At 47.0% G+C, this 118,615-nt stretch overlaps 1 protein-coding gene across 2 annotated transcripts; it reads right to left on the reverse strand.

Annotated features, from left to right (window-relative positions):
• Positions 1-29,274: 29,274 nt before the first annotated feature.
• On the reverse strand, positions 29,275-118,342 carry FBLN5 (fibulin 5). Of its 2 annotated transcripts, none has more exons than XM_047795325.1 (11): positions 117,815-118,342; positions 112,309-112,363; positions 110,304-110,355; positions 98,507-98,761; positions 56,544-56,666; positions 53,058-53,174; positions 48,208-48,327; positions 44,208-44,330; positions 43,046-43,172; positions 38,928-39,123; positions 29,275-30,224 (listed from the first exon to the last, which is right to left on the reverse strand). In XM_047795325.1, exons 1-11 carry the CDS (start codon positions 117,829-117,831, stop codon positions 30,063-30,065), a joined length of 1,347 nt encoding a protein of 448 aa, XP_047651281.1. In that variant the 5' UTR covers positions 117,832-118,342; the 3' UTR covers positions 29,275-30,062. The 2 variants fall into 2 exon arrangements, with proteins under 2 accessions (XP_047651281.1, XP_047651280.1); XM_047795324.1 differs by lacking the exon at positions 117,815-118,342 and adding an exon at positions 117,287-117,624.
• Positions 118,343-118,615: the final 273 nt, after the last annotated feature.

The following is a 118,615-nucleotide window of genomic DNA, read 5'->3' on the forward strand; positions in this document are numbered from 1 at the left end:
GGGGAAACAAGGAGACTTTTCTATCAACCACAAAATCAACTCACCCAGGCTGGGAAGCTGGTCCAAAGAAGATGAGAGACACTTGGAGTGTGAAATTGCCCTAGGATTCCAGAACAAGGGCCCCCAGATTCATTTAATAAAGCAAGGAAACATCTAATTCCCTACTTTCTGTGAATTCTGTATGGACTTGAAGAAATGGTTCAAACCTGAAGTAAATGACCCTACATTCTTTCACAGTCTGTGTGCAATGGTTTAGACTGTATCCGTTTGCTTAAGCCAAAACTGCATTTCCTGAAATCTCTTTCCCTCTATAGTTCTATGGTAGATTGACCAAAAGATGGAATTGGGGCAAAATTTGGAAGGTAAAAACAAAACAGCTACTACTCTCTGAAAATCCTTGTGATTACATACAGTGGCAGACAGACACAGAGATGCTGGCAGGTTCTAGCTTGTCCTTGCTCCCTGGGTCTAGATCCTCTTCCTAACCACTGGCCCTGACCACCTGAGTCCCAGGCCCTTCTCCAGAGTGTGGCTGAAGACCTACAGAAGTAATAGCCATCCACGAATTTTCCCACAGCTGCCCTTCTGGGTACCATTCTAGCAGCTAGATGTGCCTGCTTTTTAGATTCATTGCAAGTTCTTACCCTACAGGCCACCTGCAGCAGAGCTTCATGAAGGCTGATTTGTGACATTTCACTGATCCTTCAGTCCCACTTATAGACCTTGAATCCCCCAGTTTCTCCCATAATTCCATGAGATCTTAATTTTAATCAGTAATACTCTAGTGGTTTGGCTTCCTTGATTGAAGCCCTCTTTATGTTCACCATGCATGTGCTTGACTGCCCAACATAAAGATTATGTGGATTGAACCTCTCTTCCCTTCCATTATTTTTTAAATTTTTTAATTTAAAAAAATTTGTTTATTATAGTTGATTTACAGTGTTGCCAATTTCTGCTATACAGCACAATGACCCAGCCATATATCTGTACACAATTTCTTTCTCATGTTATCTTTCATCATGTTCCATCACAAGTGATTAGACATAGTTCCCTGTGCTATATAGCAGGACTTCATTATCTATCCATTCTAAATGTAACAGTTTGCATCTATTAGCCCAATCCATCCCACTCCCTCCCCCTTCCCTTCCCCCTTGGCAACCACAAGTCTGCTCTCCATGTCTATGAGTCCGTTTCCATTCAGTAGATAGGGTCATCTGTGCCATATTTTAGATTCCACATATAAGTGATATCACGTGGTATCTGTCTTTCTCTTTCTGACTTCACTTAGTGTGAGAATCTCTAGTTCCATCCATGTTGCTACAAATGTCATTATCTTGTTCTTTTTTATGGCTGAGTAGTATTCCATTGTGTATATGTATCACATCCTAATCCATCTGTTAATGGACATTTAGGTGCTGGGGTTATATATAAGAACTGCAGAAATCTGGGTTTAAAATTATACCATGGTAGGGAGTTACCACTTTGGCTCAGTGGGTTAAGAACCTGACATAATTTCCATGAGGATTCAGGTTCAATCCCTGGCTTCACTCAGTGGGTTAAGGATCTGGGGGACGAGGAATATGGAGCAGAGTCATCCCAGATAAACCCAGACTAAATGAGCTAATCCCTGGCTGACCAGCAGACAGGTGAGAAATAATAGCAATGCCATTTTATGTCAAGGCATAAGGGGACTGTTTGTTACACAGCAATAATGTCTGACATAGCTGCCAACAATGATTCTGTGGGAGTGGGTGGAGGAAGTGCTCTTACCACATCATGCCCCAGAGTTCCAGACCAGCATGCCTAGGACTCCCCTCCTAAGTTACTAAGGATCACCAGTGGAGCCAATGGTATGTTAGAGAAATCAGTTTCCTACCCTCAGTAAAACCCTGCTTGACTTTTTCTGTTCTGGTGGTTAGATATAAAATCTAAATATTTGTCACAGATGAGGAGAGAAAGATTTTTAAACTCTTCCAAAAGTTCCCTCTGAACTTTATTTGTCTGAACTGTATTTGTCGTTTACAAATACAACTGGGGGTTCCCATCGTGGCTCAGTGGTTAACGAATCCAACTAGGAACCATGAGGTTGCAGGTTTGATCCCTGGCCTCGCTCAGTGGATTCAGGGTCCAGCATTGCTGTGAGCTGTGGTATAGGCTGCAGAACACGGCTCGGATCCCGCCTCGCTGTGGCTGTGGTATAGGCTGGCGGCTACTGCTCCAATTAGACCCCTAGCCTGGGAAACTCCATATGCCGTGGGTGTGGCCCTAGAAAATACAGAAAGACACACACACACACACACACACACACACACACACACACACACGAAAAAAAAAAAAAGAAATCACTGTCTGAAATAAAACTGCAAGCCTATCATTTGTGATTTTTGCTTTCATCCGAGTTTGAGGAAAATTCATCCGCCCAGCAAAATCCCCAGGCAGCTTAGGATGCCAAGACTTTCTTCCCCTCTCTTTAAATCTGCTCCAAGTCCATAAGGACTTGATGAATAAATGTGGTTGGTGAGGAACCAAAAAAGCAGACATATTTTTATGACAAGTGTCTCTTCATTTGTTAGTCTGAAGTATGCATTGGTCTTTATATTAATTAGAAGCCTGGGAGGGGATAGTCAAAACACTTTACAATCCCATTTTTTTCAGACATTCCTGCTTTTCCCCACCACTCCCTGCCTTTTGCTGGCTTCCCCCACCCTGCTAGTTTATGAGGGGACTGACGATGCTGGGCTATTTTTTGAGGAACTGTGGGAGGTCTGCAATCTATTTCCTACTTGATGTGGGTTTCATTTACCAGAAGGAAAAACAACAACAATAGTGCAAACACATTTCCAGCACAGCTGGACAGCAGCTCCATGCACTGGCTTTTAAAGAGCTGTTCTTTCACCTCTCGAGGTGACAGCACTCAGAGGATAGGACAGGGTCTGTGAAGGCCCGTGAAGCATACCCGTCCATTCCTGAAAAACATCCCCGCGGGAAACAATTTGGCGTTTCCTGCAAAACATGAACTTGCTCGGCAGTCTGACTAACTCATCACCCCTGTTCATCTCAACTGCATGTCTGATTAATAAAGACAACTAGTCCAAGAACAGAGTAAGTACAGCTTCAATAAGAAAGAGGGCAAGGAGAGATAAACAATGCTGTCGCCAAACACATGTGCACACACACCCGCACCCCCCAAACCTAGGAAGTCACTTCAGAAATGTTGAGCAATACAAAACGCTGCAACCAAAACCACTTTATGTTACTGGGAACAGGGCTGAAAATTACTTCCCTTCTCCCATCCAAATGGAATGGTAATAGCTGCCATTCTTCACTGACCTATCCAGTGCCAACCACTGTGTTAATGCTTCATATAATACACTTAACTTTAATTCTTGCAAAACCCCTGCAGAGATGATATCTCTTTGTAGATAAGTAACTTTCCCAAGATCACAAGGAACTGATTAAGAAGCTAGGACTTGTACCCAAGGTTGTGCGTGACGCTGAAGGTCAAGCTTATTTTATGAAATCACAGGCTGGGTTGGTAAACAAAAGCCCAGATGTAGGAGTTGTTTTTACATAAACCCAAGTCACTCCTCAGGGCCCATGGAAATGACCAACTCATCTATAAATTCTTGACTTGTTCTACACAAGGCTCTGACGGTTACAAATATGTTTCTTGTGGGTTTCTGTGAAACTCACTCAAATTGGCTCAAGGGAAAGACAGAGGATGGGATTCGAGTGTCAGCCCTGTCCTGAGTGAGGGAACAATGGGAACATAGAGGAATTCAGGATCTGAACAAATGGGCCTCAGAAAGGACAGGACCTGGGGCAGCCCAGACACCCCTCAGCCTCTCCCCTGAAGGAGATGTCTTCTCTCTCACACCTGCACATCCCACCCAGCTTCTCTGAGTCTCCAGTTCCCAAAGCTGGTCCGCACACATTTCCGCAATGACTTCCTCGATGGCAAATCTACGAGGTCTTTGAGCTCAGGGCCTGCCAGCTAAGGCAAGTAACTGCTTCTCCCTTGCCAGGTTCCTGGGAGAGGAACCTGATGGGCTCAACGCATATTTTCCAGCCAGTCTACGCACAGGACACAGATTGTTGGCTGGCCAATGGATGGGCACCATGGGACAAATGTTCGTCCTGGTCCAGACAACGGTGGCTGGGGAAGGGAGCACTGAGTGATCTGGGGCTGCACCTTCTGGGTCAGGGAGCCCCCTGAAATCCAGTAAACGCTCAGTTCTTCTTCACTCCCTTTTTCTTTAGAAGGTTGGTTTACGCACCTGGTTTAATGCTTAATTCTAGGTAGCCTCCTGCAGCTCTCCAATCACCTTCTATTGCCTTCTATTTATTTTCTAGGCTTTTAAGAACCATATCTTTTTTTTTTTTTCATCTTTTTGCCATTTCTTGAGCTGCTCCCACGGCATATGGAGGTTCCCAGGCTAGGGGTCTAATCAGAGCTATAGCCGCTGGCCTATGCCAGAGCCACAGCAACACGGGATCCGAGCCGTGTCTGTGATCTACACCACAGCTCACAGCAATGCCGGATCCTTAACCCACAGAGCAAGGCCAAGGATCGAACCCGCAACCTCATGGTTCCTAGTCAGATTCGTTAACTACTGTGCCACAACGGGACCTCCAAGAACCATATCTTATCATCATTATTATCTGCAATGAAGAGTGCTAAGAACACAGTGGACAATTAAAAATGTGTTTGATTAGAGTTTATCGTGGGACAGAACAATGCAGATCATCAGGAAGAATTTCTTTATCCTTTCCCTGGCCCACAAAAAAAACCATCAAAACTAGAAAGAGAATTTCAGATGTGATCCCAGGTCATTGCCCTCACTAGCTTAGCTGTAGCGTATGCAGAGAAGGAAAAGAATTTGACCCTTTTAGTACACAGATTCCAAAGTGCCTCCCAAATCTTAATAAAAGAGGCATCCAGGCCAATAGCTCTCAACTTGGAGTAATGCTCTCACAAGCCATATCCTTGCTGTGATTCCATCCTTTTAACAGCCATTTGGAGAAGTCTACTAGAATTTTTAAAAATGACTCAGGCTATTATAGTGATAAGCTTGACTCTGCTCTGATTTGCAAGAGAAAAAAAAATCATTTCAAAACCAAGGTATTACTTTACTAGTAACTAATTCTTAGTAAACATATTACAATTGGTATTGTGATATAAGACATTCTGCTGCCCACAGCTGAGATGATACTAACTGTAACAATAAGGCCATTATAACAGAAAACCCAACTCAAATGGGTCTCTAACATAAAGAAATGTACCATCCGGTGTGGTAGCGTAAATCACACTTGTAATTCTTTGAAGTTCCTCTCAAGATTAGACCCGTGGTTGCCAAGGGGGAGGGGGAGGGAATGGGGTGAATTGGGAGCTTGGGGTTAATGGATGCAAACTCTTGCCTTTGGAATGCATTAGCAATGAGATCCTGCTGTGTAGCCCTGGGAACTATGTCTAGTCACTTATGATGGAGCATGATACTGCGAGAAAATAGAATGTGTACATGTATGTGTAACTGGGTCTCCATGCTGTACAGTAGAAAAAAAAATTACATCAGGGAAATGACAATTCAAAAAAAAAAAAAGAAAAAGGTTGGAATCTGTCTCCTTTTCTATATCTAGGGTAACCATGGTGATTGGCTGACGGAGCAAGTACAGTGGAAATAATGGAATATGACATTCAAGGCTAGGTCAGAAAAAGCAATACAGTTTCTGCTTGGGTCTCTCTGGTTGCTGACTCTTGGAATCCAACCACCATGCTCTGAGGAAGCCCAAGCAGTTTGTGGAAAGACCCACAGGGAGAGGCCCACGTGACAAGGGCCATGACTCTCAGGTCTGAATGAGCCAGCACTAACTGTCCAGCCTTGTGGCTGAGCCATCCTAGAAGTGGACCCTGCAGCCTCCGCTGAGCTGCCCCAGCTGATGATACCTCATGGGGCAGAGACAAGCCTTGCTCACTGAACCAGCTCACATTGCAAATTCATGAACTAAATAATGACAACATGTTGTTTAAGTCCCTAAGTTTTGGGAAGGTTTGCTACACAAAAATAGAGAATTTACGTACCTAGCCTAAATGGAAATCAAATGGTAGATCAGATCACAGAGTCATTAATTCAGCAGTTCAACCCTTTATCATTAGATGTTTTTCTCACCACCCCCCCCTTTTTTTTTTTTTTTGGTGTTTTTGCCTTTTCTAGGGCCGCTCCAATGGCATATGGAGGTTCCCAGGCTAGGGGTCTAATCGGAGCTATAGCCACCAGCCTACACCACAGCTCACAGCAATGCCAGATCCTTAACCCACTGAGCAGGGCCAGGGATTTGAACCCACAACCTCATGGTTCCTAGTCGGATTCACTAACCACTGAGCCACGACAGGAATTCCCAGGCCTCCCTCTTTTAATTCAAATGAGAGAGATACAGTGAATTCCTCTGGTCTATTCTTCTTCTTCTTTTTTTTTTAGGGCTGCAGTTGCAGCGTATGGAAGTTCCCAAGCCAGGGGCTGAATCAGAGCCACAGTTACCAGCCTACACCACAGCCACAGCAATGCCAGATGTGAGCCACATCTGTGACTCACACCACAGTCCACAGCAACACCGGATCCTTAACCCACTGAGCAGGGCCACGGATCGAACCTGAATCCCCATGGATACTACTCAGATTCATTGACACTAAACCTCAACTGGAACTCCTTCCCTGGACTCCTCTTGAAAGAAAAACTTTTCCAGAAGGTGGCAAACCTATTCTCATATTTCTTTGGTCAGAATTGAGTCACGTGAACCAATAACTGGCAAAGAGGATGAGATCATTTTGATAATCAAGGCTGCCCCTTAAGTTGAGTTGAATTTCCTGACCATATTGCTGCTACTTATGGGATAGAATGGATGTTGGGAAAGCCACTTCATTCATCTAAGACATTTGAAAAGAGGGTCAGGAAAATGAACCTCAGGTTGTGAGCAGCCCCAGCATATAACTAGAAGAGTCAGAGAATCGGGAGTGTCCTAAATAAGCTATATAGGATCTAGCTTTGCATAGATTATGAACATAATATCTATTTTCAAAACCCATCACTCTGGACCTTTCTCTTATTCCTATCTCTGGAATCTCCCATTTTTAGCATCTGTCTCATCTTCATCAGTCATCTACGTATTATATCTGCTCTCTGGCAAAAGTGAGCTGGGTGGGGGAAAATGTTTTATTGAATTTCTGGTATCAATATTCTAATTTTTCTCTGAAGAATTACCCTCTGACATAGGCAAGAGCTAGTGTCATTGTTTCCCACTTTGGCTGATAAAATAATTAAGGCTTTATGGTTTGGGCAAATGACTTCTCCCTGGATCTATCCACTCGTATGAAAGATGAACAGAATAGACTAGAAGATTAATAACTTTGCCAACTCCAGAGTTCCTGCATTCTGCCTCCTATCTCCCCAGTAGGACTATAGCCACTTCTGAAAATCAGTGCCATTTTCACTGTCATGCTATATGCTTAGTCCTTCTTCGTCACCACCTCTCTGTCCTTCACTAGTTTGCTTTCACTGCTCTGGACCATCTCCACATTCTGCCTTCCTTCTTCACTACCTGTACTGGCTAAAAGTAATAGGGACTCCCTAAGCTTTCTTTTCTTTCTTTATTTTTTGGTTGCACCCTCAGCATGGGGAAGTTCCTAGGCCAGAAAACGAGCCCACACCATAGCAGTGACCAGAGCCATAGCAGTGACAATGCCAGACACTTAACCCACTCTACCTCCTTATCCTTTTCTACATGGACTTTTTCCTGTTTGTACTTTTGACATGGTGCTGACTCCTTTAAACAGCTTTGTGTGGAAAACAGTATGGAGGTTCCTCAGTAAACTAAATACAGAACTACCATACGATCCAGCAATTCCACTCCTGGGCATGTAGCTGGACAAAACTGTAATTCAAAAAGATACATATACCCCCATGTTCATTGCAGCACTATCCACAATAGCCAAGACATGGAAACAACCTATGTGGCCATCTACAGATAAATGGATTAAGAAGATGTGGTACATATATGCAATGGAATACTACTCAGCCATAAAAAAGAATGAAATAATACCATTTGCAGCAACATGAATGCAAACTAGAGACTATCATACTAAGTGAAGTAAGTCAGAACGAGAAAGACAATATACCATATGACATCACTTATATGTGAAATCTAAAATATGGCACAAAAGAACCAACTACAAAACAGCAATAGACACAGACATTTTACCTATTACGATTATATTTAGAACAGATTAGCAAAGAGATCCTACTGTATAGCACAGGGAACTATATCCAATAGTTTGCATCTACTAACCCCAAACTCCCAGTCCATCCCACTCCCTCCCCTTCCCCTTTGGCAGGTCTGTTCTCTATGTCTGTGCATCTATTTCTGTTTTGTAGGTCAGCTTATATATATTACATATATGTGTATATATATATATGTAGGTATATGTATGTACATATATGTACATGTGTGTGTACATATATGTGTGTGTATCCTTACCAGAAAAAAAGCATTGTGATGGAATTCAACAAATTATTTATTCCTAAAATTGGATAGTTCTGAAAAAAAATAATTTTGTGGATTAATTTAGGATGCCCAGAGAAGACATCTATTCATAGTCTGATCATGAGAACCACACATGCTTCCACTCCAAATTTGTACTCCTGGGAATGGCTGCTATATCTTCCCATGGTTTCACTCCCCTGATCAGAGTGAGTGAGAGGGTAAGTGTCAATCAGAATCTTTCTCTACAACCCTTTTTCAAACTCTAGCTAGGAGGAAACAGTCTTCTTTTTAGGAATAGAAGATGTTTCTGTGGCCATGTGTCCTTGGATGATGTCAGTACATAAGAAAGACAAATGAAGTCGATGCGCCGAGAGAAGAAAAGATAAGAGATGGTGTAAGAGATTCCAAAGGCATTAGATTTCTCGGTTCCATTTGGTCCTGAAGAAAGAGGCACCCTGTTCTTCCTTTGTACAAGGACATATAAACCACACCAGTTATAAACTCATAAATTGCATCCTTTTTGTACGTTATTACATTTTTAGTTTCTGTCACTTCAACACAAGAGAATTGATGTGAGTTCTCAAAAAATTAGGTCCCTACAAGATTCTTTGGAACTGAGTCTTTGACATTTTCATTCCATTGTGATTTGCATAATTTTTTTCATTTGCTTCAAGTGTTTGCCCCTTAGTATTTGCTTATGGCATGGAATAGTGGTGGGGCGGCGGGGGGTGGGGGGAATGGTGTTTAGCGACAGAAGAATCTGAGTTTAAATTCTTGTTTGAATACTTTTTTGTGACAGTGCAAGGGCCTCCCTGAGCCACAGCCTCTTTTCTATAAAGTTGGGATAAGAGTCATCTTAGCCCTAGCCACCTCTTGGGGCTCATCTCTGCACCCCTAATATCTACCATAAGGCATGGAATAGTGGTATAGATACTAAAAAAATATTTAATGAACGAAAGAGAAAAAGTGAAAGTATTTTTGTACATGTTAAAGCACTATTTAGGAGTTTCCTGGCAGCCTAGCAGATTAAGGATCCTGCATTGTCACTGCGGTGGTGCTGGTTCGATCCCCAGCCTGGGAACTTCCACATGCTGCAGGTGTGGCCAAAAACAAATAAAGTAAAACACTACTTAAATGTGAATTAATATGACTTAGACTACATCACTTAGTATTTTCATTGGCAGGTTGAGTTGATCTTGGGCTGAATGACAATTTCAGTGTCATGAACAAAACTTCCAATAATTGAGCTGTGAAGTGAATGGAACTTTTGTTCACCACGCCCTCCATCCTCTCCTTGGTTTGGTCCAGACAATGTGTCAGAATGTCTCCAGTCCCAAGTTCTGAAAGCAGCCAATGCTCTGCAGCTGCTGGATACTGTAGCAGAAGAATCAAGATGGAAATGATGGTGAAGAAAGAGGTTATTAAAATGATCTAAGGCCCTTTCACCTATAATTAACACATAAACTTACTTCTCCTTTTAAAGCATCAACACTGCTAAGGCTCCCACAAAACACTCAGGATGCAAATTGCCCATTTGTGACTCCTTTTTCCCTTCCAAAATAGCCATGTAAATCTATACAAAGAAAACAAAAACTCAAGATGCAAGTGGCTTGGGGCCACTCATTGGAGGGGTGAAAAGATCCACACACTGTATTACAATACAGCAAGTGTAGTCACCAGTGTGTATAATGATAATTCTGAATGGTCATCAAGTAAAATTTTACACATGGCAGAGTCTGGCTGCCAAGACAATAAAGCAGTCAATACTTCATTTTAAATCACAGTTTCAGTTTCAGTACTTGTGATTGGTCCATTTGTCTTTTCTATTTTGGAAGATTGTACTTTTCTAAGAATTTGTCCATTTCTTCTAAGTTGTCTGTCTTATTGGCATAGTTGCATGTAATAGTCTCTTATGAGCTTTTGTATTTCTGTGATGTCCGGTGTAATGTCTCCTTTTTCATTTCTTTTTTTTTTTTTTTGTCTTTTTGTTGTTGTTGCTATTTCTTGGGCTGCTCCCGCGGCATATGGAGGTTCCCAGGCTAGGGGTTGAATCAGAGCTGTAGCCACCGGCCACAGAGCCACAGCAACGCGGGATCCGAGCCGCGTCTGCAACCTACACCACAGCTCACGGCAACGCCGGATCGTTAACCCACTGAGCAAGGGCAGGGACTGAACCCGCAACCTCATGGTTCCTAGTCGGATTCGTTAACCGCTGCGCCATGACAGGAACTCCTCCTTTTTCATTTCTAATTTTATTGATTTGAGTCCTCTTTTTTCTTGATAAGTGTGGCTAAGGGTTTATCAATGTTATTGATCTTTTCAAAGAACTAGCTTTTCATTTCATTGATCCTTTCTATGGGTTTCTTTGTTTCTATTTCATTTATTTCTGCTCTGATCTTTATGATTTCTTTCCTTCTGCTAACTTTAAGTCTTGTCTGTTCTTCTCTCTCTAGATGCTTTAGAGGTAAAGTTAGGTTGCTTATTTGAGCTTTTTCTTGTTTCCTGAAGTAGGCTTGTATTGCTATAAACTTTCCTCTTAGAACTGCTTTTACTGCATCCCATAGGTTTTGGAGTGTTGTGTCTTTGTTGTCAATACTTCATTTTTAAAAATCCATCAAAATGACTAAAATTATTTTAAAGGTTTAGTGCCTCACGGAACTATATCCAATCTCTTAGGATAGACTATGATGAAAAATAATATAAAAAAGAAAGTATATATTTGTGTATATATGTATCTATCTCTCTATACATACATACACACACGTATATACATTCATATACATATGTGTGTGTGTGTATATATATATATATATATCTGGGTCACTATGCTGTGCAGCAGAAATTGGCACATTGTTAATCAACTATATTTTTTAAAAATAAAATAAAGTAAAAAACAAAGGTTTAGTGCTTCAAAAATTGTGTTCTGGAAGTTCCCATTGTAGTTCAGCCAAAACGAACACAACTAGTATCCATGAAGATGTGAGTTCGATCCCTGGTCTCACTCAGTGGGTTAAAGGAGCTGGCATTTCTGTGAGCAGTTGTGTAGGTCACAGATACAGCTGGGATCTGGCATGGCTGTGGCTGTGGCCAGCAGCTCTAACTCCAATTCGACCCCTAGCCTGGGAACTTCCATATGCCACACCTGTGGCCCCCAAACACCACCCCCCCCAATTGTGTTCTGAATTATCTGAGACACATTTCCCAATATGATTCATTTTCCAACTATTCAAGAGAGCCTTAGTTTTTGGGTACCATCACTCATTCAATGGTTCAATAAGTTAATTGCAGGCATTAGATGCCCAGAACATAAAGATCCCACCCCTTAACATGGTACAGTATGTGAAAATAAACACTATCCCAACAATAACAAGTACATTCAATTGGGATAAAATGCTTTGCCTCACTAACCATGACTTTTTTCATTTGTAAGGGAAATTGGTCTTTGGCCAAATTTCCTACGGCACAAATGATTATTGAAAAAATCAACTATTGTGGGCCTTGGGTTTTTCTTCTTTCTCTACCAACAGATCACTAACTTGCTAATTGTTTGAAACAAGTCATGTCCCACTTTCCTACCTTAATAGATAGAACATGCAAGCCATGCAGAAGAAATGCACGTTTGTGGAACAGTGAGAGGACCAGAGGAACTCGGTGGGATAAAAGAGGATGAGGGTAAAAACTGAGGACAGAGGAATATGGAGCGGGGTTCGGGGTAAAGGAGAGAGCATGGCCACTTGTAAAGATGCTTGTTTTCAATCTTTTTTTTTTTTTTTTTTTTGCCACACACATGGCATACAGAAGTTCCCAGGCCAGGGACTGAACCCTTGCCACAGCAGTGACAAGAAAAGATTCTTAACCCACTAGGCCACCATGGAACACTTATTTGCTTTTACTCTGAATAGACTGAGAAGCTGCTGGAAGATTTGGAGTAGAGGAATGATAGGAACCGATTTAACATTCACATAGCTCACATGGGCTGTTGGGTTGAGGATAGTCTGCGGGGAGCAGGAGGAAATGTGAAAGCAGAAACGCTGCAAGCTGACAGCCTAGACTGGAGGTAAAGAAGGAGGGTAGCTGGGACTGGGGTGGAACTCTGTATGGTAGTCTTGAAGGTGTAAGGATTAACAGATACAATACATGCACAGAAAACAGCATGGAGATAGGCACCATCAGAGCCCAGCAGATGCTGGCTATGATATTCTGAACACTAAAACTCATCAGTAAATGGCTGGTTGATTGCATGGGAGAGCCGGGTGAGAGGTTAAAAATTAGAGAGTCAGGAGTTCCCCTCATGGCTCAGCCATTTGCAAACCCAACTAGCATCCATGAGGACATGGGTTCAATCCCTGGCTTCATTCAGTGGGTTAAGGATCTGGTGTTGCCATGAGTTGTGGTGTAGGTCACAGATGTGGCTCAGAGTCCACATTGCTATGGCTGTGGCACAGACCAGAGGCTACAGTTCCGATTGGACTTCTAGTCCAGGAACCTCCATATGCCTCAGGTGCGACCCTAAGAAGACAAAAAGGCAAAAAAAAAAAATTAAAGAGTTAATGTCAGATTGGAAACGGAACTTTTTAAACATATCTGCATAGATCAACTAAAATGAACTGGAATTGAATCCCAAAAATACAAAAGAGTTCATGCTCCCCCTCATTGAACTGTCTGCTTGAATTGTTTTTAAAAGTTACATACACACACACACATATGAAAAATATGTGGTCAAAAAAAGTGTGTTGAATTTCTGCAATTGCCCAGAATCCAGCCTGACCTTGCAGCACTCCTAGATATTAAAAATCCTTTCCATGGTCTTACATTTTTCAGTTTAACAAGCACAAGGGGCCATGAACTCCAATATCTGAAACAAACGTGTTAAACATCTGCGATCTGGCTCAAGTTTCTCCTGTGGGATGCATTGTTTGTGCAAACGTTTATTGAATTACAAAAAAAGAGTAAGGACTGAGTTTCAAAATATTCGTGTAACCTAGTAAGACTATTTCTGAAGCATGAGTCAAAATACAGAGTTCTTCAAACCGATTAATAAATTTAATTTAAAATCAGGCTAAAAATCAGTTTTTAAAACACAGAGCGGGGTCTAAAGGGAATCAGGCTGACGTATCGAGAGCTCTTGTTCCAGCAAGAAGATGGCTAGTCTAAATGAAGTGGATTGTTTCAGGCTGAAGGCTGCTGCTCACGACCATCAGAGAAAGGCCATGGCATTTGCAGGAAGGGCACTGGTTGGGGCAAACTCTGCCACTTCAACACAGATGATCTCAGGCAATATACTTTAGCTCTAGGCTTGATTTTCCTTACATCCTATGAAATGTGGAAAGAACAATTGCCCCACGGGTCTTACAAATTTATAAGCACAAAAAAATGAATAAGGGTGACAATATTTAAAAGTTCTATACATATAGACACATAGGAGAAAAGGAAATACAAAGAAGGAAGAGGAAAAAACAATACAAGAGATTATTATGAGAAAATGGGAGAGGAGTTCTCTTGTGACTCAGTGGGTTAAGGATCCGGCATTGTCACTGCCGTGACTCTGGTTACTGATGTGGTGCAGGTTAGATCCCTGGCCTGGGAACTTCCGCATGCCACAGGTTCTGCCAAAAAAAAAAAAAAAATGGTGGGAGAGATCAAACCAGCTGCTGAGCAAAGCTTTTAAAGAAGAAAAGCCAAGGCTGGTCTTCCAGAGTGTTCTTCGGGGCAGGCTTATACTCTTTTAGTATCTCCCCGAAGTGCCCAGGGAAGCGTCCAGTGACTGACAAGCAAACACATCCCTCTCAAATTCCACCATCTATGCCCTGAGAATTCTAAGGGATAAGATGAGGGTTCAGGTCAATAGTCTACCCCATGGTGTCTGACAGGCGGAAAGACAGGAAGTAGAGATGAAACATGTCTTCTCAAAGGGGACAGGAATCATTTTGAAAATCCTCCTCTCCCTTCTCAGAGGGGTTGCCAGTCCCTGCGAAGTATTTTTGTGCAGCTGAGCAGCTGGAGGGCTTTAGGCCTGAGTGGTGGGCTGGCAGCAGAATTTGAGAGTAGGAGCAAGGTGAATGGGAGTTGGTAGATTTTATAGGAAGGGGGCACAGGAGGCAAGTTGAGCCCAGAATAAGAAGGATTGAGGGGGTGGGTAGCAGAAGGAACTGGTGAAGCAGCAGGAGTGGAGAGCTGGAATGTAAATTATTCTCTGGCCCACCATCCACTCTCAAATCATCAGTAAATTTGACTACACATCCAATGAAAACTGTGTTTGTGTTTTCACAAGTTGGATGACCTAAAACTACAGAAATTTATTCTCTCCCAAGTACCGGAGGCTAGAATTCCCAAATCAAAGTGTCAGCAGGATCGTGCTCCCCCAAAGGCTCTAGGGAAGAATCCTTCATTGCCTCTCTCCTAGCTTCTGGTGGCTCCTGGAAATCCTTGGCATTCCCTGGATTTACCTCGCTCCAACTCTGCCTCCCTATTTACATGATCTTTGTCTCTCTGTGTATCTTTAATATGCCCTCTCCTCTTCTTATAAGGACATTAGTCACTGGATTTGGGTCTCACCCTACTCCAGTGCAACCTCATCTTAATTTGACTGATTATATGGGCAAAGACCCCATTTCCAAACATGGTCAACTCTGAGGTCCTGGGCAGACATGAATTTGGGGGGTGGGGAGACACTATCCATCTACTACAATGTTGTTTCACCTTGTTTTTTATGAAAATCAAGTGCAAGGCAGATATCATGTCAGAATCAACTGGCAAGGGACTGGGGCTGGCGGGACCATGTTGGTGATGAAATGGCCTATGAACCAAGTGAAAAGAAGAGAAGTTCAGTTTGGAGTCAGAGGCGATCACCTCTCCTGGGAATGTTCAGAAAACTGGAAAGCCTTTGGAATGCCACAGGGCATAGAACAAGGAGCCCAGCCAATATTATCTAGACCTGATGGACCAGGAGATCACAGCTGACTTCTCGGTTACCAATAAAAGAAAGACATCTGGGAGAGGGAAAAACAGTGAGATGGAAGAGAAGTAAGAACAAAAGGAAAAAAAGTGGGGAGATGGGAGTTCCCGTCGTGGCTCAGTGGTTAACGAATCCAACTAGGAACCATGAGGTTGCAGGTTCAATCCCTGGCCTTGCTCAGTGGGTTAATGATCTGCTGTTGCCATGAGCTGCGGTGTTGGTTGCAGACATGGCTCGGATCCTGCGTTGCTGTGGCTGTGGTGTAGGCCGGTGGCTACAGCTCCAATTAGACCCCTAGCCTGCAACCTCCATATGCTGTGGCAGCAGCCCAAGAAATGGCAAAAAAAAAAAAAAAAAAAAGACCAAAAAAAAAAAGTGGGGGAGATGAATAAGAAAGACAGATGAGTTTTAAAGGGAGACCATGGAAAAAGAAAGTGGGATTAACCCTATTCTACAGCACAAGGAACTATATTCAATGTCTTGGAATAGAACATGATGGAAGATAATATGGGAAAAAGTATGTATATAAACGTATGACTAGGTCACTTGGCTGTGCAGCAGAAATTGGTATAGCATTGTAAATCAACTACGCTTTAATTTTTTTAAATGCGATAATGAAAGAAAAAAAAGAAAGTGGGATTAAGGATTGAATAAGACCTGGTCTATTAAAAGTGCTTAAGATAAGTTTGTTGAAAAAAGAATAGAGAGGAGGAGGGAGAGGGGTGCAAGGTAGGCCTCATGTACTATCACCAAAAAATTGTCTCCACTGTCATCCAGAGCTGCCCGTGCTGTGGCTGCCTGCTCATGACCCTGGTCCATTTCAAAGACCAGTGCGCCATGCTGGAATCCTCATCGCTTCTCTCTCTGCATCACATGCTGTAGACTGAAGAGGCCGCAGCTCATTTTCTACCCAAGGCTCCTGAAGTCTTTCCTTTTCCAATGATGCACATTCTATCTCAACACTCATTTGAATTGCCACATGCCTCTGGCCTCTTTGTGGTTTTTGCTGCCTCTTATTGCGCCGGAGGTTAGCTTACCGAATTCCCACGAAAGGACGTGAAAGTGGCCTGAATTACTGAATGTCCTTCAATACAGATGGGCAGGGAGAACCCTTCAAAGAGCTTTCAGGTCACTTGAGATACAAACAGTTTAAGTGGTTTAGGAGTGGAAAGATTCTGTAGTTTGGGGGAAAGAACTTCTAGACCAGGAATCAGGAGACCAAGAGCAAGTCAATCCCTTGTTCTCAGCCTCAGATGCTTCATTGTGAGCAAAGTAATTGGACCTCATGACATGATTTCTAGATCATTTCAGCTTTCATGGTCTAATAGGGAGGCATTGTTAATAAAATGCAATTAAAACTTCCTGGGAGTTCTGGTTGTGGCTCAGTGGGTTAAGAACCCAACAGTGTCCATGAGCATGTGGGTGTGATCCTTGGCCTCCTTCAGTGGGTTAAGGATCCAGCATTGCCATAAGCTGTGGTATAGGTTGCAGATATGGCTCGGATCTGGAGTTGCTATGGCTGTGGCGTAGGCCAGCAGCTGCAGCTCCAATTTGACCACTAGCATGGGAATTTCCATATGCTGTGGTTACAGCCCAAAAAAAAGAGAAAAAAAAAAAACTTCCCTAGGCCATCTACAGTGTATTAGAAGAGTGGACATGTTGCTAGAAACAACTCTCCCAGTTTGTAGAAAGTGGAGAGGAAATGGACCCAATTTCAAGCTGTGAAATGAAATGGGAAGGAGACTGCTGAGCATATGCTGTGGAAAGTGGGGTCACTCTGGTCCCCGCAGTTCCAGGAACTGTTTATAAACTGCATCGTCACTCGGGTGAATGGCTTGGCTATTTGAAATATTTGAGGTGAAGAAAGATGTGGGATAATTGCTGCCAGCTAGATAACAAAGAACATCACCGGGCATTTCCATACACATCATCTTGTTTCTCAAAACAACAAGGAGGCGAGTGTCATTAACCGCATTTCACAGTTGAGGAAAGTAAGGCTCAGAGAACCCAGACAACTTATTCCAGCTCACAAAGTAGTCAGGGGCCAGATTGGGACCCAAATCCAGGTCTAACAATTCCCATCCCTCTGCCTCACTGGATGGGTGCTATTATACCCAGCTGGCTAAGCCAGAACAAAATTCCTGTGAAGAATTTGAGTGAAGTACACCTTGCTTTCCTGTCCTCCAGCATATAAAACACAATTGAGAGTGATGGCTCTCTGGCCAGATGTCAGGGTGAAAAGTTGCTAGAGCAGGGATTCTTAAGCCGGTCAGAGCCAAGAACATAGGAGAGAAACTTGGAAAAATATTTGTTGAGGAGTTAAGTGAAGGCTGGGATCGGGGTTCACATTTTCTGCAGGTTGCAAGCAACAGGTGAGGCTCAAAGAGGTCAAGTTTCTTGTCCCAGGTCAAGAGAAACCTAGAAAACGTCTTCATTTTTCCAGAGAGAGCTGGAAAAAGAACCAAAGATGTCTAGACTTGCAGATTTTCTCACCACTCTGTAACTCCTAAGGCCAATAATATTTTCCTGTACATCCAATTCAATGCAGTATACTTTAGGGAGTAAATGAGTGCTAACTTCCTACCAAGAACATTTATTTGCCTAATGGGTTAGTAAGAAAATGATTCTGCTATTTCAGGAAGCTAATAAATCACATGGTTAATGTAGTTTTCAGTTTCGATGTTAGGCTATGAGTCATTTTTGCTTATCTTCACATTCTTTCCTCATGTGTAGTGTGACCATGATTACCAGGGATAAGAGCCCTGTCACTCACTCAGGAAGCCACTGACAGACTCGCAGTGAGCAGATGATGGCTTTCATGGGTGTATTGGTCATTTAGATAAAAAAAAAATGGGTCCCCGGGGTTCTCATCCCCAAGGAGCCACCTCATCTGCCTCTGCAGGACCAATTCTCAAAGGACTCCCCAGAGATCCCTCTCTAGCATCAGACTCTCTCCTCCAACACAAACTTCTGACCTTCAGAAGAGCCCTGATGTGTCATAATCTCCTCAAATTCAGCAGATTCTATCTGCCCAACAGTATCCAACTGCGGAATTAAGATCAGTGCGGCTCACTGTATGCAAATTACACACCTCACACAAAAAGACAAAGAAGAGAGTTTAAAATGGAATTCCTCTTCCCCCACTTCCCAAACTCCTCCTCCTGAGGTTTTCTTTAGCTTGCTTCTGGGTGTGCCTTAGCTCCCTAAGCCTCCACACCCAATAAATCACCAAGACCTATTGATTCCATCTACCACCATTCTCTCCAATCTTTGCCCTTCTCTCCATTTTCTCATCATATTTGCTTGAATGACCATGACCCCTTACTTTGTACCAGGCACCCTCAAGTCTATGGTGATGAGCAACATATAAAGGGTGTCTCGAAGGAGCTTGCATTTTAAAACTCCCTGTGGGAATCACAATGAAAGAAACAAGGTGACACGGAAGGAGTGTTTTGCCCTACCCAGGAGGAGGGGTCAGGGTGGGTGGTGCAGTTGTAGAGTTTCAGGGGTGGGTGGTCGGGAAAGCTCAGAGAGGAGCTGACCTCAGAGGGGACTAACTGACAGGTGAAGAGGCTTCTGGCAAGTGGACAAAGAGAAGCACTGCCTGGAAGAGCTCTAGCAAGAACAGCTGGAGGGAATATAAAGCCTTTCCGGTTTGAGGGGGAGGGGGAAGGGTGGTGTTTGCTTGTTTGAGAACTTGTTATAAAGAAGGGAAATTGGTGGAAGCTGGAGCTGGGGAAGTAGGCCGGAGACAGATCACAGATGGTTTAATGCATCAGGTTCAGGAGTTTGAACTTCATCCCACGGGCAGAGGGGATGTCAATAAAGCCTTTTTTTTCTGGAAGTTCCTAGGCCCATGGTCAAACCAGAGACGCAGTCATAACAATGCCGGAAGCTTAATCCTCTGTACCACAAGGGACCTCCTAGTAAAGACTTTTAAGCAAGGAACTAGTCAACCCTACTCTTTAGAAAGATCAATTTAGAGATAATGATCTCCCAGGTGAACAGCTGCAGTATTTTTCTTGACTCTCATTTCTCCCCTTTCCATACACCACTTCCAAAATAATCTTCCTAAAAATAAGACCATGGCCCTTCCCTAATTAAAAAGCAAAACAAAATAAAATTAAAACCATGCCATAGCTCCCCATAGCAGACAGCACAATTCCCAAACTCTAAGGAAAATTATTTCTGGAGATGTTGATAGCTGTTCTATCAGGAAAAAAAGGAAAAAAAAGAAAACATTTCCCTTGCAAATAAGTTTGACTACCTTTATGCAAAATTAAACAGGTTTCTTCTTCATTGTAGGACTTCTCAGAGGCTTTAATTTTCTAAGATCAATTGTTAATCTTTCAAAAAGGGTTTCAGCGTTCAAATTCTCCAATCTATTAAACAAGTGAACATTTCCATCCTCAAACATCGGCGAGCATCTCCACAGACTAGTGTTCTGTGAAGTGTTGGCTTCTATAATAAAGTCCAAACTCAATTAGATGAACAGCACCACAAATAATGGGGAAAATTCCATCGCTCCCTGCTATATACATACCCCTAAATCCTTCACTCCAACCACACTGGTTTTCCCAGTGTCCTTCTCTTTCTGTGCCTGAGGATTTCTTGGTCATCTTTTAAGTCACAGCTAAATCTTAACTCCACTGTGAAAAAGGGGTATATGGGTGAAGGTTGCAAATGTGTAAGTTGATCTGAGTAAAGGCTACACTCCATAAAACCACAGCATGTTCTAACTGGGGATCGTTTGGATGAAGAGTTCTATAATCTGTGAACTTATGAAAAGTGCTAGACTACACTTTACAAAGAAAGCTAAGGGTTATTTGTATTGGTAAAGAGACCCTGGCCTTTAGAGTTTGCACGGTCCTGTGTTTCAAGGGACCCCAGTTTTTCCCACCCTCTCCTCCAGATTACATGAAGAGTACAGGCACCATGTCAAGCCACTAGATGCCACGATGGGCTAGGGACAAAGAGAGTGCTGGAGAGATTTTAAAAGCTCGTTTCTCACTATGGTGGATTGTATGGCGGTTTCTTAAAATACTAAATATATAACTACATTATGATTCATTAATCCCTCTCCTGGGCATATATCTGGAGAAAACCATAATTCAAAAAGACACATGCACACTAATGTTCACTGCAGCACTATTTACAACAGCCAAGACACAGAAGCAACCTAAATGTCCATCAACAGAAGAATGGATAAAGAAATGTGGGTACATATATACAATGGAATATTATTCAGCCATTAAAAAGCATGAAATAATGCCATTTGTGGCAACATGGATGGAGCTGGAGAATATCAAATTGAGTGAAGTCAGAGAAAGATGTCATATGATATCACTTATATGTGGAATCTAATAAAAATGATACAAAAGAACTTATAAAACAGAAACTCACAGATTTCTAAACGAATCTTATGGACACCATAGGTGAGACCATTGGGGCGAGGGAAGAATTGAGAGGGTGGGAATACCATACACTCATTACTGTATAAAATAGACGATTAATGAGACCCTGCTAGATAGCACAGGAAAATCTACTCAATAGTGTGTAATAACCTATATGGGAAAAAAGAATGGATATATACATATGTATGACTGATTAATTTGTTGTATACCTGAAACTAATACAACCTCGTAAGTCAACTATACGCCAATAAAATTAATTTTTAAAAAAAAAAATGTGCATTTCTGGGAATGAGTGGGAGTAGCCTGGCTCCCGGACAAAGCGGTGTTGGAATGAAGGAAGTGGAGCCTCAAATGGAGACAATGGAAGGGATAAAGGACCCTGAGCGCAAATCCCCACCACCCTTGCCCCTCACCCCCCAGAAACAGCCACAGAGAAGACCCAGGGTCAGATCACTGGACAAAGATCCTTTCTTTTCTGAGCAGGGATGACAGGAGGAAAGTGAGACGAGGGAAGCCGTGGCTTTGCTCAGGAAGGGCTCTTCTGGAGACTGGGGAGAGGTTCCGTGTGCTTGGAAGAGAAGAGAAGAGAGGAGGTGGGGGGATGGGGAAGAAGTCAAACTACACCCACTGCTTTGTACTCTGCCCCTTGGAGCAGCACTTTTACTGGGCAGGACCCACCCGCCAATTTCTAACCCTGGGATGGAGACACGGGGGTGGCGGTGAGGAGACAGTCCAGACAAGGCAAGAAGGAAGAGAAGAGATAAAAGCATTGAAATGAGAGGAGGACGAGGAGGGGATGAAAGGTTCACCCAACCCCAAGCCCACCACCTTACTCAGCCGGGAGCTTCAAACTCGAGAGGCCGAACAAAAGGAGTTCCATCTCCGCCCTCATCCTCTTCCTCCCCACCTCAGCCTGCAGCAGCTTGTTGAAGGGTCGACAGAGGACGTGGGGCCTGAGCAAAACCTGGTGAAAATGAGGAACCAGAGCAGCCCTGAGGTTGTGTCTCAAGATGGAAGCTTACAGCTGGAGGGGGTGAGGGTGATGAGCTGGATGTTTATTGGCTGAGCATTAGCAGAGTATTGGCTCAGTATCAGCTGGAAGAGTCAACTTCTGTGCCTTCCGGAGCCTGCCCCATCCCTACAGGAGCTCGAATAGGCAACCTACTCCTTTGCCACGTGCTTTAGTGCCGTACAATTCTTAGGGAACAGCAGGGAGCTCTTCATCACTTACTGGAGAAAAATTCTGGGTTTTATGGTGGAAAATAATGCCCTGAGTCTTTCAAAAGGGCTACTTTGGGTTCTAAGGAGATAATGCATTCCAAAATTCCAACAGGAAGAAAAGCGGGAAGCAAGAGAGGCTGGCTGTCCTTCCATATTCTTGGATTTTAAGCTGAAGGATGCTCTCGACTAAGTATGGTTTGACCGAGAAAAGGGTAGATGATGATTCTAATAGTGACTTTGCACAAAAAATTCTTCCTTTGGAGTTCCCATTGTAGCTCAGTGGTTAACAAACCTGACTGGCATCCATAAGGATGTAGGTTCGATCCCTGGCCTCACTCAGTGGGTTAAGGACCTGGCGTTGCTGTGAGCTGTGGTGTAGGTCGCAGACACGGCTCAGATCTGGCGTTGCTGTGGCTGTGGTGTAGGCCGGAGGCAACAGCTCTGATTCGACTCCTAGCCTGGGAACCTCCATATGCCATGGGTGAGGCCCTAAAAAGGCAAAAGACAAAAAAAAAAAAAAAATTCTCCCTTTGCAGCTGTGTTACTGAAACTATGCACAAGCCCCTGTGTCCTTGAGTTGGAAGTAAAAGGCTTTTCCTTCAGCCTCCCAGGCCTCCCTTCAGTCCCAAAAGGCTGACTCAAGAGTTAATGATTAGGAAACATTGTTACAGCTAAAAATTAGTTAAAACAGTCTCCCTTATGTGATGCCCTGCCTGGGCCCGGGAACTTATTCTGACTGGCTTTTCACAACTAATTTCTTCTTTACCGAACTGCTTTCTTTCACTAATGATTACCTTTTTGGATCATTTATAATGATTTTTCTTTTTTCCATTATAGCTGGCTGACAGTGTTCTGTCAATTTTCTACTGTACAGCAAGGTGACCCAGTTACACACACACACGTATACATGCTTTTACTCACTCATGATTACTTCCTCGTTAGAGATATAGTGAGTGCCTAGTGTTTTCCTTCCTTTGAAACCCTCCCTCACACCCCCTTCCTTTTCTGAGCAACCTTCACTGCAGAGAGAAGGGCAAGATGTGAGAACCCCAAAGACACCAGAAACCATGACTGGACCACCTGCCTTGATGACTTTGAAATGACCTAGGGAGGGAGAAGAATGCAGGCACCTAAGCCTTAGCAACAGCCCTGTTTTTTTCCAAGCTAAACCTATAAAACCCCTTGCTATCCCCTCTTAAGGGGGACACGGTTTTGAGGGCGTTAGCCTGCTGTGGGCTCCTTTGCCTGGAAAAGCAATAAAGCTGTTCCTTCTGCTTCACCCAAAACTCTGTCTCTGAGACTTAATCAGTGCTGGTGTACAGAGGCTGGGTTTTGCCTATATCATTGGCCCACAGACTGCTCTTCAAAAAGACTGGGAAGATGGAGTTCCCATCGTGGCTCAATGGTTAACCAACCCACCTAGTATCCATGAGGACGCAGGTTCGATCCCTGGCCTTGCTCAGTGGGTTAAGGATCTGGCATTGCCGTGAGCTGTGGTGTAGGTCACAGATGCGGCTCGGATCCCGCATTGCTATGGCAGCTACAGCTCTAATTCGACTGCTAGCCTGGGAACCCCCATATGCCATGGGTGTGGCCCTAAGAAGAAAAATAAAAATAAAAATAAAAATAAACAGTGGGAAGATGCTGAGTGGAAATGCCAAGCTTGGGGTGGACACCTCTATGGGGTCTTTTACAATGTGGAACTAGAAGAAAATGAAACAAAATAAAACAACATAAAAATGTAAGACTACAGGATGACTATAAGGAGCTAAGTATTTTGCAAGTACCATAGCTTGGGTTCAATAATAGCTTTTTTGGTAAAATGTTTAAGAGCAGAGGACGGAGAACGTTCATAAATATAGAAGCAATCATGCTTCTCCTTAAGGATGAATTCTAAGAGGTTTATACCTTAACGCTCAGAAGAACACAAGGCATGTGTTTTGAAGTAGAAGCTATTTTGTGAGAGAAGCTAGCTTTGCAACATCAGATGCATTCTCAGTAGAACGTTGGATAGCAAGAATCAGAAAGAAGGGAAAAAAAAAAAAAAAAAGCTAGGATTGAAAGCCAAACAATCCTCCCCAAAGACTCCCTTTATATGGCATCAAGTGACTCTCTAGCAGCCCTAAATCAGCATTAATAAATTAATGATTTATCGACTCTTGATACATAGGTGTGGGCAGGACCTTGGTGTTTGCATCTATGCACCACTTACCCCTATTTCAGCTTACATTCTTGCTCAAGACTATTTCAAATTCCGGAAAAAAAAATGCTGTTAGTCACTGCCTGGCAACATGTCATTCCCTCTATGAAAGGAATCAGCTACAGCAAGTTCATAGATCATTCTCGCATTGACCCCTATTTTCTCACGTTAATGGTCTGCGGCACTAATGGGTCCTGGGAAGCCTAAGATTAGTCATTAGGGAATGTTGGCAAGACTCTTAACTGGACACTGGCATCTCCCCTCCCTCCTCCGCCCCCTGAAAAAGCTACCAAAATGATCAATCTTGCTTCAAATCACTCCCTTTTGTCCTGAAACTTCTTGGTTATTTAAAACAAAAACAAAAACATCCTTTAGTTACTAATGTCAGGGAGTCTAAGGAAGCTGTCAGCCAGCTGCTAAGTAAAGGCACTAAGACCTCTGCGAACAAAACATCAACAAGAAGGAAGAATCTGTTATCAGGGTGTAGTTGATGAGCACTGGCCAATTCCCAAAGAGAAGAGCTTTACTGAAAGCTGGCTTTTCTTCCCCCTAGAAACAAAAATGCTGCGTTTCACAGTACATACAGCCAGTATCCAGAAGAAAGACAAGTTTGAGCTAACCTTGATTTCGTATCTCCTTTCAATGGATTTGGCAATTCTAAGCTGAGGCATTTCTTATTTTAAATTTCGCACACGTATCGATGGATGTTCGTAAGAATTTGTGTTGTCTGAAATTGATATGTCACAATCATTATGAAAATCCGACCAAAATCATTTTGTTCCCACTGCTCAAATGCACCCTGCGTGTTGTATAGCAGTTTTGTCTCATCAGCTGCATAAACCCTTAGACAAATATCTTGTCAAGGACTGTATCTATCTTTTCATCTCTCTGAATCCAGAAACTCGCTCCACCAAAGTTGGGTGGGTGGGTGCTCAACCAAAGTGTGTTCTCCTACAATAAAACCTTTTATGGAGTTCCCGTCTTCGCGTAGCAGAAACAAATCTGATCAGAAACCATGAGGTTGCAGGTTCAATCCCTGGCTTCGCTCAGTTGTTTAAGGATGTCGTGAGCTGTGGTGTAGGTCACAGACGTGGCTCGAATCCTGCATTGGTGTGGCTGTGGTGTAGGCCAGCAGCCATAGCTCCGATTAGACCCCTAGCCTGGGAACCTCCATATGCCATGGGTGTGGCCCTGAAAAGACAAAAGACAAAAATAATAAAATAAAATCTTTTACAAACAGAATTTCATGTGTGCAGAAAGAAGGAAAGAATAGTCGCTCCTGGAGTTCCCACTGTGGTACAGTGGGCTTATAGTCTAACTGCAGGAGTTCCCTCTGTTGTTCAGTGGTAACAAACCCAACTAGTAACCATGAGGATGCAGATTCAATCCCTGGCCTCACTCAGTGGGCTAAAGGATCCAGCATTGCTATGGGCTCTGGTGTAGGTTGCAGACATGGCTCAGATCCCATGTTGCTGTGGCTGTGGCTGGTAGCTGAAGCTCCAGTTCCACCCCTAGCCTGGGAACTTCTATCAAGTACGGCCCTAAAAAGCAAAAAAAAAAAAAAATCCAACTGCAGCAGCTCAAGCTCAGGTTCAATTCCATCCCAGGAACTCCATACGCCATGGGTACAGCCAGTTAAAAAAAAAAAAAGAATAGTTGCTCCTTTGTCATGTCATCTCTTTCTGGGGGACTCTAGTGGCTCACCCAGATAAAGAATTTGTGCAATCACACTAAGCACTCAGGCCACGGAAATACATTGAAACCACCAAAAATGAAGTAATCAGACCCACTGAAATACTTTCACCATCTGGGAAAATAACACCCCAAGGGCCAAGACAGTTACCTAAGAAAATTTCTAAGTACATTACTCAGGCCTGAGAAGCAACAGGTAGGTGGATCCTGTGCCAATTAGAAAGTGTTATGATTGGCAAACCACTGTGAAACTCTAAAATTGCAGTTTAATGGAAATGCTGGCTGTCATCCCCAAAGTACATTTCAAGGAATCACAAAACTTTAGAATTAAAGGCAGCTGAATGGAAGTTTTCATCCCTATTGAGTCCAGAAGATTAGGTGGTAACACAAGAACTATTGCAGGTGTTCCAGCTCTTAATCTGGCGCCCATCCACCCCAGAACCCTTCATTCTTCGGGCCTCGCTGGAGCAGGACAGAGCACGGTTCCTGGCACAAGCTGTCGGCCCAGCTCAGAGATGGGGCAAAGCTGACAAAGGACAGGTGTAGAGTAGCCAGATACCTCAGGCTGCAAGGGAACAGCCAGCCCCAGCAGACTCCCAGGGAGGGGGCTCGATGCTGAGATTCAAAGAGGATGCTTAGCCTGGTCCTGTGAAAATAAGAGCACCTGACTATTCCCAAGGGATGGCTGAAGCCAACAGCTTAGCTTTCTGGGTTCTGGGAGCCCCTGTAATGGTTTCCCAACTGTCTGGGGCTTGGCCTTACAGTACGTAGATGCTTTGCCCCAGGGCATTTTTCTCTTGATTTTTAGGCCCTAGTGTATTTTAGGGTAAATTGATCCCACATGCTTCTGATTCATTTACCCTGAACTCATCAGACTGTGTTTGGAAAGAGCAACCTGAAGTCCAAGAAGCCCTTTGAGGCTGCTTTTATGAGTCTCCCTGCGCCTTTTTTCTTAGAAGCAGGAAGCCACGTCTTGACATGGACAAATAAAATGCAAGCCCAGAGACTCGGGGCTGGTTCCAAATGCGGCACCTGATACCCACGGGTCCTCAAATCATCAAGGCAAGGCTGCCCCTCCTTTTTCAGAAGTGAAAGGAGACCTTACCCTTGGGCTGTGTTGAGCCTGAGTCAGTCACTCAGAGCTACTCGGAGCAGAGCTCGCATGAGCCCTCTGCATTCCCAGCTCCACACCCAGTCCTGACACCCAAGCCTCCCCATGCAGGGGCAGCCCCACGCCCAGGGTCACCTCTGCTCTTTGCTCTGTGGAGCTGGGCCCGCATGCTGGCAGGTCTGTAGGAAACTGTCCTTTCTCTTCTGAGCTCTGACACTGGGGCGTCTGTTCTGTTGTTGATTTGTTGCTGACATTACCGTTAACATCCTTGAGCCAGATGGGAAGGGCACAGTGGGAAGTGGTTGGGAAATGCATCATTTTGGAGGTAAATGTAACCACGGCCAACCGCAAAGCTAGGTGCGAACTGTGGGTGTGACAAATGCTTTTCCAGGTGAGGGAATTGAACACGCTATTCCTCCACTACAGACCCAGCTATTAACCTTAAGAATCCAGGGCACAGTTCCTGGCATAGAGCGGGTCTTTAATAAATATATCCCCGCAGATGGAATGGGAGAACCCGCAGCTCTAGCCTCTAGATTCAACTTCAGCATCAGCAGGTGCACCCTCTGAAGCCTCAAGTCGACTCCTAGGACGGGACTCAAAGGCAGCGCTCCCCACCCGTTCTCTCCCCGCCCCATGTGTGACTCTCTTTACCCCAAGACAGAAGGGAATCCAGGTTCCTAATCAGGAAAAGAACAATGAATCCTACAAGTAACTGAAAAGATGTGGAGGAGAAGGTGGCCAGGGCTTGGGTCATATTTGCCTCCCTCTCCTTACACAGTGTGCTCTTGATACCCAGCTATTTATTAGAGTCTGTAAAATTCCCCATGCCTGGCCCTATCTAAGACCAACTAAATCAGAATCTCTGGGGGTGAGGCCCAGGGAATCAGATTTTTTTTCTTGAAAGCACCACTGGTTATCCTACTATGTAGTCAGGGTGAAGGGCCACAGGTTTAAAGTAACTTGATTATAAAACAAAAACAAATATTAAAACCAATCTTATGGTTACCATAGGGGACATTGTTGGGGGACGGAAGACGCAGGAGGGTGGGAATAACCTAAACACACCACTGTATAAAACTGATGATTAACAAGAACCCGCTGTATAGCCCAGGACAATCTACTCAACAGTGTGTAATAACCCACGAGGGGGAAAAAAAAGAATAGCTATATGTATAACTGATTCACTTTGCTGTACAGCTGAAACTAATACAACATCATAAGTCAACTAAACTCCAATAAATTTTTTTAAAAAATAAAGTAACCTCGGGAGTTTCCGTTGTGGCTCAGCGGAAATGAATCCAACTAGCATCCATAAGGATGCAGGTTGGAGCCCTGGCCTCGCTGAATGGGTTAAGGGATCCAGCGTTGCCGTGAGCTGTGGTGTGGGTCGCATACGAGGCTCAGATCCTTCGTTGCTGTGGCTGTGGTGTAGGCTGGCAGCTATAGCTCCGATTTGATCCCTAGCCTAGAAACTTCCATATGCTGTGGGCATGTCCCTAAAAAGCAGAAAAAAAAAAAGAAAGAAAGAAAGAAAGAAAGAAAGAAAGAAAGAAAGAAAGAAAGAAAGAAAGAAAGAAAAAGTAATAAAGTAACCTAAATACATTCCTATTCTGAAAAGTATCTGGAAATAACCCACATCACAGAGAGATTGTTTGATATCTTCCACTCAAATGGAATAGGATTCAGCGTTGATGCTCCCCCCCAACTCCCTCTCCACCACCATTCCTCTCCCCATCATGTGCCTGAGATTTCAACAATGACCACATTCTCTGGAGAGCTTTTCAAGCCAGTATACAATAAACTAAAGAAAACTTAGAAGCGGAGTTCCTGTTGTGGCGCAGTGGTTAATGAATCTGATTAGGAACCATGAGGTTGTGGGTTCGATCCCTGGCCTTGCTCAGTGGGTTAAGGACCCTGCATTGCCATGAGCTGTTGCAGACGCGGCTCGGATCCTGCGTTGCGGTGGCTCTGGCATAGGCCGGTGGCTATGGCTCCAATTAGACCCCTAGCCTGGGAATCTCCATATGCCGCGGAAGCGGCCCTAGAAAAGGCAAAAAGACAAAAAGAAAAAAAAAGAAAAAGAAAACTAGAAGCAACCCCAAATGCCGAATCATCTACAATTCAAAATAAACCAAACACAACATCTCTTCAAATATTTAATCAGTTTGGAGACCTCTGCCTTCCAACCCAGTTGGGCAAAAATTCTAAAGAAAGCGTGATGAAGGGTTCGCACAGAAAATGTTGAGCTAAAATGGAGAGGAGACTGGGCTTGGGAAGACAGAATATAACATGTGCCTTAAGGCCTTTTGAAGGAATTCTACCACTGATTAAAACAAAATACTCAAAATGAGCAAGAAAGGATTAAACAGGTATACAACTTTAAGGACAACTACAACTTCTCTTACGGCTGAAAATAACCAGACATGGCTTCGAAATAGACTCTTTACAAACCCTTAGATCCTGCTGTGCTTTCTTTCCACCGCCTTCTCTGTACATGCAAGAAGCAGAACTAGCTAAGCCAGCGAGCCCGTGAGCTCTCTGGGCCTTGGCGAAGAAGCAATCAGTGAGAGACAGAAGGAAGGCAGGAGGAGGTGAGCGGAAGCGGTTCACAGTCTTTGAACGTGGACTCAGACCCCAGCAAACCTAACCTATTTTCTTTGAGAAATATGGAAATAAACGGAAGGCCTTGCAAAATCACCGTCGATCTCAGGTCGGGGGCCGATGAGAATGCTTGTCATCACTGCATCATAGGAACCAGGGAAGCGCGACCTTCGGAGCGACGGGTCAACAGGAACACAGGCGCGGCCGGACTCGGGGCTGACTCCTCGGGCGGCAGGCAAGGCGCCGCGTCCGTCGCGCTCTCGTTCTCTGTCTGGGTTCTCCCGTCCCTGGTGCTGCTGAGAGGCAGTGTGGGCAGCGCCAGCCCGGGGCTCAGAACGGGTACTGAGACACGTATATCCGCAGTCGGATCACGGAGCTGCCTCTGAAGTTGATGACGGTGTTGACCGTGATCATTTCCAAGTCCAGCTGGATGTCCCTCGGCCCTTTGATGGGACGTGTCATCACCAGGGTGGCACTGATGGGGCCCGTTTGCTGCGGACGGAACCGGGGAGACGAGTTAGAGAAGGTCGGACGGCCGAAGGGGGCGGGGTGAACTGGACCCCAGAAGCTGCTGAACAACAGCAGAGAAGGTGCGGGAAGCTGACGGCGAGGGCGTGGCCTCTTGGACAGTCACCAAAGCAGAAGGCCAGGGGATCTGGCAGCGGCCAGCCTCTGGAGCTTCTGTCGGGGTGCTCCCCCTTGCCCACTGCCAGCAAACTGTCAACCCTTGCTACCATGCTCCGTTCCCGACGTGGCTCACGCTCCACCTGGCTTTTTCCTGCTGCTCCTTCAGGTCTCACCTGAAATACCACCTCCTCAGGGGAGATTCCTACTTTCCCCAATCTGATGTGGTCCCTGTGACCCTCTGCCAGGGCATCCTCTACACTGACTCTGCCCAGGAAGGAAAGTATTCATTACCGCGTGTCATTATCTCTTTACTGGGTCCACATCTGATGTCTAGGTCCCAACTAGACTATGAACTTTACTAGAGCAAGGGCTGGGGGTCATGTTTTTCACCATTGAACCACCCAGGACGCAGCACGGTGCCTGGCACGCAGTGAATGTTCAGTGTCTATGTGTCAAATAAAAGAACAAATAATTGCCTGAATTAACTAGGTGACTGGGGACTGTCACTTCCCTTCTCGGGGTTTCCTCCCTAAAACGAGGGTTTGTGGAGTGCCCTGGTGGCCTAGCCATTAAGGACTCAGCATGGTCACTACTTTGGCTCAGGTTCCTGCTGTAGCTTGGGTTCGAACCCTGGCCGGGGAACATCTGCATGCCACAGGAGTGGCCAAAAAAAATAAGTGATGAATTAATTAAAATGAGGGTTTGTACCAGATCAGTAGTTCCCAATAAACAACTCCAAAGCACCTAGGACACTTTCTTATTTTTATTTATTTGCTGCTTTTTAGGGCCGTAGGTACAGCATATGGAAGTTCCCAGGCCAGGGTCGAATCAGAGCTGCAGCCGCCAGCTTACATCACAGCCACAGCAACGCCAGATCGGAGCCACATCTGCGACTCACACCACAGCCCACGGCAATGCCGGATTATGAACCCACTGAGCTATGCCAGGGATTGAACCTGCATCCTCATGGGTACTAGTAGGGTTCATTTCCACTGTGCCGCAATGGGAACTCCCTAGGATGCTTTTTTAAACTAACAATTCCAAGATGTTCTGCTCCAGCAGCTCTTTCGTGGTGTCTGGGGAGTGTGACTTGCTTCCTAGCCTCCGGGTGGTTCTGAGTGCAGCCCCTGCTGGAGCTCCTGCTGCTGCACATTCTGGACTCACCTCCTGCTCCCCACCCTGTGACTCTGTCGCTGTGCTCCTAATAACTTCATGTGAGCTTTTTTTCCTCCACTGGATCTGCTTTCTAAAACTTTCAAGGAAGTAAAGGGAGAGGACTGACCACAACTGAGCTTCCGCCACGCGTGAGGAGCTCTTCCGGCCACTTTGCTGTACAGGCACTTATTTAATCCCCATTAAAGCTCTGAAAGGCCTGGCTGCTCACAGGGTGGTCCCAGGACCAGCAGCATTGGCATCACCAGGGAGCTTGTGAAAAATGCAGGATCTCAGGCGCATCCCCCCCTCCCCGGTCCTGCCTGACCCCACCACCCACCCCAGGACCTACTGAGCCAGGATCTGTGGCTGAACACAAGCCTCAGCTGACTCAGGGGCACAGTAACAGCGGAGAAGTGTTCATCTGAAAGCACAAGACCCGGAGTTCCCGTCATGGCTCAGTGGTTAATGAATCTGGCTAGGAACCATGAGTTTGCGGGTTCGATCCCTAGCCTCGCTCAGCAGATTAAGGATCCGGCATTGCCGTGAGCTGTGGTGTAGGTCGCAGAGGCAGCTCGGATCTGGCGTGGCTGTGGCCGTGGTATAGGCTGGCTGCTACAGCTCCGATTAGACCCCTAGTCTGGGAAAAAGGCAAAGAAAGAAAGAAAAACTTTTTTAAAAAATAAAAAAATAAAAGTCCAAGACCCGTGTAGCTGGCCAATCAGCTCAGCTGGCTACAGCATGGTGCTAATAAAAGCACAAGACCCAGTCTGGCCCCGTTATGTCCCTGTTTTACAAATAAGGGAACTGAGGCTCAGTGAGGTTAGGTCACTGTCTGGGTCACTAGACCAGTCAGGGGCAGAGACAAGGGATTCCATGCCAGTGCTTCTCTCTGACCTCAAACCCCAGACCTTTTCAAGGCACAATTACCAGAAACGACTAATAAGTGTTTTACTTCTTCCTAACACTGCCTTGAAGAAGAGATGCTCAGAGGTCAGTGCAATGGGGGGGACAGGGGGCCCCCAGAAAGGAACGAGCATAAGGGAATAGGACATGCGGACAATGACCTCCTACAAAAACCCAGCACTGTGCCCAGAAACTGAAAGCAACGAGCGCTACAACATCAAGAAACTTGGCTTGTTTAAAGCCACACCAGGCATTTTATCTGTCTCCGTGAAGGGAGGGCTCCCCATAAAGTCTTGGACATCCCTAAGAGGTGCCACAGGTATGACAAGGGCAGAGCAGGCAGACAGGTGCCAGCCAGGTACGGCGCCCCCCCCCCCCGTCCTTTGGGCTATCAGCAGCCTGACAGATATGCCATTTCCTCTTGGCATCGGCTCCCTCTGTTCCCGTCAGCACCAGCACAACTGGCCCCTCTCACACGGAGGAGGGCTCTGACTTCCTCCTTGTCAACTCTTGCAAAACCTTGGAGCCCTGGGCCAGGACTTCAAGAGGGTACAGCCACACAGGGAAGTGCCCAGGGCATTTACATATATAAATATCTCACCAACTTCCGCTGTTTGCATGAACCAAGGCCAAGGGTTGAGGACCCTGGGCTGTGGGCAGGCCTCTGGAGGAGGAGCTTCCAAGCCTGGGGCTAGAAATGGAACAGCAGGAAACTTCCCAGTTGTTCCTTGGGGACCGCCCTTGAATAAGGCTCCAGCGTGGGAAGGCACCATCTTTTCTCCTACTGGAACCGAATCTCCGAAGGCAGCTGGTCTGATCACCCCCAGGCTCAGATCTGCAGCAGCCCGAGCACGCCGTGCCCTCGAGCCTGTGGGGGACTCGGGTGTCTGAAGGAGACCTGAGAACAGATAACTCTACTCCTCACTGGGCTTTTAGGGCAGAGCCAGGGTGTTAAGGAAATAGGCCCCCCGAGGCCCGGTCCCTGGGGGACTGGGTGGTCACCGGTGCGAAATGATGAGAAGGATGGTGGCGGCACGTGGCTACAACTTTACATACATCCTTATGTAATCCCCGTAGCCCTACGAAGCAAGTCGGTTAAGTACACGCCATTAGGTCACAAAACTAGCCCATGGACCTAGAGTGACTGACTCCAGAAATCAAGCTTCTAGCCACTAAGCTCTGCAGTAAGGTCGCGGGATCTCTCAAGTTCTTGCCCTCCGTGGCACACACTTAGAAGCACTCCTTTGCATGGTAAACATTTACCTGGCTGTTTTCCCCTCCCCACTGTGGTGTGGGTTCTTCTGGGGCAGAGGCCACATCCTGTTTGTTCCTACGCTCTCAATGCCTGACTCAGAGGTGCCTGGGTAGCAATGCCGAGTTCACATCAGTGACAGAAGGATCCAGGCCCTGAAAGCTGGCGAAGCGTTCCACGTGGGTGTAGGTTGCAAACAGCTCACCCAACGTATCTACGTCTTCTTGGCCCTGCTCCCACACGTGCACGGGTTTCCTTTGCGGGACAGCGTTGGGTGACACGGGGCAAGCAGCCAGGCCACAGCAAGTCAGCGTCCCTCGGCTCTGCCACCTGATTCCTGTGCGCCATGAAGTCAACACGCTTTGGCCCAGTCTGAACCGCATTCCTTCTTCTGGCCCTAACTGTGTCCCTGACCCACCTGGCCAAAGCCAATCACCAGTCCTGTGTCCAGGGCTCAGCACGAGACAGACGGCCAATGGGGCTTGTGAAAGGGGCATGCGTATGTGTAGGTACATGTGTGCACATGTGCATGGACCTATGCCTCTGCACACGTGCGCATGTGTGCACATGAGAGTTAACCTACTTGCTTTGTAGGGTTGTGGGAATTAAATAGGGGATGCACGCCGAGGTGCACCTATGCACCTAGTATCAACCGCCACCGCCATCCTTGTCATCATCCGTTTGCACCAGTGACCACCGAGTCCCCTCGTGACTGGGTCTCCGAAGGCCTATTTCCTTAATACCCTGGCTCTGCCCTAAAAGCCCAGTGAGGAGTAGAGTTTCTGTCCTCAGCTCTCCTGCAGGCACCTGAGTCTCCCACATGCTTGAGGGCAGGCGTGCTCAGGATGCTGCAGATTATGGAGTTTTCCATAATGGAAAGTTCTCAGTTCTCAGTCCTTCACTCACCCCCTGAGCCTGGGGGTGATCAGATGCGCTGACCTCTGAGATTACGTCCAAACAGGAGTATGTGTGCATGGCTGTGCACTTGGTGGATGTGTGTACATGTATGGGGGGTATATATGTGCATGGCTTGTGAAATGAAGCTCTTCCACGTGCTTGTGATACAGGCAGCGACTCTCAGGGTAGGGGAGCCAGAAGGGCCATCAGGCCCCACCCCTGCATGTCCCTTGGCACCTCTCACCTCTCCAGGGCCCAGCAGCTTGCCACCTCCTGACAACAGTAGCAACAGCAGCAGCAGAAACAATACTATTAACACACGCATAGCTAATGCTTAACAACTATAATTGAAAAAATAAAAATCATTATAAAAAAAGAAATTAAAAAAACCCTAATGCTTATTGAATGCTTTCTATTGTGACAAGATGTTAAAGTAGATTTTTCTTGTTATCTCAATTTCTGCTGAGACCCCGAAGCTAGAAGAGTAGGTGAAAATACCACGCATCCTAAAGAGACATTCAAGAATAAATACACATCTTGGTGCAGACTACCTGGGTTCAAATCCTGCTCTGGGGCTTCCTAGCAGTGAGATTGCAGGCAAGTCACTTAGGCTCTCTGTGCCTCGTGCTCTCATCTGGGAGCCCTAGGGCATAGGAGTGTTGTGAAGATGAAAGGGGTGATGGATGGCAAGTCCTTTGCACACGTGCAGCACAGTGTAGGATTTGCTGCTGATACCGTTTGTGTAGTTTCTGTAGCTGTTACACAAGGGACTGGCACAGCCATGCGCGGCTCGAAGCCGGATCTGTTTCTCTCACTCCGGCACCACCTCCAGCCTTTATAAATGTCTTAAACACACTTACCAGCCTCCAAATCAAATAAGAGGAGCGTGCCATGTGGGTGCCCTGACAGTTAAGGGTGCAGACAGCAGCACCAGACTCTCTCCCGAAGAAGTCTAGAGACGAGAGCCCCATAGATGCCTTGCACCATGGGGACAACGGGGGCTGCTGGGCAGTGGGCTGTGAAGGCCCAGGATAAGGGCTGCCCCCGGGTGGGGGGGGCAACACCCCCCCACACCAGGGAATGCGCAGTGCCAACTGAGTTTTGGGAATCCTCCAAGGACCCTGCAAAGCATCCCATGAGAGAAAGATCACTTGGCTCTCTGCCCCAGAGAGAGAACCAAGGCCTGCCTACAATGGACCCTATAACCTCTCCCCATCCACCATCTGCACCCCCAAAACCCTGGAGCAGGGGTCCAGAGAGCACTATCAGTGTCGGGGGGAGGTGTGGGAAGGCAGTACAGGGGCCAAGTACCACTCCACCCCTGATCCCATCTCCGAGCTGGGGGAGGGAGAGAAACTTTACACTGCAAGAGAGATGAGAGACGGGGCAGTTGAAGTTTTTATGTCAAGCAGCTGGGACTTCGATGCGGGAGAAAGAGGCAATTCAATAGTCAGTGAAAGTGCCTGTGAATCCGATGGGATCCACCTGGTGACTGAGAGGTCACCCAGGCATGTGCAGGGTGTGTGCAGAGACAGCAGCAAGAGAAAAAGAAAGTTATTGAAGGTTTTATCCTTGCCAAATCCTGCTTGATCAATAAAAATAGCCATTCAGGAGTTCCCACTGTGGCTTAGTGGGTTAAGAGCCCAACTAGTATCCATGAGGATGCGGGTTCAATCCCTGGCCTGCTCAGTGGACTAAGGATCCAGCATTGCCACAGCTGCAGCATAGGTCACTATGGCTGTGCTACAGGCCTGCAGCTGCAGCTCTGATTCAATTCCTAGCCTGGGAACTTCCATATGCCGCAGTTGTGGCCCTAAAAAAACAAGCAACAAACAAACAAATGGCCAGTCTGTGCTCCAGGCACTGTGCTAGGTAGATGATCTGATTCAGTCCTAAAGTAGGTCCTGCCTCCTCCAGCGGTAGATACAGCTTACTCCATCTCCTTCCAAAGCTCTTGACCTTGCTCCACTGGTCTCCAGATGTTGGGTCTGCAGGTGTGTTATCACATGTGACCCGGCCCTGTTAGGGTCTTGCCAAGTATGCATTAGCGAGGAAACAGGAACGCTACCATCTCCTGGGGCCTCTTCTAATCTGTCCTAATCCTGCTTCTGAAACCTCTCTGTTTTCAGTCCCAGCCCCAGAAGCGAGGATTAGAGAACTCTTCCAGGGGCTGATGAGAGCATAGGGAGAGAGCTCAGAGATGTGGTTCTTTCATGGCTGTGGGCCATCTCCTATAAAAGGGGGTGAGCATCTGAGTCTAGCACCCCACAGTAACATCAGTGGAGCACATAAACCGTATTTGTTAGAAATACAGATTCCAAGGCTGAATCAGGGCCCCCAAAGGGTCCTAACCCCTGGAACCTGTAAGCGTTACCTTATATGGAAAAGGGATCTTTGCAGAGGTGATTAAGTTAAGGATCTTAACCTGGGGAGATTATCCTGGATTATCTGGGTAGGCCCTAAATCCCATCACAAGTGTCATTCTGAGAGACAGGGAGATTTGACACAGGGAGATTATGTGACAAGGGAAACAGAGATTGGAGAGCTGTGGTCACAAGGCAAGAAACCCTGGCAGCCACCAGAAGCTGGAAGAGACAAGGAACGGGTTCTCCCAGAGAGCCTCCGGGGAAGCCCAGCCCTGCTGCCACCTGATTTCAGCCCAGTGAAAATGATCTCAGCCTCCCGGCTTTCAGAATAAATTTCTATCATCTGAAGCCACCAAGTGGGTGGCAATTTGTTACAGCAGCTACAGGAAACTGATACACTGGGCATTAGCCACTATCTTCTGAGACAGATTCCCTGATTGGGAAGCACTGGAATTCACATTTGGGACAAGTGCCCAAATTTACATTGAAATGTGAAAACCATTGCTCCAAGCTAATGGGCTCCAAGGAGGTGTGATCACCCCCAAAGTAGGAAATGAAACGCTATAGAAATGGTAAAGGATTACAAGTATGCCATTTACAAATAAGCAAATGTATTTTAGGCTGTATGCTCTACTGTTTTTTTCCTGATATGGATAAGTTGGTGCTGTCCAATCAAACTTTGAATGATGATATAATTGTTCTAATTATAGAGAGCTAATATGACAGCCACGTGTGGCTATGGAATGCTTGAGATGTGGCTAGTACAACAGAAACACCTAATTTTTCATTTTACTTCATTTTAATTGGTTTACATTTGAAAAGCCACAGGGCTACCATGTTGGACAATGCAGAGAGAACCACTTCTGTGAGAAACGCCTGTAGGTTCACTGTGATGTAAGTGCCATGAGGGCAGGGATTCAGGACTGTTCTGTTCACTGTTGTGTTCAGTTTCTAAAAGTCTACGGTAGGTACTTGATAAGAATTTATTAAATGAGTAGATGGATAAGTGGATATGTAAATGCCTCTCCCATAGAATTGCAGGAGGAATCTGAAGAATATATATATATATATATATATATATTTGGTGGCCTAGTTATATATATATATATAACTGAATCACTATGCTGTACACCTGAAACTAACACAACATTGTAAATTAACTATACCTCCTGCTGTATAGCACTGGGAACTATATCTAGTCACTTATGATGGCGCGTGATGGAGGATAATGTGAGAAAAAGAATGTATATGTGTGACTGGGTCACTTTGCTATACAGTCGAAAATTGACAGAACATGGAGTTCCCGTCATGGCTCAGTGGTTAACAAACCCTACTAGTAACTATGAGGTTGCGGGTTCCATCCCTGGCCTCGCTCGGTGGGTTAAGGATCCGGCATTCCCGTGAGCTGTGGTGTAGGTCGCAGATGCAGCTCGGATCTGGTGTTGCTGTGGCTGTGGTGTAGGCTGGCAGCTGTAGCTCCAGTTCACCTCTAGCCTGGGAACCTCCATATGCCACAGGTGTGGCCCTAAAAAAAAAGACAAAAGGCAAAAAAAAAGAAAGAAAGAAAGAAAGAAAGAAAAAGAAAATTGACAGAATGCCATAAACCAGCTACAATGGAAAAAATAAAAATCAGTTAAAATATATATATATATATTATATTTTATACATATTTTATATTTTATATTTTATTTTTCAATTAAAAAAGTGGTTTAAAAAAATTGCAGGAGGAACGAGACCTACGATTGCATCTTGGTCTAATTTCTCAGGGCACAGTTGAGGGTCCTGAGGCTCACAGGGGAGAAGCAGCTTTCTCAAGGCCGCAGAGGAAGTAAAAGGAATGAGGATACAGGAATCCTGACTCCCATCCACTCCCCTCTCCTCCCTTCACACCCGCCCCTCCTAGCTGCACTCTGGCCGATTTCTAGACGCACAGCCGGGCTAGACAACAGAACGCGTTGTGAAAGACAGTGCCCAGCACTCACCCCCTCTTCTTACCCGCATATAGAATTCTCTGCCCTCATTCCCAGACTTGATCTGGAAAATGTAATAGGCCCCAGGGTAGCGGGTCGTCGCCTGCATTTGGAAGATGTCAGCAGGAACAGAGCGGCCTGACACCACATCCATATCCCGGTACAAGATGGTGAAGGGTTGGTCTCTGCAGCCAGGGTTTTCAGCGGGACACATACAGCGGCTGTTGGGAAGGGAAATCACGTGAGAACGCGGTCAATCCTCTCCAGATGCTGGCTGTACCTACTTCCTCACTTAAAACATGTACAGGAGGCCACCCCATTGTTATCATCCAGATGCTGTAACTGTAAGAGGCTCTGGTCTAAAAACTCTCCAGCATGTGGCTGGGCTCTCCGTTTCCTGGAGAACGGCCTATTCTGGCCAATCAGATATTCTTAACAGCGGACTGCAAACCTGAGATGTCTGGTCTCCAGACCCCTGGGACACTGGCGTTCCCTTCGTGGCGCAGCAGAAATGAATCCGACTAGGAACCAGAACCCTGGGACACTCTCTAATGCACTTTACCTGTGTCGCCTATTTTGTTGGTAAAATGTGCTGTGTAGCCCTTCACTTCCCCAGCCATACATACTCATTAAGAAATCCTAAAAGTGAGAAATTACATTACACTGACAGGTCTTAAGGGGGGTTTTTTTGATTTGTTTTTGTTTTGTATTTTCTATTGCACTTACCCCAATCTATATGGAATATAATTTCATATTTTCCTTCTCTAAATCAGCACTCAGAGCTCACTCTATATAACATACAACATCAGGACACGACTTGAAGGTGTTAAGACATCAACTGCAATGATAAAGCGGATCCTGACCTTAACTAGGTCCCTCTCTAATTGGAGAAATACATCATAGACACAAATATCTCTAATACAAAGCATCTCCTTTGAAACACTAGTAATAGCATCGCCATCATATGAAATGGACTCATTACCAAGGGATGCTTATTTTAGACCCCCCTTGACTCAACCCTAACCACCCCCCATCTCTCACCTCACTTCCAAGACTCCCGCCCCAGGTCCGAGTGGAAAACAGGATAAGAATATCTGCTGATCTACGTCTTAGTGGCCACAACTGAGAGTAAACCTTGCTGTGCTTCCATCCCTCTCCCCTAACTTCCAATCTACCTTCAAAACCTACCAGTTCTACCATTTGCCACAACATGATCGGACCTAGCGATTATCATACTAAGTGAAGGACGTTAGACAAAGACAAATATCATATGATATCACTTATAAATGGAATCTAATTTTAAAATGACACAAGTGAACTTATTTATAAAACAGAAACAGGCCAAGGGGGAGTGGGGAGGGACTGGGATGGAGTTTGGGCTTGGTAGATACAAACTATTACATTTAGAATGGATAAGCGAGGAAGTCCTGCTGTATAGCACAGGGAACTCTACTCAATATTCTGGAATAACCTATATGGGAAAAGAATCTGAAAAAGAATGGACGTGTGTATCTGTATAACGAAGAGCTCTGCTGCACACTGGAAACAAACCCAACGTTGTAAAGCAGATATACTCCAATTAAAAAAAAAATAGCCAAGATGCCCACTCCCCCAAACCAAAACAAAACTATCAGTTCTACTTCTAAAATGCTGTCCAAATCCAAGCACTCCAACTCCACCATCACCACGCTCCTGTCTCACCTGGACCTCTGTGACGGCCTCCTGTGATGGAGTGGAGGGCTCTCCCACAGCTACCTGGGTCAGAGTGCCCTTTGTCAGACATAAAGCGGATTGCGTCTCTATCCATCCTGCTTGAAGGTTCTACACTGGCACCTATCTTGAATAACAACTAAACACCCACTTTAGCCTCTAAAACCTCCTGGGGTCTGGTCTCTGCCTGTTTCTCAAACCTCGTCTCAGACATTGTCCACATGATTCACTAGATGGTAGCCCCTTCCAGTCCCTGCAGACGTCAAGGTCATGGCTGCCTCAGAGTCTTTGCATATGCTGCTCCCTTTGCTCTTCCACCCTCTGTTAAGCTAACATTGGCTCACCTTCCCACTGAAGCCCCAATGTCAGTTCCTCAGAGGGGCTTTCAGACTCCCCAGGCTAGACCAGGTCCAGGCTGCTCTTTCTCTTTGTCCATTTCTGTTCTTCCTATTCACAGCCACCTATCACCATCTATGATGACAGATTCATCCCCATGACAATTCATTTAGCACCTTTCTCCTCCACTAGCATAAGAGCAAACACCACAGTACCTGGCACCGCGTCTGGCACGGAATAGGAATTTGACTAACACTTAATAAATGAATGTATCAAAAGAATTTCTTCAGTTTTGTTTTTTAAGGCTCTATCGAAATGGTCAAGTCAAAATGTCCCAGGGGACAAGATGGCCACATGAAAGTGTCAGGTGTTAGAGCTCCCACTACAGTGCGGCGGGATTGGCAGCATCTCTGGAGCACTGGGATGCAGGTGCGATCCCCAGTCCAGCCCAGTGGGTTAAGGATCCAGCATTTCAGCTCAGACCAGATCCCTGAACTGAGAACACCATATGCTGCAGGGCAGTCAAAAAAAAAAAAAGCTGGGTGCCACACAGAAAATAACTGTTTCCTAAAAGAAGTCTGGAGGAGGAAGCGATGTCTCCAGCTGAAGAAGATTGCTGCAAAGCCCTGGGAGAGGGGGCATCGGAGCTCAGATCTGAAAGACAAGGCAGGTCTACCATGTGGCAATGGCAGGAATGCCTTCCACATAGAAAATGTGGGCACGCAAACCAGGAGGCTAGACGTTCTGGGCGTGGGTGAAGGTGAGAGCAGGTCCTGTTCAGGTTGGCAGGAGCACAGGCCGCCTGAAGGAGGAAATGAGTTGGATGGGGTGGCTGGAGTGAGACTGGAACAGAGCCCAGAGGCAGGGAGTCTCCCAGGGTTTTCAGCGGCACGTCGGGGACCTCACCAGTAGCACCAGCTCAGTGCCACGAGCTGAACCAGGTCAGGTTCCTGCCACAGACAAGGGCCGCCTGCAGAAACCCGGAGAGAAGCAGGAAGCAGAGTTGGCAAAGGCAGCCTGAAGCTCTGCTCTGCCGTCAAGCGCTCTAGGAAACCAGAGGTCAAAGACCCCTGTTCTAGAGGGCTCCACAGCTTTTAGCAAGAAGCAGAGACGTCGCTAAAGGGCCCATCTGTTCCTGCTTTGTCCTCTCCTGCCAGCTTTTGATCACACTGGTAAGCCATGGATTCCTCTTAGATGCTGCATCCTGGAGGGTGTGTGTGTGAGCGTGTCCCTTTGTCTCCAGTGGGACAGCGGGGCACTGCTCAGGGTGGTAAACAGATGTGTGACGGGAAGAGGGGAGGGCAGAAGTCATCCGTGCCCGTGCGTGCCTGCGTGTGTGAATGTGTGTGTGCGGAGGACCCGAGATGGTTCAACAGGAACTAAAGAGAAGCAAAAAGATGTCCTAGTCCACCAGTGGCAGAAAAACGCTGTCCCAGTGCATTCACCTCGCAGAGGTTGCCTTCACTTTAATTCCCACCTCAAATCTAATATCTGCCGTCTGGTGATTTCATAATATCACTATTGTGACATTGAAAACTTGATTAGAGCAAAAGCTAGGTACCCTCCATTACTGAGAACTCCCTAGTGACCTTCCAACCTCCCACTACTCCCAACAAGGTCCAGGGAAACCGGAAGCATCCATGTCAGCCTGGAAGCCAGTCTGCAAGGCTGAGTCTCCCACCAGCCCAGGTCCACAGAGTCAGAATCTGCCTGCCAACAAGATTGCTGGGTGGTTCTTATGCTCATGACCTTTGAAAGACCCTGTGTATCCTGAGTCCTGAAAGGGAAAAGGTTCATGAACCCTGCCTCTCCTCTGGGTTAGCTTTCTAGAGAATCTTCATATAGCTCTGGCAGAGTGTGTGTGTGTGTGTGTGTGTGTGTGTGTGTGTGTGTGTGTGTGTGTGTGTGTGTGTGTGTGTGTGTGTGTGTGTGTGTGTGTGTGTGTGTGTGTGTGTGTGTGTGTGCGCGCGCGCGCAGGCAGTAGGCCAGATCTCCTGATGTCCTGGCAGATACACTCTCCTTTACACCTCACTGGCAGCCTCTTGAACCTGACCCTCCACCCCCATTCCTATTTCCCAAGGGGAAGCCATCACTTACTTATCGCTGATCCGCAGATAAGGCTCCTCGCAGCGGATGGGGTCAATGCATTTGAAGCCCCCTTGCAAATTGTAGCAGGTCTGCTGCAGGATGCACGTGTGGTTTCTGTGCTCACACTCGTTGATATCTGAAATGCATGGTAGACAAGAGGCTGAAGCCAGGCAGCACTTCTAAGGTGATGGTCCCAGGCCAGATGTGTGGGAATGGAGAAGGGTCTTTCTAAAGAGCTATGCTATCCAACACAGCCACCACTGGCCACATGTGGCCATGGAGCCCTTGAAATGTAGCTAGTCAAAACTGAGATATGCTGTAAGTGGGAAATACATACGAGATTTTGACACCTTGGTAAAACAAAAGGATATAAAATATGTTATCAATAATTCTTATATTGAGTACATAGTGGAATGGTAATCTTTTAGATATACTGCATTAAATAAAATATATCCTTAAAATTAATTTTACCTGTTTCTTTTCACTCTTTTAATGTGCCCACTAGGAAATTTAAAATGATGTCTACGGCTCACATTTGTAGCTCATATTATATTTCTACTGCCCAGCCCTGCTGCGGAGAATTCTTGCTTGGTGTTGGGGTATGGCAGGTTCAAATGGCTGAAAATGAGTCTGTTGTTCAGCTACCAGCCTCCCCGACTCGTCCGGTGGGTAGAGCCTCTCAAGCAGCCAAGCAGAGGAGACCCATCCCTTTTACATCCTGGGGTCCTGAGCCTTTGAGGGACACAGCAGTCAGAGGTGTTGGTCTCCCCAGCATCTAGTCTCTAGGACATCAGCGGAGGAAAACGGACCAGGCTGCCCTCCCAGGACCATAAGAAAACGTGGGACAGGCTATAAGAAGTCGTAGCTACTTCGGGAGAGGTCCTCAGAGGGGCCCAGAGACCTGCTTGGGGAGGCAGGACTAGCCACCTGTATCTGCAGAGTTCATTCCTAAAGCAAGGGTGGCCTTGTTCTTTCTGAGGCCAAAGGATGGACTGTAGGGCAGGAAGGCACCAGCCCGGGCATCCTGCCCAGAGCCTGCCACTCTAGGAGTTACCAGCCCCCACTCACGTCCTCACGTATGCCTTGTTTCCCAGGGAAAGACATCCAGGTGGCCCCCGGTGCCAGCCCCCCTCACACCTTCCCCAGCCAGGGCCCTCGGAACAAGCATTACCCTGGCAGCTTCGGTTGTCATCCATCAGGATGTAGCCAGCCGGGCAGGAGCAGAAGTACGTGCCAGGTTGGTTCACACACTCATGCTGGCAGAGAAACTCAGAGAAGCTGCATTCATCCATATCTGGGGGATGACACATTACACCTGCTGTTTAGAATCACAGTCTCCTTGGGGATGGGAGCTTGGTCCTCATCTAGTTCACCTTGGACACTCTGCTGACATGCATGACAGCTTTACTGCCAAGAAGTTGCCCGTTTGTTTCTTGAACACTTGTGGTGACGGGGAGCTCACTACCGATTGAGGCATTGTCCTCTCCTACATGGAGCTGAAATCTGTCTCCATCAAGCTTCCAATACCCTTCGTCTCTGGCTCAGCTCCATCAGTTACTCATCACTGGCCCATTTTGCCCTGTAGGTGAGTCTACTACCCTCCACCTCTGGAGGCGAAAAATTGTTTGCCTGCTGGATTTTTCTGAGTGCAGAGCTCCTTCCCCAGCCCTAAAAAACATTCACTGGCCCCAGTCTCCTGGAAGGACAACTTTAGCAGTGCTCATTCTCCATTAATCTCCTCCAAGTTGAAAAACAATAGAATTATTCCTAAAATCACAGATAAAAGGAATATATCCAGAACGCCGGGGAGGGGGGGTATCAATTATATTAAAAGTATATTATGTCCAAAAACCTCCTTGATAGAGAAAACTCTGGAGCCGCATGGGGTGGCCTGCCTGTCTCAGGAGGTCCCTGGGCGCTGGGCCACTCTCCAACCCCAGAAGCGGGGACCTGAAGGGGGTGCCATTGAACACATAGGCTGCAATGGCTGAGGCAGAAGCAGGCATTCCAGAAAGGCCAGCTCTTCATCGCACACAGCGTTTGGCAGGAGAGCCCCCATTTGAGCCTCATTCGATGAGCACGCCAAAGAAAACATGTTTTTCTTTCATTTGTTGTTTCCCGAAAACTAGCTTTCACTGCTTTCCCCAAGTGACATGTCCTCGAATTGCTCTCTGGAATCACCCAGAGAGGAAGCCAGCGCACATGCGGCTGCTTCTCTACCATCCAATGACTCAGGGTGGTACAAGCCCGATGTCTCTCACATCCGAGAAGGAAAACTTCCATCCCTTCTCTCCCAGGGGCCTTGGGTGGGGGGGGGGGGTGCGGTTAGGAGCCAGCAGAGATGAGATTTGATTTGAAAAATTAAAGCACACTCAGTGAGTCAGACCTGCCTCTGTCCTGCCCCCTCCCACTCCCCCAGGAGCCTAGAAGAGTCCCTGGTCCCAGCTATCCCAGCAGAGAGCACCCTGCTGATTTCTGTTAAGCCTGTAGATTCCGTTCATACCTTTAGTAGAACCAGTGGTAAAACCTGTCATTTCCTGAGAGCTCGCTCTGAACCAAGCCCTGGGTTAAATGCTTTACATGTCTCGTCTTATTTAATCCTCACCTCAGCCCTAGGAAGGAGGTGCCGAGAACAGCACCTTTACAGAGGGGAGATTGAGGCTCACAGAGGTTAGGTAACTTGACTAAATTTTCAGATAATGAGTAAGCAGTCAAGTGGGGGGTTTGAAGCCAGCCAGCCGGCCTCGGGTCCTGCTCATCGATGCAAGGCTGTGATGTCTCCCCAAGTAAATGGTGCTCAGGACTTAAACCTGGTGGATGCGGGGAGTCCTGGGAGTGGGAGATCCCCTGAGCAGAGCTGGCCCCGGCACAGATGGAGCGGGGAGCCCCTGCCACCACCCAACAGACCCACTCAGTTTATCTTAGGCTCTCAATCCCCAGGCTTTACTAAGGGCTGGGGCTGCGCGGAGGGGCCGCACCAGCTGTGATAATGTAGTGAAGGTAACAGTTCCTGGAAGGAGAAAGAGAGTGAGCAGAAAGGGACAGACAACCAACTCCCTGCATCACTCTGCTACCCTGGGCAGCCCTAAAGCCCGCAGTGGGCAGGCGTTAACCTAAGCCTTAGGAATGCGGGCATCCGGGTGAACAGGGAGAAGATGGCCATTTTGGTCCAAGTGAGGCAACTGAAAATCCTTGCCAAACCACCAAAGAGGTAATACTCTTGAAAAGCCAAAGGTGGAGTTCCCGTTGTGGCTCAGCGGCTTAAGAATCTGACACAGTGTCTGTGAAGATGGGGGTTCGATCCCTGGCCACGCTCAGTGGGTCAAGGATCTAGGGCTGCCACAAGCCGAGGTGCAGGTTGCAGATGCCACTTGGATCCAGTGTTTCTGTGGCTGTGGCCGGCAGCTGATATAGGTCTAATTCAGCCCCTAGCCTGGGAACCTCCATTTGCTGCCGGTGCAGCAGGAAAGAAAGAAAGAAAGAGAGAGAGAGAGAGAGAGAGAGAGAAAGAAAGAGAAGGAAGGGGAGGAAGGGAGGAAGGAAAGAAAAAGAAAAAAAATTAAAAAGAAATTTTAAAACTTTTAAAATTAAAAATTCAGAGTCCCTACTTCTATACTTAGAGAAAGTAAGTTAACACACAGTGACACTTAGGGAGCCCGATTCATTTCACCTTTATGACCGCCTATGAGCGTGTTTGTTTGTTTTTTTCACCAATGAGGAAACTGAGGCTCAGGCAGTGACTTGGCCCCGGAAACCTCTGAACAGGAGAGTCAGAAATTGACCTCAGCTCCACCTGACTCCAGGGGCGCTCCCGCCACCACCTCCTCCACAGGCAGCCAATAACTGTCTATGGATGTGCAGACAAGTCTCTGGAAAAGGAATAATCCCATCTCCTAACACCAAACTTTCTGCCTCTTAGGCCCTTGGCCCAGATTCCCCCAAAGGAGTGTCACGGGAGGAAGTGAAATGCAGAAAGAAAGTAGCTTTTCACGCCTGAGGGTGTTTGATGGCTGCGCCGGGACTGACCTTTCATCGAAGGCCCACTGTAACTGCCCACTTGCCTTGCGGCTCCGGCTTTCCTGGCCCTGGGGAGTGTGCTCATTGTTTCAGAGAATTCTGTCCCTAGAACACTCCAGTCCTAAGTGATGCTATCACACAAGTCCCATTCATGACCTGGGTCGGTTCCTGTTACAATGAAACCCAGGGCCAGGAGAACTTTCCATTCTGGGGGACAAAAAGATTTTCCCGCCCTCAGCTGCGGCCCACTTATTCTGGAAAAACCCAGAGAAGCATCATGAATTTGCACTATGCTCATGCATAGTTGCTGATGATGCTACAAGCGAACGGAATGAAGTGTAATTCAACGTTTAGCAAAAACAGGGAAAGAGAGAAAAGAGGGAAAAATGAAGCAAAGGGTGAACTGTGCATGGCTCCGTGCAGGATACGACAGGAACAAATGTGAGTAAGACGCTGTCTCTATTCTCAAGGAGTTGACAAGTGTTTACAACTTTCTAGGAAAATTATAACAGTGTCCACAAGCTAGCATGGGCAGAGAACATAGCTTCTTGGGCTTGGAAGGAATTTATAAAAGGTCAGCTGAGCCATCTATGTTCTCACAACAAATTAAGATTTTATTCATCAACATCCAATCATTCACTAGTTGATTTGCAAACTAGTTAGTGCATGGCCACCGTGTGCCAGGCCTGGAGCTAGGCACTGACTGTAGAGATTTTAATAGCTGACACACATGATCTCATTCATCTGATGCTTCCCCTCCCAACCCTACGCTGTGAAATTTGCTTTTATTCCTGCTATTATTCTATTAGCACTGTCTGCACTCTCTCCTCAGGACTTGACTCAGGGCTGGGTGATGACAAGTAACTCAAACTAACATGCAAAATTGGACAACTCCTTTTCCTCTTCAACCCAATGTCGGACCCCGAAAAGGTAGCTCTGTTGATTTTTGCATTAAGGGTCAAATGACAAGGGACATGGGACTGCACTCCACCTTTGGGGGGAAATGACTCATCCCTGCTTTGTGTGATTGTGACCCTACGGTGCTGGAAACTGTCCCAGACTGGAGCTGTGTCTGGAAAAAACGAGAGGAAACACCTGTGAAGAAAGCCCCCGGCCCCAGCACAGGTGGAAGGCTCCACCGCCAAGCCCATTACCACTGCAATGGACACCATCATCCTCGAGTTCATATCCTGGGTCGCAGCGGCAGATGAAAGAGCCATAGGTGTTGACGCAGGTTTGCACGCAGGGGTTCTCGGTTGCACACTCGTTCACGTCTGTGGAAAAGCAAACCACATTACTGACCATTCGTTTCCACAACAGAACATTTGCACTAACTAGGCGGAGAAATGCACTGCCCCTCCTAAAAAAAAAAAAAAAAAGAAGAAGAAGAAGAAGAATGAAAAATGCACCAGCAACAAAATCTGCTCCCACTAGGAGACCAGATCCACCAGTACCAAGGATCTCCATCCAGGACCTATCAGATGCAGAGCTCAGAGCTCAAAAGGTTCACTGAAGAACCAGGGGTTCCATCCACATGTCCCTTCTGGGCTTGCAAGTGGGGAAGGGTGGAAACAACACGTCCCCATATCATATACATGTACCCACGTGGACACCTCCCAGGAAGCCCATTCTCCCAGGCTCCCCAAAAGAAAGTTCTAGGCAACGTCTGCTCTTTCCCACGCCTACTGCATTCATCCCCAGTTAGCTCTTCCCTCACCCCCACTGACTTTGGGAGAAATAGGGAAATAATCGTGATGGTTTTAAGAATCACTCTATTCATTATTGCTGTGGACTGAACTGTGTCCCTTCCAAAATTCCCATGTGGAAACCCTCACCCCCAAATGTGATGATATTTGGAGATGGGGCCTTTAGGGGGTAATTACGGTTAGATGAACGCCTAAGGGTGGGCCCTTCGTGATGGAGCCGATGCCCTTTATAAAAAGAAGCTTGTGGAGTTCCTGTCGTGGCATAGTGGTTTAATGAATCCGACTGGGAACCATGAGGTTGCAGGTTCAATCCTTGCCCTTGCTCGGTGGGTTGACAATTCGGCGTTGCTGTGAGCTGTGGTGTAGGCCGCAGATGCAGCTCGGATCCCGCGTTGCTGTGGCTCTGGCGTAGGCTGGTGTCTACAGCTCCGATTGGACCCCTAGCCTAGGAACCTCCATATGCCACGGGAGCAGCCCAAGAAATGGCAAAAAGACAAAATAAATAAAAAGAAGCTTGCCCTTGTTCTTTCTGTCTTGTGAGGACACAGAAAGAAGGTGACTGTCAACAAGCCAGGGAGAGAGGCCTCAGAAGCACCCAACCAGGCTGGCACCTTAACCTAGGACTTCTAGTCTCCCTAATTGTGAGAAATTTCTGTTGTTTAAGCCAACCAGTCTATGGCATTTTTGTCATGGTAGCCTGTGCTAAAGCAATTAAATATAAATACATGTATGTGGGAGTTCCCATTGTGGCACAGCGGAAACAAATCCGACTAGGAACTATGAGGTTGCAGGTTCGATCCCTGGCCTCGCTCAGTGGGTTACAGATCCGGCACTGCCATGAGCTGTGGCGTAGGTCACAGACGTGGCTCAGATCTGGCGTTGCTGTGACTCTGGAGTAGGCCAGCAGCAACAGCTCTGATTAGACCCCTAGCCTGGGAACCTCCATGTGCCACAGGTGCAGCCTGAAAAAGACAAAAAAAAAAAAAACCCAAACAAACAAAAAAACAAATAAATAAATACATGTATGTGTAATGGGGTCCCCTTGCTATATACAGTAGAAAGTTGACAGAACACTATAAACCAGCTATAATGGAAAAAATAAAAATCATTATAAAAAATAAATAATAAATAAATAACATCATGTATTGTTACAAAAGGATCTCACACTCATGGAATCTGTACAGCCCTGCTTCAGGACCATCGCCCCAAATTACAAGTTCAGCAGCTCAAGGAGAAGTCAAGCATCAGTATCTCGAGTGGGCGATGGTTTCATGGGGGCATATGTAAGTCAAAGCATACGAAGTCTTGCACCTTTAATGGTGATGTTCATTTTACATGAAGTATGTATACCATCAAAGATGCTTACTTTTGTTTTAAGGTTGAGAGATGCGCCCAAGACCCCAAGCTAACAAGGGCACAGCTGAAACTGGGACATACGTGAGAGGTCTTTCTGCAACACCCAGGATTCATTCTGCACAGCTCATGGAAGAGGGTGAGGGGAAGGAGGGAGCCCCTTTGTACCCTGTCATTGGCTGATCTGTTTTAAACACCCCCTCTCCCGTGCTCCTTATGGCAATGACCAAAGGTCCAGCTGAGAGAATTTCTAGCCCCTTCCAAAGTCCAGGTAAACTTCTTAAGGCTCTTAATAGAGATTCGAGTGTTTTCAGAGTTAAAAGGTAAGTGGCTTGAGAAGTTTTTCTTAAAGAAGAGGGCAATCCATGGAGTTCCCATCATGGCTCAGTGGAAATGAATCTTACTAGCATCCATGAGGACGCGGGTTCGATCCCTGGCCTTGCTCAATGGGTTAAGGATCCGGCGTTGCCATGAGCTATGGTGTAGGTCACAGATGCGGCTTGGATCTGGCATGGCTGTGGCTGTGGCGTAGGCTGGTGGCTACAGCTCTGATTCGACCCCTAGCTTGGGAACCTCCATATGCCATGGGTGCGGCCCTAAAAAGACAAATAATAATAATACAAAAAAAAAAAAGAGAAGAGGGCAATCAAAAAAAAAACCAACAAAAAAATAGGGCAATCCCATGCCCACACGGCTCCTGTTTCCTGGCATCTTTGAAATTTTCAGAGAGAAAATAAAAATGGATAGCATGCAAGAAAGGTCCAATAAGATACCAGTCTTCCCTGGTGCCCAAGGGGAGCCTAGAGGCTGAACACCCAGAGACCAGAGACGCCAGGAAAATGTCACAGTGCTAGGCCATCGAATGCAAGCTCAGGCAGGACCGCACTGGTGAATATCAGGGCTGGTGTCCTCAGCTTCTGGCGGATGCTGGCCACTGCAAGTCCGCTTCAATGAGTTCAAGGCCTGCCCTCTTGCAGCTCGCAGCTGCTTGAGCAAGAGAACAGCTGGACCCAAAGGCTTCTGCCCTCTGGGGCCTTGGCGGCCCTCTCCTGCCAGCCCCTGGGATCCTCACGTGTCCAAACGCCCCTCTGAATCCTGCGGGAGCAGACCACACCCCACTCCGACTTGGTGGACGGGAAAGCTGGACCTCTGATTCTACACTCAACTCAACTCTGCTCCCACCAAGTCGCGTGCCTCCGGCCAAGGTGCTAACCTTTTCTGAGCCTTGATTTCTTCCTCTGCCCTGCCTACCTCATAAGGCTATTGTCAGGGTTCAGTGAGATGAACAGAGAGGACAATGCTTTGAAGAAGCCCTCTTCTTGCTCCAGGTGTTAGGAATACAAAAGCTCGCTGGAATTTGTAACATCCTGTGTCACTGCTGATGCAACATCCCAGTGGCCGGGTACCCGTGTCCAGGCCTGGGTGCTGTGCCTGCTTCTTTCTCACACTCTGGACTTGGCACTGCTGGGTGTACTCGCTGCTGCCTGTCAAACACGGGTCCCTTGAAGGACACAGGGGCCTTTTGGCCCTGCTGTGCAGGGCTGTTCCTCAGGAGGCACTGGGGGGAAACCTGGGCTGGCACTTCCACCCCTAGCCCTGGCACAGAGAAGCCTGCATCTGTCCTAAGCCGCTTATCACAGCAACAAGGGAGCCAGGCGCCCGCTCCCCACTCTATCAGCTCCTCAACCTCCCAGCCCAGCCTCTGCTCACAGAAGAAAATGACCTCTCTTGGCAAGACAAACACAGTCGAGACTTCTTGGAACAATCAGCAGAACCAGCTTTGGAATAGAGGCTTACAAAGCATCCAGGATCCAACTCTTTAACGCTGATGCCTTCCTGTTTACCCAATGATTTAGATATGACTAAACTAATGGAGACATAATATCCTCCCACCAGCTGGCCAGGAGCCTGCCAGCCAGACCTCAAATGGTGTGACAAGGAAATGGATGCCGCATAACCTGGTGGCAGACTCCAAACAAAGACCTCATTCTGAGTTGGCGGCGCTGCCTCCACCCTGGATGGGGCAGCTGCCAGGGACTGGAGGCCCGGGCAGCAGGCTGGGGGCAGGGGGGCGGAGGCCCAGGCAGGGCTCGCACTGATTTTTTGGGTCTTAAGTCCCCTATTCACTTCCTGGGCAAAAGAAACCTTCAGATGGAAACGGTAAGAGGCAGAGAGCTTGTTTTTCTTACTTATCAGTATGTGACGCGGTCCTGTGAAAGTCAGAAAACACCTTTGTCTCATTCTGCTACCGAGGGGCATGCGGCTGGTAGGGAAAGTTACACCAGCACCAGACTCTGTGCAAAGAAAAAGGCCCCTCCTGGCACAGGTTGGAGGGAAAACCGCAATGAGAAGCCTCGAAATTGCTCATGAAAGCCCTGCATAGAATATGTGTGACTATTTTGTAATTCATCAAGAATCAGCTCTCTTCTCTTTTTTTTTTTGGCCCTGACCATGGCATTTGAAAGTTCCTAGGCCAGGGATCGAACCCATACCACAGCAGCACCCTGAGCCTCAACAGGGACAAAGCCAGATCCAAAAGCCACAAGAGAACTCCCCGGAAGCCCTCTCTGATCATCCCTCTTTGGACCTCAGGAGTTGAACTCAGGCTATAGGACATTCGAGGAAATTTCTGATTGGCCAAAAAGCTGCCCAGGCTCCTCGTGGAAAGCCGATACACCAAGAGAAGCACATCCATGAACTCGGAAGCTCGCAGCTGGGAGATGGCTGTGGTTCGAATCTCAGCAACACTCAGCGCATATGCTGACCTTTCCTAGAACCTCAGCTGGGATCTCAGGTTTCTGTAAGCAAGGGGATGGGTGGGCAGTGACAGGGAGCAGAAATACACCTGAACCACTTCATTTCCCACCCACCTAAGCCGTCCGGCTCTGAAGAAGACAGCATCTCAGGTTGCACATCAGGTTCCAGTTATCACTCACATCACATACCTTGGCAAGACCTCCCGTCCTCGTTGAGGGTAAAACCAGGATTGCACGTACAAGAATAGGATCCGGGGACATTCGCGCATAGCTGCTGGCAGTAGCCATAACGACATTCGTCAATGTCTGGAAAGAGAATTGCAGTGAAGTAAGACATTTCTTCTCAATCACTGACGCCCGCCCCGCCAACACCATCCCTGCCCATCTTTTCTGGAGCAGAATCACAAGAGGAAGCGAAGAGGAACTCACGCAAAGACAGTACCTACTGAATGTCACAGATGGTGACACCCTCTGGACTCCAAGGCGCAATCTCCCTACTGTCCTCCCTGGCCCATCTCAGTCCTGTGAACACCTGAACCTATCTTGAAAGTGGTAGAAGAAAAATCTGCTTCGAGTGGGACCTCGGGCAAGACGGCCTCTAAGATTTTATCCAACTCTAAGAGTCCATGCTAAGACATCCAACACGAAGAGCCAGTCTAAGATTCTACAGAACTTGCCCAGGGAAGGGACAAGTTAACATAGCCTGGCTCCTACGGGCTCCTTGCCAGCTCCATTAATAGTGAATATGTCCAGCTGTTCGGAAGGAGAGTGAGGGTAGGCCAGCCCAAGCTGGGTAGCAGTCCAGAGACCTGTGAATCCAGTAACACAAGGATGCTAGAGTTCACCTTGGAGCTCCTCCTTGCACCAGAGCAGATGTAAACCTCTGGATAAACACACCACTTCCGAGCCCATGGCAGCCTTTCCTGAGCAAGCAGCTCTGTGAGTGAATGGTTCCTTTTGGCGGAGCCAGGCTGACATGTACCAGTCCATGGGGAGTCTGACGTCATTGAAAAGCATCTCCCCATGCCCCAGGGGGATGGGTGGACAGGCTGGAGAGTTCATTCCTGCGGATTAGGAGGTCTTGAATGAAGCCTCCAGGTGGGGACCAAATTCTCATGGGACAATAGCTGTAACTGGTCCCCATCACGTTCCCCTCCTGACACCCCAGTTCCTCTGGAACCAGGATGCATCAAGCGCTCTTGGAGGCCTGTTCAAAACTTGTCCCTGTGCCTGGTTTCTACCACCTTCAGGCAGAAAGGGCCTCCCTCCATTTCACCCATTGTTCAGCCCTCCTCAGAAGCTGTGCCCTGCGCGTGTCGTTCTGTTGTATCTCCCAGCCGCAGCTACTTCTAGCCCAGCTCAGCCCACTCCCCACCGGGCACCACGCAGCTCCTACTTGGAATGCCCGTGGACTGCGCAGGTGCTGATCCTGACCTCCTCTGTGGGCGCAGCGGGACGCATCGCTAAACTCAGGGAGGCAGCGGGGGCGGGGCGGGGCGGGGGGGGGGTGTGTGAGGAAGCATCCTCTGCTTAGAGGTGCCTTGGAGGAAAGGCCGTCCCCAGCCCCCAGAGTCACACAGAAGGGGTGGTGGACGGCTCTGGAACTTGCATTTTGAAAGAGAAAGAAGCGTTTGGCCAGGAGAAGGCATGAGTTTAGCTATAATCAGGAAAGGCTTTCACTTGGGGTATAAAGTGTAATCGGGCTGTGCACGTGGTACCACGCTGGGCCTCCAGGAGCACCCCTCCCAAAGCTTAAGGGCTGTGGAAGAGAACCACCCTCCCGCGTAGTTACTGCCCACACTCAGATGCGGAGGGGTTTCCGGGCCCTATGGTCTCGATATAATCTCGTCTGTCTGTCCGTCCCGGTCACCTGGTCCTCTCTAGCACCCCCTTGTGGTGGGAAGAAAAAACGGGACGGAGAAACAGGCACAGATTTCACTCAACCCACTCTTTGTCCAACATGTTCCTCCTCTTTAAGTCTCAGTTGCCAACTCTATAAAAGTTGGATGACATAATATCTAACAGATCTTCCAGCTCTGAAATTCTACATATTAAGTGCCCATACAAATAACTCACTCACACTGATCTGCTTATGTTCATATCAGTGGCATCAAATTTTCCATAATCGCTGAGGTTGGTTGAAATGCAAAGCAATCATCATATTCACGAATGCCCATGTGCAGCCAGCTCTTTGGTGCCTGGAAAGGAGAACCAAGCCAAGTCTAGGCTGGCTTGTCAGGCCCCAGGATGTTTCAGACAGGGCTCTAGAGGAGACCTAAACTCAGTCCCAATCAAGAGAGACTTGGAAAGAAGCTCTTTGCTTGTTTGTTTCCATGATGTTGTTTGGATTTGTTTCCAAGCTCCCCCAGGACTGACTTTCAGGCAACAGAACAGCGTCTTAGAGAATTAAACTGGTAGGGCTTTTCCAAGAAAACAGCACAGAAATCAGACCCTAGAAAGAGAAATTGAAGTGACAGCTAGAGATTGCTATGAATTCATTCACTTGGCTAAACCAAAAACTGGAGGAGAAGAAAGGAAAATAGCTCTCCAGTAAAAATAAATGGAGAGATCCTATAGCAGATGCCAACTGCGAGGGACAAAATTCTCAATTGGTGATGACTAACTCCTTAAAAAATACCACAGCTGGTGGGGTAGGCGTGGGGTGGGGCTAGGAGGGGGTGTGGGGAGACGATGTCAGATCAGAATCCACACTGGAGACATTTCTGTGACTGGGTAAGTGCCCCCTTCTCTCGATATGGCTTCTAAGTAGCACAGGATAATCCTTGCCTCCATCACTTCCTGCCTTGGTTTTAAACTTCCCGAAGCAGAAGGAAGGTCTCAGTAAAATCAGACCTGCACTCTTAAAAACTACATTCGCGTACAACTGAGATTCTGCTGTACAAGAGAAATTGACACAACATTGTAAATCAACTATATCTTAATTTAAAAAGGTTTTTTAAAGAACTTTAAAAAACATTCAAGGAGATGCCATGGTGACTCGTGGTCAAAAACCCAGTTAGTATCCACAAGGATGCAGATTCAATCCCTGGCCTCGCTCAGTAGATTAAGGATCCAGCATTGCCATGAGCTGTGGTGTAGGTTGCAGACAAGGCTTGAATCCTGCATTCCTGTGGCTGTGGCTAGTCCGGCAGCTGCAGCTCTAAATCAACCCCTAGCCTGGGAACTTCCACATGCATGGAGGCAGACTTAAAAAAAAAAAAAAAAAAAAAAAAACTGGGAGTTCCCGTTGTGGCGCAGTGGTTAACGAATCCGACTAGGAACCATGAGGTTGCGGGTTCGGTCCCTGCCCTTGCCGTGAGCTGTGGTGTAGGTTGCAGACGCGGCTCGGATCCCGCGTTGCTGTGGCTCTGGCGTAGGCCAGCGGCTACAGCTCTGATTCGACCCCCAGCCTGGGAACCTCCATATGCCGCTAGAGCGGCCCAAGAAATGGCAAAAAGACCAAAAAAAAAAAAATCTGATGATGTCATTCAGTGACGTGGTGACGAGGACAACTGATTTTAAAGGGTGCTGCCACCTGTAAGCTCAACAGCCTTCCGCCTCCCTGAGCACCATAGAAAAGCCTGCTGCCCTTAGGCCACCCAGCTCTGCCCACATGTCATAACACCCCATGCAAGCATTAACTTTCAAGAGTCTCTGTGCGCCAAGAGCCATTACCTAAGCACTGGCCTTCGAGGAGCCAGTAGCCGTCGGTGCAGGAGCAGGTGTACCCTCCTTCCGTGTTGATGCAGATCTGGGTAGGGTTGCACTGGTGGGAATCTGTTGCACACTCGTCCACATCTGTAACACAGATATATTCCAAAGAATATCACCTATACCTAGTTAGAGGCTGGGAACCACCAGAGGTGCCAGCTGCTTGCCTGTCTGGCTGGGAGGGAGCTGATAATGTCCCCGGCCAATAAATAATCTGTGGAGTCTTTAAACACACATTACATCTAAGGAGATGGAAGCACCTCCCTCAGGGGTACCATTAAGAGACCCTGGCCTTTTTGGAGGGTGCCAAGAAAACCCCTTTTTCTGATCCCCAGAGATCCACAATAGAAATGCCCAAAAAGAGCAAAGAGAGAACATCCATGCTTAAGCACCTGTCTGCCATCCTATCCCATCATTCTCTGAAAGTGAGGTCACCTTGGTAACAACCATAACTAGATTTAGAAATGCATTCATTTGGTAGCAGGCTTATCCAGTCACATGTTAAACAGGTCTATTGCATACCTACTGTGTGCACAGAGCTACAACAAAGACCATCTCCCCTCCTCCTGTCCTCCTCCAGCCCCTCCTCCTCCAGCCCCTCCTCCTCCAGCCTCCCCTCCTCCAGCCTCCCCTCCTCCAGCTCCTCCTCCTCCAGCCTCCCTCCTCCAGGCCCCTCCTCCTCCAGCCTCCTCTCCTCCAGGCCCCTCCTCCAGCCTCCCCTCCTCCAGCCCCTCCTCCTCCAGCCTCCCTCCTCCAGGCCCCTCCTCCTCCAGGCCCCTCCTCCTCCAGCCTCCCCTCCTCCAGCCTCCCTTCCTCCAGGCCCCCCTCCTCCAGCCTCCCCTCCTCCAGGCCCTTCCTCCAGCCCACCCTCCCCCAGAGCCCCCTGCCCTCCAGGGCTCTGGGGGCAGAGCTCTTGCTGGCCTCTGCATACTGCTACCCGCCCGCCACTGCTGGTGTGCAGGTGCTTGTGTCCAAGTCGGCCTCTCCTTCCCTGGGAGCTTCAGAGCACAGAGATCAAGCAGGATTTGCAGCCGCATTTCCCAGCTGGTGCGCACGGTGAGCAACACTTCGTTTCGGCCAAAACAAACCCTCCTTCCCTTTCTCCCCACACTACGCTTTAGGGAAGGCACGCAATCCTATCATGGGACCTCCTGGCACAACACTCTCATTTGACCTAAAGACGAGACTCCCTAAACCTTCAGCTACAAGTTCATTCCACAGGGACTCACCTGGCGCCCTGGCTCCACCTGGCCTGGCTCCCTTCTCCTCCGCATCTCTCCTGCCCTCATCTTCTGCACCTGAGTGGGGCTCCTGCCTTTTGCCCCCTCATCACTATGGTCAGGGTTTGCTCATCTAGACCTTCTCCCCACCTCCCCGGAGCAGACTAGCCTCCTACTGGAAGTAATACTTAAAAGCTGCACTTCCAGGAGTTCCCACGGTGGCTCAGTGGGTTAAGATTCCAACTAGTATCCATGAGGATGCAGGTTTGATCCCTGGCCTTGCTCAGGGGGTTAAGGATCTGGTGCTGCAGCAAGCTGCAGTGTAGGTCGCAGATGCAGCTTGGATCCTGTGTTACTGAGGCCGGGGCAGTTCAGATCTGGCGTGGCTGTGGCTGTGGTGCAGGCCAGCAGCTGCAGCTCCAATTTGACCCCTAGCCTAGGAACTTTCATATGCCGCAGGTGTGGCCCTAAAAAAGCAAATAAATAAATATTTTTTTTTAAAAAGCTGCACTTCACGCCCAACTCCTCATTTTTTCTCACAATTGCCGCATGCAGTGGGCTCATGATCTGCACTTTACAGACGGGAAAACTGTGCTGAAGGAGCTAATAAGCACCAAGGCAGGAGCCGAGCCCAGGCCTCCCAGCCGCCTTGTCACTGGAGTGACAGAGGTACACTGCCCAGCCCAGGCAGGTGGGGAGGGAATCAGCAGGCCAGGTAGACGAGAGGGCGCTGAGCTTTGGCTACCTTTTCCTGCCCCACCTGGAGAAGTGTCTGCCTCTTGACCCCGCAGACTGCAGACTGGAGTGGGGCAGGGGGCTGCCTAGGGCCCCAAAGCGTGTAAGCTCCTTGGGTAGCACAGGTGTGCACCCAGGCATGACTGATCCAGGGAAACTTCAGCCAGGTAAGCGATGGTCTCCTGGGTTCAAGAGAACCACCACGATCCACCATCAGCTGTGTCAATGGTCAACACCAATGTCACTGGTCAGTTTCCACCCCGCCCCCCAACTGGCCAGGTGTCTGGGCATCGCGTGGAGCCAGGCTCCAGCCCTCTCCACGTGGACAGCCTCCAAGAACCCACTCGCAGGTGGCAGCAGCCTTGGCTCCACCCCAGCGCTTTGATGAAAGGCAAAGACCCAGCCCCGATCTCAGCTACAAGAGCTCCTGCCTTCGCCCCGGCCTCCCTTCCAGCCCCAGCTCTGCCCACCCAGCAAAGCCTCCCAGGGAAACCAGCAGATAATGCCTGGCCAGCAGCCGCCCCTGCTTAAAGCCATATCGAAGCCCATGATAATAAATAATGCCACTATCAGCCAGCACATATTTACATTTTTCCGGAGGGACGTGATGGATGACAATTGTACCCTGGGAAAAATATTGCCTTAGGAATGTGTGCTCTTTTTCCTGCTAAGAGGGGAATGGAGGGTGAGGAAGACAGAAGGGGCAGCAGGGCTGTTAGGCAGCCTTGGTGAGAGCGAGTTCCCAAGGTTCTGTGTTTGTGTAACCTGGGTGCACAGGACATGCCGGCCAAGCCCTACAGAGAGGAGGCAAATGCTCACGAGGGGACCAGGCTCTGCTCGGAAGGGCACGTGAGGCTTAAACGTGTACACATGTGCACACACAGAGGTGTGTGCAAAATATTCAAGTCCAAAGACAAAATCTTTAAAGTTTATTTTTTTAAAAATTCCACCACTTTCACAGAGTTAAAGAATTAACTCGCTTCTACCACATTTCTGTTGATGAATGTTCAAAAAACTACTTGAGGAGTTCCCACTGTGGCTCAGTGGGTTATGAACCCAACCAGTATCCAAGAGTATGTGGGTTCAATCCCTGCCCCCGCCTCAGTGGGTTAAGGATCCAACATTGCCACAAGCTATGGCATAGGTCGCAGATGCAGCTTGGATCTGGTGTTCCTGTGGCTGTGGTGCAGGCCGGCAGCTGCAGCTCCAATTCGACCCCTCACCTGGGAACTTCCATATGCTGCAAATGTGGCCATGAAAGAAAAAAAAAAAAAAAAAAGCAACTACTCGAATTGATTGATTGCATTACTGAATACACTGAATTCATTGTCAACTGACTGACATCGATGGGCTTGGCAATATAAATATATTTTGAGAACTCGGTAAGCCTGGAGTCTTTGGGAAATGTGTGTCCCGTCTTTATATTCTCAAAACACACCTGGTACGACCCTGTGTCCAGAGTAAATATTCAGTAACTATTCGGTGAATGAATGAATGAATGAATGAACACATGGGCGATAAACATGACAGCCTTTGAGCCCCCAGACAAGCTTTTCCCAGCCAACTCGCCGACAAGACCATTTTAGTGGGTGGACTTTAAAAACAAACACCTCCGCCGCCGAGACCCCTGTCAGCTCGCACACCTGGTGGGGCTGACGCTGCAAAAGTTTACCTTGCAGCCTCCCCCCGGGGCTGAAAGATGCATCACACATCCCAGCCCCACAGCCGAACTGCTTACATTAAATACATTTGACTTAAATAACAGAAGGAAAAATACGCCGGCGTACTCCAAGGACATTCTTTGGCAAAGAGGCCTTTTCTGCATCAGTGGAAAAGTACAAGTTACAGCAACCAGAGTGAGTGACCGTAGCCTCGGACGCAAACCACGCTTGTTACTCCTTTGCTTCTCTGTGTGGTGTGGAGAAAGCGTCCCAGAGAGAAAAGGATGCTGGGTTCATTCAATCATTCATACACTCCTTTACGTATTAAATTTTCTATGTTCTGCTGTGGCTGTAAGTGCCTGTGTGTGCATGCGTGCCAGTGTGCATGTGTGTGGGTGTGAAAGCACATGTATGTGTGTATGAGCGTGCATGTGTGTGTGCGTGTGCATGTGTGTGAATGCACATGTGTGTGTGTGTGTGTGCACGTGTGCGTGCGTGTGCACGAGCACACCTGTGTATATGTGTGTCCCAAGCTCCAGGCCATTGGGAGAGCCAGTGTCCCCCCAGCTGTATGGTCCCCAGAAGCAGACTTTGCCCAGAGTCCTTCTGCCATCTCCCTCCATCCTTGCTGGGAACCGGAGCCCTAGGCAGCTGCCTGGGTGCTTAGCAGAGTTCAGCACAGCAGCCGTGGCTCAACTCTCCCCAGGTGGGGGACCAGGTGGGGCACCATTCACCTGCTGTCTAGGAGACCCTGGCAACTGGAAGAAAGCCGGATCAGTCAGCACGGCGCCTGCCCAGGAGAAATTCTTCTCCGAGTGTGGAACAGCAGAGCTCCGCCCCGTGCAGCTTTGAGTCGTCACCCCTTCCCTCAGACACCCCCTAGAGTGGCCTTCTGTTACAACACTCCCAATCTCAAACAACCACTGCTCACTTAGGAAAGTCTGCAAAGCAGCCCATCTCAGCTCCCTGACACTCCCCCAGGAGGCAGACATGAGCTCACAGCCTTGGGACAGTGGCCCCTACGTGAGGAACACTCACTTAGGACGTCATGCCGAGAGCTGGTCCCACGCCCCCGGCAGGTGCACCAAGGCAGTGTGAGCCAAGAACAGAGAACGTCCTTAAGTCCTATCAAGGTCTCATGGGGGCCCCCGAGGGAGGAACTGGCCTCAAGGCATCAGAATAGGCCGGCCCAATGAACTGGAACCACAAAACAAACAGAATCTTCCAGGCTGATTCAAGGGACAGCATGGCTGAAGTCCACAGCCTACAGAGGTGCTGGAAGGTCTACTCCTTGGAGCAGGAGTCTGTGATGGAAGCAAGTGGTGACAGACAGGCACCCCCCTCTCTTGACAGATGGAGTCCGCACACAGCGTCATGGCCATCGTGCTGCTGGTTTATGCCTGTTCCATGTCCTTCCCTGGGAATGGGTTAATCCTCAGAAAATAGCATACAACCCACTTTTCTGTCCCCTATAAAACTAATGGGCTCCAAATATGATCCTAGCATTGATTCATAGGTTATTATACAAAAATCTTTACAGGCTGGTATACTGGACAACATGCTGCTATAAATATGCATAACTATGTTTGAATACAAATACTGTGCATAGGTATGCCAGTTATTTCTTTTATTTGAATGTACATGGTATATAAACCCACACACATTTACATTTCAGCATTAGTCCTAAAAGTTAAAAAGAAATGATTCTCATAACACAAATTCTCATGCAAATAAATGTTCTTTAAAACAAGGAGTTCCCTGGCAGCCTAGCAGTTAAGGATCTGGCATTGCCACTGCTGTGGCTCAGGTTACCACTGTGGCACAGTTTTGATCCCTGGCCCAAAAACTTCTGCATGCTGCAGTCGTGGCCAAAAAAAAAAAAAAACCCAAACCTGTAAAACAAAACAAAATCTAATGGTTCCCCCATGCCTAGAGGAAAAATAAGCCCTAGGCTATTTTTGCCAGCACCAAAGCTTAAGAGAAAAAAGACCAGGATTTCCCATCATGGCTCAAAGGTAATGAACCTGACTAGTATCCATGAGGATGCAGGTGTGATCCCTGGCCTCGCTCAGTGAGTTAAGGATCGGTGTGGCCATGAGCTGTGGTGTAGTCACAGACGTGCCTCGGATCTGTCATTGCTGTGGCTGTGGCATAGGCTGGCGGCTGTAGCTCCAATTCAACCCCTAGCCTGGGAGCTTCTATGTGTCACAGATGTGGCCTTCCCCCCCCCCCAAAAAAAAAAAGGAAAGAAAAGAAGACCAAAGGGCTGAGCCCTGACCTTTGGTGAAAAACTGAGAACTTGGGGAGCAAGCAGAGCAGGGCATGAACCCAGGCTCCTGCACCTGATAACTGAATATCACTGAGCAAGCTGATTAACCTCAGGGATGCTGAGGTGTTCTGCAAACTAGAGCTACAGCAGCCTGCCTCCTAGGATGCCCTGAGAATTCGTTAAGTCAGTGTGCTCACAGGTCCCATCACCGCTGCCTGGCACATAGAAGGTACCCAGGAAAGTTTAGTTCCCTCCCCCAGAAAGGTTCTGCTTCTGACAGCTGCCAAAGACAGGGGCAGCTTAGCCTCTGCTGGCTGCAGGCTTTGTTCTGGGATTCAGAAGACTCCGCAATGATAGCACTGGAGCTCAGCGGGCTGTGGGACGTGATTACTTCTATGGTTCAACCACAGCAGAGCTTCTCCTTGCCAGAGCCCCAGACACGTGGCCAGAGATTAAAACTAGAGGTGAAAAAAAGGCAGGGTATGTGCTCTCGTGAGGTCTCGGGTCCCGCCTTTGCGCTTTAGCATCGATGGATCCATCTGTGATTGTGTAATGAGCGACGTCGGAAAGCCTAAGGGAACGCGTGTCTTACTAAATTCCATGGCCAAATATGATCAACCTTAATACCCTCTGCAATCCGTCCCCCTTCCTGTGACTTCTCTCCTCCAGTCCTGTGAATAAGCAAGGGCTGACTTCGTGAAGCTGTGTACGCGCCCTCAGCTGAATGTCTGGGTTCTTGTGTGAGAACAGCCATCAGCCAAAGGGAAACATTCTCGCTAGGTGACACTGGGAGAAACTGTCCAAGAGCGTTTGGAAGACTGCACCTTTCCAAAGGCCTCCACGAGTCCTTTTTTTGGACACAGACAAATCATTTCCTTGGTAGTAAATTTTTACCCAGTGAAACAACATGTTTTCCCAGCCTGTTTCTGTTCCTTCCTCGCTCAGGCTAATGGGGCTTGATAAGAAAGAAGAAAATAACAATGGCACATTCCAATGCCTCCAGTTGAAGCCAATTTCAGGCCTGCTGCTGGGCTGGATCGGTGCCATCTTTCAGCGAGACAAGCTCCGCCAAGGCTGGACACTCCACAGCACCAACTTCCAAAACACCTGCTTAATTAAAGACCTCAGCGTTTGAGAACGCGCTTGTTGAATTCCCAGGACATCTGCATTCCATGTGTCTTATGGGCTCTGGGCAGCCAGCAGGAGCCAGATCTTTCTGTGTTTACAGCACTTTTCCCAGTGCTTGATATTAAGCTTAGGATACAAAGTTTGGTGCCTCTAATGAGGCACCAAATATGTGGTCCATTTTGCAAACAACAAAAAGTCCTTTCCTCTCGGATGAAACCAGTTGGAATGCAGCTGCCCATCTCTCCCTGGATTCTCTTTTTCTACCCAAGAGCTTGGAGGAAAGCTCTGAAAGGCCCTTCTGGCTCTGATCTTCTGCGGAAATAAACTATGCAACTAACAAGGATCACATTGTTTGGGTCTTGGGTAATTCTTTTCATCAGAGTGCTTGGTAAACATCAGCTGACTTTTGTCGCTTTCAAACTGGGCAGTGAATTGGTCAAGCCCATTCAACTTTTGACAATGTATGAATGGTCATACATTTCAGGGGTGGGAGGGGAGTGAGGGGGGAATGATATATTTGTTCCTTCTTGAGCATCTTTCATCAAATTGTCCTGAGAATCAGGAACAGGTGGCTCAATGCCAATGTAGACATGATACATGTTTTTTAAGGGCATGAGGCTTTAGCCATAATGATTATAAGCCAAACAAACATGGAGCTCAAACTAGTTTTCCATTTACTAAGACTCTTGCCATTTGCCCCTCATCACAAAAGGATTTCTGAAACTATACAAGTCAGTGGGTCCCAGACCTAGCTACCCAAGAAAATCACCAGACTACATTGGAAAGTCTGGGGTGGAAGCTTGGAAAAACAGCTTAAAATTATCTAAATGATTCTAGTGCAAAACCGTATCTGGAACTTGCTGTGCCAGACCAATACCTCTCAGACTTTAATGTGCATATGAATCCATGGGGATTTTATTGAAATGCAGGCTCTAATCTGGTGGATTCTGCATTTCTAATAAGCTCCCAGGTGGTGTCAACGCTGCTGGCCCAGGGACCACACTTCACAAGGCAAGGTGCTAGATTATTGTGAGTGCTGTTTGGTTCTGTATCCATGCAACCTGCTCAGAGTTTAAGAAGCTGTTCAAGAAAGTCTAGGAGGGAATTAAGTGTTCCAAACTCAAGCTGGCAAGTCCTAAGCAGATGCTTCTCTAAGGTCAAACCTGCTGGTTACAAAAATAGTGTGATTTTTTAGAGTCTTATTTAGCAGTTCTCAGCAGAGTCTAAACCAAGCTGAAGGCTTTCCTGGGCAGACACGGCCCTTACTTCCACCTGCAGTGGTTGTGCTCAGAGCACCAGGCTCCTTGAGAAGATTCCCTCTCCTTCAGGCTGATGACAGCGGTTTGATTTCCTAAGAGTTAACTCCGTTCCCTGGATCTTACTTGAGTTCTTGGAAATACTGCCCCCAAAGTGATGTCCAAAAGTACAAAAGAGGAGTTCCCTTGTGGCCCAGCTGGTTAAGGATCCGGTATGTCATTACAGTAGCTCAGGTCACTGCTGTGGCGTGGGTGCAATGCCTGGCCCGGGAACTTCTATATGCTGTGGGCGCAGCCAAAGGAAACAATATGCAAAAGATTCCAATTAGGAGAATTGACTCTTTCCTTCAATACAGACCATCCCTTTTTCACCAACACAGTCTATAAATACCTTAGCTCTTAAATCCCAGGATCTCCACCACATCTCCCCGGAGGCTCCATCTCCTGGTTTCCTCTGAGCCTCTTCCTCCCCCACATCCCCAGGTCTGCATTGTGCTCAGTGCCACGGTCTGTGATCTCTTTGTCCCCGGTCCCCACACCCTCCTCTCCCAGCACTGCCCCAGTTCATTCATCCTTTCCCCAGATCCCCGGCTCTAAAGCTCAGCCATTCTTAAATCCTTCCCCCACACCCTAGTCTCCTTCTGGAAATCTTGCACATTCTTTCTTTTTTTTTTTAAGATTTTTATTTTTTCCATTCTGGTTGATTTATAGTCCATTTCTACTGTATAGCAAAGTGACCCAGTCATACATACATACATACATTCTTTTTCTCACATTATCCTCCATCATGTTCCATCACAAGTGACTAGATATAGTCCCCTGTTCTGTACAGCAGGACCTCATTGCCCAGGAGTTTAGGGTTAATGCAAACACTTGCATTTGGAGTGGATAAGCAACTGCACTTTACCTCCCTTCTCTGCCCCCCTCCCCACTCCAAATTCCAAGGCCTCGCTGTCTTTTCTCCAGATATTGTAATAACTCCATACCAGTCTGCAGGCCTCTAGTCTCTGGCCCTGAAAGCAAGCTAAACACAACCTCCAAACCCATCCAAGACACAAAAACGACCGTGTGGCTCTACCACACAGCATTTTATTTGCCCTCCTTAGAAACCTCACAGCTGTCTTTTTACCCCTCAGCAACAGAGCACTTCGAGCCTCCTCTTATGCTCAAACGTGTGCCAATAAGCACATCTGGTTTGGGACCGCTTCACATTACTTTACATAATGAGCCATGTATGGCTCCATCTCCCTCCACTAAACCGCAGGTTTCTTGAAAACGAGAAATGGGTCTTATTCACATGTGTGCCCTAAAGCACGTAACACAGTGTCTGGCGTGATGAAAAGCCGGCAGGTGCATGACGGAAAGCCGGCAGGTGCATGACATTGGCCACGAAGATACTTTGTTCTTGGACTTTTCTGGAAGCAAGAGGGGAAAGTCAGTTACATGACGGGACAGGAGCAAAAGCCAGGTCAGCCATCCACGTCTTTGAAAGCCTGGATCTCACTCTGTGGAATGAGAGATGTCCAGCGGACAGCTGCTGCCCCAGCAGCGCTTTAGCCCCTGCCTCCAGAGCGCCGGGGCCTTCTCCCCACCCCAGTCTTCACCTAGGGCTGATCTGAGAGGGTCCCCAACATCCAGAGGCTTTGACACGCCATGTGCTTGGCCTGATGGTGTCCGCCACGTTTCCTCTTTCCTCCTAAAGAGCCAGATGTCCCAGAAGAGGGAGAAGTGTAGTCTCATCAATCACAGGAGTGGGGAACATCAGAGGAGAGAAAAGATACACCTTTTCCTGGCCTGAAAATGGGCACCAACAGAACCTATTAGGGCACAACCAAGAAACCCAATCCAGTTTTCAGGCTCAGGACAAAACCCTCGGGCTGGTGCTGGCTGTGAGAATACCCAGGTGTGCAAATTCACCCCAGTGAACCAATCAGCCCTTCATCAACAACGAACACTCCCTGCCAGTCATTTCTATTGATAATGGAATTGGCACCTGTTCTCTTCCCCACGCCTGGGGCCAGAGACCCTGCGACCACTTGTGACTCCATCACTATCTAACCAGGGTGCCCCTGGGTGTCTCAGTGACCTGCATTTGCTTCCTTGTCTCTGAAATGGGGCCACCATCACCTGCCTCCCCAGGGCGTGGATAGAAACGAGTGTGTGGAGGCAGACTTGTGGTTGCCAAGGGGGAGGGAGGGGAATGGACTGGGAGTTTGGGCTTAACAGATGCAAACTATTACCTTATCCAAGCAATGAGGCCCTGCTGTATAGCACAGGCAACTGTGTCTAATTGCTTGTCATAGAACATGATGGAAGATAACGTGGGAAGAGTGTGTATATATGTACGATTGGGTCACTCTGCTGTGCAGCAGAAATTGACCAAACATTGTAAATCAACTATAATAAAATATTTAAAAAAAAGAAAGAAAGAAATGAGTGTGTGGAGGGCACTGCCGAGGGCTATGGGAACACATGCCTGCCAGTGTCCCACATCTGGGAGGGAGGTCTTAACCCTGGGCAGTGACGCAGGGAACTGCTTCCTTCACAGACACCCATTCCTGGAAACCTAGGACAAGGGAGGGAAGTGACAGATGGCTCTTTCAACATAACAAGTTATAAGCAGCAGGCCAGCGGGTGGTATTTCATCCTGAGAACAAGCCACTCTGCTGGTCTCCTCTACTGCCCCCAGCCCACCCCGGTTATGGTCCAGAGCCCCCGGCTCCCCATCTCTACCAGATGGCTCAGCAAATCAGGGAATAATTGTTGAGGCGAAACCTCAGGAGGTGGGAGGAAGAGGGGACAGCACATGGGGACCCTGCGGATGGGGAGAGGATGTCACGGAGAGAGGCTGAGGACTACCCTCTCCTGGCTGAGGGGCCACCTGTCCTGAAAGGCTGGAAGTGAGGGCCCCACCCTGAATGGCACAGGACTGACACCACCATACCTGCTCCCCACCACCCTCCGGACTTGCTAAGAGGTAGACTGTAACTCTTAAACCTAAAACAAATATTTGAACCGATTAAACACTTTCCAGGATTGTGTGTTTACCTAGCTGATGGAGTAGGGGCTGCCGTTTTCCACCCCCGCCCTCTGTGGTCATTAACAGACTCCTAGATTTCTCTAGTTCGGAAGGCAGGGAGGTGAAGGAGCAACATGCGGGGCCAACCACCCAGCTGACCTACAGACCAGTCGAGCCCTCCCTCCCACCATAAGGAACACAGCGCCCAAGTCCCAGGGCCAATAACCCAGCTATTTGAGATTTCTTTATATCACACACATTCCCCATGAGCCAACACTGCTCCAGGTACCAGAGATTCGAAGAGAAGTGACACATGGGCCAGGTCTGTTTACAGTTTAGTAGGCCACAGATAAAGGAGCAGAAAATTCTAATTCAGTGAGATTGCATGCAATGCTAAAAAAATAATGAGGGCACGTCCAGGAAGAAGAGACTTTCTGGAATAGAAGACAGTTGGGTAAATCTCGACAGATGATGTGGCAGAAGCATCCACAATTGCATATGGCCCTCCAATATCTCTTCTCCCAACTAAATGTTGCATTTTTTCAGCTTCCCTTGCAGTGACGTGTGGCTATGTGACTGAATTCTGGCCAGTGGGACATTAGTATAAGAATAATAATAATAATAATAATAATAATAATAATAATAATGTGTAACAACTTCTGGAACATTCTTTAAAAGAATGAGTGTGTAGTTTCCTTTTCACATCTCTCCTCCCTCTGCCTGGGATGCAGGTGTGATGGTGAGAGCTGGAGCAGCCATTTTGGATCCAGAGACAAAAGCCACACACTGAATTTGGTCAAGCCACCAGACCAGCCCTGAACCACCTTTGTCTTGACTGAACCACGAGAGAAAATTTTAATTCTCTCCTATCTAAACCAGGCTATTTAAGGTCTCTTTGTTATAGAAGCTTAGCTTGTACCCTAATACAAACGAGTAGGAGCTGGCCAAAAGAATTAATCAGGTTCAGAATGGCATGTGCAAAGGCATGGAGGCATGAAAGGCACAGCACAATCAGAGAGCCAAGAGCAGTTAACCCAAGTAGATATGTGTGGGTGAGTGCAGGGGGAGGGGAGCCCATGTATAAAAGAATTGTGTGACATACTAAGGATGCTGGAGGAGGAGGAGACAGGGGGAGCAGAAATAACAAGAAAGGGGAAAAGAAAAGAGTGAAGAGACAATGAGGAGGAGGAAAAAGGACAGGAAAGATAAACACACAGACATCCTCTCCTGCATGTGGGAGCCTGTATTGGTTTCTGGTTAACCTCCACAAAAATCCTAGCCCTTTGCAGTTCTGGGGAAAAAACAAAAAACAAAAAAACTAGCATTAAGCTTTATGTTTTGCTGAGCTCTCCGAGGTATCTTCAATCAGAAAATTTTGACTTGCATATTTTTGAAAGCCACAATGAAGTGAATACCCCTAAAATTGATTCTAAATAGTTGGGTCAAGAGTCTGCTCAATTGGGTTCTTAATAAATGCTTTTCTGATCAGCGTTAGTAGCAGTAGTGGAGGAAATGCTAATTTAAAAAAAAATGGCCCAGTGTGTAACTGCCTGTAACCACATTTCTCTGGGTCCCTCTGCAGAGACTTCGTGGAAGCAGCTGTCCACAGTCGTGATTTTGTTTCCACATCTCCCACTCTCTCTTTAACTTGCTCCAATCAGACTTCCATCCCTTTGATTCCACCAGAGCCTCTCTGGTCAAGGTCACTGATGATTTCCACAGGTCAAACCCCATGGTCAAGGTCACCAATGATTTCCACAAGGTCAAATCCAATGGTTTTGTCTTTACCATTCTCTATTTCCCTGCAGCATTTGGCACAGTCACCCTGTCCCTTCTTCTTTGAAGACTTTCTTCATTGAGCTTCCATGATCCCACCCTCCCCTGGTTTGGGGGCTTCCCTAAGGGTTTCCTGGTCATCGGTATGGTGGGTCAGGACACATTATGGGTAGCCAGTGTAGGTGGGTCATTACAGCATTGTTCATAATAGCCAAGAGGGGGAAGCAACCCTACTGCCCATTGATGGATGAACGGATAAACAAAACGTGGTCTACACACACAATGGAATATTATTCGGCATTTAAGAGGAAGACAATTCGGACACATACCATGACATGAAAGAACCTTGAGGACACTGTGCTAAGTGAAATAAGCCAGTCACAAAAAGATAAATATTGATGATTTCCCCTACATGAAGTATCCAAAAGTAGTCAAATTCATAGAAAACAGAAGGCAGCATGGTGGTTACCAGGGGGTGCATGGGGGTGTGGGGTAAAAAGGGAGTTGCTGTTTAATGGGTATAGTGTTACAGATTTGCAAGATGAAAAAGTTCTGGAAATCTATTTCACAAAAAAATGAACATACTTAACACTATCCAGCTATTCCCTTCAAGATGGTTAGCTGGTCAAGGTCATGGTATGTGTTTTTAACACAATAAGTATCTATAAATCAAAGTGTATTTCTTTATTAAATTCCTTTCTAAATTTTATAAAATGTCCAGACAGAGTTGACAGCAATCTTATATAAAATTCCAGGGAAGAAGCAGAGCACAGCAACCCATGCTCTGGAGAAGCTTAACTCTCTACCCAAATGGCCCACGTCATCTCTGTAGCCCCCATCTCCACAAAGGAATTAAGACTGGAGTATCCCTGAATGGGAGGAGAGAATCACAAGAAAAAGAATGGAAGGGAAACTAGATGAAGGTCTGGAGGGATGGGAGGAAAGCAGGGAAGCGAGGAGGAAGAGGTCTGGACCAGGGCATGGGGCATCTCACCCCAGGAACTATGGGCTTCAGAGTCAGGCCTGCTGCAAATGCTGCTGCCCCATTTTTTAATCATGTGATTTTAAACAAGTTCTTTTTTGTTGTTAGGTTGCCTATGTTTAGCCCCGAAAAGCCTTGGTTTCCTCATTTGCAAAAGGAGTCAGTGATGGTACATAACTCAGGGGGGTTTCTGAAGATCCCATGTAAGTAAAACCTTTAAATCAGTGCCTGACACAGAAATGGCCCTCCGTCAAGGTTGACTGTTCCAGCTTCGTGTCAAAAAGTAGGAGAAGGAAGAAGGGGAAGAGAGGGAAGGGAGAGGGAGGGGAGCCCCCCTCCTGAAAGAAGAGAAAAAAAGAAAGGATTTAGGGGCAGGTTCTAGTCTAGGTTTTAGTCCAGCCAGTTCTGAGTCCACTCGCTCAATGGCGACCATCAGATCAGTCTTTCTCAGCCTGTGTCCTCCTCTGAGAAAGGAGGCCTGAGGTCTCCTCCATCTGGAAAGTTTGATAAATCGGAATCCTCTGTGCTCCAGATAAGTTTCCTATTCTCATCACTCACTGTCTACATCTATTACCCATGCAGGGCTAAGGACGCCCTCTGGAGGATGCAAGAGGAAAAGACACAACCACAGCCCAGAGATGCTCAGTCTGCCTCTGCATACAAAAGGACGACGTGACCTTGTAGGACAGACGCTTAGGAAGTAGGGAGAAAACCTAAGGTAAGAGAGTGATCTGAATGGGGAAGGACTTCCTGCCGGATGCTACTTTCAACAGTCCCTCGGAGCACAATTAAGTTATATTCTACCTTTGGCTGGCTCCCTGTCAAGTGTCCCTTATAATATATAAATTTTGTTACAGTGTATGACCATTGTTACAGTATATGAACATTATAACAACAGTGAATGTTGTTACAATATATGAAAGCTGTTATAATGTATAAACATTGCCATCTCTCCTGAGACTGACTCTGAAATAAGAATGTTCTTATAGTTCCCTTGGCACCTCTTTCAACACCTGTTTAATAGGCATCTTCGAAAGGCCCTTCTCAGAGGCTTAGGAAAAGACAAAGAAGCTAATGATGAATTGCTTTTCTCTTTTATATGCCAGCTTCACCACTAACTGGCTTTATGTTAGTTTTCCCATTTTTTTAAATGGGAGTATCATGCCTAATTACTTTCAGGGATTCAATGAGATAAGGGTTTTCTTTGGAGGAAATGCCACCTTACATATATTTTAGAGAGTATGACCATTATAGAAGAAATATTTTTCTCCAGAAATAAGTGCAAATCAACTCTCTAATTCTATCACATTTAAGACTGGGACTGATGGTCTCACAGTATGTTTTGCAAGCAACCTCTGACCCACTCACTCAGTGTCCACTTCCCAGGCCAAAGAAGGAAGGGTGTGACTAGAAGAGAAGACAATTTTGGCCAGCCATTATATTCTCAGTGTGCATTTGCAAGGGTATTTTGGAATAAGATGTAGCTGGCAGGACTGGACAAATTGCCTGAGCAGAAAAAAGATAATTTCTCTGGTGCCTGGTCACTAGACACTCATTCATCTATCATTCATTAAATCAGCAAACACTTACCCAACAATTTCCACATTCTTGGCATTATGCTAGGCATTGTAGATACCAAGCGAATAAATTTGTTCCAAACACATTTCACAGACTCAGTATCACACAAATCATATTCCCTGATGACAATGGAATTAAGAAATCAATAACAAAACAGATAAGGCCCAATAAATATGTAAAATTAAAAAACTCATCACTAAATGAACCATGGACCATAAGAAGTAGTCATGATAAATTGGAAAATTCTTAGAACTTAATAGTAATGAAAATGCTACAAATCCAAATTGGTAAAACACAAGGAAAAATAGATAGCCTTAAATATTAGGAAAGAAAAAAAGGTTTAAAATTAATGTGCTAAGCATCCAGCTGATGAAATTAGAACTAGAACAAGAAATTTAAAAAATAGAAAGATAAAAATAGTAATAGCAGAACTTAATGAAATAAAAAGCAGAAAGGAAAAAAAGATCAACAAAGCCAAAAATTGATTCTTTGAAATGACTAATAAAGCAGATATTACTTTAGCATATTTTTTAAAGTACAAAAATATTGGGAATGAGAATAGCAACAGAACTACAGATTCAGTAGAAATTTTTAAAATAATATAAGAATAGTATGAAAAAGCTCATGCAAATTAATTTGAAAACTTAAATGGACACATTCTTAGGAAAACATAACTTTGCAAAACTGACTAAAAAGGAATGAAACATCCAAATAGTCCCATAACTGTTAAAGAAATTACAAGAGTAGCTAAAAACCTCTCTCCCCAACTCCTCTCTCTCACATAGACCTCAATGATTTTATAAATAAATTCCAATAAACTTTCCATGAATAGATTATTCTAGCTTTTCAGAGAATAGAAAAGGAAGACTACCTCATTCTATCATGCTAATATGTTGATAGTAAACCCAACAAGGGTAATTTTAAAAAAGAAATGTGACAAGTCATTTTAATACATAGACAGCTATGAAAAGAAAAAAAACCTAAACTAAATATGACCCAAACAAAGCCCGCAGTTTATTTTAAACAAATTATGGAGTGTCCATCGTGCCTCAGCAGTTAACAAACCCGACTAGCATCCATGAGGATGCAGGTTGTACCCCTGGCCTCACTCAGTAGGTTAAGAATCCGGCATTGCTGTGAGCTGTAGTGTAGGTTGCAGATGCGGCTCGGACCCTGCGTTGCTATGGCTGTGCTGTAGGCCAGTGACTACAGCTCTGATTCAACCCATAGCCTAGGAACCTCCATATGCCATGGGTTGGGCCTAAAAAGGCTATATATAAATACACACACACACACACACACACACACACATACATATATATCCATGTATATGACTAAGCTCCTTAGTCACCTGGGAAATGCAGTTAAGAACGTGGAAAAGAAGTTTTACACCTACTAGACTGGCAAAAATTAAGAAGTCTATCAATGTCAAGTGTTGCTGAGATTGTATAACAACAGAAACTCTTTTTTTTTTAAATTGTTATTTCCCCAATACAATTTTTTTTCTGCTGTACAGCATGGTGACCCAGTTACACATACATGAACACGTTCTATTTTCTCACATTATCCTGCTCCATCATAAGTGGCTAGGCAGAGTTCCCGGTGCTACACAGCAGGATCTCATTGCTAATCCATTCCAAAGGGAATAGTTTATATCCATTAACCCCAAAGGCAATAGTTTATATCTAGTAATAGTTTATATCTATTATATCTCCCTCCCCCTCCCCCTTTCCACAGAAAAGAAATTCTTGGACAACAGAAACTCTTCATTACTGCTGATTAGTGTGTGAACACATATGACTATTTTGGGAAACAATAAAGTAGTATTTTGTAAAGTTGAAATTTCCATACCTTATAGCACAGGTGTGTGGCACTTGGAAGAATAGCATGGTATCATTCTTTGTAAGGTCAAGAAACTGAAAATAACTCAAATGTCTTTTAATGAAAGAATTAATTACTGAATAGTGGTATAGGATTGCCTCACAGTGAAAAAGTATACAAAAGGAAAAATTAACTGCAGCTGCCCACAACAATATGGATGGGAATCTTAGAAATATAACATTAAATGAAATAAGCAGGTCTAAGAAAAGGAGATACAAAGTGTGGTGGTGGAGAAGCCCACATGCTCTTAAGTTAGGGGCTGGGTCCTTCCATGTGCATAGTTAATAAACATCTGGCTTACATATGCTACATATAATTTCATGTGTATATCCAATATTGCATAAATCCTTTCCACAATTTAGTTCATGGTTTACTGAGACAGAATGATAACAAGCACAATACAATCTGATCAATATAATGGATCAATTTATTTTAATGCTCTGGGAACAATTAGTTCTGCAGATTTTTTAGGAACTAAAGACTCCACTGCATGGCTAATAATCCTGTGAAGTAGGCAGGGCAGGCATTGTGATGCCCATTTTACAGAAGAGAAAACTGAGATTCAGAGAGTTTAAGACACATGTCCAAGGTCACACAGCTAGTGAGGGGCAGAAGTGGAGTCAGACCCAGATATCCGGGCCCTGGCCCTAAGGTCTTTCTATGGATGCCTCTCAATTAAACACTTGGAGGGAATATTCTAATCTATTTCTGTCATCTCAGTACTACGCCCTGGGCTTAACTCTGGTCCTTTTCCAGAAAAGCATAATGAATTGCTTCAGATTTTCTTTCTCAGTCATGGACCAGTTCCATCATCCCAGCTCAAAAACTCTTAGAGGTTAGCTACACTTAGTAAGTGACCAATGGGACTTTTCTTCAAGGGCAGATGTACTTACTCTAATGAAACATGTCTTTGCGGATATACAGCCACATATAACTATGCATCTTACTGGGCACCTTCTAACATCAAGGGCTTTTAATCCTTACAGAAAAACTTATGTTAGGCATTCTCCTCATTTTATAGATAAGAAAACCAAGTCATCCCCAAGATTGATGACAAGAGGCCAGGAGAGAAAGGACCAAGAGCTCTGCACATGTGAGTGGAAGCAATTAGAGTGCACGACCAGAGGCATCGGCACATCACAATACATGGGGTCAGAAATATGCCGGTGCTTTGATGCGGGAGGATGTGGTGGTGGTTATAGATGCTAATATACTATTCTTTTTTTTTCCCCAAAGGCCAGGATTTTCTGTTTTCTGTGTTGTTAACCTGGTCAGAGAAAAGCCTAAGCTGTCAGGGGCTACCTCTTGAGAGAGCCTGCCCTGAGAATGAAGAAGCCTTTGTACTAGAGACAGGAGATGGAGAGGGAAGAAAAAAAAAGTCCATATGATATCACTTGAGCCCTGGGATCCAGCCAGGTCTGAGGTTAATTCCACTTGTAGACTTCTCAGTTATGAAGAAATAAATAGGGAGTTCCCATTGCGGCACAGCGGAAACGAATCCGACTAGGAACCATGAGGGTGCGGGATGGATCCCTGGCCTTGCTCAGTGGGTTAAGGATTTGGCATTGCTGGGAGCTGTGGTGTAGGTCGCAGATGCAGCTCAGATCTGGCGTTGCTGTGGCTGTGGTGTAGGCTGGTGACTACAGCTCCGATTCAAACCCTAGCTTGGGAACCTCCATATGCCATGCGTGCAGCCCTATAAAAACAAAAGAAAAAAAAAGAAAAAATAAATAATGTGGGCATATAGTTGTGTATGTGTATTGTTTTGTTTTGCCTTTATTTTATGCTATTCTATTTTACTTTGCCTACCATTCTGCAATGGGTCTCTGTTTCTTACAACCACAAGAGTCCTGATAATTAATACAGTGAATGTAATCAAATCACCCTGTAACTTTATTGAAGCAGAGTCCCCATGTTTGCATTTTCTTTCTCTAAAGCCAGAGCACCAAGAATCATGAGTATTTCATTTGAAAAGGTAAATACTGAGAAACCTGCTCTGTGATCCTAGAAATCTCGGCAGAAGTCATCAGTCTAAAGCAGTCCTTGGAGTTCCCATTGCAGCTTAGCAGGCTAAGAACCCAGCATAGTATCTATGAAGATGCAGCCTCGATCCCTGGCCTTGCTCAGTGGGTTAAGGACCCGGCATTGCCACAGGCTGTGGTGTAGGTCACAGATGGGGCTTGGATCTGGTATTGCTGTGGCTGTGGCATAGGCCCCAGCTGCAGCTCTTATTCAGCCCCCAGCCTGGGAACCTCCATATGCCACAGGTACCTCAACACACACACACACACACACACACACACACACACACACACACACACACACACACAGTCCTCCTCAACCTTTTCCATTTGGGGAGCACATACAACATTTGAGAAGTGTGGAGACAGCAAAGGCAACTGGCCCAAGGACTCAGGCCTCCCAAGCTCCACCAACCACCCCAAGAGCCGAAGGGACCAATCGCCAGGCACACCTACCTCCCAGGACCAGGTGGGATGCTTTACTAGAAGAAGGTAATGGTGGGAGGTGAGGGCCATGTTTCAGAACAAATCCTCAAGTGAGTCTTCTCTTAACAGGATCAGTGACCTGCTTTATTTGAGAGTACATTCCTCATCCTCCATACACCATTCTGGAGCAAAGCGATTTTAAATTATTAGCACTGTTTTTCAAAATCAGCCTGCCAAAACCCAGCTGTTTCTGCACAGTCAGGCTTTCAGGAGTGTGTGGCTCTGGATTCGTGGGAAGGACCCTTACTCTGCTGAAAGACAGCAAACCCAGACATTCAGCCAAGAAAGCAAGGGACAGAAGGTCACTGCACTGGGGGTAGAGGGAGGAGGAGCCACAGAGTTGGGCCCAAAGAATGCTATTATTCAAGAAGTGATTGAAGAGTTTCTTCGATACTGGCCAAAGGAGTCATTCTCTTGAACTCTGGAGGTTTAAGAATGCTGAGCACCCAGTTGGCAGATTCTTCAGTTGACCCCTTGTGGTCAAACAAGGATAGACGGGTGGAAGGAGCTTCTTTTCTTTCTAAATCCAGGAGTTTGACGTAGCCCATGAGTGCAAAGACTCTAAGGAAAGGCATGTTGCTGTTCCTCTTTTATTAATAGCTGCATCTTCCTGTTTATCCAGCACTTATTACCCAACTTTCTTGGACAGCTGACCCATCAACAAGCCAACAAACATTATCAAACCTGCTCCATATGCAAGACCGGAGACGGGGGTATGAGAGAGACACAGATTCCTAAGACATGAGGCTTCAATAAGGGAGCACGGACACATTTCTAATAAAGTCCAAGGAAGGTGATGATATATCCCTCAACAGAAGGACAAGCCAAGTGTTTAGGGAACTCAAGGGGAGGTGGAGAGGGAATCCAATGGGCTTGGGATGGGATGGTAAAGACCTAGGAAGGCTCCCAGAAGAAATCACCTATGGGCTGGGTCATTAAGGATATGAGCAAAAAATGCATTCCCAGGGGCCTCTGATGTCACAAGGGTCCCCAGTGGGAGAAAAGGACTGTGTCCTGTGTTGTGGGCTGAATTGTGTGCCCCCTCAAATCCACATGTTGAAATCAAATTGTGTCCCTCAAAATCCCTATGCTGATGTTCTAACCCCTAGTACCCCGGAATGTCATTAGACATTAAGGTCATCAGAGTGGATCGTAATCCAATATGACTGGTGTCTTCATAAGACAGGAGAATTTGGACATAGAGATTCACATAGAAGGAAGATGATGGGACGATGACCTTCTCCAAGCCAAGGACAGATGTCAGAACAGAGCTCTCCCTTGCAGCCTTAAGAAGATCCAACTCTGCCGATACCTTGACCTTGGACTTCCAGCCTCCAGAACTCTGAGAAAATAAATGCCTGCTGTCTACTCCCCCCACCTTCTGCAGTACTCGTTATGGCAGCCTGAGTACACTCACACTTTCTGTGTGCTTCCTCTTGGCCCTGAACTCCCCTCACACTGAAGACCGCACACTATCCACCCCCCAGCCTCCCAGAGGGAGGGACGTGACTGGCTTGCCCTCCTCCCTGCCCCGCCTAGTCTCAGGGCTCTGAGTGTGCGTGTGGCTCGCTGGGCTTGACTCTGGAACCCCACACACTCTTCCTCACGGTCAGTAGGCTGCCCTGGAATGCGATCCTGGCAAGCCTGCCCTCCTCATGAGAGCTAAAAGCCAAGTCACACTATCTCCTGCTGTCTTAATAGCTTTCTATTTTATTAACCCATTTGTGGCTTGTCTACTACTGAAGTGCAAGGGTCTCCTGCCTCATTATTTTTTTCATCTTCAGACAAGATCAAGGTAACAGCCACATTTATTCTATGTACAACTCTTTCTGGAGCTTGAATGAGAAGCAACAAGAGCTCTGTGACTTACAAAGAAGATTCAGTCTGGCCTGTCCATGCAGCTGGGTTGGGTCAGAATTCTTCTGAAACCAGACTCTAGCGAAAGGAACTGAGGAGGCAGATGCGAGGAGCCTGCTCTAAAATGACAGTTCCACGTAATGTCCAGTTCCTTATCCTGACAAACACTGGCCCAACCCAACTACATGGAATACCGAGTTAACCTAGGCCACAGCATCAAAGATCCGCACATTGTCCCCCTGAGACCTGTACTGCTCATGTGTTATCCCTACAATGAGCAAGTGTCTACACGAACCCTACAGACCTGGCTCCTCTGTGAGGTTCATGGGGAGAAAGTCACTTGGTTTCTGAATCCAGTCTCTTTTTACAGCACAATGCTCTTTCCTAGGATCAGGAATCCAGCGACTTTGGGCTTTAAGCCAGCTCTGCAAATGACAGGCAAGGTGAACTTGCACAAATTACCTCTCATCTCCAGTCTCCAGGTTCCCAGCTCAACTATGGATGTCCCTTCTGTGAGCAGACTCCTTGACTCCCTTGGGCAGAGTTAGTTACCCTGATACTTATTCCAGGGCAACCATGCAGTGGTATCTGGAAAAGTTGGCAAGCCCCCTCCCCAACACACACACACACACACACACACACACTCCATTTCCTGTGGGTCCTTGAAAGGGCCTTGTCCTCAACCAAAGGATGAAGTATGGACCAGCTGGACCCCGACCCCAGCACTCTCCTAGCCACATAGCTGCCTTGGGAAAGATCTAGAGACACCCCAGACCCCATCTTCAACTCCCCTTGGACAGGGAAGGTCACATTTTACAGTTAAAATCCAACTCCAAGCTGGTAACATCTCAACTTTGTTCTGTTGAAAGCAAAGGGTGGGAGAAACCTCAGACACGTGAGGATTCTGAATATACCACTTCAGGAATCGGGAGAAGTGTTCCAGGCAAGCCAGTCATAAAATTGCAATTCATTTACCCAGAAAGTTAGAAGGAGGTTTACAACTGTGGCATCTGGGCTGGGCTGCACAGTTTGAACACAGAGCTGACAGACCCAAGATCAAGGCCGCTTCCCTTCATGACAATCTGCCCATCACAGAGGAAAAGCCTGAGCCAAAATCACAGCCTGCAAACCCCTACCAACCCCAAACACCAGAGCCTTAACCTGCTATACTGCAAGAGGACTCCTAAAAGTAGATCTTGAAAGTTCTCATCATAAGAAAAAAAAAAAATTAGGAGTTCTCACTGTAGCGCAGTGGGTTAAGAATCCAACTGCAGTGGCTTAAGTCGCTAAGGAGTTGCGGGTTCAATCTCCAGTCCAGCACAGGGGGTTAAAAGATCCAGCATTGCTGCAGATGTGGCATAGGTCAGATCTTGGTTTGGATTCAATCCCTGGCCTGGGAAGTTCCATATGCTATGGGTGAGGCCGTAGAATTTTAAAAAAGAAAAAAAAATTTAACTATGTTTAGTGATAGCCATTAACCAGATTTATTGCAGTGATGCAAATTTATAAACATTGAATCATTATGCTATACACCTGAAATTAACATAATGTTCCATGTCAATTACACCTCAATGAAATTAATCAATTAATTAATTAAACTAGCTATCAAATAGTGGTTCTCAAAGTGAGGTCCCCAGACCAGAAGCATTAGCATCACTTGAAAGCACAGCCTCTCCCAGGTTCACAAGGATGGTTCAGCATGCACGAATCAATCAACATCATACACCACACTAACAAAAGTCAAAAACCACATGATCATCTCAATAGATGCAGAAAAAGCATTTGACAAAATCCAATATCCATTCATGATAAAAACTTTCTCTTACCAAAGTGGGTATAGAGGGAACATACCTTGACATAATAAAAGCCATTTACAACAAACTCACAGCAAATAAAATATTCAATGTAGAAAAGCTAAAAGCCTTCCCACTAAAATCTGACACAAGACAAGGATGCCCACTCTCACCACCGTTATTCAACATAGTATTGGAAGTCCTACCCACAGCATTCAGGCAAACAAAAGAAATAAAAGGTATCCACATTGGAAGAGAAGAGGTAAAATTGTCACTCTACGCAGATGACATGATACTATATATAGAAAACCCCAAGGACTCAACCCAAAAACTACTCAAGCCGATCAACAAATTCAGCAAAGTAGCAGGATATAAGATTAACATTCAGAAATCTGTCACATTTCTGTATACTAACAATGAAACAGTAGAAAAGGAATACAAAAATACAATACCTTTTAAAATGGTACCCCAAAAAATCAAATACTTGGGAATAATCCTGACCAAGGAGGTGAAAGACTTACATGCTGAAAACTATAAAATATTAATCAAGGAAGGAGCTCCCATCATGGCTCAGTGGTTAAAGAATCCGACTAGGAACTATGAGGTTGCGGGTTCGATCCCTGGCCTTGCTCAGTGGGTTAAGGATCCAGTGTTGCCATGAGCTGTGCTGTAGGTTGCAGACGCAGCTCAGATCTGGCATTGCTGTGGCTCTGGCATAGGCTGGCGGCTACAGCTCCAATTAGACTCCTAGCCTGGGGACCTCCATATGCCACAGGTGCGGCCCTAGGAAAAAGACAAAAAGACAAAAAAAAAATCAAGGAAGCTAAAGAGGATTCAAAGAAATGGAAAGATAGTCCAAGCTCCTGGATTGGAAAAATTAATATTGTAAAAATGGCCACGCTACCCAAAGCAATCTACAGATTCAATGCAATCCCTATCAGATTACCCACGACATTTTTCACAGAACTAGAACAAACAATCCAAAAATGTATATGGAACCATAAAAGGCCCAGAATTGCCACAGAAATCCTGAGGAACAAACACCAAGCAGGAGGCAAAACTCTCCCAGACCTCAGGCAGTATTACAAAGCCACAGTCATCAAGACCGTGTGGTATTGGTACCAAAACAGACCTAGAGACCAATGGAACAGAAGAGAGAACCCAGAAATAAACCCCGACACCTACAGTCAATTCATCTTTGACAAAGGAGGCAAGAATATAAAATGGGAAAAAGTTTCTTCAGAAGTGGTGCTGGGAAACCTGGACAGCTGCATGTAAATCAGTGGAAATGAAACATACCCTCACACCACACACAAAAATAAGCTCAAAATGGCTTAAAGACTTAAATGTGGAGTTCCCGTTGTGGCTCAGTGGTTAACAAACCTGACTAATCCCTGGCCTTGCTCAGTGGGTTAAGGATCTGGCATTGCCATGAGCTGTGATGTAGGTCACAGACGAGGCTCAGATCCCATGTTGCCGTGGCTCTGGCATAGGCCAGTGGCTACAGCTCTGACCCCTAGCCTAGCAATACTACTCAGCCACAAAAAAGAACAAAATAATGCCATCTGCAACAACATGGCTGGAACTAGAGACTCTCATACTACGTGAAGTAAGTCAGAAAGAGAAAGACAAATACCATATGATATCACTTATATCTGCAATCTATATACAGCACAAATGAACCTTTCCACAGAAAAGAAAATCATGGACTTGGAGAACAGACTTGTGGTTGCCAAGGGGGAGGGGGATGGAGTGGGATGGATTGGGAATTTGGGGTTCATAGATGCAAACTACTGCCTTTGGAATGGACAAGCAATGGGATCCTGCTGTATAACACTGGGAACCATATCTAGTCACTTAGGAAGCATGATAATGTGAGAAAAAAGAAATACTTGTATGTGTGACTTGGTCACCTTGCTGTATAGTAGAAAATTGACAGACCACTGTAAACCAGCTATAATGGAAAAAATAAAAATCATTATTAAAAAAATAAAAAATAAAAAAATGTTTAAAAAAGAAAGCACAAGCTCCACCCCAGACTTACTGAATCAGAAACTCCAGGGATAAGAGCCAGAAATCTGTGTTTGAAGTTCTCCAGATGATTTTACACACGCTCAAGCTCAGGGCAGATGATACTGATTTGGGCTGTGATGGAGAGTGACTTCAGGGTGACTTTGGGCAGGGTGGTCATGGACGGGCTCTTTAAGAAGGTGTCATCGGAGTTCCCGTCGTGGCGCAGTGGTTAACGAATCCGACTAGAAACCATGAGGTTGCGGGTTCGGTCCCTGCCCTTGCTCAGTGGGTTAACGATCCGGCGTTGCCGTGAGCTGTGGTGTAGGTTGCAGATGCGGCTCGGATCCCGCGTTGCTGTGGCTCTGGCGTAGGCCGGTGGCTACAGCTCTGATTCGACCCCTAGCCTGGGAATCTCCATATGCTGCAGGAGCGGCCCAAGAAATAGCAAAAAGACAAAAAAAAAAAAAACCAACAAACTTCAATTATAAATAATGCTGAAAAGAACATTAAAAAAAAAAAAAGGTGTCATCTACTGAGCTGATGCCTGAAAGACGAGAACAAGCAAGAGAGAGTTCCAAACAGAGAGATGTGCAAGTGCAAAGGCCCTGAGGTAGAGAAGGAGCCTGCCCTGTTTGAGGAAGAGGAAGGAGACGAGGGTAGCCTGTGAACAGGAAAGCTCATGTAGCACATCTCAGGGGAGGGGCAGGGTGTGGAGGTCAGCGGGTCTACACTCGGGCCAGCCTCTCCCACGGACGAACCGTGGGATGTTGGGACAGCCATGGAGCCCTTCCAAGTGTTATCTAAAATGGGGAAAACGATATGCAGCCTTCCTGCTGGGCTGTTTGAAAATTCAGTGAGTGAGTGGATGTGAAATCATTTGGAAAAGCAAGAGGCAGTGGTCAAGTGGGAGTCGTTAGAATGAAGGGAGTCACTTAAGAATGTAAACCAGAGGACCCAGCCTCCCACCGTGAGCAGCCATCAGACCACAGCCCAGGGCCACCTGGTCCCTGGCCAAGTCCTCCTCTCTGGAGCTAAATGAGACGGAGATGCTCCTTTACCAAGGGTCTGCTTAGGAGGGCTGAGGTGGCCTTTCCCAGAAAACCCTGACGGAGGATCTCTTACATCCTTGGCCCACTGGTCAACCTACGAAGATTCCTGGCTTTGCGAGGAATTGGTATTTGGCTCCAGCTGCTTGCAAACTCGCCCCAGGTGTTATGAAGGCAATGCCAGATTTCTCACGGAACCAGGCCATGTGCTCATCACAGTCAGAGCCAATTTCATCACCATCCACTGATGCCCCCCTCCTGGAAGGACTCAAAAAAAGAGCTCAGCTCTGCATCAAGCTTTAAAAGGAGACTCCAGCCAAGGTTCTTTGAGAACATGGAGGTGATATCCTTAGAGGCAGCCCCGTAATTGGCCCCCCCAGAGCTTAGCCTAACTGCAAAATCACTGCCAATGAAAAGACACTACCTCTAGAATCTACCCGCCTCCAGAAGTTATTCTTCACCGAGTTGTCACAAGCGCTTCCACTTCCTGATTGGTCAGGGCTGAAGGGAGCCTTAGCAACTGTGGTCCAGCCACTCTGGTATGGATGGGGAAATGGAGCCCAGAAAGAGAAGGAACAGGAGCCACAAGGCCCCACTGAGCTTGTTGCAGGGCTGAGATTAAACAAAGACCCCAGTCTGCTGGGCTCCTGAACCACGAATCTTCTTCAAACCGATGTCAACACACCACTCCTTTACTTAAAAACCAGTGTTCACAGAACAAAGCCAAGGCTGTTGGCATGGCATTCAAGGCCCCCGTAGTCTAGTTCCTGCCAAGTTTCTTCACCTCGGCTCTCATACTATGCCTACCCTGCCCCCCACTCCATGCCCACGCCCCAGCCTTGCACTGGGTGTCAAAAATGGGGGAGGAGACCCTGGCGCTCGTGATCTAGGCTGGCCCTTGCCAGGGTTCCTGTAAACACCGTGAAATTTCTTGCCTCTGTGTCTTTGCCAATGCTGTTCCCTCAACCCAGAATGCCCTTCCCCATCTCCCATGGGAAAATTCTCCTCAATCTTCCAATGGTTGCCTTAAAGGTCATTGTATCCATTGCCAGAGCAGTACCTCCATTCTTTTTTTTTTTGTCTTTTTGCCATTTCTTGGGCTGCTCCCGTGGCATATGGAGGTTCCCAGGGGTCGAATCGGAGCTGTAGCCACCGGCCTACACCAGATCCACAGCAACACAGGATCAGAGCCACATCTGCAACCTATACCACAGCTCATGGCAACACCGGATCCTTAACCCACTGAGCAAGGCCAGGGATCGAACCCGCCACCTCATAGTTCCTAGTCGGATTCGTTAACCACTGAGCCACGATGGGAACTCCAAGTACCTCCGTCCCTGCGGGCACTCCTCTAGCCTCTCTCCCACTCCAGCTCGTGCAAAGACTGGTGAGTTATGTACATCCGCTCCTCCTCCTCCGCCACACAGCAGTCAGGTCTGCTCAGCTGGGACATCCTGAGGGCAGTGTCTGATTCTTCAGGTCCCCTCCCCGCACTGGGCAGCGTCCAACACAGAGACATGCTCAGTGAATATCTGTTTAATCAAATGGATGCACGAATGTGTAACAGCCGTCCTTGGGGAAGGTTCTGCGATCGATCCAGCCAGGGCCAGCAGAGCGCCTTGTGCCTGTTCTGGTTGCTGTTCCGTTACACCGGGCTGTAATGCCATAGGTGTTGGGCTCCTACTCCTCGCAACCGATCCCAACCCCTGGCGAAAGAGTATGAACCCCCCAGGGCACTGAGGACACTTGATTTATCTTTGTGTGCACAGCACAGACTCCAGCACAGAAATGATTCACGCAGGAATGAAGTCCATTCATGAGAATAAATTAACTTAACGTGGACACCCATACCTGAGACGTCATCCATTTCTCTCACTCCTCTGACTCCATACCTAGAATTTACCACATGTAGCTTTTCTGCTTGTTCAACAAATATTAATCAAGCACTAAAAATACAACAGTGAACAAGACAGAAAGTTCCCGCTGGACAGAGAGATGTTAAATAAATAATCACAAGTGTCTATTTATCTCCGTTACAGAGCGTGCGCCAGAGGACACAGAACAGGACGCTGTGGTCACTGCGCGGTTGGCTCTGAGCTCATCGCCCGCCCTTGCGTCCCCCCCACCCATAATGCTTCATCTTGGTCGCAGTGGTCCGTTTAGATGCAAAAAACAGATGACTTGTCTTTCTCCCCAACGGGAAAGAAGCAGAGTCCAGGTTTGGGGGGTCTTTGCATTAGTTAATATAATCTCCCTTTAAATTATGATCCCCTGCTTCCCATGGGAACAGTGGATGATGCCAATTTCATACTGATTCCGGATGTGAAGTCTGTTCTGTCTGACCTCATTGATTCCTGGGGGATGTGTTAAGACCTGTGAAATATGTGGGCTCATAAATCAACCCTGGCTGGGTTTCTGCAAATGTTTTCATTTGAAGGAAAGACCGTTCACACTGACAAGTCCCCCATGCCTCATCGCCTCCCAGTCCCGACCCGCCCGCTGTCCCCCGGAGTCTGTGGATGCTGGCTGCCTGGGCAGGGCCCGGCGCTGGCTGTCCCCGTCTCCCCTCTGGCCTGGCTCCGGCAAGCTGGAGAGGAACGGGAGGTCAGTCCTGAACATCCAGGCGGATGTCTGAGGCCCTCTGGAGGGAAGGAATCCTGTGAATGTCCTTTTCCTGCCAGCCCCCAAGGAGATGGCCGGGGACCCTTCCCCAAGCACGCACCTCTGTTTCCAAGACAAACAGGAGCCTCCAGCTGGCTGTTGGGCTCCAGGGGACGCCAATGGCATGTCATACCATTGAATGAATCCCCTTGGGGTTTTGTGAGGCACTGGCCCCTGGGAGTCAGTCCCTCCCGGGGCAGAGGAACAAAGCCCTGGTCCCAAGGCATCCAGAGCAGCACAGACTGCCTCTGCGGCACCGTTCACAGAAGAAAGGACAGTGGACACGGGTCTCCTTGAAAGTTCATCTGAGCAGATGCGTCTTCATAAGCATCTTTTCCCATCGGCAGCTTTAGCAACAGGGTACTTTAAATGTGGGTCAAAAACCACTAAGCGCCAGTGATGCGAGGAACATGCTAGGTGTGGGCACACACGGGGACTATGGCCCTGGCTCCCCGGCTGCTCAAGGAACAGGGAGACTCTTGGTCATCTTTGTCCCCGCTCGGCACCCAGCACAGTGAGGTCGGCTGGGGTGTGCTTTGGGGGAGCGATGAGAGGCTAAGCGTGGGAGCAAGTGAAGGCCCCCACCCGCCTGGCTTTAACGGCGTGCCCTCACTAGGTCCCATGCATCCACTCACACCCCCCCCGCCCACCCACTCACTCCTTCATTCATTAATTGGCAACCCCTTCCTGAGAATTCAGGCCACCAGATGCTGAGGATACACAGTGGGCCCTGGGAGTTCCTGTCGTGGCACAGTGGAAACGAATCGGACTAGGAACCATGAGGTTGTGGGTTCGATCCCTGGCCTTGCTCAGTGGGTTAAGGATCTGGCGTTGCCGTGAGCTGTGGTGTAGGTCGCAGATGCAGCTTGGGTCCTGCGCTGCTGTGGCTGTGGCGTAGGCCGGCAGCTGTAGCTCCCATTAGACCCCTGGCCAGGGAACCTCCATATGCCTTGGGTGCGGCCCCAAAAGCAAAACAAAACAAAAAACAGTGGGTGCTGCATCCAAGGAACCCCAGCCCACCCTGCACACACACAACGCCCCGATTTCCCACAACTCACCCTGGCAAGAGCACATGGGCACCTGCCTGCCCTCTGCCCCACACCTGAGGGCTGCTGGAAGCTGTGGCCTTTCTGCCCCCAAGCAGGAAACCAGCCAGCCTGCTGGGGGAGGTCATCTGACTTGGGGGCTCTCTGAGGACAGGTCAGCCCAGCCCATCAGGATATACCCAGTCACTACCTGCCTGGCCAGTGTGGTCTGGAGTCTGTCTTTTGGCCTGTCTGCCTGTCCGTGTGTCCAGAGGCTGGCAGCCTAAGGAAGAGAATGAATGTATCCATCTTGCTCCTCGGCACCCCCAGAGCAAAGAGGGCCCCAGAGAATGGCTCAAAGGGGGCCCCTCTGGCTGGTGGGGGTCAGAGTGGAGCCGAGGAGAAGACTCGGCACGTGGTCACAAACGGAAGGGCGGTCTCTCTCCTTCTCCTGCCCCAAACCTCCCCGACTGGGATAAGCCACCAGCAAGCACCTGCCACCTGACTGCCCCGTGACCAGGCAGGGACTGGTAAGATGTGACCTAATAGAGTCGCTGCCCCTCCAGGGAGGGGGGGCAAGGGGAGTGACAGCAGCAGCTGTTTAGGGGCTGCAGACAGGACTATCAGACACTCAGCAAATCCTTTGCTAAAACAATCCCTGCAAGGTACTATTAGCCCATCTGATAGGCAGACCACTCGAAGGGTTCACAGCCAGGAGCCAGGCGCCTGTGCAGAGATGGGGTTTGAAGCCTAGTACATCTGAATTGAAAGCCCATGCTCTCCCCACCCGTGTCACACTGCTTCCCACCACCCGGGTGTAGTCACCCACTCCCCCGAGGGTCCCTCGAGAAAACAAAGATCCCCTTTCTATCCCTAACAGCGGATGTTATGACTTGGGTCTATCAGACAATATCACAGGAGACTGTCAGCGACATTAAAGATGATTCCTAATTTGCTGTTTTAATGTTTTATCATGCAAGCCTGCACTCTCCATAACGTTAATATCATCCATTCATATGGTATTTTTACTTCTTTATTTCATGCAATCCATTCCTAAGAGCACGAAGAGTTCCCCCATCACTCTGTTTCTTGCTTCACGCTGGGGTGGGGGGGCGGGAGCCACAGATGCCCTGCAGACACCATCCCCCCACACGGATTAGAGCCCTGCAGAAGCCTGCAGAAGCTGCCAACACAGGCACAGAACCTGGGCCAGCGATTCTGAGTTTGCCAGTGGTGCATCCAGTCCACCTCATCATGAGGTCTTTGAAAAGAAATCTACAACCCAGCCTTGAGGACAAAAGAGAGAAGGTACAATCCCCTTCCTACACATCTGGAACCATCGTGCCGCCTCCTTGAGAAGCATAACCTGCACCTCCTGCTAACTTAAAACACGTGCGGCTCAAGTGTCTGCTAAGTGGACTGTAACCTCCCATCCTAGATCAGGGACTCTCTGGAGACCTGGCCAGAACCATCCAAAGCAGAGCTGGACGGCGCTGCTGCTCGAAGTCCACTCTTCCATCCCCTTGCAGCGCCGCTTGCTCTTTGCACACAACTGGCCAGTTCCAGAATAGCACAACATGAAAAGAAACATGACCAGACCAAGGAACAGAAAGCAAGAGCCAAGAAAAAGTTGTCAGTCATTGAGAAAACTCCCGTGCTGGGCAGCGGGGAAGTGCCCACTACACACACAAAGGTATCCAGGGCTAGGCGGGCCCCCAAGGGGTCAGTGCCCTGGACCTCACTGCAGACCTGGGCCAGTCCCCAAGTCCAGTGCCAGCTTGTTGGGGGGTGGGGGTGGGGTGGCAGAAGATGTCACTAGCACGTGGGCTGGTTGAAACATACAAGTAGAGAAGGACCATGTCATGAGTGATTCAGGTGAGAACAGGTGAATAGAAAAACCATTCCGTCTGGACACAAACATTATCTTCCCTAAGGACTGGGAATCAAAGAAATCATCTGGTCCAGGGAATGAGTTTTGCCAACCAACGAAGTCGTGGATCCCTTCTCAGAATTATGCCTTTAATTACATAAATGCATAGGATTGGAGTTCCCGTCGTGGCTCAGTGGTTAACGAATCCGACTAGGAACCATGAAGTTGTGGGTTTGATCCCTGGCCTTGCTCAGTGGGTTAAGGATCCGGTGTTGCCATGAGCTGTGGTATAGGTTGCAGACGTGGCTTGGATCCTGTGTTGCTGTGGCTCTGGCGTAGGCTGGTGGCTACAGCTCCGATTCAACCCCTAGCCTGGGAACCTCCATATGCCGCAGGAGCAGCCCAAGAAACAGCAAAAAAAAAAAAAAAAAACCCCAAAAAGCATAAATGATAGGATTATAAAGGAAATCAATTCTATTGAAAGACAGTTATCCAAAAATTTTTTAAGCATATACAGTGATATATATGCTTCTTTACCAGTGATGAGAATTAGAAATGACAAGATGGGGCAACAGGTCAAATATCTTCTCCAATCTGGGAGTAACAATAAGAGAGACTGTCTCCAAACAGTATTTCTGGAGTTCCTGCAGTGGCTCAGCTGTAACAAACCCGACTAGCATCCATGAGGTTATGGGTTCGATCCCAGGTCTCACTTAGCGGGTTAAGGATCCAGCGTTGCTGTGAGCTGTGGTGTAGGTTGCAGATGCAGCTCAGATCTGGCGTTGCTGTGGCAGCTGCAGATCCGATTCTACCCATACCCTGGGAACTTCCATATACCTTGGGTGTGGCCCTCAAAGACAAAAGAAAAAAAAAACCAAAACACAATATTTCAAAATATGTCAAAAACTTCAAAATATGTCAGAGTAACTGCTACAGCTATCGTGTTATGTATAAATATCTGTGTTTCTCTGATGAACAGTACTACGGGCTGTTTGCCTATCTAATGGAAAATAATGCTAAATTTCAGTAGAAGTTGGTGAAAAAAGGTGAAAATGGATCCCCTGAATTCTATCCACAGACCCCATATCAAGACCACGAATATCCTACCAGTCCTTTTTTTATAGATAATAAACCTTAGGCCAGAGAAGCCAAGTGACTTTCTTGATGTCGCACAGCTAATAAGGAGCCCATCTGGGGAGTTCCCATGGTGGCTGAGCAGGTTAAGAACCTGACTAGTATCCATGAGAATGTAGGTTCGATCCCTGGCATTGATCAGTGGGTTAATGATCTGGCATTGCTATGAGCTACAGTGTAGGTCAGAGATGCAGCTCAGATCCTGTATTGCTGTGGCTGTGGGCTGGCAGCTGCAGCTCCAATTCGCCCCCGAGCCTGGGAACATCCATACATCACAGGTGCAGCCCTAAAAAGAAAAAAAAAACACTTTTTTTTTTTTTTGTCTTTTTGCCATTTCTTAGGCTTCTCCCTCGACATATGGAGATTCCCAGGCTAGGGGTCCAATCGGAGCTGTAGCCACCAGCCTACGCCAGAGCCACAGCAACACGTGATCTGAGCTGCGTCTGCAACCCACACCACAGCTCACAGCAATACCGGATCCTTAACCCACTGAGCAAGGCCAGGGATCGAACCCGCAACCCCATGGTTTCTAGTCGGATTCGTTAACCACTGAGCCTCGTCGGGAACTCCAGGAAAAAAAACTTTTAAAAAGCAGTCCAATCTGGAATCAGAGCGCAGACTGAAGTTCTTAGTGCTGTCCCGTCTTTACCGCTGCAGCATGCTGCTTTAATTTAGGCTTTAAAAACATTTCTTTTGGACTTTTTGGTTTTGTTTTTAAACAAAAGTAATATATTCTTCTAACAAATTCAAACAATATGGGAGTTTTAAAAATTAAGTTTCTACTTTGCTTTTTTTTTTTTTTTTTTTTGCTTTTTTAGGGCACGGCATATGGAAGTTCCCAGGCTGCTGGTCTACACCACAGGCACCGCAATGCCAGATCCAAGCTGTGTCTGCGACCTACACCACAGCTCACAGCAACACCGGATCCTTCACCCACTGAGTGAGGCCAGGGGTCGAACCCGAGTCCTCATGGATACTAGTCGGGTTCGTTACTGCTGAGCCATGACAGGAACTCCTCTACTTTAATGCAGTCCTAGCTAAGACACATGGACAAAAGCCTTCCTGATCTAAGCCTGGTCCCTAGACCAGCGGCCTCGCAACACCCGGGAGCGTCTGCAAGATGCAGACCCCCTCAGACCCCAGACCAGACCTATAGAATCAGTTCTGCACCTTCCGCAGATCACAGACGCCCTCGTGTTTGAGAAGAACTGCTCTGGACCACCTCCTGGAGTCCCTTCTCCGCTGAATTCTCCTTGGAAGCACTCGTAGCCCCAACCCCTGCCGCTGAAAGTGGCAAGAATTCAACCCTCAACCCTCTACAAGGCCTGTGCTTTGAAGTCTAATTCCCAGAGGAAAGAATAAACAATAACAGAATAACAGGACTAGGGGGTTGGAGTGGGAGAATTCACAACGGAATGATGAGATTGGGCACAATGAAAACCAAATTCTAACAAACTGTTCTTAAACCTTCCTGTGAGCCAGCCTCCAAGCTAGACCAGTCCCAGGCGCTACCTCGCACTTACTGGAGTCTCACAAATAGCCTACGCTAATGGTTGACACCGTAGGTGAAACTAACTGTGCCCTGTTTACAGATGAAAAAACTGCGGTTCAGAGAGGCTAAGCTGCTTCCTCACCCTCCCAGCCAATGATGAGGACAGACTTGAGGCGAGAAGGGACAACTGAGAGGGGGGCCGCATGTGACTGGCTTGCTGAGGCCCAGTTCACAAGGACGTCTAGCAAACCCAACTGTGGGGCGCCCACCTCAATCCCGGGATCGTCAATCCCCCCCCCCCTCCTCTGGTCCCAGGGCCTTCAGCAGCTACAGAATCGAATGGTCTCTGCTTCCCATATTCTCCTTCTGGTCTCATCCTGAGGACTTGGTTTCAAACCTGTATATTAAAGAAATAAGCCGAAAAGCTGCCCTAAGCACTCTAGTCCTCGCCTTATCTGCTGGGGACAATTGCCACATTGGCACAACTTCTCGTAGTTTTGATTCACAATTAAATAAACCCCCCAGGTTTGCATCTGTGAGCACGTTTCCAGATGAGATTAGCATTTGAAGGCAGATGAGATTAGCATTTGCCCTCCCTCAGGTGGGCGGGCTGCACCCGACCTGGGAACAGAATGAAAAATGGGGAAGGAAGGCATCCTTACCTTCTTCTCTCGCCTGCCTGCCTGACACGGGTCCATCGGTCTCCTTTCTGCCCCTGGACTGGGATTTATACCATTGGCTCCCCGCCCTGGGTCTCGGCCCCTTCGGACTGGGACTGGACTTACACTGTTAGCTTTCCTGAGTCTCCAATTGCAGACAGCAAACTGCAGGATTTCTCAGCCTCCATAAAATCACATGAGCCAATTCAAGAAAACAAAAACAAAACAAAAGAAAAAAAAAACAAAAACAGGCTTTCCGGGCATCCTGAAACCGTATCTGACCGAAAGTCTTATAAAACACTGAACTGGGCAAAAGCAGGCAAGGCCTACAAGGCAGGAGAGTACCAGGCTCAGTTTTAGGTTATTTTGGAGATTTTAAAGAATTAGGCCTTCGATATATTTTCCGACTCAATAACTCCCCACAGTTGACCAGCACAAGACCCTAGAATCTTTCTCAGTTAACATGTACTGCATGATACTCCGTGCAGAGCATGGGCGAGATATTTTCACACATTATCTGTGAGGCAGGCATTGTGATACCCATTTTACAGGTGAGGAAACTGGGGCCCTGGTCTCACAGTCAGGATGTAGCCAGATCAAGGCGAGAATCAAGGCCTGGCTGGCCTCCGGGTTCCAGCCCTCTTTGCTCCAGGACACACAGCCCAGCCCTGCCCTCCCTTTGAACACCTCAGGAGCCTATTAGGGGCTGCCTAGTACTTCAGCTGTGTGCCCTGTGTCTAATCTCCCTTCCTTGATGGTAAGCTCTGGGGAGAGCCCCATGGCTGTGCCCAGACTCTCTGCCCCCCCTGAGTGCCTAAGCCCAAACCGGGCACCAGAGAGGTGCCTATAAGCAGTGACTGAATAAATATTGGCTGGCCTTCAGGAAAAATAACTCAAGAGAAAGCCTCAGGCCAACACCATTCATCTTCCAAAAGGCCCCATATGTGTTGGGCTCCGCCTGCTCAGGAACTTTGATCAATGAGAAACCCCCGAGCCAACATGAGAATAAAGATCTTGCTTGTTCACTTCACACATGACAGGGGATTTCCTGCAGTCCCTGGGGTGGCACGGCTCTAGGAAAAGGCTGCTCTTTTCGTTGTGAAACACTGCATGAACTTTAGTTACTGGTGGAGTCCCTGGATGGGCCGCTGAGCCAAGCTGATGAGTAAAGACAGAACGAAGAATGTCCTCCCAGAGAGGTGACATGCTGAACCCCAAAGGGGGCAAATACACATCAGCCAGTGGCATCAACATTCAGGGACCTCCACCAAAGGTCCTGTTCTCCGAGGCAGCGTGATGACAGAAAGGGTCCTTTCTGGGGTTTCCAATCCTGGGTGCCCCACCCCTCAGCTCAGCTCCCCCCATGGGTGAGTCTTCGGCACCAACACTGTTAACCCCCCAACATTCTGCCATGCCTGCATCAGCCCTTTCCTTCTTGCCAATCAAGGAAGGAAATTCTTGTCCGTCTGGTCCTCCATCCCCTGAGAGGCTGACCACCAGATCTCCCCAGGAGCCAGGATCTGGGGGGCACATTCTAACCAGCCAGGCATCCCACCACCCTCATGGAGGCTGCCCTGGTGCTGAGCAGCCCCCAGCCAAGATGCTGGTTTTCTCTCTTCTTCTTTCTTTCTTCTTCCCTCCCTCCCTTCCTTCCTCCCTTCCTTTCTTTTCTTTTCTTTTTTTAGGCATATGGAGGTTCCCAGGCTAGGGGATGAATCTAAGCTGCAGCTGCCAGTCTATGCCACACCACAGCAATGCCCGTCCAAGACACATCTGTGACCTACGCTGTAGCTTGTGGCAATGCAGGATCCTTAACCCACTGAGCAAGGCCAGGGACCGAGCCCACATCTTCATTGATACTAGTCAGGTTCTTAGCCCACTGAGCCATATCAGAACTCCAAGGTGCTGGTTTTCTTGATGACACAAACTTTGCGTGTGGGCTCAAATTCTTGGGTCACTGTTCACTCTGCCTGCAAAGGTCCCAAAGAGTCCAGACTTACCTCTCAGGGCCTGTGGACTCAAACCCAAGACAAACTTTGCTCCGGAAGGAGCAGGGTCTAGTCACACCCCAAGTGGGCCCCAAGACTGAGGGATCAAGAAGGAAGCTCAGAACTGGGCTCTGAGCCTGGCCCTGCCCAGCCTGCAGAGACTGGAAATGAAGCAGAAAACTGCTGCCTTGAAAGTGGGTCCAGGAGTTCCCATCATGGCTCAGTGGTTAACGAATCCGACTAGGAACCATAAGGTTTCGGGTTCGATCCCTGGCCTTGCTCATTGAGTTAAGGATCCAGCGTTGCCGTGAGCCGTGGTGTAGGTTGCAGATGCGGCTCAGATCCTGTGTTGCTGTGGCTGTGGTGTAGGCCGGCGGCTACAGCTCCAATTAGACCCCTAGCCTGGGATTCTCCATATGCAGTGGGAGCAATCGCAGAAAGAAAAGAAAAGGAAAGGAAAGGAAAGGAAAGGAAAGGAAGGAGGAAGGAAGGAAGGAAGGAAGGAAGGAAAGAAAGAAAGAAGGAAAAGAAAAGAAAGAAAGAAGGAAAGAAAGAAAGGAGGAAGGAAAGAAAGAAAGAAGGAAAGAAAGAAGAAAGAAAAAGAAAGACAAAAGAAAGAAAGAAAGAAAGAAAGAAAGAAAGAAAGAAAGAAAGAAGAAAGAAAGAAAGAAGGAAGGAAGGAAGGAAGGAAGGAAGGAAGGAAGGAAGGAAGGAAGAAGGAAAGAAAGAAAGAAAGAAAGAAGAAAGAAAGAAAGAAAGAAAGAAAGAAAAGAAGGAAGGAAGGAAGGAAGGAAGGAAGGAGAAGGAGAGAGAAAAGTGGATCTAAAACCCAGAGAGTAAGCCTCAGTGAGAGTCCCCTTGGTTCTTTAAAGCATTCTTGCTTATAGTTGATGTGCAGAAACCAGGGCATGGAAAGGACCAAAGAGCGAGGGCATGACCTCGGAAAGCGTTGCCCCCCAAAGTTAAACCTGAATTGGTTCAAGTCCCTAGATTGGTCTCCAATTTACAGAAAAATAGAGAGGAGGAAGGAACACATGAAATACGACCACAGGAGCACAAGCAGGAAGATCTCAAAAGTGGGAACGTCTACAGGGCAGACGACTCAGATTCTTCAACAAATAAGGAGCAAGAGAGACTAAAAAGATGGAGAGCCTTCCACAGCTTGTTTGGATCCAATTCTGAAATATCAGTAGGAAAAAAAGGACATTTATGAAATGATCAAGAAAATGTGAACCCCGTCTGGATACTTAATGATAACTAGGAATTACTGCAGCTTTCATAGTGGTACTGCGGCTACTGTTTTTTGGTTTTTGGTTTTTTGGTTTTTTTTTTTTGAAAGACGCTTTATCTCTTAGAGATACATGCTGAAGTATTTAAGGGTAAAGTGATTTGATGCCTGAGATTTGCTTTCAGTTGATCCACTGGGTCAGAGTAAAGAAGAAACAGGAATGGGTCTGTATTGACAATGATGAAGCTGGGTGATAAGTAGGTAAGTGTTCCTTATGCACGCTCTGCTTTGATCTAGGTCCAAAGTTTTATTTGAACAAAAATTTACGTCCCGAGAACGCCCTAGTTTCTCATCATGGCTCCAGGACTGGCTGCTGGGAGGACGGAGGACACCTTTACCTCCCTGAGCCTCCGTCTCCTCATCCCGAGCTTCAGTGGGTTCAAATCTGGGCTCAGCCCCCAATTGCTGTGTGACCTTGGACAGATTCTTAACCTGTCTGTGCTTCAGGGGGCAACGAGGCAAACAGGAAGAACAATAGTCCTCCCACCTAGGGTTGTGGTGAGGGTTCCATATGTTCATTCATGTAAAGATCCTGGCACGCAGCGCTACGTGAGTGAGTGCTATTATTACTACGGCTGCTGTCGTTGCTGTCGTTGACTATTTTCTAAGTGGAGGAAGAGGAGGAGAGGGCCCCCTTGGAGCTGCGGGCCTCCTCTCCCAGAACACCCATGTTTCAGAAGCGCCTTCCAGTTCTGCCTGATCACACAATTGCTCAGGGCAGCTTCCTGCAGGATCAGACGCGGGTTCTGGGAAACAGAGACGTGCTCTCTTCTGGCACAGTGCCAACCTGCTCACCTCTCTTCCCAACAGTGTCCCCCTCTCAGCTCCTTGGGTTCCTTCCCCCTCTCCTGCTGCCTCCGAACTTTGCTGCCCTTTGGCCTGTCCCCACCCCTTCCCAGCGCTGCCCCTCTCACAATGCCCAGAAGGCCCCTTGTAAACCAGGAAACGGCAGGCGGGGGGGGGGGGGGGGGGGGCGGGGGCGGTGAGCAGGAAGAACCCGGGCCTTCTGAATGCCCGATGCTGAGCTTTTTGGAAGTGGACGGGCCTGGTGCCAGTCCTCACTGGGGTTCCCAGATTGTATTCTTCTTACAAAAGGGCCATGATGGAGGCTCCGCATCTCCTGTGGGACAGGTTGGGGGCCATAAAACTGCATGACGTCACATGGACCAGGAGATGAAGAGGTTTCCCAGATGCATCCTTATTCTCAAGGGCACTGGGATCCTGGAAAGCGGGGTATGGGAGGACAGGGGGCCCTTCAGAGAGCCCCACAGCCTGTCCCAGTTGTTCCACAAAAGGGGCCTGTGGGATGGCACAGGACATCCTGGGAGCGGCCTGCCCCGTGGCTGCGGCCACCTGAGGCCCCCTCCCGGATCCTGGAGCACTTTGATGGGTCATTATGCTCCCTTCCTCATCTCAACACCTGCACAGGGCCACCCGGCTTATCCAGCCCCACATCCTATAAGAGCAGCACCTCCACCTCCAACCCCCCTTTCTCTGCATTTCCTTTGGGATCATTTCTTTTCTGCCAAACGAGAGAGGTCAGGTGGGTGAGTTAAGAAAACTTGGCCAGGGAGTAGGAGAACCGGACTCCCATCCAACCTTGGCAACTGCCTAACCTGGTAGAGTCCAGGTTCTCTTTTTCATCAAATGAAAAGGCTGCCATTAAAGACTGTTCAAGTCCCTTCCAGGTACAGCGTTCCATTGCCCTGCTGGTTACAAGGAAGTGTGTTACTATCTTGCCCACCAGCGCTTCAGTCCAGGGCTCAGCTCGACTGGGTGCCACACATCTTCCCCTGGTACACTCATTTATATTCCAAATGACCACCAACCAGTTCTCCCCTGCCCCCCCCCCCCCATACACAGACATCCCTCCCCTTGAGACTAGTGAGAACAGAAAATTTTGGTTAAGATGTATCCAGTTTTCCCTCTTAGCTCTGAAAGACACTGGTTTGCATATTATTGCCATGGAGTCAAATGGAAATGCACACTCATTTGCATGAACAGACAGAAGACAATACAAAATAACCAACACAGCCTCTCTAACAGTAGATAATGGCTCAATCTACTGAGCCCTGAAACAGGACCAACAATAATCTCCCTAAGCCGAGTGATGGCCTCCCAATCTTTCAGGGTATAGAAAGGCGATATTAGAATTTCAATTCACATTTATTTTGCTCACATCGAAATTTAAATTTTAAACTTTCTATCTCTTACGTAGGCTTTATACTTTTCAAGCCATATTAGAAACACAGGACATGTGTGTAATTTATAAATATGCATATAGTAAAGATCCTGGTTCAAAAAGGTTTTGCAGATGGGGTGCATGACCACAAAACTTTGGGGCCCTCACCACTCTAGACCAGTGGCAAGGTTTTGGTCCACCCTGAGCCAAAGTGAGCAAGGAAGATCCCAAGTCTCCGCCAAGGCCACACTGGCCAACAAGGCACCCAACACACCACTTGCCAATTAGCCTGGGGACCTCACGGCACATGGTGTCCCTTCTTCCCCAAGGTCTACTCTTGCCATGAGCTCTCAGCAGCAAGGCTCCTTTTGGGCAAAAGAACACTGGTCCCCACCCAAGGAACCCACCTTCTTTCCAGAAGAGTTGGTCTTAGCCTTCAAGGCTTCTTTACCTAAGGAGCCGGTGCTCCACTCAAGGGTGAGTGGAGTTGAAGAGCCTTCTCTCTGGGAATCACTCACTAAGTTTGACCAGATATACTTGTTATTGAAGAGAGAAAATATGCGCTTGGTCTTTAAATAGATAGAAAATAGATGCCATGAAAAGAGAGATGATGGATAGATGGATAGATAGATAGAAGGATGGAAAGAAAGGGAGAAAGAGAGAAAGGAAGGAAGAGCGAAAAAGCAAATTGGCTTTCTGGAGAAGTGCCAGTGAAACTAAACTCCTTCTTAGCTGGGAGGGTACCCAGAGACACAGGCCACTGAGAGTGAAAGAACCGCATAGGATGTATGCTGTTTTACCAGCGCCCTGCATAGCAGCTGACATCCCATCTGGTGGACCTGCTGGATGAGGGCACTGCCATCCCCAAGCAGAGGGGCAAGAAAGCCTAGGACGCTGGGCTACTCACCCACACACTGGTTGCTTTCATCCATCTGGTATCCAAAGCGACATATGAGAGGCCTCGAAATCGTGGGGTAGTTTGGAGCTGGCAGCGGGGGTGCAGCTGCTGGGTACGGCCCTGAGTAGGGGTTGGAGTAGGGGTTGGAGTAGGGCCCTCGGTACACTGGGTTCGTTCGGGGGATGCACAGATACCCGCCGTTTTGGTTAACACACATCATGTCTCCTCGGCAGGCCTCGGGGATAGTCCGGCACTCATCGATATCTGAAAGGACCACAGAAAGGACAAGCGTGAGTGGCCCTCCGGCCACGCTGTGCGTGTGTAAGCAGAGCTCTGTACCAGGAGCACCACGAAGGACCCTAAAACACTCTCTACCAGCATCTGCTCCCAAACACGGAGGGCCATTCCCGGCTCATCATTGGCAGGCACTCCGCAAACACTGGCTGAATTGAATCAAACTGACAGGTGTCACCCCAACACGGGCCACCCAACACCAATGTCATGATGTTTGGCCCACAGCTACAAAAACCCACACTGTCACACGCTTCATCCTTTTCTCTACATGAACCCACACTGAAAACCCAAGGAAGCATATTTTTTTTCTTCAATCTTACAGGATGACAGCAAATAAAAAAACACTATCAATTATCAAAAATAGAAGGTAAGAATAAAAATAAATATAGAACCATTAAAATTAAGAGTGTTTATCTGGGGTGCCCATACGATACTGAGAAACACCGGGGCAGGCATAATAATTGCACACACTTCTACTCCAAATAACAGCTGGGCAGGGAGAAAGCATCCCTTGCATCCAGAAAGATAAAGCTTGGCCAAGGGCTAGTTATATGGTAGGAAAGTGGAGACTCACTTGAGAGTCAGCTCACGCTGTGCTGACAAACAAGACCCATTTCCAGCCAGGCTGGTGCTCTGCTTGTCTTGCCTAGAGTCGGGGCCGTAAAGGGGCAGGGTTTTCTCGAAAACCAGCTTTTTGAGGCCTGAACTGGGGTGCCAGCATGAGCAGCTGACCTGATCCCACCTGCTGGAGCCTCTCACCAGTCTAGGGTTCTGCTCCACAGGGGGCCAGAGGCTTGGCAAGAGAGGCCTGAGTCCTGACCGCTCACCCCACTCATCTCATCAGAGACACTCTTGCCAACTCCCACCCCAGGAAAGGGAAACGTGGAGCCCCGGTCTCCAGCCACGAGCCTGCAGTCATCATTAAAACTGGCCAGAAAAGATGGCTGCCACCCCCCTCTGCGTCCCTTGGCACATCCTCAACCCCCTTGACTTGAAGTCAACGTGCAAGCCACGAGCTTCCTCACCACGTGTCATTCTTTTCAACCCTAAACTCCGAGATTACAAATGATTCAGTGTAAATCAAACATCATTTAGGAGTTCCCGTTGTAGCTCCGTGGTAACAAACCTGACTGGTATCCATGAGGATGTGGGTTTGATCCCTGGCCTTGCTCAGTGGGTTAAGGATCCAGCACTGCCATGAGCTGTGGTGTAAGTCGCAGACGTGGCTCGGATCCCGCATGGCTGTGGCTGTGACATAGGCTGGCAACCACAGCTCCAATGTGACCCCTAGCCTGGGAACTTACATATGCCACAGGTACGGCCTTAAAAAGACAAAATAATAATAATAACAATTTAAAAGCTAAATATATCCCCAAAGTAAGGGCCTTTTTCTTTTTCTATACCCTATGCGCCATCCACAACAAACTATTCTATTCTCTGAATGTCTTTTCTACCCCTGGTATTTGAATATGCCATTCCTACCACCTGAAATGCCATTTCTCAGGATCCTATTCATCCTTCAATACCTAATTCAAACGTGACCTCCACGAAGGCTTTCTTTACTGACACCAGACATAAGGCCTCATTCTCTCCCCTACTCCTTTCCCCCCGATCCCCAGCCCCGTAGCATGCAGAAATTCCTAGGCCAGGGATCAAACCCATGACATGGCAATGACCTGAGCCACCAGAGATCTTCCCTCTCCCCTATTTCTGCAGCACTGACTGCCTTCATCTCAACTTGACAGTGACTTTACTCCACCCTGTACAGTTCCCTCCATGTTGTCTGCCTTTCCCATGAGATGGCATGCTGGGAGAAGAGCCCCCACATGTCCTCAGAACAGGATGAGAATTAGACCTTGAGATGGGGGGACTACTTGAATTATCTGGGTGGGCCCAATGGCATCCCATAAATACTTAGAAGTAGAAGAAGGAGCAGAAGGATTGGTCAGAGACAAGACAACAGGGCAAGAAGAGACTGGAAGCATGGGAGGGACTTAACTTGCAGGCGTTAACAACGGAGGAGGGGCCCTGAGCCAAGGGAGAAGGTGGGCTCTAGGACCTGAGAAAGGCCTTCAGCCAACAGCCAGCAAGGAAACAGTGGCCTTGGTTCTACAACTGCAAGAAACTGAATTCTGTGCGAATATAAATCAATACAGCCTCAATGGAAAGCAGGATGGAGGGTCCTCAAAAAAAATTAAAACTAGAAATACCCTATGATGCAGCAATTCCACTTCTGGGTATATATCCAAAGAGGAGAGATATCTGTACTGCATGTTGCTGAAGCATTAGTCCCAAAGGCCAAGATATGGAAACAACCCAAGTGTCCATCAATGGATAAAGATCTGGGAGAGATAGATACAGATACAGATATGCATACACATATACATTTATATAATATAATAATAGTAGTATGAATATTTTTCAGCCTTAAGTAGAAAGAAAACCTGCCATTTGCCACAACACCAATGGACCTTGAGGGCATTATGCTAAATGAAATAAGTCAGATCAAAACAACTACTGTGTTATGTAACTTATATGTAGAATCCAAAAAAGCCAAACTTATAGAAATAAAGAGGAGAATGGTGGTCACCAGGTAGAATAAATGGGGAAACACAAAGGGTACAAACTACGAGTTAGAAGATGGGTAAGTACTCAGGAGCTAATGTACCACGTGGTGATTATAATTCACAATCCTGCATCATATACTTGCAAATTGCTAAGAGTGTAAACCCTGAATGTTCTTACCACAGAAAAGAAATGGTAATTATGTGATGTGACAGAGCTGTTAGCTAAGCCATAGTGGTGATCACATTGTAATATGTAAGGGTATCAAGGCAACACGTTGGACACCTTAAACTTACAGTGTCGTATGTCAATTATCTCAGTTTAAAAAATAAAACCTGGAGGGTGGGACCAAGATGGAGGAGGCTTACCCTCTCACATAAACACACAAACACACACACAAAAAAACCCACCTACATGTACACCGATTCACACACAATATCCACTGAATGCTGGCAGAAGACCTTAAACCTCCAAAAAAGGCAAGAAACCCTCCACATAACTGGGTAGAAAAAAAGAGAGGGAGCAAGAATCAGGACAGGACTAGCTCTCCTGAGAGGGAGCTGTGAAAAAGAAAAGGAACACACACCCTGAGAGGCCACCTAACTGACGGGGAGATCAGCCGAGAACGAGGGATCTCAAAGCCTCAGGGAAAAGTGCAGCAGCTGGACGGAGGAGGGCAAAGCAGAGAGAGAGCAGCATAGACCTTCAGTACCACCTCCCAGGACACAACAGCCTGAGATGCTTGGAAGGGGGCTGGGCGCTGAGACTTAGGCTCTGGAGGTCGGTTCCAGGAAGAAAACTAGGGTTGGTTGTGGGGAAACAGCCTGAAGGGCCAGGGAGCATTGCATCAAGGGTTGGAGAGCAAAGAGCCACAGCCGAGGAAACCAGGGAAGAGGTATGGGCCTTTAGGAGAAGCAAGGCACCATTGTTGGGGAGGGCGAGAGGAGGAAGGGCGGACTGCCATAGGAATATCTTTCTCTGTGCAGGTGCAGACACTTGGAGGGCAGGGCTATGGGCAACAAGGTGCCTCTTGTACAGGCTATGGGTAGCGGTGCCTCCTGCATGGGCTAAGCATGATGGGGCACCTCTTCTGTGGTCTAGAGGTGGCAGGGGGCAAACCATCATGGTCAATTCAGACCCCAGAGGTGGGCATAGCCCACCACCACTAGGGGTCCATGAACAGCCACTACCTGCAGCCCCAGTCACCTCAAAGGTTGGCACAGAGGAGGGCACTGCAACCAAGCACCACTGGTTGCTATTCTCACTCCCCTGGGAATGCACACACTCTGCCACTGCCACTACCAAAAGCTCCAGGCGCCACCTACACCTGCCTGAGGGTCACCGCCACTTCCCAGAGCTCTGCAACTAGGAGCAGCCTGCACCACCTTCCTGCAGGTCCTTGCCATTGTCAAGGGCCCAGCAACCAGGCACTGGCTACTAGCCCTGCCCATTGCCTCCATCTCCCAGGAAGCATGCATAGCACACTATCAAGGGGATAACAGCCTGCACACACTGAGGAAAGAGACAGCAAGCATCCAAACCAAAAGCAGCCCTCATACCAAAAATAAATGGAAAGCTCTCACAAAATATCCAGGGGCACTCCCACATATAAATAGACCTTCAAGACTATAGTAGTTGTTTTCCCTAAACCCACAGAATAAGAAAAATACAAGCAAAATGAAGACACTCAGGCACCATTTCCAGTTAAAAAAGCAGGAAAATTCCCCTGAAGGAGCAAACAATGAAAGAGACCTCTGCAGTCTGACAGACATTGAGTTCAAAAAGGAGAGAGTTAGGAGTTCCTGTCGTGGTGCAGTGGTTAACGAATCTGACTAGGAATCATAAGGTTGCAGGTTCGATCCCTGGTCTCGCTCAGTGGGTTGAGGATCTGGCGTTGCCGTGAGCTGTGGTGTAGGTTGCAGACACGGCTCGGATCCCACGTTGCTGTGGCTCTGGTGTAGGCCAGTGGCTGCAGCTCCGATTAGACCCCTAGCCTGGGAATCCCCATATGCCATGGGAGCAGCCCTAGAAAAGGAAGAAAGACCAAAAAAAAAGGAGATAGTTAAAATACTGAAGGAATTAAGAGCAGATATAAACCTTAACACAGATTACTTTAGACAGGAACTAGAAAATATAAAGAGGAGCCAAGAGAAATTAGAAAATTCATTTGCAGAAATGCAAGCTGACTTAAAGGCACCAAGGAACAGAATGAATAATGCAGAAGAACAAATGAGTAACTTGGAAGATAGAATAATGGAAATCACACAATCAGGACAGCAGACAGAAAACCAAATGAAAAAACATGAAAGCAATATAAGAGATCTATGGGATAACATAATATGGGCCAATCTATGCATAAGAGGAATTCCAGAAGGAGAAGAAAAAGAAAAGGGGATTGAAAATATAATTGAAGAAATTGTGGTGGAAAACTTTCCAAATCTAAAGGATAGAAATATCAAGATGCAGAAGCAAAGAGGGCCCCAAACAAGTTGAACCCAAACAGGCCCACACCAAGACATATTATAATAAAAATGGCAAAAGCTAAAAATAAGGACAGGATTCTAAAGGCAGCAAGAGAAAAAGTCTGAATTATAAGAGAACCCTCATAAGGCTATCAGCCGATTTCTCTACAGAAATACTATAGGCCAGAAGAGGGTGGCAAGATATATTCAAAGTTATAAAAGGGAAAAATTTGCAGCCTAGAATACTCTACCCAGCAAGGATATCATTTAAAATGGAAGGAGAAATAAAGAATTTCTTCAAAAAACAAAAACTAAAAGAGTACAGCAATACTATACCCATTCTAAAAAAAAATACCGAAAGGGCTCCCCTAAATAAAAAAGAAGAACTAGCATGGAGGAAATCACGATTGAAAAATAATCACTTAAATAAGCCAGTATACTGATCTAAAAGGAAAAAAAAAAAAAACTACTGTAAAAGCAATGACAAACAGAAGGAACAGCAAAAGGATAAAATATGAAGATCCTAAAAAAGATATCAAAATCATAAAATGTGGGGACGGAAAGTAGAAAGAAAATCTAGACTCTTTTTTTTAGAGTGTGTTTGAGCCTATATGACTATCAAGCTAAAGCAAGCAGGTATAGGAAGGGGTTAAGATACTTGAAAAATAGGATACCCACAAATCAAAACCAAACAATAAATTCAGAAAAACTAAAAAGAAGAAGACATGAGCATAAAATACAAGGAAGTCATCCACCCAAAAAAAGAAAGGAACAAAGGAAAAACATAAAATCAACTGGAAAAGAAGGTTAAAATGGCAATAAATACATATTTATCAATAACTGCCTTAAATGTCAATGGACTGAATACTCCAAACAAAAAACATAGACTGGCACAGTGGATGAAAAAACAAGAGCCTACAATATGCTGTCTATAAGAGACTCACCTTGGGGCAAAGGACACATAAATTGAAAGTGGGCTGATATAAAAAGATATTTGATATGAATGGAAAAGACAGGAAATCAGGAGTTGCAATACTCGCATCAGACAAAATAGACTTTAAAACAAAGGCCATGAAGAAAGACAAAGAAGGACACTATTTAATGATGAAAGAATCTATTTAAGAAGAGGATTACACTCATCAATACAAATGCCCCTAAATATAGGAGCACCCAAATACATACAACAAATACTAATGGACCTAAGAGGAAAAATTGATCGGAATACAATAATAGTAGGAGACTTTAACAGCCCACTCACATCAATGGACAGATCCTCTAGACAGAAAATCAATAAGGCAACAAAGATCATAAATGATGCAATAGAAAAGTTAGATTTAATTGACATGTTCAATACATTACATCCAAAAAAAATCAGAACACGCTTTTTTTTTTTTTTCAAGTGCACATGGAACAATCTCAAGGATTGACCACATACTGGGGCACAGAACTAACCTCAACAAATTTAAGAGTATAGAAATTATTTCAAGTATCTTCTCTGACCACTATGGCCTGAAGCTAGAAAGCAACCACAGGAAAATAAATGAGAAAAAAGTGACTACATGGAGACTAAACAACATGCTACTAAAAAACCCAATGAGTCAATGAGGAAATCAAAAGGTAAATTTAGGAGTTCCCGTCATGACTCAGTGGTTAACGAGTCAGACTAGGAACCATGAGGTTGCGGGTTCAATCCCTGGCCTCGCTCAGTGGATTAGGGATCCAGTGTTGTCGTGAGCTGTGGTGTAGGTCACAGACGTGGCTCGGATCCCACGTTGCTGTAGCTCTGGCATAGGCTGGTGGCTACAGCTCCAATTCGACCCCTACCCTGGGAACATCCATGTGCCATGGGTGCGGCCCTAGAAAAGACAAACAAAAAGACAAAAAAAAAAGATAAATTTTAAAATACCTTGAGACAAATAACAATGAAAACACAACCTTTCAAAATCTATGGCATGCCACAAAAGCAGTTCAGAGCAATACAGGCCTTCCTCAAACGAAAAGAAAAAAATCTCAAATCAGCAACTTAACCTACCATCTAAAAGAAGAACAAACAAAACCTAAATCAGCAGAAGGAAGGAAATCATAAAGATCCGAGAGGAAATCAATATAACAGAGAGAAAAAAATCAATAAAACCAAGAGCTGGTTCTTTTTTTTTTTTTTTTAATTATTCAATGAATTTATCACATCTAGAGCTGGTTCTTCGAAAGGGTAAACAAAATTGACAAACCTCTGACCAGAATCACCAAGAAGAGGAAAGGACTCAAATAAACAAAATAAGAAATGAAAAAGGAGAAATCTCAACAGATACTGCAGAATTACAAAAAACCATAAGAGAACACTATGAACAATTATATGCCAACAAATTTGACAACCTAGAAGAAATGGACAACTTTCTAGAAACATACAGCCCGACAAAACTGAGTCAAGAAGAAATAGATCAATTGAACAGACCGATCACTAGAAATGACATTGAATATGTAATAAGAAACATTTCCTGGAGTTCCTGTCGTGACACAGTGGAAATGAATCCGACTAGGAACCATGAGGTTGCAGGTTCCATCCCTGGCCTCACTCAGTGGCTTAAGGATGCGGCATTGCTATGAGCTGTGGTGTAGGTTGCGGATGTGGCTCGGATCTGGTGTTTCTGTGGCTGTGGTGTAGGCCAGCAGCTACAGCTCCGATTAGACCCCTAGCCTGGGAACCTCCATATGCCACGGGTGTGGCCGTGAAAAGACAAAAACAAAACAAAACAAAAAACACATTTCCTACAAACAAAAGTCCAGGGCCAGATGGCTGCACAGGTGAATCCTACCAAACTTACAAAGAACTTACACCTTCTTAAACTTTTCCAAATGTTGAAGAAGAAGGAAGAATCCCAAAAACATTCTATGAAGCCACCATCACCCTAATACCAAAACCAAAGATACTATCAAAGAAGAAAATTATAGGCCAATATCTCTGATACATAGACGCAAAAATTCTCAACAAAATTTTAGCCAACTGAATCCAACAATGTATTAAAAAACGATCGTACACCACAACCAAGTGGGATTCATCCTGGGTTCACAAGGATCGTCAAACATCATACACCACATTAATTAAAAAGTCAAAAAGCACAATAGATGCAGAAAAAGCATTTGACAAAATCCAATATCCATTCATAATAAAAAAAAAAACTCTTAACCAAAATGGGTATAGAAGGATCATATCTTAACCTAATAAAAGCCATTTATAACAAACCCACAGCAAATATAATGCTCGGTGGAGAAAAGCCGCTAAAATCTGTAACAACACAAGAATGCCCACTCTCACCACTGTTTTTCAACATAGTATTGGAAGCCCTACCCACAGCATTCAGGCAAACAAAAGAAATAAAAGGTGTCCAAATAGGAAGAGAAGAGGTAAAATTGTCACTCTACGCAGATGACATGATACTATATATAGAAAACCCCAAGGACTCAACCCAAAAACTACTCAAGCCGATCAACAAATTCAGCAAAGTAGCAGGATATAAGATTAACATTCAGAAATCTGTCACATTTCTGTATACTAACAATGAAACAGTAGAAAAGGAATACAAAAATACAATACCTTTTAAAATGGTACCCCAAAAAATCAAATACTTGGGAATAATCCTGACCAAGGAGGTGAAAGACTTACATGCTGAAAACTATAAAATATTAATCAAGGAAGGAGCTCCCATCATGGCTCAGTGGTTAAAGAATCCGACTAGGAACTATGAGGTTGCGGGTTCGATCCCTGGCCTTGCTCAGTGGGTTAAGGATCCAGTGTTGCCATGAGCTGTGCTGTAGGTTGCAGACACAGCTCAGATCTGGCATTGCTGTGGCTCTGGCATAGGCTGGCGGCTACAGCTCCAATTAGACTCCTAGCCTGGGGACCTCCATATGCCACAGGTGCGGCCCTAGGAAAAAGACAAAAAGACAAAAAAAAAAAAAAATCAAGGAAGCTAAAGAGGATTCAAAGAAATGGAAAGATAGTCCAAGCTCCTGGATTGGAAAAATTAATATTGTAAAAATGGCCACGCTACCCAAAGCAATCTACAGATTCAATGCAATCCCTATCAGATTACCCACGACATTTTTCACAGAACTAGAACAAACAATCCAAAAATGTATATGGAACCATAAAAGGCCCAGAATTGCCAAAGAAATCCTGAGGAACAAACACCAAGCAGGAGGCAAAACTCTCCCAGACCTCAGGCAGTATTACAAAGCCACAGTCATCAAGACCGTGTGGTATTGGTACCAAAACAGACCTAGAGACCAATGGAACAGAAGAGAGAACCCAGAAATAAACCCCGACACCTACAGTCAATTCATCTTTGACAAAGGAGGCAAGAATATAAAATGGGAAAAAAAACAGTCTCTTCAGCAAGTGGTGCTGGGAAACCTGGACAGCTGCATGTAAATCAGTGAAAGTGGAACACACCCTCACACATGCACAAAAATAAGCTCAAAATGGCTTAAAGACTTAAACATAAGACAAGACACCATCAAACTCCTAGAAGAGAACAAAAGGCAAAACTTTCTCTGACATCAACCTTACAAATGTTTTCTAGGGTCAGTCTCCCAAGACAACAGAAATAAAAGCAAAAATAAACTAATAGAACCTAATCAAACTGACAAGCTTTTGCACAGCAAAGGAAAAAAAAAAAACACAAAGGCAACTTACAGAATGGGAGAAAAATATTTTCAAATGATGCTACCAATAATGGCTTCCTCTCCAAAATATACAAACAACTCATACAACTCAACAGCAAAAAAAAAAAAAAAAAAAAATTAACCCAATAGAAAAATGGGCAGAAGACCTGAATAGACATTTCTTCAAAGAAGTCATACAGGAGTTCCTGTCATGGCGCAGTGGTTAACGAATCCGACTAGGAACCATGAGGTTTCGGGTTCGGTCCCTGCCCTTGCTCAGTGGGTTAACGATCCGGCGTTGCCGTGAGCTGTGGTGTGGGTTGCAGATGCGGCTCGGATCCCGCATTGCTGTGGCTCTGGCATAGGCCGGTGGCTACAGCTCCGATTTGATCCCTAGCCTGGGAACCTCCATATGCCGCGGGAGCGGCCCAAAGAAATAGCAAAAAGACAAAAATAAAAATAAAAAACAAAGAAGTCATACAGATGGCCAACAGGCACATGAAGAAATGCTCAACATCACTAATTATTTGAGAAATGCAAATGAAAACGACAATGAGGCATCACCTCACACTGGTCAGAATGGCCATCATTAGTGAGTATACAAATAACAAATGCTGCAGAGGGTGTGGAGAAAAGGGAACCCTCCTACACTGTTGGTGGGAATGTAAATTGGTACAACCACTATGGAAAGCAGTATGGAGGAACCTCAAAAACTATACATAGAACTACCATATGACCCAGCAATCCCACCCCTGGGCAACTATCCCAACAAAACTTTCATTCAAAAAGATACATGCACCCCTATGTTCAAAGCAGCACTATTCACAATAGCCAGGACATGGAAACAACCTAAATATCCATCAACAGAGAAATGGATTAAGAAGATGTGGTACATATACACAATGAAATACTGCTCAGCCATAAAAAAGAACAAAATAATGCCATTTGCAGCAACATGGATGGAACTAGAGACTCTCATACTAAGCAAAGTAAGTCAGAAAGAGAAAGACAAATACCATATGATATCACTTACATCTAAAATCTAGTATATGGCACAAATGAACCTATCTACAGAAAAGAAACAAACTCATGGGCATGAATAGACTTGTGGTTGCCAAGGAGGAGGGGGAAGGAGTGGGAGGGACTGGGAGTCTGGGGTTAATAGATGCAAACAATGGCATTTGGAGTGGATAAGCAATGAGGTCCCAGTGCATAGCACAGGGAACTATATCCAGTCACTTGTGATCAAACATGATAGAGGATAATGTGAGAAAAAGTATAAAAAAAAAAAAAACTGGGTCACTTTGCTGTGCAGCAGAAATTGACAGAATACTGTAAATCCACTATAATCAAAATGCTTTTAAAAAAATAAGGAACTGAATGCTGACGACATGACCAAAAACATGGACTCTTCCCTCAGCCTCCAAAAAAGCATAAGGCCCCGCTGACACTGGGACGCTGGCCTGGTAGAACCCCTGTTGGGCTTTTGACTTCTGCACCTGTGCAGTCATACATCTTCGTTGTTTAAGCTCCTTAAGTCTGGGGCAGTGGCCTAGGAAACGGACTCAGATGGAGAGCCCCTTGAGGATGGAGATAATTCTTGCTCATCTTTGTCCTGGAGCAGGGCTTGCTCAGCGCTGGACACAAACAAAGCGATCCGTGGAAGGGTATCACTGGTTTCCACCGTTCTGTGCACTGTTTTCTTCCGTGGGCAAGGAGGATACAGATTTGACGATACTGAATGACAGCTGAGAGAGAGAAACGGCCCTGAATGGGGCCGTCCCTGCACCCTACCCAGCAAAGGATCTTCAGGGGCCTCCTACCTAAACACTGTCCTGACGAGCGGTCCAGGTCAAAGCCGTTAGTGCATTGTTGCTGCAGGAAAGGAGAGAGAGAAAAAGCAGAGGTTATTTTACTTACTTTATTTTACTTACTTTTTACTCTGTTGGAGGGGGGGCAATGCCCACAGCATGCGAAAGTTCCCGGGCCAAGGATCCAAGCTGTGCCATGGCAGCGACAATGCCAGATCCCCAACACACTAAGCCACCAGGGAACTCCTAGCATTACTTTTTAAGTACCTGCATCATTGCATGAAAATGCCCATTTTTAGCAGATGGTTATTGGGGCTCTTCCTGTTCTAGTTATGAAGAGCAAAATAATAATCACATTGGGATCCACCCAGTGAAACCGCCCCCTGCTCATCCCTTTCTGGGAGAGGCTGTGGCTGCTTTCAGAGCAACCACTGTCTTTCTCTGGATGCTATTTAATCCCTTCTCGGCACCCAGCATGAGTTCTTTGCCCCCTATAAAATCCTCTACCCGGTTTCAAGGTCTGTGTATAAAATAAATCTACACAGTGATGCCATCAGCTTTCTAAGGAAAGTAGAATTGGGGAAATTCTTCCATTTAGACCTCAAGAAGACAATGACACACAGATGCTTCCAGAGACCGCCAGAAGGTCGGAGGGATCACGTACCACTTGAGTGACAATCTCACGCATTTAGAAAAATCTCGTGGGGTTGACAATCACCCCTGAAGCTGACATGTTATAGGAACAAGTCAGGGAGGTGTGTCTTTGCCTGTGAGGGCCCTGCCCCCAGCCGGCTGTAGGGTTTCAGTGTTCCCCGAGCTATGGGTTGGTCTGTAGAGATGATAGGTTTAGCTGTATTCCTGGGAGTAGGTTCAGGCATCTTAGGGCGTTGGGGCAAAAGAAATGGGGTGGATGAGCCAGAAGGCTGTGTCATAATGTTCAGGAAACCAGGAGACTTGAGCAGCAGGCCTGGCTCACCGACTAAGGGCAGGTGTGGGTTCAAGCCCACTGCCTGCCTTCAAATTCTCACTTAGCCTCTACTCCCTGCATACCTTGTCTAGGCCTCAGTTTCCTCCTCTGTGAGATGGGAATGACCGTATTTACTTCCAAGTGGTTGCAAGGACTACATTTTTATTGCATATAAAGCGTCTATAGGGCAGTAAACGCTATGCTCTAACCATGGCCCTCTCGGGGCTACATGTCTCTAGCTGTCACCACAAGGCTGGATTAGAGGATGCCAAGGTCCCCCCAGATTTAAGTCTTTGTTACTCTTCCCAAGATCCTTTTACGTCCAATGAAATATATTTCAAAATTCTGAATACAAAGGGAAAAAGCATTCCTACCGGCCTGCAGCCCCTCAGGCCTGCTCGGAGTGGGGCTTCTCTCATTTCTGAGCTGAAGACACAGAGCAGTGGCCCTGAGCTTCTCAGGAGAGATCTGCCCACATCTCTCAAGGGTTGAGGCCAAGCCTTTGTAACATCAGGGATGCTTCAGGCCCCTCCATGCAGCCCCCAACAGCCTAAGCTCCCGCTTCACACTCCTCCCAGGGCGCTGGGCCCAGAGGTGGGCCCTCATGGGCTGCGGGCTGAATCACCGCACACCGCACGTCGGCCTCCCTCTGCCCACCTCCTCCAGCGGGGCCTGCGTGTCTCTAGAACACACATGGGCCACAAGGGACTCGGGCACACGGGGCCACCATCCCCCAGAAACACTAGCACATCTTCGACATTTTAACACTTAAGGTCATTCAAGACCCCCCGAGGGACACAAATGAGGCAGCATGATCTCATCAGACGAGTCTTGGACTGGGAGTCAGGACACCAAGGTCCCAGCCCTGCCATTTTTAAGCTATGCCACCTGGGGCAAGTCTCAACTTCCCTGAGCCCCAGCTTTAATCTCTATACATAAAGAGCTCAGTTTAGGTAAACTACACTATCCTGGATTCCAAAATGCGTGGTTGGGCCCCCTGACCCTGGTTTTTAACACGCTTCCTGATGATTAACCAAAGTACAGTCTTACCTGCGCATCCCCAGGACTTGGAAGACAGAGCGCCAGAATGGTGGCCGTGAGTATCCTGTAGGAGAGGAAACTGACATCAATGCCCAGGACGCTTCCAGGAGTCAGGTCTGGGGTAACTGCGTCTCACGCTCCCTGCATGCTTACACTGGCGGATCCACCTCATGCTTATCTTTGAAGATGGGGTGCGCTCCTGAAAAGCGGGGGACACACCAGATGCCCCAACCATCCCAAACAGAACCGCACCTCTTCCGCTGGTTTCATACTTTGGGATAATGTGTTAGACGGCATTTTTTGGGCTGTGCCCAGGGCATACAGAAGTGCCCGGCCCAGGGACCAAACCTGTGCCACAGCTGTTACCATGAGCCAAAGCACTGACAATGCCAGATCCTCAACCTATTGAGCCACCAGTGAACTCCTAGATGGCTTTTTTTTTGTCTTTTTGTATTTTCTAAGGCTGCACCCACAGAATGTGGAGGTTTCCAGGCTAGGGGTCTAATCGGAGCTGTAGCCACCAGCCTACACCACAGCCACAGCAACTTGGGATCCGAGCCGAATCTGCGACCTCCACCACAGCTCACGGCAATGCCAGATCCTTAACCCACTGAGTGAGGCCAGGGATCGAACCCGCAACCTCATGGTTCCTAGTCAGATTCATTAACCACTGCACCACGATGGGAACCCCTAGATGGCCTTTTTTAAAGAAAGGGTTTTGCTTTATTTGTATCAAAGAACCAATCTAATACCCATCACTATGGTGGTAAAAACATTATGACCAGCTGCTTGGCCTTCTACCCAACACAAGATAACGTGCCTGAGTTTTGAAGTCTTTATTCTCAAATGACTACAGCATGAAGTAGCCACCGTACCCTCAGATGACAAGCGGAACAACGTACAAACATAAAGCATGTGAGTTCCAGGGAACAGAGGTGTCGCAGGGAACACTCAGGATCCTGAGCACGTCTCACACAGGCCCTGATGGAGGAGAGAACACAGGGACCCAGGGCACCCCGAGAAGAAGGAGCATAGCAGACACATAGCAGGAGGTGCCAAGAAACTGTTTCATCACAAGCCACCAACCACTGAGCCTGTGACGACTTCTCTCCATGGCTCACAAGCTTCTATCCAATGAGCGTCACCAATAAGCTTTAAAAACACAAAATCAAAGACTTCTCATTGTGGCTCAGAGGGCTGGGGACCCAACATCTCTGCGAGGGTGCAGATTTGATCCATGGCCTCACTCAGGGGGCTGGGGATCCAGTGTCGCCATGGCTGTGGTGTGGGCCTCAGCTGCAGCTCCCACTCAACACCTAGCCTAGAAACTTCCATATGCTGTAGGTGCAACCATAAAAATAAAAAAAAAATTTTTAAATAACAAAATCGATACCACCTCACATCCATCAGGAGGGCTGCAACCAATAAAGCGGACAATAGTGTTGACAAGGACGTGCAAAAACTGGAAGCCTTGTGCCCTGTGGGTGAGAATGCACATTGGTACAGCCACTGCGGAGAACAGTCTGGAGGTTCATCCAAAAATTAAAAACAGAACAACTGCATGATCCTGCAGTTTCACTCCAGGGTATACACACAAGAGAACCAAAAATAGGATCTCAAAGAGATGTTTGTACACCCGTGTTCATAGCAGCATTATTCACAACAGCCAAAAAGCTAAAGCAGCCCACGTATCGGTCACTTGGACACTTAAAATTAAAAATAATTCTTTCCTTTTTATTTTAATTAGTTTAATTAACTTTTTCTTTTTTTTTGTCTTTTGTCTTTTGTCTTTTTAGGGCCGCACCTGCAGCATATGGAGGTTCCCAGGCTAGAGGTCCAATCAGAGCTATAGCTGCCGGCCTACACCACAGCAACTCGGGATCTGAGTCGTGCCTGTGACCTACACCACAGTTCACAACAACACCGGATCTTTAACCCACTGAGCGAGGCCAGGGATCAAACCTGCAACCTCATGGTTCCTAGTCAGATTCGTTTCCGCTGTGCCACAACAGGAACTCTGTAATTTTAATTAATTTTTTTATCTAATGATTTTTATTTTTTTCCATTACAGCTGGTTTACGGTGTTTCTGTCCATTTTCTACTGTACAGCAGGGTGACCCCATTACACACGCATATATACATTATTATGTTCCATCATAAGTGACGAGACATAGTTCCCAGTGCTACACACCAGGAAAAAGGGAATAAACCTTGACGATATTATGTTAAGTGAAATAAGCCAGTCACAAAAAGACATTGTTAGAGTCCACTTATGTGAGGGACAGAGAGCAATCAAAATTGCAGAGATAGGAGTTTCCATCGTGGCTCATGGAAACATATAACTAGCATCCATGAGGACGCAGGTTTGATCTCTGGCCTTGCTCAGCGGGTTAAAGATCCGGTGTTGTTGTGAACTGTGGTGTAGGTCACAGACACAACTCAGATCCCGAGTTGCTGTGGCTGTGGTGTAGGCCAGCAGCTGCAGCTCCAATTTGCCCCCTAGCCAGGGAAGCGCCATATGCCACAGGGGCAGCCCTAAAAAAGATTTTAAAAAGAGAGCTAGAAAGCCAAATGATGAATGTTAGGGGTGGGGGGACGGGGGGAGGAGGAACTAGGGGGTGGGTGTTTATGGGTATATGATTTCGGTTTTGCAAAACGGAAAGAGTTCTGGAGACTGTACAACAATGTGAATGCACTTAACATTCCTGAACCATATACTTTAAAAAGGTTACGATGGGAGTTCCCTGGTGGCTCAGCAGGTTAAGAATCTGGCATTGTCGCTGCTGTGACTCATGTCATTGCTGTGGTGTGGGTTCAATCCCTGGCCCAGGAACTTCAGCATGCTGTGGGCATAGCTAAAAAATGGCTATGATGGTTTTTTAAAAATCTATGTAAACACAGAGCTTTATTTGGTGCTATTACTACTAAGTTCAACAGGGATTTACCTGAGCAACTACTACTTGCAGTCATGGACACTAGGCAGTTCCCCCCTTTTCTTTCTTTATTTTATTTTATTTTATTTTATTTTATTTTATTTTATTTTATTTTATTTGTCTTTTTGCCTTTTCTAGGGCCACTCCTGCAGCATATGAAAGTTCTCAGGCTAGGGGTCAAATCGGAGCTGTAGCCGCCAGTCTACACCAGAGCCACAGCTACACCAGATCCGAGCCACGTCTGCGACCTATACCACAGCTCACAGCAACACCAGATCCTTAACCCACTGAGCGAAGCCAGGGATTGAACCTGCAACCTCATGGTTCCTAGTCAGATTCGCTAACCACTGCGCCACGACGGGAACTCCTCTTTCTTTCTTTCTTTCTTTTTCTTTTTATGGCCAATGGAAGTTCCCAGGCTAGGGTTTGAATCAGAGCTGCAGCCACAGCCACAGCCACAGCCACACTGATCCAAGCCACATCTGCGACCTACACCAAGATTCCAGCAACCCCAGATCCTTAACCCACTGAGCAAGGACAGGGATCAAACCTGCGTCCTCACAGATGCGATGTCAGGTTCTTAACCCTCTGAGCCACTATGGGAACTCCCTCTAGGCAGTTTTCTATTCTAGAAAAACTACAAAACTATGAGCCGGTCACTGTGCCGAAGAGCTGGTTGGAAAGCCACATGAACTGATAACGTCTCCACACTTCGTTTAGGGCACTGATGGAAATACTCAGCAGGGGCCAGGAGAGCCAGGCTGGGGGCAGGAAATGGAGGGACAGGGAAGGCTTCCTGGAGGAGGCGATCTCAAAGGCTTCCTCAGTAAAGCAGCAGACCTGGGACCGGGTTAGATGCTGTGGCCTGTCCTCGTCAAGGTCCACCCCCACTTTACCATCCCTCCCTTCATAAAAAAAGAGTTGCGTGCATTACAAAACTCCCTCACTCCACGACACAAGGCTCACAGGAACCGGCCACGCTGGGAACTTGGAGGGCCCCAGAATTAAGGTGACATCCGGGGCAAACAGCCCCCTGATGTGGCGCTAGCAGAGGCACCTAGTCCTCAATCCAAAGAATAAAGACCCCGAGAGCCCGCAAGCTTTCATTTCATCTGAGTGCCTGTGGGAGCCAGGTTCTAGAACGCTGGAGACGGCGCTGACCTTATAAAGTGCAGAGCCAAATCCCAGGGTTTTTTGATATTCGCAACAGCCAGATTTATATCTGGAAGGAATGAAAGAACAATAACAAATTTATTTTCCAGGCTGTATATTATGAATTTCAATGTTTTCCTGTTTCTTCACATGAAGTTTCCTTTCGGTTGGTTATAAAACCCTGTCTCGTTTATGTTGGAGACAGAACAGGCTGACTGAAGGCTGTGGGCTTTCAAGAGCTAGTGGAAAAGGCGTGCTAACCCCATTTCTCCCCCTGCCCCGGCTCCCCCATTCCCTTTGGCTGGAGGGCAGGGACAGGTCTCCTCTGAGAAATCCGGATTCAAGCCCAGCCTCCTGGAAGAGGCACAGCTGGGTCCTGGGGGCCAAGTGAGCTCCAGACTAATTGAGATGGTTTTCCAAAAATGAAATCATATCCAAGCCCTGCTATTCTCACGGCGTCACAAACAGTTGCACCTTGACATGAGAAACTCTAAAAAAAAAAAACCTCCAAAATAAATTAACTATAGGAACATTGGAGAATCCTGCGATGCTCATACCTGGTCCTCAGAACTTTTGAGAGCAGGTGAGTCTGCGTATTTCGTACACCATTCTCAATTGGGAGGAAAGCTGAGGGGACCAACTGTAACTCAGGGCTGAGTGTCAGAGAAGTGCTGGTCCCCCATTCAGGATGACATGATTACAAGTTCGTTTCCAGCACACACACACACACACACACACACACACACACACACACACACACACGTTAATCTATCTAAAGCAGCTGCATATTCAAGAGCTCACTGGATAAAAACGGTGCCGATGTAATCTAAAGTCCTTCAGGCTTTAAGGATCACTTGACTGGAGTTGCAATTTCCTTAAAGAAGAGCAAAATGTTTGCTTACATGCATTTCTGTCTGCAGTTCCCACTTTTCATTGGCTCCAGACTTCTGGGTCTCATATGCCCTTTGTGAATCCCACACAGACATAGAGCAAATCCAGCCCCAGGATGTGCAGCTGGCTCGTTCGCTTGTCCAACACCCGATGCAGCAAAATAATTGCTAGTGAACTAGTAATTGATCTCTCAAATTACAAAATATATTAAAAAAAAAAAAAAAAACTTTCAACGGCAGACAAATTTGCTGCCCTCTCGGAAAAGAAAGAGGAGAATCAAGCTCTGAGATTTTTGCCGACCTCTCTCGGATGCTGGCTTCTGAAACTGTCTTAGAAAACACCCACTCCCAAAAGAAGGCTTCAAGATGGAAATTACAGAGGCGCAGCTTTTTATAATTAACAATATCATTGCATCACTAGCTAATGCCTTTTCCAATATCCTGACACAGCCTGAATCACGGCCATAGCCATTTTCCACCCATCGGGATTTCAGTAAGGTTTCCAGACCCTGGAGGAAAAGTCCGGAGCAGAGAACGTACCTTTTTAATCCTGGCATGTCCAAGACGCGTGGGCAGGAGCAGCGGGGGGCAGAGAGGGAGAGCTCTCCGCGCACTGGACCCTCGGAGCAGTTCGTGAACTTGGGCCTCCTCTGGGCCTGTGGGGCTCGCCGCTATTTTTATTCCGGGGGGGCCGAGCAAGTCGTGGAGAGGACAAGGGGAGAGCCTGGGTTCTCCGAACCACTGGAGAGACGACAGGGAAAGCACCTGGTTTTGCTTAGCCCTCTTCAGTAATTCAGCATTAAACCAATTGGAGGAGGAATGTTAAAAATGAACACTTCATTTTCTAAGTATGTTAAACAATGCAAATGGGGCCTCAGTCTGGACGCAGCTGGTTCAGATTACAGCGCTCACCAACTGGCGAGACTCCTCACAACAATCTTGGGGCGTCTGCCAGGACCCAGTGCTCAGCGCTGGGAGGCGAGCCCTTCCCGGGGCGGCGGAGCAGCCGCACTTGGGCTCCCGGCATCTCTACCGGAGACGATTGGCCCGCAAGTGCAGGAGGGTGGGGTGGGGGCGCTGGGAGGGCGCGTCGACCCTTTACTTCCCACCCTGGGAGGACGTCCCAGGGCTGGGCGGGGGGGCCAAGGCGGGGGCGGGGTTTCGTCCTGGCCTTGGGACACCCTGGAAAGTTATTCCCCTCTGGGACAGGCACAACTTGAACTCCCGACCAACAGCAACAGGGACTAGAGTCTTTTGACTTCGTGGGAAACCAGACCCAGCGCAGCAGAGGCTTGGGGTGAGCGGCAAGAGGCTCACGCGTCTCCAGAAGGGGTGGGAACC

Source organism: Phacochoerus africanus, chromosome 9 (assembly GCF_016906955.1).
Source record: "Phacochoerus africanus isolate WHEZ1 chromosome 9, ROS_Pafr_v1, whole genome shotgun sequence".
Classification (NCBI taxonomy): Eukaryota; Metazoa; Chordata; class Mammalia; order Artiodactyla; family Suidae; genus Phacochoerus; species Phacochoerus africanus.

Coding starts and splice junctions, on each gene's coding strand:
- FBLN5 (XM_047795324.1), bottom strand. CDS start 117,342: ATGAGACCCAGAAGTCTGGAGCCAATGAAAAGTGGGAACTGCAGACAG. Junction 112,364..117,286: donor AACTGCAGACAGAAATGCAT/GTAAGCAAACAT, acceptor CCTCTCCTACAG/GATACTCACGGCCACCATTC. Junction 53,175..56,543: donor CCTCGAAGGCCAGTGCTTAG/GTAATGGCTCTT, acceptor TTCTCTTTCCAG/ACATTGACGAATGTCGTTAT.